This window comes from Lygodium microphyllum, chromosome 27 (assembly GCF_053477565.2).
Source record: "Lygodium microphyllum isolate KBCC chromosome 27, Lygodium_microphyllum_v1.1.10, whole genome shotgun sequence".
Classification (NCBI taxonomy): Eukaryota; Viridiplantae; Streptophyta; class Polypodiopsida; order Schizaeales; family Lygodiaceae; genus Lygodium; species Lygodium microphyllum.
In genome coordinates, this window is record NC_141161.1 from 101270545 (window position 1) to 101414723 (window position 144179).

Consider the following 144179-nt stretch of genomic DNA (forward strand, 5'->3'; position numbering starts at 1 on the left):
TAGACAAAAATTGATGTTAGCATAATCAATATAAATCAAGCAAAGCACAATAATATAAATTTTCAAAAAATGATCTTACTTAAAACACATATCTTATATACCCTCATAAGCGATTCGTCAACGAATTGAGTAGTGAATGATCCAAGTATGAAGTACCCTATGGTCCCATGTCAATCTTCTAACACAACTTCGCATACACCAGAAGGTCGATAGACAGGTCACCACAAAAGGATGAGTCGACCTCATTCTCAAAGAATTCTTGGACTCCTATATTTCCATCATTGTTACCCGATTTCAGCTCCTATACATGCTCGGTGACCTCCACCCTTTGCAATGTCGACCCCTCTATTTGCATACTGTCCTCATCTATGCTGGGAACATTGCTTTGATCATATACTCTTGCACTTTGGGGAGATGAAGGTACAACATACCACCATTGAGTTTGTCAGGGGTTTGGATAGAAAATTACCTATTCAAAATTATGTACAAGAGAGATTTAACTTTTATGATATATACCATGTCGTAATAAAATTTAAAAAAACATGAGTTCATGCATCTATTCACAATGAGCCAACATTACAAACGTGTTATGTAAATCCGTCCATCTTTTTTCGAAATCCATTTTGAGAAATCCAGATGGACCTCATCGAACTATTGCCCCAACTCCTTCAAGTACCACTTTGAACCACTACACATTAAATAGGATCATAGAGAAGTATGGTAATCCACCATGATAATACTTTATAAGTTTCCAAAATACTCCATCTCATCTATAACGGTGTTTGGATCCATTGCTCGCCATCGGCTCTCTTACTCGAACTTTAACATGATACCACAATGTGTTGTGGAGCGCATTTTGTCAATACGCTCCATGCAGAAATGCCATCGGTGCGACCATGCCGCACTGTGTATTTTGTACTGTACATTGAAATAGTCAATTAGTTGTCGCATATAAAATCTAGATACGACAAACCCTAAACACGTATCACCTTTGGACTACATCCCCTTGATAATTCCCACTTCTTAGTTGAGATCTCCGCTCCTTCATGAGATGCTGCGGTCAATGCTCCATGTAACCATCGTATTGACATAAACCGTGAAATCTCCTCCATGCCCTCGAGATATCGAATCGATCAGTCAATGGCACGTACTACGTCGAAATTCAGATTGCGCTTCTTCCTAATCTTTCCTAGCTTGCTCGTACCTAGTGAGCCACATCTACATGGAGGCATGGTGCAACATACAAAAACGATTCACTTTCTCCTCCATTGCAGTATCCATTCTTTTTTCCACCCCATTTCCAACCACCACATCTCCAGTCAGTCTATCATCGTCCTTCAGTGGACCATATGAGAGCTGGATTTTAGGACCTGATTTGGACCCGTTCTTGAAGCGTTGAAGCTCATTTTGGAGCCGGAAAGTACCCGAGAGGTGTTAAACAGCCAATTTTCATGAAAAATTAAACGGTGGCGAATGGCCAAGCTAGAGTTTTCCTAGATGCATTTCAACATCAGGAATCCAATGCAAGTCTCGATTCGTCAATCTCGGGGAGGTCGTTTGACTCTCCATTTAATCCATGTAAGGTTCGGTGTTATAAAGCAGCTACTAGATCAGGAAGCCGTAAAGTGTGTGGGAGAGGCCAGGTTGATGCAGTTTGACACCACGAAGCCGCCTGTCCGATCAGATTGCAAATCAGAGTTCGTTTGGGCCTTCAAAATTGAAAAATCCACTTCCAAGACAGTGTGAACACAAAAAGATGAGCCGGTTATTTTAATGTTTTAAACCTTAGGCTTAATAAAAGCCTTGAAACTAATGCAAAAACTGTCGAACAGAGAGAAGCGTCAATACGCCTCCTCAATTTTGCTCGTTGCCTCTCCGATTCAAACCCGTTTGGAGAGAGAGAGGGAGATTCTCAATCAGGGCAGGGAGAGGAACAAGATGGTTGCAAGCTTGCCCGTTTTAATGGAGGATTTAAAAATATTTTTTTTAGTCTTTATCTCTCTTGCAAGGGGCAGTTCCTGCGTGTGAAGAAGAATGAAGCCCGGTTGGTGAATGCTCGTCCGGCATGGTACCGGATTGCTTCCAAATCGAAGGTGGGCTGAAGATGGCAGTGTGGAGGCGGGCTAAGCATCAAATGGGCCCTAATTTGCAGACCCGCAACAAGTTTCAAAACCCGAAATAATAAAAAATACACGGTAATGATATTTTTACAAAGAAAATGGTTTTTTTCCGCATTTGATGAGGTTAGCAATGTTTATATGGACTGAAAATTGATGGACATGTTGTTTACAGCTAGTTTTAGGCTTTCATAATTAAAAACTCAAAAAATATACACTTAAAGTGTGAGAAATAAATGAAAAAAACCCGAAAAGCATGGTTTTTAGAGTAAAAATGGGATTTTTGGGCTTAAAATGGGAAAAACATGAAACAAAACACCAATAAAATCTACATGGTGCTGTTTAAATACTCAAGAGCCATAGCTCTAAAATAATTCTAATTTTCTTTCATTTTTATTGATAATAAATAAGAGAAAATAAGGAAAAATAGAAAAAATGCTCTTTAAAAGGGGAAAAAATAGGGAATGGACGAGGAAAATTATGGAAAATTATGGATGTGTCTGTGAGTGTATAATGAGGATAAAGCATGAGGGTTTGCCTCAGGTTATCCCCATTTATATGTTTTTGTGAGTATTTACTGCTTATTTCGTGTGAAATACACATGAAATTATCCTTTTATCTATCACTACAAGCAAAACTCTGAATGGTAGGGGGAGTTTGAGCATTGAAATATGATATAAAACCTAATGTATTTGCTGCATTATTCATATAGGATGATGTTAAGTTAAATAAAGGGAAGTACAGCATGAGTGTAAGGCTCGGTGTCTACTCTGATTACAGCAATTACACTTCAGTGTATGGAAACAAGAAAAGAATGGATTTACACAATGCACGAGGCTATTTTCCAATTGTCTGAGCACTTAATCATATACACATTTGCATCAAGCAATGTTAAATGGTATCAATTACAAGCTCTTGGATGCATAGCACTTGGTTTCTCTAGGACTTGGCCCACGTAGAGAGAGTGAGCAACCCGACTGTAGGTCTAGACGGTGGGTTAAGGGGGATGGATAAGTGAGGATAAGTGCATTCCTAGAACGTTAAATATATTGGCACTAAGAGGGGAGTTTGTTTCGAATGTGTCTATATATGGAAGTAGCGCATCGAGGGGCCAATCCCCAAGATGTAGGAGAGCTGCACTAGGAGGGTGGCAATCAGTCGTCGGTGGGGTGCCCTTGTGTATGTGATATGTGGCATTTAATGCCGATATATGTATAATATCCCTTTGAGGAGACGGGAAAGGGAACATCCGTTGGATTACATATTATAAGTGTGCAATAATTAATGTTTAGGATAGTGTATCCCTTGATAGACTCTCTTGGTCTGCAAGGCCATGTGGTGGGGTTGTCTATTGAGGGCATGAGGTCCGGCTAGTGCCTTAGCCAGTGCCGGTCCATTTTAGGTCCCATTATCATAGCATACTGTTGTCTGAATCCACCATTGATAGTCAACGTGAAATATGCACTACGTCTCAAACACCAATCAACCTTCAGCCATACTACCTTCTGGCCGAGCTCGTTGTCACAAAAATCCTTTCAGGGTTTTCATGAAGCACTCCTAGAAGAACACCCATTGCGTATGGATAGGTCCAGCAATCTTCACTTCATCTACAAGATGCACTAGAAGGTGGGTTTGTATTGTGAGCATGCTGTTGGGTAGGTACTTCTCAAAAAGACAGACCGTCTCCACTACTCCTTGCCTTGCAGATTCAATAGAGGATGTCTTGATCTCCTTCTATTAGATCCATTGCACTAAATTTGACAACTTGTAAATCGCCCCGCGTATTTCTAGAGTAAGGCATTTTGCGACCATATTCGGTCGTACAAACTACCACAAATGAAGAAGCGTTACGAACAACAACTACACTCCAAATAGCAAAATGCACATGCCACTTACAATCCATTCATAGTACAAACCTGACATATCTTATGCCAATCATGGGATTTTAGCCCTGATAATTGGTTGTCTTTAGAAAATGTGGACCTGAGAGAACGCATCATACCCGTCAGAGTGTGGATAGACTTGATAATTTGCTTCTCAAGGCACTCTTCTTTAGTGGACAAAACATAAGGAGTGTGAGGTAGCTGCAAGCGACCATCAGCACTCGACTGTGGCCAAAGCGCCTCCATCTTGTCTACCTCCTTCAAATCCATTCGTGCCCCTACAATGTCTCTCTTTCCTGTGATGTGGTCCCATAGTAAGTTGCCCACATTCTTGAAAATATACATGGGATCCGACAAGTGGTTGATCTATAAGTGGGTCTAATACGGCAACTCATAGAAAAGTGAGAACCGTCGCATTCTGTTTGGATGTGACTCCGTGTGGACCATTTTTTGCTCGTACCAACTTTGGGCATTCATTCGTGTTGGAGATCATCTAAGAAAACCTTCCCTCAATTCATGACCCTCCGGTAAGAAAGCGGAGTGTCCTTGATATACCATCTTCTTCATGGTTTGTGACCTTCGAGAGTCTAACACAATGGACATGCATGATAATATGAGGTAACCAGACCTATCCCAACACCTCTATCCAATGAATACAAACTTAAATGAGCTATGCTAGATATTACCAATGAGAACGGAAGCCTACTTACGTGAGCACTCCCTGAATCTCGGAAAGTCATGCATGGTCCACATGAGAATGGATCGAATATTGGCAGACCGTAGACCATCGCGCTTGCTCATATCTTCCACCACAACCCCCTCCTCCCACAAAATCTAAAGCTTGTTAACTAATGGACAAAGATGATGTCAATATTCTTGACTTTGTAGCGGCAAGAATGAGCAAGATAATGATGAGGTGTCCTTTCTTCGTAGAAAGCCATGGAGGGATGTTGTAATTAACAAGGACTACATGCCACACACTACAAGAAGTTGAGCACAGACCAAATGGGTTCACACCATCCATAGCAAGACCAAGCCTTGGCTCTCGAGCAAAGCCTGGAAAGGTAGAGTCAATGTGGCTCCATGTACATGAATCCACTGAAATTCATTGGACTCCATCTATGGATCTATTTTGCGCATGCCACATTGTCAAGCTCTCCATGCCAGATGTATGAAACATGTGATGTATATAAGGAATAAGCAAAAAGTGTCTAAGAACTTTTTGAGGGATGGTTTGCCCTTGCAAGTCCTGTCGATACCTGTGAGCACCACACTTTGGACATGTCTCCATAGTCTCGTATTCTCCTCGAAATAGTACGCAATCATTGATACATGCATGGATGCTATTGTAGTCCATGACAAGCTTTCATAAAACATGTCACGTATCGTCACGAGACTCTGGCATGGTATTTGCAAGTGGTAATATATGATACTTTAGTAACCTGAAAAAAAATCATAAAACATCTTGATAAAGAAAAAGAAAATTTAATGATAGTGCCGAAAAGAAATCAACAAAGCGTATGTAGAAGGTACCTAAACAACTCGGTCACACTTTGTTGAGTGTTGAAATGACTTGTTTTTTGGCTGATTTTTGTTGTTTTTGAGAGCTGAATGGTTGATTTTATGAGATGATTGATTGGTTTGGAAGTGGTTTGAGAGTGTTTTGGATGATATTGATTGTGTTTTGGAAGTTCATGATGTTTATTAGTGGTTCTGTGATGTTCTGATAGGTTCTGATTGGTTATGTATAGCTTTTGTTTTGTTCTGTTTTGTTCTGATTGTCTTCTGTAAGGAGGGATGAATTGATGATTGATGAAGATTGAGATCTTGTGAAAGTTTATTGAATGGTTTGTGAGAGTTTGGAATGTTGTGAGTATGAGTTATGAGGTTTTGATGACCTTCTATAACCTTCTGTAGGTCTTCTGTAGAGCTTTTATCTCTGTTCTGTTCTGTTCTGTACTGTAGCTGTTCTGGTACTGTTCTGTAGACTGTTCTGTATGCTTCTGTATGTGTTCTGATGGATGAGAGTGTAGATTGGAAAATTTTTCTAGCCTTGGAAAGAGGTGAATACAAGTGCAAAAGAGCTGAAAGAAGTGAAAGAAGTAGCTGCTGAAGACTCAAGTAAAGACTGGAGTGAAGTGACAGTAGTGAGCTATGAAAAGACACTGTAGTGGCTCTGGTGACTCTTCATATCCGACATACCTCTTGGGAGGGGTATCCACGACCTAGGAAGGATTATTGAGAGTGATTTTTGAGAGATTGTAGTGAGGAGATGATGTATTATTGATGGAGAGAGAGAGAGAGAGAGAGAGAGAGTCAGAGATAGCCAATTCTACTGAAACAGAGTGATTATATATGAGAGATTGAGAGAGAAGACTATGAAGATGAATACTATGTGATGTATTTCCATTCAAAGATGGTGTATTCCTTGCTTTCTTTGTTATATTGATGGATTTTGTGAAGATATTGAAGAATATGGTTGATTCTATAAAAACCGTGGGAGATCTACATGATGTTGCATGAAGATTTGTTGTGCCTGGTGTTCTTTTCTTCATTGTGATCATATGAAACATAATAAATAAGCTTGTTTATGTTACAAGATAGATTTTCTTGCAAGAGAATTCCCTTTTCCTTGGTGTTCCTCTTGGGGCTCCATTTTTTTGGTGCGCAGCCAGGGAAACTTGCCATCAACAAGCACCAGAAGAGGCTGAAAATGAAGGAAATGGCATTGCCAAGAAGAGAAGAATTCAATGGATGTTTGTAAAGTTCCCTCTTCCACTGAAGAATTGGAATTTCTCATAATCCAAGCCACTTTCCACAAGAAGTTCATCCTACAATGGCGGAAACACATCACCATCATGATGCATGCTCTATGTAGTAGACAGTTTCCTCTTCCTGTTGAAGCAGCAGAAACTTGCATCTTGGTGGCAAACTGTTTGGGGACAAACTGAAGAGAAGAAACAGAGAGAATGACCATACATGGAAGATTTGGCATTCATTGAGAAGTTTCCAGACATCATCAAGTGGGAGATTGTGAAGAAGCTTCAGGAGTCTTGGTCTGTAGAGGTTCACAGAGACAAGAAGGAAAAGAGTTGGAATTTGTTCGTGGATGCTCAACAGCAAGATACATGGGATGCTTGGTGCACTGATAATCTTCTGTTTGTTCAATTAGCAACCCACTGGAAGTTGGTAGACAAAGTGTTCTTCACAACATACACTGTTGAAACCATTAGAAGCTGGCATTACTATGATGATGGCACCATCACAATGCTTAGACGTATGCATATTGACACCTTCAGAACCGAATACCTTCCTCTGTGCAGTGGCATGAAAGCGGAATTCAGAGACGTTGAAAAGGAGGAAGTAGAAGAAATGTTGGCAAGAGAGCCCTCCAGAGACTGAAGCCTTCTGTTAACCCTCTGTGGAGCACTAACAACATAGTGGAGTCAACCCCCTGATGAATGACGCAATAAAGAGGCAAGTGTTAGAATGAGTCCAGAGGTACGTGAGAAGAGAGAAAGCAAAAATCAGAGCCGAGAATGAGCTCGCAGAAGAAGCCGCCTTTGACGCCCTTGCGGAACTCTTTACAGAGTTCCCAATGGCACATCAAGCCCTTCCTCCTCCTACTGGAGGTCCAGTTCCAAGCCAGATCCGTCCTGGAAATATTGATGACAGGCCAGCGAATGTAGTCCCATTGCCAGTTTTTAAGGGAGAGTACAATGAAGACCCCGATCTTCATGTAGCAGAGTTTATGGTAGCATGTGTGGCTAACAATGCCAGAACCCCTGAGCATTGGTTAGCAATATTCCCCGCCACTTTCAAGGGCGCGGCGTTTCAGTGGTATGAGAGATAAGTAGTAGGAACTTTTGGCACACGGGATGACCTGAAGTTGGCCTTCCTCACTAAATTCAAGCGTGAAGGTTTTGAAGAGCGGATGCGAGAGGAATTTATGAATTTAAGTCAGTCCTCTGGAGAAAGAGTAGAAGCTTATGTCTCACGAATGGAATCCATCTTGAAGAGATGGACTAACCATAATCTAGATGATGGCATTCAGAAGGGGGTGTTTCTCAGAGGATTACAACCAGAAGTCCGTAAGTTTGTGGAGCTGCAAAGACCAGCCACATTGCAAGCTACAACAGAAGGTGCAAGACTGTACGATGAAGTGGAAGCTAGATTGGTGATGAATCCAAGAAGAGAAGTCCTACCTCCTCTGATGCCAGGAATGATGTATCCACCAAATGCAGTTCCATGGATAGTCCCTTACCCCTACCAACAGATGCCCTCGGTATCATAGTACAGTGCACCAAATCCACAGTGGCCACAATCAATGCCTCAAATGATGGTTCAACCACAACAACAATGGTCCCAACCAATTTCCCCAATGCCAAATCAGCAGCAACAGTGGAACCCTACCAACTGGAGCCAACAGCCAACAGTTCAAACAGGAGCTCTGAATCAGAATCAGAACAGAGATCTCTCTGCACCAGCCCAACCTGTTTATGCAGTGATTACAGAGACTCCTCAAAATCCTCCTGCCAGTATCTCCGGAGGAGAAAGCTTGAAGGATTACTTATCCAACTCAGTTGCAAATATAAAAAAGGAGTTGATGGATGTGATTACAGAACATCTACAGACGCTGAAAGTGAATACCGCTAGCATATCCAATGTTGTAGGAGCAGGAAGAGATGTGATGCGGTCAAATACTTGGTGTGGTAAGTGTCATCAAGCAGGCCATTTAGCCACTGAATGTACACAAAAAACAACCATCCCTGGAGCCTTCTGTTCCTACTGTTTGCGGAAGAACCACACAGAGGACATTTGCTCTCTGAAAGAGATGCATGATAGGAGAAGGAAGGAAGAAGACGCACAATTCAACTTGCTGGAATCCAAAATGACAACACAGGATATTGGACCCAAGTCTAGAGAGTTTGAAACTAATTTAGGACCCAGAAGATTTCCATCCCAAAGTTACAGAGGAAGACAGTCTGGCGGTGGTCAGAGATCAGAAGTGGAGTGTTACAGATGCGGAGAAAAGGGACACATTTCACCAAATTGTCAAAATCCTAGAAGGTCAGTGGATTACAAGCCCTTATGCAGTCGTTGCAAAGGAGAAGGCCACACTACAAAAGACTATCCAAGCCCAGCCCCAGTGAAAAACAGTGCTACTGATAATTCGGCCAAGGCCCAAGAGCCTACCTCCAATTTCGTGGAATTGGAAGTTGCTGCCATCACACGTGCAAAGATCAACCACCTATCCAGAAAGAAAACAATCCTCCTGCCAGAACAGTGACGTTCGATCTTCCACCAGAAGAACAGAACAGAACAGAGCGTGACAGTGCCGTACAGAGCACTACAGTGCCACAGAGAGTTACAGAGACAGTTCCAGAGACAGGACCAGAGGTCCAAGAGATAGAAGAGGAGGAAGTGCCACAAGTGGCAGAAGAAGTTCCCATGATGCCCCTGTTGGAAGAAAGAGGGAAAATGAAAATGGGTGTTGCCCCATTCCCTAACCGGTTAGAGAAGCCAGTGGATCCTATTAAGGAATACGATCTGGTCAGAGATCTAGATACCTTTAAACCAAACCTCACATTCTGACAATTATTGATGTTGTCTCCCAGTTGCCGAAAAAGGTTCAAAAGTATACTGACAAGAAGACGTGGCTTAAGGATTGCTCCCTCAATAGCAACAAAGTCCAACAAAGCTTCAGAGCCTGTCAAAGAAGTGGACGTGGCTAACACCTTCCTAGATCCGGGTACCCCAGAGACTGGCATGTGGATAGAAGGTTGCTTCATTGCAAATTCACTGATTGATGGTGGTTCATCAGTGAACATTATGACGGATGTGACAATGAAGGATCTAGGCCTGCAAGGTGTGCAACCCACCCAATGGCTCATCAGGCTGGCGGATCAGAGTAGAATCAAGCCTTTGGGCATTCTCCCATATGTGAAGACTACAGTGGCTGGAAAAGATTATTGGCTAACCTATCTAGTGGTGAAGCCAAACTCTTATGGTACATCCTACTCTCTGTTACTGGGTAGACCATGGCTTTTTGAAGCCCGAGCAAGGATGGATTGGTTCAAAGGAACCTTGACCTTGGGTAGAGGACCCAATAAAGTGGTGTTGAAGTTATATGGTTCTCAAAAAGGACATGGATCCATCCACCTCCTTGGAATTATCTTCTGACTCCCCTAATGAGGCTATAGATGGAACATCAGTAGATGAAGATGCTGTCAAACAAATCCTTCCCAAGAAAACAGTAGCACGTTCCTTAATAGTGGATACTGTAAGCCAACTTCCAAAATATGCAAAGCCATTGTCAATGGGAGAATACTTCCTGCCGGAACCAGGAACGATTTCCGAAATCACTTCTGACAGTGAGATAGAAGCATGGATGTACTGCTCTCCCTGTTACATGGCCATAGCAGAGCCAGAGACAGAGGCAGAAGATGAAACAGAGAACCTGTTCTTCTCTTACAGAGCTCCTACAGAGACAGAAACAGAGACAGAAACAGAGACAGAGACAGAAGAGGATGGAGATGATATGGACGAAGAAGGTTATGAAAGCGCGATGGAAGAGTCTATTCCACCTAAAGAGGATATATTTGAAGAAGAAGTTCCAGAAGCATCAGAAGCAGATGAGCTCATGCTATGGGACAGAATAGCGATGGTACCATTTGGTCTGGTAAATGGATCTCCTCATATGCAAAATCTTTATAAGAAATGGGTTAAGAAGAACAAGCCGTCTTTCAGCAGTGGCTCATGCCGTCCTAACCCATCCTTGCCAAGAAAAGATGATGATGATGCACCGTGCCAACAAGCACCAGTCTCACAAACCCAACAGGCATCAGAGGGTCCCTGTTATGTGACGTTCCTAGACGTGTCATCAGAAGATGAGTCTTCAATCCAAGAGGTAATTAATCGTGAAATCAAACCCGAAACGGCTCTAATTCCATTTCAACATCTTAAGGAGCAACCTAAGTCTCCACCAAAAGAAGAAGTTGGTTCTAGTGGGACATCAGAAGAGGACACCACTCCCTTGAAGGAGTCGGATTTGTACCCAGAAGCAGTCCGCGGGACCTTCATCCGTGAAGTAAAAGGTGAAAGGAAGTTAACCTTTGTGGATGCAGATGGCATTGAACACCATTTGAAGGTGGGTAGCAACCTCCCAGAAGAGATTGTCAACCTTGTACAACTTGTTGAAAGAAAATTTGGACGTGTTTGCGTGGTCCTACAAAGACCTAAAGGGGATTGATCCCACAATATGTCAACATCATATTGACTTGGAGCCTAATGCCAAGCCAGTACGGCAAAACGACAGAGGCGAATGAATCCGAATTATTCCACACTGGTGAAAGCAGAGCTGCTGAAGCTTCTGGAAGCCGAGTTCATCTATCCAGTGGCAAATAGTGAATGGGTTTCACCCATTGTGGTTGTACCCAAGAAGAATGGCAAGCTTCGTATATGTGTGGATTTCCGCAAGCTCAATTCGAAGACGAAGAAGGATCACTTTCCGATCCCTTTCATAGACCAACTGTTAGACACAGTGGCAGGACATGAGCTTTATTCCCTTCTGGATGGATTTAGCGGAAACAACCAAGTCCAAATCGCAGAAGAAGACCAATCCAAAACAACCTTCACCACAGAATGGGGGACCTACGCTTACTGAGTGATGCCGTTTGGAATCTGCAATGCCCCTGCTACTTTCCAGCGAGTCGTGATGGCCGCATTCCAAAATCATCTGCATGATTTTATTGAGGTATATTTGGATGACTTTTGTGTCTATAGTTTGATCCGTGAACACTGGGGACACCTGGAACAATGCTTTGACCGATGCCGGGAGTATGGGATTTCCCTCAAACCCGACAAATGCATCTTTGGGGTCTCTTCTGGAGTTCTGTTGGGCCACATTGTCTCTGCACAAGGGATATCAACAGACCCTGCAAAGATAAAAAAGATCGTAGCTCTGACAGCACCCACCAACCTCAAACAGTTGAGGGGATTCCTAGGCCATGTGGCTTACTACAGAAGGTTCATAGCTCATTTTGCAACAAAGGCAACCTCCTTGCACAAGCTTCTGAGGAAAGATGCAGAGTTTGTTTGGACGGAAGAATGTGACAAAGCCTTCAACACTCTAAAGCAGTGTCTGATTAAGGCATCCATTCTTCAACCTCCTGATTGGACGAAAGAGTTTCATGTACACACTGATGCATCTATTGAAGGCTTAGGTGTTGTTCTTTGCCAGAAGGGCTCCTCGAAGCTGGATCAATCGATCTATTACGCAAGTAGGAAAGTCACTGATAGGGAACATAACTATACAGTGACAGAGCTTGAGTGCTTGGCAATGGTGTTTGCCTTAGAAAAGTTCCGCCACTACCTCCTATCCACCCACTTTAAGTTTTATGTGGATCATGAGGCCCTGTCCTTCCTAATGAACAAAGCAGACGTGAAAGGACGAATGATGAGATGGCTCCTTCTATTCCAGGAGTTCGACTTTGAGGTAATTACCAAACCTGGTCGTTCCCATGTTCTGGGTGATCATCTGTCACGTATCCCATAGACTGCAGACGAGGAGCAGGATGATCTAGACCTCCCTGATGCTTCCCTATTCCTGGTAGAAACTGTAAACCCCTGATATGCAGACATTGCCAATCTGCTAGCAACCCGACAGTACCCTCCTGGCATTTCTAGTCAGGAAAGGAAGAAGCTTATGTTAGAATCAGCCCCCTACACCCTGCTAGGCGGCGCACTGTACAAGAAAGGCAAAGATGAAGTGCTCAGAAGATGTGTTGCAGGAGATGAGATTGGGATTGTTTTGAAGGCTTGCCATGACGAGCCATGTGGAGGCCACTTTGGAGGAGAAGCTACAGCCAGGAAGGCTCTGCTAGCAGGATACTAGTGGCCTACCATCCACAAGGATGCCTATGATTACTGTAAAAGATGTGATGCTTGTCAGAGAATGGGGAAACCCACCAAGGCAAGTGCCATGCCACTGCAACCTATTCTTCCATTGAAGCCGTTTGAGAAGTGGGGCATCGATTTTGTAGGTCCAATCGATCCTCCCACCAGAAGGAAACAGAACCGATACATCCTCGTATGTACGGATTATGTCACAAAGTGGTGTGAAGCTAAAGCCCTAAAGCAGGACGATGGTAACAGCGTGGCCCTATTCATGTACGAGAATATCATCACCCATTTTGGCAGTCCCTTAGAGCTGGTAAGTGACAGGGGTACTCATTTCATTAATAAAGTCATGGAAGAGTTGACAGAGTTGTATAAGATCCGCCATCGCAAGTCCACTCCTTATTACCCCAGAGCCAACGGCCAAGTCGAAGTCACAAATCGCATCCTCTGTTCGATTCTGATAAGAATGATTGCCGCACATCGTCGTGATTGGGACGATCGACTTACAGAGGCCCTCTGGGCGTACAGAACCTCGCACAAAGCAGCAACAGGACAGACACCCTTCCAGTTGGTGTATGGTACAGAAGCTGTTTTCCCTGTTAAACTGGAATTACCCTCTTTGAGAGTGGCTATCAAAGAGCATTTGGGGGACGATGATTCACTGCAACGTCGTCTCTTGCACTTGGAATGTTTGGACGAAATTCGCAGGATGGCTCTACAGTGCATGGAAGCCACGCAAGCTCTACGTAAGGCTTACCATGACAGCTTCACCAAGCACAAGGAGTTCAAAGAAGGTGATTTGGTCCTAGCCTATGATTCACGATTTGGCAAGTTTCCTGGCAAGCTCCAACAGCGGTGGATGGGCCCCTATAAGGTACTTGTCGTCAACCCTAATGGCTCTATCCAAGTGCAGACCATTGATGCCTCTGATGATCCCTTTCTGATTAATGGATATCGCCTGAAGAAGTACTTCCCTCCTTGGGGATCTTGACAATCATGGTTATTTAATCCTTTCCCCCATTGGCATGGCACTGTACTTCTTATGATGCTACTTCTGATAGCCATTCTTCAGCCACTCCTGATGAGGTGGACGCAACCCTCTGTCCCCTCAACCCTACCTTCTAGCCTTGATCTCTTATCCTCTATTTTCCACCAGCGATAATGGCGAGGTTGGTTCTGATACATGGTTTTTCTACTATTCCCTTGCTTAATTCGAAGAGAAAGAAAAAGAAAAGAACAAAATATACATATCGGTCATGGGAGAAAAGGACTTAGGTCCCTGTCATGCCGACCTATTCTTCGAGAAAAGGTGGAAACACCCTCGGGCATAGGGGAAAACAAAGAAAATTAAAAAAATAAAAAAAACAAGATTTAAAAAAAAAAACAAATCTATTATGGGAGAAAAGGAAGCAATTCCCTGTCATAGCAGGCCTCGTTCCAAGAAAAGGTGGCAAACACCCTTGGGCGGGAAGCTGGCTGTGGAAAAGGTGGCAACACCCAACAGTCCAGAAAGTGGATTCATCAATTGATATCCCCAGGATCCAATTCCGAAGCTACCTCCCTTGGTACACTGTGTCCTGGGTCTCTCTACAAAGCATCTACCTGTCCTCTAGCCGACGACATGTCCTATCCAATACAACGTTCGATTTGATGGCTACCTCCCTTGGTATGCCTCTTCAACAACTGACGACGTGATCTTCATCGACAAACAATCGAGTGACGTGAGCTTTCATCCTAACCGGATGGGAAAGTGAGTATGGATTGCCCTCTATAATTATCAACAGAGTGTGAGACAGAGGGTGGGGTGAGTGACCAGTCTTTGCCTTCAAATCAAATGAGAGGTGAGTAGTGTGAATGAAGTGTTGCACGCACGGGATGGGCCTCTCAATGCACAAAGCACAATTTGTTTCTGTGCAGTGCACTATAAGGCTCCCTGGCCTTCCTTCTCGCACCGTATGCCAGCACAGGGCGGGATGCACAGTTGCACCATCAAATGCGCACAAGGCATACAACCTTTGCACAAGTGATCGTAAGGATTACATCAATGGGTTTCAAGAAAAGGCTACCCTCCTGTATCTATCAATAGAGCGTGAGACAGAGGGTGGGCTGAGTGTGACTGGAGTTTCTTCAATCAATTACCGAGAGGTGAGATTGAGAGACATTACGACACTTGGAGTAAGGTATGTTTCCGTTTCCCTATGCACCCATGGGATGGGTCTCTGCCGTCATCACAGGACACATCACCCTGTTCTGTACACTGCACTGTAAGGCTCCCTTGCCTTCCTCCTTGCACTTATGCCAGACGAGTTAGACGCACTAATGCACCATCAACTGTGCACTCTGGCATACTCCTTCTGCACCATTCCCCTGTTGATTTCTAAACCGGGTACAAGATATGGGTTTCAATCATTATTCCTCGAGTGATATTAGTCATGCGGCGAGTGACAGTTCTTTCATTTCATTTGAGTGACTGTGAGTTGAGTGCAATATTCCTCATCATCGACGAATTTCCTGCGATTCCTTCAATCAGCTACCTCCCTAGGAACTGCTGCCGGTCCCTGCCATGACGGATGTGTGCCGACAACAACACAGGAAGTGCCATTGACAATCAACCGTGATTCTCAACAAAATGGGCCAAGTTTTTCTAACCCTACCACTTTTGTTTTTCAGTGACGTTCATGTTTTAAGTGTGGGGACGTTAGTGGATGGTCTGCTGTGTGGTCCTAGGTCCCTGTTGCTCGGTCAACCCTATCCGTTACGGTCTTAAGTGTGGGGACGTGTCCCTGCGCGTCTACATTGCATACCCTTCTGCATATGCCTCAACCTGCTAATGCATCTATGCCATGACTTGCTTTTACCCTGATGGGGTCCTTGCCCACCCAACCGTTCATTTTCCACCCACCCTTGGGACTGTTCCCTTGCAGTTTTCCTTCATTCCCTGATTTTGCGGTCCTGCCATGTAAACGCATCCTACGTTCCCCGAAGTCCAAATCCAACCTTATTGCCTTGTTTCTCCCTTTGAACTGACCATTTTTCCTTTTTATCTACCCCTGTTCCGATGCACGGTTTTTGAGTTATCAATCTTTGAAGCATTTTGTGCACATTAGTCGGTTTTCCATGTGAACGCGCTTTTCTTGCTTCGGAACCGTGATTTGACATCATAGCCTTGACAACCAATTTCTCCCTGACATTTTTCCTTTTTACTCCGAGTCATTCCGATGCACGGTTTGTCCAATATTAATTTTTCGGTTTTTCGAGACTTTTCCGTGCGTCTTTTTGACATTTTTCCATGTGAACTTGTCCTGTTTGCATCGGAATTCCAATTTGATTTGACAGCCGTATCCCCTGTGCCTTCCCCTACCTTTCTCCTTTTTCCTCCACCCTCTTTCGACTTTTGGATTTTTAATTATTAATTTTTAAATGAGTTTTCGGGCGTATTTTTGGTGTTTTTCGCATGTGAACCCCTCCTACTACCACCGGAACTGCAGTTTACCATGACAACCTTGTGCCACCCCTTCTTGCGGACATTTTTCCTTCTTCCTGCATGTCATTCCGGTGAACAGTTCGTCCAATATTAATTTCCGATCCCATTTTCGGGTTTGTTTTTTGGGTTTTTCCCACGTGAACGCGTCTTATCTCAGTCAGAACTATGTTTTGATGTGATAAGATTGTCGGGCACATCTTTCTACACATTTTTCCTTTTTGTTGCACCTCGTTCCGATGCACAGATCTTCCGATATTAATTTTTCATTGTGTTTTTTGGTCCCTTTTTTGTGTTTTTGCACGTGACCGCCCTTTACCCCCACCGGAACCTCCGTTGCACATTTTCCCTGTCTTCCCCCTGCCGTCTTTCCCACTTTTTGTTTTTACGCCATTTCGTTTTGACGTCCGGATTGGGAGATATTAAATTTTTTTTATTTTTATATGTTTTTGCACGCCCCGTCCCGCGCGTGAACGCGTTCGTTTTCGATTTTTTCGCGTCTTAACGCGCCCGGTCGCATCCGCGTGCCTCGTCCCTGCATCCGGGTGCTCTTTCAATCCCGTCATGGCAAATTTTTTTTTACCCCCGCCCCGCGCACGCGCGCGAGACGGGGGGGATACGCCTCCTTTGTGGGCATCCCGCCCATTAACCCCTACCCTACCCCCCGGGCACCCTCGCATGGGCGTACCCCGCCCATTTCCACCCCCATTCCCCTATGGGCACCCCCCCATGGGCCCTGCCCCTTCCCCATACCCTTCCCTATCCCCCCCACCCTTCTCTCTCCCCGACCCCTCCCCACCCCAACTACCTCCCTTTTTCTCTCCCTCTCCCACTCCTGCGTGTCCCCCCTCCCTCCCTGCATCTCCATCTCCCTGCTCCCTCTCCATCTCCTTCTCTCCCCTCCTCCCCGATATTCTCCCTCCCCTCCTTCCTCTCCCTCTTCCCCTCGTCCTCCTTGGCGTTGCCCCCTGCAGCGCCCGCGGCCACGTCGTCCTGCAGCGCCGCCCCCTGCAACGCTGCCGGCCCAGTCGCCTGCTCTACCCCGCCTCCGCTCGCGACGCCCCCTTCGCCAGCCTCGCCGCCCTTGTCCTCGTCCGCAGCACCCTGCCCAGCGCTGCGCCCTGCAACGCCTTCGTCCTCCTCTGCGGCACCGGTTGCCTGCTCCAGCCCGCCTCCGCTCGAGACGCGCCTTTCGCCTGCAGCGCCTTCGTCCTCCTCTGCGACGTCCCCTCCCCCTGACGTGGCCTCTGCCACGTGCTGCCCTGCAGTTGACCCTGTCCCTTTCCCCCCCAATTCAAACCCACCTCCTCCCCCTCACCCCCCCCCCCCCCCCCCACCCCCGCCAATCCCCCTTCACACCCCCCACTAAGCTTACTCACCTCCTATCTAGCCAGCCTTCACACCCCCATTCAAACCCACCTCCCCCACCCCATACAAGCCCCCCTTCACACCCCATAACCACACACTCCCCACCCACCCCCAACCAGGCCCCCTTTTCCCCCAACCCACACACTACCCTCCCACCACCCCCACACTAATCCCCATTCCCCCAGCAACCACACCCATCCCCCATTTCCCTACCTTAGCCCTCATTCCCCCAGAACACACCCCCACCTCCCCCACCCCATACAAGCCCACCTTCACACCCCCCACTAAGATTACTCACCTCCTATCTAGCCCATGTTCACACCCCCCAGTCCCACCACTAACCCACCCTACCTCCACATAAGCCCCCTTTCCCCTCCAAGCAACCCGCAGAACCGCTGCACTGCAGAAAACTCCCCGTGAGCCCCCTGTCACCCGCGGACAACCCTATTTATGCCTCCCTTTCATCTGCCGACAACCAGCAGTCCCACGCCGGCCCTGCAGATACCATTCTCCACCCCTTAACACACGTGCGTGTGGGTGCTTGCGATTGTTCGTGTGCGGGATCGTGTGCAAGAGCTTGATCGTTGGTTGTTGCTGACACGCAGCTTATTTCTGGGTATATTCCCAGATTTTTAATTCACACACCCGCAAACCCTTTTAAAATTATTTTTAAAAAAAACATTGCAAAATTCAAAAAAATCCTTTAAAAACACTTAAAATTCTGAAAAAAATCCAAAAAAATCTAGAAAAATCCCTATTATTTCTGCAACCCATGGCCATATTTTTCTAAACCTATCAATTTTAGAAAAAAAAACATGTAGAAGAATGAAAGTTTTTGGCACATATCAAAAGATGTGCAAGAATGGAGGGGGTGATGTCATGAGATTTTTGGACCAAGCTCTGAAAGTGAATGATTACTTGTACCTTGTAGAGTTCTATGCATTGCCTTCAAGACATGAGGAGACAAGCTTATGGGAGATTTTCTTAGTATACATACTCAATTTATATGTAGTCTTCAGTGTTCCAATGTCATCTATGAGGTTCAGTGAGTAGAAAGACTTAGTAAATCAAGGTTGCATGGGGCATAATGTATGGATTAGGGGAGGGCAACTTGGAGAACCTTGGAAAAGGGGGAAGTGGAGAAAAGAGAGAGTTTGGGACAGCAAAGGCAGGGCTAAAATAAAGTGCAAACCCATGCAAGTTGGAAGCTTTAGTGAAGAGAAACAAAGTTAAACACTCATAGACCTTCAAGGTCTGGTATGGGGCAGCAGAGGAGTAAGTGTATGGCTCATATTAGTTATGAAAAAAAGGGAAAAATAGGGTATTCGAACTACATTGTGCTATCTTGAATTTTTAGCATACTTCTTTGCTCTCTAGGATCAAATCTTATTGCATATGCTTGGTTAAAATTGGTAGAAGCTTGAAGAAATCAAAGAGCTCTCTTTAGGGAATTTTTGGGGCTACATAAAGGAGTTATTTTGCTACTAATAATACACAAGAAAATACAGGATGAAAGTACTATAAATAATGAATTCAAGTGTATATGTCTTGATATAAGTGCTTTCTTCCCAAAAGACTTACCCAAGCAAAGACAATTTGACATTTTTATATTGCTAAATATCTAATGTTGTAGATGAGTCTTGATATTGAAAAAAAGAGTTTTTGGGCTGAATAATGTTCAAGTGGCTATATACATCATCCAAGCTATTTAGAGTTATCTAGAAGCATTATTTTGAACAAAGTACTTTGTATTACTGGTATAATCTCTTTTTAAGCTAAGATAAGAATCTAACTATTGTCTCGAAAAGAATTTTATTTAAGCCATCAACTTTGATGCAAAGTTTATTGCCTTGAATGAGTTCATTCAGTTGTATAGAGAAGAGTTTAAGAGTTGTAATGTATTGCACGGAATTCTTCTTACTACAAGAACTTGTTAGAGTTTACTTTAATATGATTCATAGAATTGCTTAACTCTCTTTTTTTTCCTACTCTCTGCATGCCTTCTATCCTAAACCCCTATGATTAGGCCTTCAACCCTACACAATCCAATAGCGTGTATGTGTGAAACAAATATTTTATTGGCAAGATTGAATATGAGGGACCAATATATTACATTCTCTTTCCCTCAGAGAAATTCGGATGTCCTCAAATCAAGAGAGACTCTTGATGGTCTCTCCTAAGAGTCAATTTTTCCAGCCATGTTGCATCTTCTTCAGGGAAGTGTTTCCACTAAATAAGGTACTTATAGAGAGTATGATTTCTAAGAGATTTTTCCTTGATCTCTAAAATCCTATTAGATTGTACTTCTAGGATTCCTTAAGTTGGCATTACAATTTATCCACCATCAAGGACATGATCAGGGTTAGGGATGTAGGCTTTCAAAAGACTTACATGGAATACATCATGTACTTTGAGATGAGGTGGAAGTTGTAATCTTATAGGCATTTCTACCAAGACACTTATCAATTTTGTAGGTCACACAATTTGGACTAAGCTTCTTGAATTTTCCAAGAGATAATAAATATTCTTAGATCCAACTCTCAAGAAAAGTATGTCTCCTTCCTTGAAAGTATGGGGAGTCCTCTTGGGATTTTCATAGGCCTTTGGCCTATCTTATGTTGCTTTAATATCTTGGAAAATTGACTTGGCCTATTCGTCCATATCATCTAGCATTTTCTTGGATGCTTTGACCCTCAAAGTTAGATCAGAGAATTGAGAGGGAACAAGCATTCTTGCTTGTATGATGCCTGAAAAGGAGTCATACCAATAATTTGTTTTAGTATGAAGTGTTGTAGATGAACTCCACAAAAGATATATATTCAATCCATTTCTTGGGCTTCCTACTAAAATATGCCCTCAAAATGCCTTCCAAACCTTATTTGAATCTTTCAATCTATCCCCGTCAGTTTAAGGATGGTAGGTTGTACTAAAGTAGAAGTGTGTGCTAATAGCGTGAAAAAGAGATCTCTAGAATTTGGAAGTGAACACTAAATCTCTATCACTAACTATCCTTTTTGGCAACACATGTAGTCAAAAGATATCTTTGATAAATGATCTAGTAATATTTGATGCTTTGAAGGTAGTTTTATAGGAATGGAATATGCTACCTTTGTCAACATATCACAGTCACTAGAATTGAGTCGTATCCTCCTTGCACAATTGATAGACTAGCCACAAAATCCATACTGATGTACTCACACTTGATTAGCGGTATGTTTAGTGGTTGTAGCTCTCCTAGTAACTTGATCCTCTTAGCCTTGACTTATTACTAATAACTCAAGCATTGAGTTACATATCTTAGCACATATAATTTCATTCTTGGCCAATGATAGTATTTTCTTACAATCTTTACTATATTTTCATAGTCGAGATGTTCAACTATTCAACTATCATGTGCTTCCCATAGGATCTTCTTTTTTAAGACCCTAGCTATTGGGTATACTTAACCTGTGCTAGTAGTATAAAAGCTCACCTTCAATTTGGTAATGTTTGTACTTGACCTTTTCCTTATATTTCTTTCCTCTAATTGTATGATCCTCCTTATTTTGAGGTAGATAGGGTCACTAGAAATTTCAGTGGCTATTGCCTTTAGAATAGGGTTATTGACCATATAAATTAGGCCTACAAGTAATCCTCTACTGGTAAGCTCCTCTAATAGTAGTAGACTTAAGAAGGATTTTTTGCTTAGGATATCAACCACAACTATATCCTTCCCAAGATAAAACTTGATCTCAAAACCAAATTCTTGGAGAACTTCAATCCATCTCCTTTACCTTATATTAAGCTCTGGCCGAGTAAAGATCCACTCGAGACATTTGTATCATTAGTCACAAGAGTGAATCTCTTCCCAATTAAATAATGATGCTAGAGTTTTGGGCCACGAATGACCACCAAAAGCTCTAGATCATGTGTGGTGTAATTCTTCTCATAGGGTTTGAGTTTCTAGAAAGACTACACTAATGGGCATCCTTCCTAGGTAAGAACACATCCTAGTGACATGATGTTAGCATCCTCAATGGTGTAACGTGCCCACCTATTGGCTCTCTAGGCATGTTTTTAGCAATCCATAGAGAGACGAATCTAAGTGACACTGCCTGGTGCTCCCATGGAATGTTACGGGGTTTGTCGCCTAGGGTTTCTTGAGTCCGCCTCGCAATAGAACATTCGCGATCGAACCCAATGGGATCGACCTGAAATTAGAGTTCCTAGTGGACAAGGTCTCCTGGCAGCATTCTAGCATCAGGACTTTCACATCCTACTTTACGTAGAGATACCCAAGTTGAAGCAAACCCATGCTGCACTTGGTTCAAAGAGAATGGAAAATGAGAGGGATGCGTTTCTCAACCTCTCTGCTCGTAGGGCATAGTCCCATTCCGGTCCCCTAAAATTGGGTTCTAACCTATTAGTAGCTAAAGGTCGACTATAAAACCTTGTGAGAAGCCTCCCCTTCTCTGGGACACCCCTACTGTAGGATAGACCCATCAAGGGTTTCTTCCACCCGCTTCCCTCAATATAGGCATTCTTTAGTTATCTAATTAGGTCTTGTCACATTTATGTGTGACATTTAAAATCAGCTTCATTAATTAAGCCTTTTACGGAACAGGGTTCGTTCGCATAATTTCTGGCACAAACACGAATACTGTAACGTGCCCACCTACTAATGACTGTCCAAGCATGTTCTTAGCGGTCCATCGAGAAACGAATCTAAGTGTCATTGCCCGGCACTCCCATGGAATGTTTCGGGTTTTGTCACCTAGTGCTTCTCGAGTTTGCTTTCCAACGGAACGTTTGCGTCCAAACCCATTGGGATCGACCTAAAATCTGGGTTCGTAGAGGCCAAGGTATCCTAATAGCATTCTAGCATCGGATCCTGGACATCCTGCTTTATGTAGAGATACCCAAGTCAAAGCAGACCCATGCCGCACTTGGTTCAAAGAGAATAGGAAACGAGAGGGATGCGTCGCTCAACCTCTCTGCCCATAGGGTACAGTCCCATTCCGGTCCCCTAAAATGGCATGAGTCGGGTTCCAACTTATTGATTCCTAAAGGTCAAATGCTAGTAGAAACCTATGAGAAGCCTCCTAGTTCTCTTTGGGACCACCCTATCGTAGGATGGACCTATTTGGGGTTCCGCCCACCCGCTTCCCTCAACGGGCATTCTTTAGTTACCTAATTAGGGCCTATCACATTTATGGGGGACATTTAAAAATAACTTTCTTAATTAAGCCTTTTAGGAAACAGGGTTCATTTGCATAACTTATGGCACTGACAAAAAAACAATCCAGGCAAGTTCTTTGGAAGTAAACTTTATATTATCATCTTAACTAAAATATAAGTCTCATTCAAAAAGGACAACTTCCACAATTTGTGGGGATGCGTCTTATTTCCTCCAAGTTTCCACCCTTTCACTAGTAATAGGGCCTCAAGAATCCATGTCGAGTCACGTAGAGCATTTGACTAGGACCCAGAGGCAGGGAATTTATAACTAGAGCCCCCCTTGGCATCCAAGCATTCTCCTACATTCAAACTAACCCACAGAGAGACCTCTCGTGGCGAGTTCGTTCCACATTCCCGTCATAGTTATTTGGAACCCCCTTGTCTAGGGTCGACGGCCAGCTGGGGGTAGCTTGGCGTGCCCTCCTTGAATTCAATCTGAGTCATTAATCAACTTTTCTTTTGTGAGCTTGAGTCATACATTCCATTTGCAAAGATTGAGTCTAGATTTACAAGCACAAACAATCAATGAAGGCGAGTGCTCAGGACATCTGCTAAGGTGGAGTCCTCATCTTTGATGCTAGCATCACCCTTCTTGGTTTTTCCTACCTAGGCATCATTTTCCATTATTTTTCAAGGTATAGAGAATACCCTCTTTCTGACCTCACTAGTATGTATTAGGGTAGAGCAATTGCACTATAGTTTCAGATGACAGCTCCCCTGGGTTACTTTCCTTTGGTTCCTATCTTAAGATCTTGGTCTAGGGTTTCATTTGGTCAATTGGTAATCATATTTTCTATCTTAGAACTCTGACGGGTTCTAAGTTCACCCAAGGGTCTCCTCCCTTCAAGATAACAAGAACTTGTATTTACTCCTCTTGCAAGTCAAGCGTAAACCAAGTCTATTTACCATTCCAAAATAGTTACGAGCATTGAATGTAGCTTGGCAAATAGTCATTCTCCTTGTGGGTACAACATTCGTGCTTCCTTGTGCTAGCTTCGAGATGTTTCATATTCTGAAAATGATATACCTAAGAGTATTTTGAGTCCATCGCAGTCGGCTATTGGGGTAGAGTCCAAATGGCATGTTGATTCCAAGTCAAAATATGGTCGTAAGGACAAATTGATCTATTTGCGACTAAGGTCCTAGCTAGGTCTGGCTTTGCTTATCGACCAAGACTTCATTTACCAAACCATTCCTTTCAAATAAGCTCAACATTTCACATGCGCATCTTAATCCACCTTTTTAGATGCATATCCCATTATGTGGTGCAATTAAGGCTATTCATGATGTTGTGCAAATCTAGATGCAATTCTTCCATGAGTTGTCGATGCGATGCGAGATCCCTATTCATAAAAATCACTTCTAGTACATTTATGCAACTCAAAAGGCATGACCTAACTACTCAAATGCTAGTGTACATTTATGAACCCCGGCAATCTATTTTGTATCTACGAAAGTTCTATCTTAATACTTGTCTCCTCTATAACCGTAGATACGTAATCTATTTTTCAACAACTCATGATTATTAAACCCTTTTTAGCTACCTTTCAAAATATGAAAACTACTGGATGCGAGGTGTGACTTTTTCCTAATGATACCCATGCATAAATTTTTTATTTCAATTTTTAGATACAGTAGCGGTACCTAGTTTTGGAGTGTCGAGTTAGCATTTGCACCTGATAAACTGTTCATGTTGATGATGGCATCTTTGCCCGATCCTTCTCTCGTAGTCGCGGCTTTTTCAGTTACTTGAGAGAGCTTATGCTTTGGGGCCATTTCAGCACTGGAAAGTGACCTTCACTTCTCTCGATAGACTCCTTAGTACCGGATTTCCCTATGCTTTCTCTTGAATTTCGTGATCTCTTGTCCACTTTAAAGGAAATCGATGGAGTGGTTACATGACTCGCGATGGGAAGAGAGGGTACCCAAGCCTTCGCCCACGAGAGGAGTCCTCCTTGGCCTCTTTTCTCTCTCTCTCTCTCTTTCTTCCTCTCTTACTCCAGGTTCTCATTCCCTCTCTTTCCTTCTCTCTTCCTCTCCTTCACTACCTCTCCCTCTCCTTCTCTCTTTCTCAAATTGGTAGCAAGAGGAAGAGAAGAATAACGACTCTGCTTTTGCTGAAAGAAAAAGGGGGGGGGGGGGGGAATCAAGGGAAAGGGTGACAATTAGTAAGGGAAAAGAAGAGGGTTTCCTCTTGCTCATGTAAGCAGGGGGAATTTATAAGCGTCAGGTGGGTAAAAATGGGGGGGGATGCTATGATAGGGGGTCCTTAACTCCACAGGACCCCCAGATCTTTTGCCATCATGCGGCCTGTTAGGGGGGGGGGGGGGGGGGGTTTTGGAGGAGGCACATGTGTGCCTCTCCCCCATCAAAGTCATCATTGCCCTCGTACTCTTGGACGGTTCCTTTGCTCGCCATGTCAACTCCTGCTTTTCCATGGTGATCTCCTCCTTCCCCGTCGTGTACCAGACGTCACTTACCTTCACCTCTGTTTCCTCCTAGTTTAACTCCCCCTCCCTCCACCATCATCCAATGGCATTGATAGCGGGGACGCAATTAAAATCATTACGTTTTTTTTAAAATCATTCTTTTTTTAAAAAAATCTGATGGAAACAACATATTGGGGAATATGGGAATTTCCCATAAGTTTGGGACACATGGTCAAATATTTGGATTTGTCATAACTTGAACACTATAACTCCAAATCGAGTGATCTATAGCTCAATAGATTCCATTTTTCAAGTGCTTTATAACGATAGGTCACATCATATGGTTTTAAGAAACTTATGGGCATGTTATCCAAGTGCCACATTTTTAGTATTCAAAAAATGGGAATTGAGAGATTCCTAAGATCACTAATATTGTGTTTAACGCTGGCGGCGGAGTAAAAAGGGGGGGAGGGTCTTTATAATGACGGCGACGGACATGATGTTACATCCTTCCCCCCTTAAGGAATCGAGATGTCCTCATCACAAAAGGAATGGGGGTATTGTTGGTTGAGAGTACTTTTGTCAATCCATGTGGCATCTTCTTCTGGATAGTCCTTCCACTAGATGAGGTACTCTTTGAGGGTTCTACTCCTCAATCTCTTTTCCCGAGTGTCTAGGGTTCTATCTGGCCAGAGTTTAAGAACTCCTTGGCTTGGCATTACAACTTGTTAATCATTGAGTACATGGCTAGGATTGGATACATATTTCTTTAGTAGACCAACATGGAATACATTGTGAACCTTTACATTCTCAGGGAGTTGGAGTTTGTAAGCATTGGGCCCTAGACGCTTGAGGATCTTGTAGGGTCCGCAATACCTTGGACTTAGTTTCTTGAATTCTCCCAGTGATAAGGAACTCTTCTTGGGTCGTACGTGAATAAAAACCTAATTTTCTTCTTTGAAGAGTCGCTCTTGTCTATTTAGATCCGCATAGGCTTTCTGCCTATCCTTGGCGGCTCTAATATCTTGTCTAATGGCCCTGACCTACTCATCCATCTCCTCAAGCATTTTTTTGGAAGCTTCTACCCTCAAGGTAGGATCTGAAAAGTTCAATGGAGTACGGTAATCATGCCCATACAATGCTTGAAAATGTGTCATTTGAATGCTTTATTGGTAAGAAGCATTATAGGTGAACTCTACCAATGGTAGATATTGGATCCATTTCCTGGGTTCACGATAGTAATATGCCCTAAGAATGTCTTCAATGACTTGGTTGACTCTCTCCGTTTGGCCATTAGTTTGACGATGAATGATGGCACAACAACGATTCTAAGAAGAATGAGTTTTGATACTTTCAAAACAGAATATTTCCCTCTCTGTAGTGGTTTGAAAGCCGAATTCAAAGATATTGAAAAGAAGGAAGTAGAGGAGATGTTGGCCAGAGGATCCCCCAGAGACTAAAGCCCCTCTCTAATTCTATTCTTTTAAGTACTGAACAATTGATTGGAGCCAAGCCCCTGATGAATGACGCAACTAAGAGGCAAGCATCAGAACGAGTCTAGAGGTATGTGAGAAGAGAGAAGGAAAAAATCAAGGTTGAGAACGAGCTCGTAGCAAAAGCCTCCTTTGACACCCTAAAAGCACTCTTTACAGAAGTTCCCATGGCGACTCAAGGTTCCCTTCCTAGTCAGATTCGTCCTAGAAATATTGATGACAGGCTAGCAAATGTAGTCCCATTTCTAGTTTTTAAGGGAGAGTACAATGAAGACCCTGATCTTCATGTAGCAGAATTTATGGTAGCATGTGTGGCTAACAATGCCACAACCCCTAAGCATTGGTTAGAAATATTCCCCGCCACTTTCAAGGCCGTGGAATTTCAGTGGTATGAGAGACAAGCAGCGAGAACTTTTGGCACTTGGGACGACTTGAAGTTGGTCTTTCTCACTAAATTCAGGCATGAAGGTTTTGAAGAGCATGTGCGAGAGGAGTTCATGAACCTAAGTCAGTCCTCTGAAGAAAGAGTAGAAGCTTATGTCTCGCGAATGGAATCCATCTTGAAGAGATGGACTAACCATCATTTGGATGAAGGTATCCAAAAAAGAGTGTTTCTCAGAGGCCTACAACCAGAAGTTCGCAAGTTTGTGGAATTGAGGAGACCAGTCAATCTACAAGCTGCAGTGGAAGGTGCAAGATTGTATGACAAAGCTGAAGCAAGGCTGTCAATGACTCCAGGAAGAGAAGTCTTACCTCCTCCCATGCCAGGGATGGTATACCCACCAAATGCGGTTCCAGGGGCAGTTCCCTACTCCTATCCCCAGATGCAAACAGTGCCACAGTATAGTGCACCTAATCCACTGTGGTCATCACAGACAATAGTGCCTCAAATGATGGCTCAACCACAACAAAGTGATCTCAAACAGTTCCTCCCATGGCGATTCAGCAACATTGGAATCCTACCAACTGGAATCAACAACCCCAAGTCTCAAAGGATCTCTAAATCAGAACCAGAACAGAGGACCCTCTGGATCGACCCAACCAATGTATGCAGTAAATACAGAAGCTTCCCAAAACCCTACTATAAGTACTTCAGGAGGTGAAATCTAAAGGACTACTTATCCAACTCAGTTGCAAGTATCAAGAAAGAGCTTATGGATGTGATTACAGAGCAGCTATAGATGCTGAAGGTGAATATCGCCAATATATCCACCCCTACGAAAGCTGAGAGAGACGTGATGCACTCTAATACATGGTGCGAAAAGTGTCATCAAGCGGGACATTTAGCCACTCAATGTACCCAAAAACCAACCATTCTTGGAGCCTTCTATTCCTATTGTTTGCGGAAAAACCATAGAGAGGATAATTTTCTCTTTGAAAGAGATGCACGAACGAAGACAGAAGGATGAAAATGCAAGTTTCAACTTGCTAGAGGCCAAAATGACAACATAGGATATTGGACCAAAGCCTAGGAAATTTGGTCCTAATTTTGGTCTAAGGAGGTTTCCCTCTCAAAGTTACAAAGGACAACAATCTAGAGATCAGAGGTGGAATGTTACAGGTGTGGAGAAAAGGGTCATATTTCTCTGAATTGTCCAAACCCTAGACGATCTGTGGATTATAAGCCCTTATGCAACTGATGCAAAGGAGAAGGACACACTACAAAGGCCTGTCCAAGTCCAACCCCCGTAAAGGCCAATGGCACTGATAGCCAACAGAAGGTACAAGAGTCTACCTCCAATTTGGTAGAGTTGGAAGTTGCCAATGTCATGTGTGCCAAGAAGAAGGAACCAGTTGTTTAGAACAAAAATAATTCCCCTGCCAAGATTATGAAGTTCAACCTGTCAGCAAAGGGACAGAGCAGTACAGGACAGAACAGTGCAGTACAGAGCACTATAGTGCCACAGAGAGTCACAGAGACAGTCCCAGAAATAGGACCAAAGGTCCAAGAGATAGATGATACAGAAGCATCTCCAGGAATAGAGGAAGTGCCAATGTTGCCATTGCTAGAAGAAAAAGGAAAGATGAAAATGGGTGTAGCCCCATTCCCGAATAGGCTGGAGAAGCCTGTGGATCCTATCAAAGAATATGACTTGCTCAAAGACCTAGACACCTTTAAACCTAACTTAACATTCCAAAAACTGTCGATGCTGTCTCCCAGAGCTGCCAAAAGAAATTCAAAAGCATCTTGACAAGAAGATGTGGACTAAGGATTGTTCCTTCAATAGTGACCAAGACCAATAAGGCCCCGGAGCCTGTAAAGGAAGTAGATGTGGCTAACGCTTTCCTAGATCCTGGAACCCCAGAGATCAATGTATGGATAGAAGTATGCTTTATCTCAGATCCATTGATTGATGGAGGTTCATCAGTAAACATAATGATGAATGTGACAATGAAGGACTTAGGGTTGTAAGAAATTCAACCTACTGGGTTATCAAATTGGCAGACCAAAGCAGAATTAAACCATTGGGCATTCTCCCATACATTAAAAAAAAACCCTTGTAGGAAGAGACTATTGGCTGACGTATTTGGTGATCAAACCAAATTCTTATGGGACCTCATACCCTTTGCTGTTGGAAAGACCTTGGCTTTTTGAAGCGAGGGCCTGGTTCAAAGGAACCCTAACCCTAGGCAAATGACCCAACAAAGTGGTGTTGAAGTTGTATGGATCACAAAAAGGCAATGGATCCACATCCATCGAAGTCATAACACTGACTCCTCCAACAAGATAACAGATGGTACATCAGGGGACTAAGAGATTGTTAAACAGATCTTTCCCAAGAAAATAGAGGCACAGTCCCTAACAATGGGCACTGTAAGCCAACTACCAAGGGAAGAAAAGTCTTTGTCCATGGGAGAATACCTCCTGCCTCAACTAGAATTGACTTCTGAAATCACCACTAACAGCGAAATAGAAGCATGGATGTACCGTTCTCCCTGTTACATGGCAGTCTCACTGAGACAGTAACAGAGAGAGAGCCAAAGACAGAAGCAGAAGCAGACACAAATGTAGAAGATCTGTTCTTCTCCTACATAGCCTCTACAGAAGTAGAGATAGAGCCTCCAGAGGAAGAGGATGGACATGATAAGAAAGAAAAAAAAGCAGGATATGAATGTGCAAATGAAAAAGATCCTCTGATAAGCAGATGATCTTGTTGATGTCCCTACAGAGACCTCAGAGGCCAAAAATATCGGGGTGTTGGAAGTGTTGGATGGAATGACCATGGTTCCATTTGGGTTGACCAATGGACCACAAAGTATGCAGAATCGGCATAAGCAATGGATCAAAGGCATAAAAATTAAGTTCACCAGTGGCGCCTGTCTCCCTGACCCTTCATTCTAGAGAAAAGATGATGATGATGCCCCCTGTCAACAGAAACAAGGAGCCATTAGAGCCACAGCTTCTAGAAGGTCCGTGCTATGTGACATTCTTGGACGTATCCTCTGAAGATGAATCCCTAAGTCCAAAAGAAATCGCCACTCACACAAAAGCAAACAAATCTTTGATACCCTTCCAGCAACCTCAACATACAAATGAGTCATCTATTCAGAAGGAGGACACTAGTTCTAGTGAAACATTAGATGATGTCACTACTCCCTTGAAAGAGTCAGACCTCTATCCAAAAGCAATCCGTGGGACATTTATTCCTGAAGTGGAAGGCAAAAGGCAAGTAATGTTCTTAGATACTGACGGTACTGAACATCACCTAAAAGTGGGTCTCAATCTTACAAAAGAGGAACTAGCGGTCCTGCGAGACCTACTAAAGGAGAACTTAGACGTGTTTGCTTGGTCATATAATGACCTAAAGGGGATTGATCCCACAGTATGCCAACATCACATTGACTTAGAGCCCGATGCCAAACCTGTAAGGCAAAGACAAAGGTGTATGAATCCTAATTATTCGGCTTTGGTGAAGGCTTTAATTATTGAAACTTCTTGAAGCCGAGTTCATTTATCATGTGGCTAAAACTGAATGGGTTTCGCCCATTGTGGTAGTACCCAAGAAGAATGGGAAACTTTGAATATGTGTAGACTTTCAAAAGCTCAATTTGAAGATGAAGAAGGATAATTTTCATATCCCTTTTACAAAGCAACTGTTGAACACAATGGCAGGTCATGAGCTCTATTCCCTCTTGGATGAATTCCGCGGATATAACCAAGTCCAAATTGCAGAAGAGGACCAATCCAAAACAACCTTCACCACAGAATGGGAGACCTATGCCTATAGAATGATGACATTTGGCCTCTGTAATGCTCCGGTTACCTTCCAATGAGTAATGATTGCTGCCTTCCAGGATCATTTGCATGATTTCATTGAGGTGTATCTTGATGACTTCTGTGTCTATATCTTAATATGAGAGCATTGGGGACACCTAGAGCAATGTTTTGATAGATGCCGAGAGTATGGGATTTCTCTCAACCCCGACAAATGTGTCTTTGGTGTCTCATCAAGAGTTCTTTTGGGCCATATTTTCTCTGCACAAGGGATTGCAACAGACCTGGTGAAGATTGAGAAAATTGCCACCTTGACAGCACCAACAAACCTCAAGCAATTGAGAGGATTTCTTGGCCATGGGCTACTATAGAAGATTTATTGCACATTTTGCAACTAAGGTAGCCCCTCTGCACAAGATCCTAAGGAAAGATGCTGATTTTCTTTCGACTGATGACTGTGAAGAAGCCTTTAATATCCTAAAACAGTGCCTTATCCAAGCACCTATCTTGCACCTCCTGACTGGACGAAGGAGTTTCACGTGCACATAGATGCATCAGTTGAAGGGCTAGGTGTTGTCCTATGTCAAAAGGCCCCCTCTAAATTAGATCAACCAATATATTATGCAAGTTGAAAGGTCACTAATAGGGAATGGAACTACATAGTGACAGAGCTTGAGTGCTTGGCAATGGTGTTTGCACTAGAGAAGTTTAGACACTATCTATTGTCAACACATTTCAAGTTCTACATGGATCATGAAGCCCTGTCCTTCCTGATGAACAAAGCAAATGTTAAAGGATGACTGATGAGATGGTTGCTTATATTCTAGGAGTTTGATTTTGAAGTGGTCACTAAGCATGGCCATTCCCATGTCCTAGTCGATCATCTATCACGGATCCCTCAAATTGCCGAAGAGGAGCATGATGCTCCAACCCTTCCTGATGCTTCCTTGTTTCTAATTGAAACAGTTACTCCCTGGTATACAAACATAGCCAACCTCCTGGCCACTCAACAGTATCCTCCTGGCATCTCAAGTCGTGAGAAGAAGAAGCTTCTATTAGAATCATCCCCTACACCTTACTAGGTAGTGCACTGTACAAGAGAGGCAAAGATGAAGTGCTGCCAAGATGTGTTGTAGGGGATGAAATCGGCATACTATTGAAAGCATGCCATGACAAACCATGTGGTGGACACTTTGCAGGAGAAGCAACAGCTAGGAAGGCTCTGTTAGCAGGATACTGGTGGCCGACCCTTTACAAGGATGCACATGACTACTGCAAGAGATATGATGCTTGTCAGTGAATGGGCAAACCCACCAAAACAAGTGCCATGCCACTGCAACCCATTCTTCCCCTAAAGCCGTTCAAGAAGTGGGGGATTAATTTTGTGGGTCCCATTGATCCACCCACCAGACGGAAGCAAAACATATACATCTTAGTATGTACGGATTATGTCACAAAGTGGTGTGAAGCTAAAGCTCCGAAGCGGGACGATGGTAACAGTGTAGCCCTGTTCATGTACGAGAATATTATCACCTGTTTTGGTAGTATCCTCGAGATGGTAAGTGACAGATGTACTCATTTCCTTAACAAAATCATGGAGGAGCTGACAAAGCTGTATAAGATCCGCCATCACAAGTCCACTCCCTATTACATGAGAGCCAATGGCCAAGTTGAAGTCACCAATTGCATCCTCTATTTGATCCTGACAAGAACAACTGCTGCACACCGTTGCGACTAGGATGATCAACTTACAGAGGCCATCTGGGCATATAGAACCTTCCATAAGGCAGCTACAGGACAGAACCCTTTCCAGTTAGTATATGGTATAGAAGTCGTCTTCCCTATTGAACTGGAATTGCCCTCTTTGCGAGCGGCAGTTAAAGAATGCTTGGGAGATAATGAGTCACTGCAACGCCACCACCTACACTTGGAATGCTTGGATGAGATATGACGGATGGCCCTACAGTGCATAGAAACCACTCAAGCGTGATGCAAGGCCTATCATGATAGTTTCATCAAGCACAAGGAGTTCAAAGAAGGTGATCTTGTCCTAGCCTATGATTCGAGATTTGGAAAGTTTCTTGGCAAGCTTCAACAATGGTGGATGGGCTTGTACAAGGTACTTGCTATCAATCCTAATGGCTCTATTTAGGTGCAGCAAACCGTTGATGCATTTGATGATCCTTTCCTGATCAATGGCTATCGTCTGAAGAAGTACTTCCCTCCCTGGGAAACTTGACAATCACAGTCGACTTACCCTCTCCCTTTTGGCTGTCGCACCGTCCTTCTCTTCATGCTTCTGATAGCCCTTATGATTCTCCTCATGAGGTGGTCTCATTCTATTAGCCCCTCACAGATATCTCTCAACCCGACCTTGTTTTCTTCTCATCTAATCCAACCATGGTGGCGAGGTTGGTCCTGACACATGGTATTTCTACCATTCTCTTTATTAACAAGAAAAAAAAAACAAAAAACAAAAAACAAAACCATCCAACCACGGTGGCGAGGTTGGTCCTGACACATGGTATTTCTACCATTCTCTTTATTAACAAAAAAAAACAAAAAAACAAAAAAAAAAAACAAAAAACAAAACAAAACAAAACAAACTGTTATGGGAGAAAATGAAGAAATTCCCTGTCATAACTGGCCTCATTCCAAGAAAAGGTGAAAATATCCTTGGGCGGGAAGCTGACTATGGAAAAGATGGTAACACCCCGCAGTTCAGGATAGCTGATTCATCAGCAGAACCTTTCCAGCAAGTAATTTGAGGCCACCTCCCTTGGCGTGCTGTCTCTGTAATATCAATCCGTTTGTCCTTCTTAACAGACGACCTTTCTTACAAATCATTGAAGTAGGAGACTTGTTGGCTGCCTTCCTAAGTACGCCTCATCTTCAAGATCTTGATAACAATAGCCAACATGATCTTCATCACCAACCCCTTGAGCGATGTGAGCTTTCATCCTAACAAGATGGTGACGTGAGTATGGGCTGCCCTCTATATCTATCAGAGATTGAGACAGAGGTTGGGGTGAGTGACCAGTCTTTCCCTTCAAATCAAATGAGAGGTGAGATATGTGAACGGAGTGTTGCACGCATGGGTTGGGCCTCTCAATGTACAACACACGATTTATTCTTGTGCACTGTACCATAAGGCTCCTTGGTCTTCCTTCTTGCATTGTATGTCGGCACAGGGGGCGGGATGCACAGTTGCACCATCAAAAGCGCACAAGGCATACAAGCTTTGCACAAGTGATAGTGAGGATTACATTAATGAGTTTCAGGAATGGGTTGTCCTCCTGGGTCTTTCAACAAAGAGTGAGAGAGAGGGTGGGCTGAGTGTGACGGAGGGTTCTTCCATCAATTATTGTGAGGTGAGGATTGAGGGACGTTACGACCATTGGAGTCAAGTACGTTTCTATTTTCCTATGCACCCACGGGATGGGTCTCTGCCCTGTGAGAAATGCGGGATCTAGAGCATGGAAAAGGCGGAAGCTATGGAGGATGGAATGAGAAGTGTGGACTCATGATGGAAAAGACACTGTTTGTTACACAAGTGAATTAGGTTCCAAGATTGAGACTTGGACTCATAAACACAATCTTGTGTATGTGGACAATGACATTGACACTTTACTGAAAAGAAAAGAGTACTATCATTGCATTTAGAAAAGGAAGCAAGTACAATGCTTTATAGGAAAGTAGGAAACTGCAGTAGGCACCATTGTGCATATGGGATAGGTTAGCCTGCATATCCTTGACCCTGAAGCTCCATACAAAGAGGCTGTTTAGTGAGTGTGATTGCTGATTCTCAACACCCCTCCTCAATCACAACTAGAAAGGCACAAAGTGTGTAGAGGCTATAATGAGAACCACCTACAAAGTGTGGGCACACCACAAACATGGTAGACACCAGAGGCTGTTGCAGAAAAGGCTAAGTGTGGGCACCAAAACATGATGGACATCCAGAGGCTGTAACAGGGGCCTCACAAAGTGTACAGGGACTGTAATGCCAAGTTACATAAGGAGTTTTACAAAGCTTATGGTGGCAGGAAGCATTAGGGCAAGGAAGTACAAGGCTTTTTAAAACAGTCTATCGGAATTATGAGAGTAGAAGGACTTATGAGTCTTGTCCTTCCGATCTTGGTGGTCTTCATCTTCATCTTCTTCTTCCTTTGCTCCATTTTCTTCTTCTTCTTTGACTGCGACTAAATAGACCTTTTGGGATCTGTTTCTTGCGTGGCAGAACTTCTCGGTGTGTCTGGTCCTTTTGCAAAAGTCACAGAAGAGCTGATCCTTCTTGCCTTTGTACCTATTGCCAACATATAATGCATGCTCATCTCTAGAGGTACTTGGTTCTTCCTTAGTTTTTAGTTTCTTTTCTTCTTCTAACAGTGATGCCTGGATATCAACAAGTTCAGGATTTGGCATGTTGATTAAAGTTGTTGATACATTATTATATTTAGGAGGCAAACTCTTAAGTAGAACACCGATGCAAACATCTTCATCCATTTTAATGTTGATTCCTGCAAGTTGGGTTAGGAGTCCTTCCATGTAATTGAGATGTGTGGCAAGTGATGTGCTGGACTTCATTTCAAGCCTAAAGAACTCAATCAGGAGACCATACTTTGATGATTTAGATTGTGCACCGAACAGGGTGTCAAGTCTTTTCCATGTATCCTGTGAGGTCTCACAGTTATCCACATGATGGATATAATTGTCGTCTAGCTCCAGTTTGATAATGGCATGGGCTCTGTCATCATTCTTTTGCCAAGTAGTTGCAAGGTCAAATAAACACCAAAATTTTGAGATTTTATTAGTAGAAGAGCAGAATGCAACGTGTCAAGAGACACAGTTAGTGACAGTGTGAAAACACACTATGTCAGTGTTGATGTTGAGCTTGATTCTTCTTGTTCGGGATCGTTCGGTCGTTCTTCAATCTTCTCAGGTCCTTCCCCTCCTTGATTTGATGCTGGGTCAATGGATTAGAGTGACAGAGGCTTGGGTTGAGTGTCAGGAGAGAGAAAAACTGAGGAAAAAAAAGCTTGAGAAATTTTGGCTATGGTGGAATTAGGGTTTCTGAGACAGGGGCCTGGTTTTTCTCAGATTGCAGGAGCTATACTTGATCATTTTCAAAAATCTTTACATGCCTAGGAAGCTGACTTCATGGGCTATCAAAGCCCCATGATAATCGTCAAGATCATGGACTGTATGAAGCACGCAGGCAGCTCGAACAGATTCAGCGCAGTTCAAGACAGCGATGATGAATTTGTGCAATGCCGGGGTCAGGGCGCAGCAATGTGATCGATTTTCGTGCCAGGATGAAGCGCCTTGAGTAGAAGAACAACTCCCTAGAAGAAATCAAGAGCTGAAGTGGCCTAGTTGAGAAGTTATTGAAGCTCCAAGTAAGGTAGGTCCTGTTTGGCTATGGCAGACACAGAGCAGAGATTGAGAATTTTCACAATGCTGAGCTTCAGATAGCCAAATGTCATGGATTGATGTGATATAGGGAAGCTTTGTGAGTTGGGGAATACTTTTCCAGAAGGAAGCTCCAAGAGATTTGACCTATGGAGTGAGATATAAGCAGCTCAATCTGACAGGGTGCTGCTGGCTATGGCTGCCATGGAAGCTTCAGTGAGAGTAGAGTTGGGAGATGAAGTCATGAGCTGACATTGAGCTAGATTGAGGTTGAGAGGAATCAAGAGAGGCTGGAGAAGCAATGCCATGCCCAACTGGGCTCTGATACCATGTGAGAAATGCGGGATCTAGAGCATGGCAAAGGCGGAAGCTATGGAGGATGGAATGAGAAGTGTGGACTCATGATGGAAAAGACACTGTTTGTTACACAAGTGAATTAGGTTCCAAGATTGAGACTTGGACTCATAAACACAATCTTGTGTATGTGGACAATGACATTGACACTTTACTGAAAAGAAAAGAGTACTATCATTGCATTTAGAAAAGGAAGCAAGTACAATGCTTTATAGGAAAGTAGGAAATTGCAGTAGGCACCATTGTGCATATGGGATAGGTTAGCCTGCATATCCTTGACCCTGAAGCTCCATACAAAGAGGCTGTTTAGTGAGTGTGATTGCTGATTCTCAACATGCCCTCCGCACACAGGACATGTCACTCTGTTCTGTACACTGCACTATAAGGCTCCCTGGCCTTCCTGCTTGCACCTATGCCAGACGGGTTGGACACACTGATGCACCATCAATTGTGCACCATGGCATACTCCCCCCTACACCACCCCCTTTTGTCGATTCCTAAACTGGGTGGGAGATCTGGGTTTCTATCAATATTACCTTGAGTGATGTAAGTTATGGGGTGAGTGGCTGTTCTTTCATCCCTCTTGAGTGCCAATGAGTTGAGTAACTATCCTTTGTCAACCACACCTCCTGTGATGGACTTCATCAACCAGCTACCTCCCTGAGTGCTGATGCATGGTCTCTGCCATGCTGGCTAAATGCTGGAGTGAGCCGTGGTACCTCCTGTAGCCGACTCCAACCCTTTTGTAGCAGTGACAGTTCCTTTGACCATACGTGAAACGGGCCAAGTATTCTTAACCCTACTTTTCTGTTTGCAAGTGTATGTGAGGTTTTAAGTGTGGGGACACCAGCGTCCAGTCGGTTGACAAATCTGGCCGTGTCGATCAATCTACTCTATCTGTTAAGGTTTTAAGTGTGGGGATCCGTCCCTACGTGTCTGATGTGCATACCCCTTACATATGCCTCAAGTTGATCATTCATGTATGCCATGACCTCTTTTTGCCCTCATGGGTCCCTTTCCCAACCACCCGTCTAACTTTACTCTACCCTTTGGGCCGTTCCTTCCGTCTTTCCCTTTCTCCCTTGTTTTGACATTTTGCATGTGAACGTATCCTACGTTCATCAAAATCCAAATCCAACCTTATAGCCTTGTTTGTCCCTTTGAATTGCCCCTTTTTCCTTTTTACCAATCCCTGTTCCGACTGATGGTTCTTGAGTTATTAATTTTTGAAGCATTTCCTGTAAATTGGACGGTTTTCCATATGTGAACGTGCCTTTATTGCTTCGAAACTGTGATTCAACATGACCGCCCTGGCAACCACCTTCCCCTTGATATTTTTTGTTTTTACTCCGTGTCCTTCCGATACACGGTGCCAAAGAGTTTATTGTTTATAATATAAATCATGGGATTCTTATGAACACAGAAGAACTTTACTAGGATTTATATGAGGAATTTGCATACATAATTCAGTCATTGTTACTCAATAACCAACTTAATTACATAAGTTCTTTTGTATTTAACATACAATTTTCAGTTGTACCATGTATATTGATAAAAAAATAAGTCTATGGGAACCTACAACTTGGTCAGCTAGAAGTAATTGACAGTCTGCAGGATAAATCACATTGATTCAAGTGAAAAATATGGTTAGAAATCATGAAAAATACCAAAAGTCCACTAGGTTCATGGGGGACCTGAAGTAATGAACCAAAGTGACCTCTAAATGACCTAAGTAGGTCAAAAAGTAAAGTGGAGCTGAGCAGGATGCAGCCCACATTTTTTGGCGTAAAATGCGGGCCTGCACAACCTGCAACATCTGGAGAAAACTGGGAGCTATGGTGCATGCTCCAAAGCATGCAAACTAAAGATAAACTAGAGCTGAAGATGAAGATACAAACAAGGAAGGTGAGAGCTCCTCTTACCCGTCTATTTGGTCTGACGAAAATACATGGTATGACAATCTATAAAATGGGAAAATCTGAGAGAAAATTATTCAGCCTGCCCTTATGTACGTCTTCTCTCATTTTATTTACCTCATTCATGGTCCAATGAAGCCCGACTTTTACCTAAGTACTTGAATGACTTTGGGGCAAGCAAAGGGGGAGGATTTTGAAGGTGTATGGGCTGATATGGGCTGAAAAAACCAGTCATAAACAGGGCAGCCCACTGTTCTTGTCCATTTTGATGAGCAAACAAGTGATTCATGTGATTGAAATAGAAGAAATTGACCTCTTAACATCAGGGCTTTACCCATTAATGATTAGAGGAGCTTATTCATGAGTTTATGTACACTTTTTGAGCTCGATTATGGCCTGGAATTTTCTGTTTTAAAGCAGGGCTGAAGTTAAAATTATGCTCCATCAATGCATTTCATGTACTATTGGTCCATGTCTTGAATGTACTTGAGTCTACCATCAAAATACTAGTTTCTTGGAGTTGTAATCCGTCTATGTACATGAGTTAAAAGCCATTTGAGCTTGCATTTGGTATATGCATTTGGATTAAAAATCTGAGAATATCCTTTTATGTAATGGCTTATTTTTCCAAATCCATTTGTTGTAATCAAGATAGTGACATTCAATCCATTCATGTATGCTAAATACACAGAAAAAGCTTGATATCTTCTTCTTCAACTAAGTCATTTCTAAAACCCGAATCTTGTCAAAGTCCATTCTTTTTCCCTTCTCCAAACCTTGAATCCCACACTCTTCTTCTGCTCTGAGCCCCGGTGGTAGACCTTCAACCCCTAACATGATGACAACGGTTGGTCCGCTATTAATTTTTGCGGGTTTTTGGGACCTTTTCGTGCGTAATTTTCACATTTTTCCCATGTGCACATGCCCTATTTGCACCGGACGTCCCATTTAATTTGACACCTGTGTCGTGCTAGCCTTTCCCCCACTTTTTCCTTTTTTCTCTCTCCTCTTTCGACTGTCGTATTTTTAGTTATTGAAATTTCCCTATGTTTTCGGGTGTCTTTTTTGTGTTTTTTGCATGTGAACCCCTCCTCATTCCACCAGCCATGAGTTTTGACGTGACAATCCTGTGAATTCCCTTCCTCCAGACATTTTTCCTTTTTTCTGCCCTTCGTTTCATTGCTCGGTTCATTCCATATTAATTTTTGAATCCCTTTATTTTTTGGGTTTTTTCCATGTGAACGCGTCCTTTCTCGATCAAAACCATGTGCCAATATGATCACTTTGTTGGGCACATTATTTGGCACATTTTTACTTCTTTCCGCCCTGCGTTTCGGCAAGTGGATTTCTCCCTATTACTCCTAGTATATATTTTTGGCACCGTTTTTCGAATTTTTCCGATGTGAACACCCTGATTTTTCCCCAGAACCCGTGTCACATTTTTCTATCCTCTTTCCCTCATCTCCCGGCCCATTTTTTCTTTTTACAATTTTCCGATCCGATGTATAGTTTGGGTTTTATTAATTTTTCTTCCTCTTGATGTGTGGCCACGTCCCTCGTGTCGCATGTGAACGGGCCTATTTTTGGTTTTCAATGCCTCGGGACGCCCCCGTGGCCTCTATGCCTTGCGTGTCACCGTCTCCGCCCCATCTGATCCCGCCGATGTAATTTTTTTTACTCTAGCCCCGCACATGCGCACGAGACAGGGGTGTGCTCACTTTTAACAAACAAAACAAATTTAAACAAAAAAAACAACAACAACAACAACACAACTAAACGCACACACACAACAAAATAATTTAAAAAAATAAAACAAAAAACCCAAAACAAAAGTGAAAAAAAGAGAAAAACAAATACCATATTTAAGAAAACCAAAAAAGAGAGAAAAAAACAAAGAGATGAAAAAAAAAAACAAAAACAAAAACACAACAAACACAAAGCCAAACTCCAAAAGACCGAAATTAACAATTCCAAACCAAAAACAAAAACCACATTTAAAAAAAAAAAACAACCACACACATTAAAACAAATTTTTCAAAACAAACTAACATATAAAACAAAAAAAACCACCACTAACAAATGAATTTTAAAAAAAACAAAAAAAAACAAAAACACTATTAAAAAAAACCCACAATGACTTGTTCGTTCCTCCTCCTCATCTTCCATTGTTCCTTCCTCCTCGTCTCCGATCGTTCCCTCCTCCTCGTCCTCCAACATCGCCTGCCTCCTCATCCTCTTCCCCGTCGCCAGCGCAACCCTCCCTTCGCCTTCTCATCCTCTCCCCTGCCGCTCGCACCACCCTTCTCTTCCTCCTCCAACCTCCTCTCCCTCCACCCCTTTTTTGTCCTCCAGTATCACATGCCTTCTCATCCTCTTCCCCGCTGCCCGTGCCACCCTCCCTTCGCCTTCTCTCCTCCCCTTCCTCTTCGCCGTGCCTCTTCTCCCACCACTTCGCAACACGCCGCCCCGCCTTTGACAAACTCCGCCGCCACCTGGTTCGCAGCGCCGCCCTGCCTTCGATAGATCCCATTGCCGCCCGTCATAGCGCTCCTTCCTCCTCCTCTTACGCCACCGCCGACGCCGGTCTCCTCCTCGCTTCCCCCATCGCCGCCGTCTTCTCCTCCCGCAGCCACCCGTAGCCTCCTCTTCCTCTTCCTTCCCCTTCCTTCCTTCTCCTAACCTTTCTCAGGTTAGTTGACTAACCTTCCCCACTTATCTAACCTAATTAATTTAATTAACTTAACTAACTTAATTAACCTATTTCACCTAACTAACTTAATTCACTTAATTACCTTAATTTACTTAATTCACCTACTTAACTTAACTTAACATAATTCACTTATCTCCCCTAAGTAACTTACCTAACTGAACTTAGTTCACCTACCTGCTTAGCGTACTAACCTAACCCCCGTTTCCCCCCCTTCTAGCCCCCTTTCCTACCCCTACCCCACTCTACCCCCACCCTCCCCACGCCGCGCGGACGTCCAGGTGTGCCTATGCGTACGGGAGTGGCCAACGGGTGTTCACGCACGAGGACGCGCGTTTGGTCTTTTGTGGTGGTGCGTGCCATCCCTGAGCACACACAATTGTTCACACACAGCCCAGGTATCTCTTTTGATTTACCATAAACCCGAGAAAAATAGCTTAAAAATACCTAAAAATACTTAAAAACATAACAAAATTCATAAAAATTCAGTTGAAAAACAAAAAAAAATGCTAAAAATTTCATTCCTAAATTGGGTAATTTTTTGGTTGATCTTGTTGATTATAATATAAAGAATTAATTGCAAAAAAAATAATATTTAAAATCCTTTCAAAATTAACTAAAAAGTGAAAAATTTTCATGAAAATCTTTAAAAATCGAAATTAAATTTAGAAAAATCACAAAAAATTCCATCAATGCATTTGACTTCTTTTGGAATATTTTAAAATAAAAATTATATTTAAAAAATTATAAAATCAAAACATACCTAAATTATAATAAATAAAATATAATAATAATTCCACCCAAATACTAATCAACATTACCTAAACCAAATGTTTATTTTTTCTAATCAGTGATTTTTACTTTTTTGATTGGATTCCTTGCATTTGGGACTACTCAGTGTGCCCTCAGTCTCTTGTATACACACCCCTACTAAGTATCTATTTTTTGTGCTTTATTTATTTTTTATCATTCCTTAACCACAGTTAATTGTTAAAATGAACTTTATTCACCCACTTTTTCACGCGTGCTCGCGCTAAACATACATTTTTCTAATAACTTAAAATCAAATAGCCGTTCACTTTGCACGCGCTATGTACGCTTCAGATGCACTTTAATTTTTAATAAAAATGAACCAGCCGTCACAAAAATGCATGCGCTGAAAAAGAAGAGCGCTTCAGACATATTAAATTTTAATTAATGAATATGCATTTAGAGACTTGAGTCTAGGGATCGTAGTCCGGGTTTCGTTAAAAGCACCCCTTCACATTAATAAATTGTAACTAACAATTTAAAAATGAACCGTCGTTTTCTTATTAAGGTTTACAACCTAATAAAATTTCAACCATTATTAATAATTTCTTAAAATGAACAATTCACTAAAATCATTCCCCTCACTACACTTTTTCCCCTTTTCAATAAATACACTTCGTGGGATGGGCACGTATAGTCCTTTATGCTGATATTGTTTATCAAAGTCCTGGTTATGTCCTAATTAGGTTTTTGAGGTATTATGGTTTGATTGTGTGATACGATTACGGGTGCGGTTTGTAGTTTTTTTTTTGCCTGTATCGGGGTCTTTGGGTGCCTGCTTGTTGCATAGCATGAAGCTTTCGGTTGCATATGTGTAGGGGTCATGCCGAATTTTTTCTAGGATGTGGGTTGTTTGGGACGGTAAATTGGTTAGTTACGTCTGCGTGTACTTATTTTGATCGATTTTTTTAATAGCTATTTTGTTGTTTTGCAGGCATTCTCTATGATTGTCTGTGTTTGTGGTGTGTGTGTATATTCCATCTGAATGGCGCCTCAAGCTCCTCCTCATATTCAGTATGTCCCATTGATCAGTAGGGATTATTCTTCCCTACTGACTTTTAAGCCTATCATGAAAGCAGGCCTTGCAACTTTCGTGGCTGCTTCACTCCCTTTGATTCTAGACGATCCAGCCCTATGTGATGAGTTTATTACGTCATACAGTAAGAAATCGGGCTTGGTTCGTGGTACTTCCATGGTCTTGACACTTAGAGTGTTAGGGAAGGCTTTGTCTCTTCCCTACAAAGGAGAACCCTTTGTTATAGCCAGACAATTATTCTCAAATGACGAGATTCTCAAGCTGTTACAGAAGCAGACCAAAGAGGTCCTTGACGTCAAGAAGGTGATTAACACTTCAGGAGTGTCTTTCTCAATGATCACTGATCCTCTCTGGAAGCTAGTCTACCAATTTCTCCAAGACAGGTTCATGCCTGCCAAAACACCATCTCACTATTTGTCCAAGGAGCTCTTCACAGCTTCCAGGATGGTGTTAAAAGGGGTTGCCATTGATTGGAGTACTTACCTTCTTACGAAGATGGACCAACATTTTGTCAAAGTGACCAGAGGGAATGTTACCAATGTAACCTATGGTTCATATTTATATGCTTTCTTGACATATTCAGGCCTTAAGAAGGGTGTGATACCTCCTCCTCCATTTGATCAAGTTCCTCCCTCTCCACCTTCACAGGATTCAGAACCCATTGACATAGAGGATCTTGATTCCCCTCCTCCATTGGTCCTTCAGCGGAAGCGCTTGAAGCGTATAGCAGAGAAAATTCTACCAGTCATTCCTTTAGTAACAGTTCCTGCTACCTCTAAAAGTGACCTCCCTGTCTATCTCACATGCAATAACTTATTTAGGGCACATCGAGAGGGTTCTTTGGAAATATCAGTTCCTTTGCTGAATAGTTTAGTGTCAGGGGATGCCATTCCTTTCCTTTGTAACGACATCCAGAGTTCTATTGAACTCTCAATGACAGATTGTGTTCAACAGTTATATGCTTCTTTCTACGAAGAATTGATGCAATCCAAAGACCAGTTGCATAAGGCAACCATAGAGTTAGACTCTGCTAAAGACACTCTTGCCGATTTGTTTAAGCAGATGGAGCAGCAGACCCAAATGATTGAGACCTAGAGAGAATAAATATCTTCTTTGAAAAATCAGTTAGTAGTGGCTCAGCCAGAGATCACTAGAGTTTTGGAAGAGAAAGAGAACATGTCCAAATAAGTTCAAGAGTTTAAGACTCTTTTAGATAAAAAACTGTCAACTTTGTAGACTGCTCACAATATATTGGAATCCCAAGCTTCCCAGATTAAGCAGTTGCAGGACCAACACAGTCACGATCCATTCCTCCAAGCCCCAATATTTCTATGATTCCTTCTATATCTCAGCAGGAATTGGCAGTCCTCCAAAGACAAGCCACATTATGTTCGTTATTTCAAGATAAAGTGGAAAGATTCCAATCTAGGATGGATTTGTTATGGTCTACATTTGAGCAATTTCAGGAGTATGTTCCTCTGGACCATTCCTTTTTTGTTCACTATCAGTTGCAAAAGTTGGCCTTCTATATTAAGTTCTCAATGATGGATCTCCCTCTTCCAGAGGATGGTTGGAGTGGGGCTTGGTCTTCTGATTTGCTGACAGAAATTGTCAGTATGGTCTTTGAAGATTCTGTGACGACAGATACCATGTTGCTGTCTTGTATGTATCTATGAGGTGATCTGTTAATTTCAAATGATGTAGATCTAGCTTTGTATGTGGAGGATGTGGTCTTGCAAGTTGCCTTATATGTTAATTATTTGGAGTTGAGGATAGATGACATGTTTCGGTACTATTCTTCTAAAGTGGCTACTTATCCTAACACTTCATGGCATTCAATGATTGATTCTGTAGTCCTGAACCAACACCAGAATACAACTTCTACTCATGTGCAGAGCACTAATCAACTGAGGGTGGATCTCCTAGCTTATCTTTCCAAGAACCATCCATTTGATTCATCCTTCTTTGATGCCTACCATTGATGATCTGTTTTAGATCCCTCTGTTCCTAGCTTATTGTACTACCAACAAATGGCCCATCACTATGATGCTTATTTTTCCATTTATCAATCCAACTCAGTGTTGAGATGACAAGCTCAACACATGTGGACATTGATGATGGACCGCCTGGTTAGATGGGTCCACACGTCTACACTTAGCACGTCGGTGGTCATTATGACTCTCACATAGCCACTGACTCATTACTTATTATATTTAGGTTGTTACACCTATTTACGGCTGGCATAGTTATAGCACCAATCGACTAGTGTAGTTGGTTATGGATTGTTTGACATAGTAGGCCACTTTCTTTTATGTTGTATCTTATCTATACTTTGTATACATTGTAAAGTGTGTGGAAGAAGAAGAAGAAATCAACAAGAAAACGTTTTGGCCTCCATCTCTCTTCTTGTCTCTTGAGTGAGCTTCTCCTTGTGCATTCTGTGTGTGTTCGGCTCAGCATCTTGAGCAAGTCCCCCCACCACGCGATTCTTGACATAGTATCAGAGCCTCGCCACTGAGAGAGGCTGATTTCGAAGGCTAAAGTGAAGGAGAAGAAGCAAGGTTCGAGCAAGCAAGCCACGGGTAAGAAGCTCTCCCATTCTTCCACTCTCTCTCTTGGATAGTGCCAGTGGAGGCACCAGAAGCATGGTCGAGAAAAAATCTCAGATTGCAGTGAGATTTGGTGTGCGCAAAGAGCGCTGTGTGTTTTGCAGATTAGCCCTTTAGGGGTTTCCCGCAGTTATTTTGGGCATCTGAGGCCGTTTCAGGCCCCGTTTTAGAGCCGCAAGTTTGCGGACAACAGTTTCAGAGTACACAGTGACTTCGACTGTATTGTAATCCCCATCACTTCTAGAGAGCTTTCTTCCTCCTCATTAGAAGACTCTCCCTCTGTTATAGATGACCAACCCTCGCTGGAACTCCATTCATCAGCGGTGGTCTCTAACACAAGATCCTCCTGTCGGTCCTCCTTCATGTTGTAGATAGTGCTCTTCGATTTTTTTTGCAGCCCCTTTTGTGGCCTTAGCTCTAAAGCCCCTGTCTCCCAATCTTGTCTGGCTTTCATTCCCATTAGCCATGGTCGCCCGAGAATGAGCGGATAGCCGTCCCCCTTCACTGGCATCACATACATGTCAAGCTCCAATTGCACTCCACACACCTTTACCTTGACTTTGTTTATAACTCCCAAACAATTTACTACTACATTGTTAGCCATTTTGGCCCCAAATTTAGTAGTTTCATTTACCTCTAATCCCAAACGATGCATCAACTTTTCCGTCATGACACAAATCTCTGCACCTCCATCCACATATGTTTTTGACACTCTCTGTCCATTGATTTCGGCTTCCACTAGAGGCACAATATCTTTCATCTTTCTAGCCTGGATTGCATTCACATGTCTATTCTTCATGGGTCTAATGCTTACCATCTTGGACCATTGTCGTCGCACTGTTGGAGATAGATGTAGTAATTGTGGCCATGAAAATTTTGGCCCTTGATTCTTCACATCAGCAAATCATAAGCTTTAGTACCTTTACCCAGGGAAAAATCTTCTAGTTCAATGTGTCGGCGTGAGCGAGCCCTCCTCTTTTTACTTTTGCGTGTCTTTGCATCCATTGATGACTCTGCCTCCTCTTCCATGTTTTCAACCTCCTTTGGTGTAGGCTCCATTCTCTCAATTCTACGGGCTTTCCTCACCGACATTGCTTCAACCTCTACTACTTTGGCCTTCCCTTTGACGTCACTCTCATCTAAACTAATTATCCTAACATCATGATTCTCTGGTGGCTGGACACGCAAGGGCGACTGTTAAGTGTTGAAATGACTTGTTTTTTGGCTGATTTTTGTTGTTTTTGAGAGCTGAATGGTTGATTTTATGAGATGATTGATTGATTAGGAAGTGGATTGAGAGTTTTTTGGATAATATTGATTGTGTTTTGGAAGTTCATGATGTTTGTTAATGGTTCTGTGATGTTCTGATAGGTTCTGAATGGTTCTGTATACCTTCTGTTTTGTTCGGTTTTGGTCTGTTTTGATCTGATTGTCTTCTGTAAGGAGGGATGGAGTATTGATTGATGAAGAATGAGATATTGTGAAAGTTTATTGAATGTTTTGTGAGAGTTTGGAATGGGTTGAGAGTGAGTTATGAAGTTTTGATGACCTTCTGTAACCTTCTGTAATCTTCTGTAGAGCTTCTGCTTCTGTTCTGTTTCTGTTCTATTCTGTTCTGCTTCTGTTCTGGTACTGTTTTGTAGACTGTTCTGTATGCTTCTGTAAGTGTTCTGTGGAATGTATGTATGACTTTGGGGAAAGTTTTCTAGCCTTGGAAAGAGGTGAATACAAGTGCAAAAGAGCTGAAAGAAGTGGAAGAAGTAGCTGCTAAAGACTCAAGAGAAGACTAGAGTGAAGTGACAGTAGTGAGCTGTGAAGAGACACTGTAGTGGCTCTGGTGACCCTTCATATCAGACATACCTCTTGGGAGGGGTATCCACGACCTAAGAGTGATTATTGAGTGTAATTTGGAGAGATTGTAGTGAGGATATGATGTATTATTGATGGAGTGAGAGAGAGAGAGTCAGAGATAGCTAATTCTACTCAAACAGAGTGATCGTATATGAGAGATTGAGAGAGAAGACTATGAAGATATTGAAGATGAATACTATGTGATGTATTTCCATTCAAAGATGGTGTACTTCTTTGGTTTTTTTGTTCTATTGATGGATTTTGTGAAGATGTTGAAGAATATGATTGATTCTATTAAAACCGTGGGAGGTCTACATGATGCTGCATGAAGATTTGTTGTGCCTGGTGTTCTTTTCTTCATTGTGATCATATGAAACATGATAAACAAGCTTGTTGACGTTACAAGATAGATTTTCTTGCAAGAGAATTCCCTTTTCCTTGGTGTTCCTCTCGGGGCTCCATGTTTTTGGTGCGCAGCCGGGGAAATCTTGCCATCAACAAGCACCAAAAAGGGCTGAAAATGAAGGAATTGGCATTGCCAAGAAGAGAAGAATTCAATGGATGTTTGTAAAATTCCTTCTTCCACTGAAGAGTTGGAATTTCTCATAATCAAAGCCACTTTTCACAAAAAGTTCATCCCACAATGGTGGAAACACATCACCATCATGATGCATGCTTTATGTGGTGGACAGTTTCCTCTTCCTGTTGAAGCAGCAGAAACTTGCATCTTGGTGGCAAACTGTTTGGGAACAAACTGAAGAGCAAAAGCGGAGAGAATGACCATCCATGGAAGATTTGGCATTCATTGAGAAGTTTCCAGACAACATCAAGTGGGAGATTGTGAAGAAGCTTCAGGAGTCTTGGTCTGTAGAGGTTCACAGGGACAAGAAGGAAAAGAGTTGGAATTTGTTCGTGGATGCTCAACAGCAAGATACATGGGATGCTTGGTGTACTGATAATCTTCTGTTTGTTCAATTAGCAACCCACTGGAAGTTGGTAGACAGAGTGCTTTTCACAACATACACTGTTGAAACCATCAGAAGCTGGCATTACTATGATGATGGCACTACCACAATGCTCAGACGTATGCATTTTGACACCTTCAGAACCGAATACCTTCCTCTGTGCAGTGGCATAAAAGCAGAATTCAGGGACGTTGAAAGGAAAGAAGTAGAAGAAATGTTGGCAAGAGAGTCCTCCAGAGACTGAAGTCTTCTGTTAACCCTCTGTGGAGCACTAACAACATAGTGGAGTCAACCCCCTGATGAATGACGCAATAAAAAGGCAAGCGTTAGAACGAGTCCAGAGGTACGTGAGAAGAGAAAAAGCAAAAATCAAGGCTGAGAGCGAGCTCACAGCAGAAGCCACCTTTGACGCCCTTGCGGAACTCTTTACAGAAGTCCCAATGGCACATCAAGCCCTTCCTCCTGCTGGAGGTCCACTTCCAAGCCAGATCCGTCCTGGAAATATTGATGACAGACCAGCGAATGTAGTCTCATTGCTAGTTTTTAAGGGAGAGTACAATGAAGACCCCGATCTTCATGTAGCAGAGTTTATGGTAGCATGTGTGGCTAACAATGCCAGAACCCCTGAGCATTGGTTAGCAATATTCCCCGCCACTTTCAAGGGCGCGGCGTTTCAGTGGTATGAGAGACAAGCAGCATGAACTTTTGGCACATGGGACGACCTGAAGTTGGCCTTCCTCACTAAATTCAGGCATGAAGGTTTTGAAGAGCGGATGAGAGAGGAATTTATGAACCTAAGTCAGTCCTCTGGAGAAAGAGTAGAAGCCTATGTCTCACGAATGGAATCCATCCTAAAGAGATGGACTAACCATAATCTAGATGATGGCATTCAGAAGGGAGTGTTTCTCAGAGGATTACAACCAGAAGTTCGTAAGTTTGTGGAGCTACAAAGACCAGCCACCCTGCAAGCTGCAACAGAAGGTGCCAGACTGTACGATGAAGTGGAAGCTAGATTAGCGATGAATACAAGAAGAGGAGTCCTACCTCCTCTGATGCCAGGAATGATGTACCCATCTAATGCAGTCCCTGGGACTGTTTCCTATCCCTACCAATAGATGCCCCCGGTATCACAGTACAGTGCACCAAATCCACAGTGGCCACAATCCATGCCTCAAATGATGGCTCAACCACAACAACAATGGTCCCAACCAATTTCCTCACTGCCAAATCAGCAGCAACAGTGGAATCCTACCAACTGGAGCCAACAGCCAACAGTTCAAACAGGAGCCCTGAATCAGAACCAGAACAGAGACCCCTCTGTACCAGCCCAACCAGTTTATGCAGTGATTACAGAGACTCCTCAAAACCCTCCTACCAGTACGTCTGGAGGAGAAAGCTTGAAGGATTATTTATCCAACTCAGTTGCAAACATTAAAAAGGAGTTGATGGATGTGATTACAGAACAACTACAGACGTTGAAAGTGAATACCGCAAGCATATCCAATGTTGCGGGAGTAGGAAGAGATGTGATGCGGTCAAATACTTGGTGTGGTAAGTGTCATCAAGCAGGCCATTTAGCCACTGAATGTACACGGAAACCAACCATCCCTGGAGCCTTCTGTTCCTACTGTTTGCGGAAGAATCATACAGAGGACATTTGCTCTCTGAAGGAGATGCATGATAGGAGAAGAAAGGAAGAAGACACAAGATTTAACTTGCTAGAATCCAAAATGACAACACAAGATATTGGACCCAAGTCTAGAGAGTTTGGTCCTAATTTCGGACCCAAAAGATTTCCTTCTCAAAGTTACAGAGGAAGACAGTCTGGCGGTGGTCAGAGATCAGAAGTGGAGTGTTACAGATGCGGGGAAAAGGGACACATCTCACCAAATTGTCCAAATCCTCGAAGGTCAGTGGATTACAAGCCCTTATGCAGTCGATACAAAGGAGAAGGCCACACTGCAAAAGACTGTCCAAGCCCAGCCCTAGTGAAAAACAGTGCTACTGATAGTCAGTCCAAGGCCCAAGAGCCTACCTCCAATTTAGTGGAATTGGAAGTTGCTGCCATCACTCGTGCAAAGCAGAAGGAACCACCTATCCAGAAAGAAAATAACCCTCCTGCCAGAACAGTGAAGTTCAATCTTCCACCAGAAGAACAGAACAGAACAGAGCCTAACAGTGCCGTACAGAGCCCTACAGTGCCACAGAGAGTTACAGAGACAGTTACAGAGGCAGGACCAGAGGTCCAGGATACAGAAGAGGAGGAAGTGCCACAAGTGGCAGAAGAAGTTCCTGTAATTCCTCTGATGGAAGAAAGAGGGAAAATGAAAATGGGTGTTGCCCCATTCCCTAATCGATTAGAAAAGCCAGTGGATCCTATTAAGGAATACGATCTAGTTAGAGATCTAGATACCTTTAAACCAAACCTCACATTCCGACAATTATTGTTGTTGTCTCCCAGTTGCCGGAAAAGATTCAAAAGTATACTGACAAGAAGACGTGGTTTAAGGATTGCTCCCGCAACAGCAACAAAGTCCAACAAGGCTCCAGAGCCTGTCAAAGAAGTGGACGTGGCTAACGCTTTCCTAGATCCGGGTACTCCAGAGACTCGCGTATGGATAGAAGGTTGCTTCATCGCAAATGCACTGATTGATGGTGATTCATCAGTGAACATTATGACGGATGTGACAATGAAGGATCTAGGCCTACAAGGTGTGCAACCAACCCAATGGCTCATCAGACTGGCAGATCAGAGTAGAATCAAGCCTTTGGGCATTCTTCCATATGTGAAGACTACAGTGGCTGGAAAAGATTATTGGCTGACCTATTTGGTGGTGAAGCCAAACTCTTATGGTACATCCTATCCTCTGTTACTGGGCAGACCATGGCTTTTTGAAGCCAGAGCAAGGACGGATTGGTTCAAAGGAACCTTGACCTTGGGCAGAGGACCCAACAAAGTGGTGCTGAAACTGTATGGTTCTCAAAAAGGACATGGATCCACCTCCTTGGAATTATCTTCTGATTCCCCTAATGAGGCTATAGATGGAACCTCAGCAGACGAAGATGCTGTCAAACAGATCCTTCCCAAGAAAACAGTGGCACATTCTTTAACAGTGGATACTGTCAGCTGACTTCCAAAAGATGCAAAGCCATTATCAATGGGTGAATACTTCCTGCCTGAATCAGGAATGCCTTCTGAAATCACTTCTGACAGTGAGATAGAAGCATGGATGTACTGCTCTCCCTGTTACATGGTCACAGCAGAAGCAGAACCAGAGACAGAAGCAGAACCAGAGACAGAAGCAGAACCAGAGACAGAAGCAGACGCAGAGACAGAGACAGAGACAGAAGAGGATGGATATGATATGGACGAAGAAGATTATGAAAGTGAGCCAGAAGAATCTATCCCACCTGAAGAGGATACATTTGAGGAAGAAGTTCCAGAAGCATCAGAAGCAGACGAGCTCATGCTATGGGACAGAATGGCGATGGTACCATTTGGTCTGGTAAATGGATCATCTCATATGCAAAACTTTTATAAGGGATGGATTAAGAAGAACAAGCCGTCTTTCAAGAGTGGCTCCTGCCGTCCTAACCCATCCTTGCCAAAGAAAGATGATGATGATGCAGCGGGCCAACAAACACCAGTCCCACAAACCCAACAGGCATCAGAGGGTTCATGTTATGTGACGTTCCTGGATGTGTCATCTTCAGAAGAGTCTTCAAGTCAAGGGTAATTAATCTTGAAACCAAACCCGGAACGGCTTTAATCCCATTCCAACATCTTAATGAGCAACCTAAGTCTCCACCAAAAGAAGAAGTTGGTTCTAGTGGGACATCAGAAGAGGACATCACTCCTTTGAAGGAGTCGGATCTGTATCCAGAAGCAGTCCGCGGGACCTTCATCCGTGAAGTAGAAGGTGAAAGGCAGTTAACCTTTGTGGATTTAGAAGGCACTGAAGGCCACTTGAAGGTGGGTAGTAGTCTCCCAGAAGAGGAGTTGTCAACCCTGTACAACTTGTTGAAAGAAAATTTGGACGTGTTTGCATGGTCTTACAAAGACCTAAAGGGGATTGATCCCACAATATGTCAACATCATATTGACTTGGAGCCTGATGCCAAGCCAGTACGGCAACGACAGAGATGAATGAACCCGAATTATTCCACATTGGTGAAAGCGGAGCTGCTGAAGCTTCTAGAAGCCGAGTTCATTTATCCAGTGGCAAATAGTGAATGGGTTTCACCCATCGTGGTTGTACCCAAGAAGAATGGCAAGTTGCGAATATGTGTGGATTTTCGAAAGCTTAATTCCAAGACAAAGAAGGATCACTTTCCAATCCCTTTCACAGACCAATTGTTGGACACAGTGGCAGGACATGAACTTTATTCTCTTCTGGATGGATTCAGCGGATACAACCAAGTGCAGATCGCAGAAGAAGACCAGTCCCAAACAACCTTCACCACAGAATGGGGGACCTACGCTTATCGAGTGATGCCATTTGGGCTCTGCAATGCCCCTGCTACTTTCCAACGAGTCATGATGGCTACATTTCAAAATCATCTGCACGACTTTATTGAGGTATATTTGGATGACTTCTGTGTCTATAGTTTGATCAGTGAACACTGGGGACATTTGGAACAATGCTTTGACCGATGCCGGGAGTATGGGATTTCCCTCAACCCCGACAAATGCATCTTTGGGGTCTCTTCTGGAGTCCTGTTGGGCCACATTGTCTCTGCACAAGGGATATCAACAGACCCTGCAAAGATTGAAAAGATCGCCGCTGTGCCAGCACCCACCAACCTCAAACAGTTGAGGGGATTCCTAGGCCATGTGGGTTACTACAGAAGGTTCATAGCCCATTTTGCGACAAAGGCAACTTCCTTGCACAAGCTTCTGAGAAAAGATGCAGAGTTTACTTGGACAGAAGAATGTGACAAAGCCTTTCACACTTTGAAGCAGTGTCTGATAGAGGCACCCATTCTGCAACCTCCTGATTGGACGAAAGAGTTCCATGTACACACTGATGCATCAATTGAAGGCTTAGGTGCTGTCCTTTGCCAAAAGGGCTCCTCGAAGTTGGATCAACCGATCTATTATGCAAGCCGAAAAGTCACTGATAGGGAACGAAACTATACAGTGACAGAGCTGGAGTGCTTGGCAATGGTGTTTGCCCTGGAGAAGTTTCGCCATTACCTCCTATCCACCCACTTTAAATTTTATGTGGATCATGAGGCCCTGTCCTTCTTGATGAACAAAGCAGATGTGAAAGGACGAATGATGAGATGGCTCCTTCTATTCCAGGAGTTCGACTTTGAGGTGATTACTAAGCCTGGTCGTTCCCATGTTCTGGCTGATCATCTGTCGCGTATCCCACAAACTGCAGACGAGGAGCAAGATGATCCAGACCTCCCTGATGCTTCCTTATTCTTGGTAGAAACTGTCACTCCCTGGTATGCGGACATTGCCAATCTGTTGGCAACCCAACAGTACCCTCCTGGTATTTCTAGTCGGGAAAGGAAGAAGCTCATGCTAGAATCAGCCCCCTACACCCTGCTCGGCGGTGCACTGTACAAGAAGGGCAAATATGAAGTGCTCCGAAGATGTGTTGCCGGGGATGAGATTGGGATTGTTCTGAAGGCTTGCCACGACGAGCCATGTGGAGGTCACTTTGCAGGAGAAGCTACAGCCAGGAAGGCTCTGCTAGCAGGATATTGGTAGCCTACCATCCACAAAGATTCCTATGATTACTGTAAAAGATGTGATGCTTGTCAAAGAATGGGGAAACCCACCAAGACAAGTGCCATGCCATTGCAACCTATCCTTCCGTTGAAGCCGTTTGAGAAGTGGGGCATTGACTTCGTAGGTCCAATTGATCCTCCTACCAGAAGGAAACAGAACCGATACATCCTCGTATGTACGGATTATGTTACAAAGTGGTGTGAAGCTAAAGCCCTAGAGCGGGACGATGGTAACAGCGTGGCCCTGTTCATGTACGAGAATATCATCACCCGTTTTGGCAGTCCCTTAGAGCTGGTAAGTGACAGAGGCACTCATTTCCTTAACAAAGTCATGGAAGAGTTGACAGAGTTGTATAAGATCCGCCATCGCAAGTCCATTCCTTATTACCCCAGAGCCAACGGCCAAGTCGAAGTCACGAATCGCATCCTCTGCTCGATTCTGACAAGAACAATTGCTGCACATCGGCGTGATTGGGACGATCGACTTACAGAGGCCCTCTGGGCGTACAGAACCTCCCATAAAGCAGCAACGGGACAGACACCTTTCCAGTTGGTGTATGGTACAGAAGCTGTTTTTCTTGTTGAACTGGAACTACCCTCTTTGAGAGTGGCTATCAAAGAGCGTTTGGGGGATGATGATTCACTGCAACGCCGTCTCCTGCACTTGGAATGTTTGGACGAAATTCGTCGGATGGCTCTACAGTGCCTGGAAGCCACGCAAGCTCGACGTAAGGCTTACCATGACAGTTTCATTAAGCACAAGGAGTTCAAAGAAGGTGATTTGGTCCTGGCCTATGATTCACGATTTGGCAAGTTTCCTGGCAAGCTCCAACAGCGGTGGATGGGCCCCTATAAGGTACTTGCCGTCAACCCTAATGGTTCTGTCCAAGTACAGACCGTTGATGCCTCTGATGATCCCTTTCTGATCAATGGATATCGCCTGAAGAAGTACTTCCCTCCTTGGGGATCTTGACAATTACGGACACTTGATCCTTTCCCTCGTTGGCACGGCACTGTACTTCTTATGATGCTACTTCTGATAGCCGTTCTTCAGTCAGTCCTGATGAAGTGGACGCAACCCTCTGTCCCCTCAAACCCCCCTTCTAGCCTTGATCTCTTATCCTCTATTTTCCACCAGCATCAGTGGCGAGGTGGGTTCTGACAAATGGTCTCTCTGCCATTTCCTTGCTCAATCTTGAAAAGAAAAAAAACATATCGGTCATGGGAGAAAAGGACTTAGGTCCCTGTCATGCCGACCTATTCTTCGAGAAAAGGTGGAAACACCCTCGGGAATAGGGGAAAAAAAAAAAAACAAATAAACAAATCTGTTATGAGAGAAAAGGAAGCAATTCCCTGTCATAGCAGGCCTCGTTCCAAGAAAAGGTGGTAAACACCCTTGGGCGCGAAGCTGGCTGTGGAAAAGGTGGTAACACCCAGCAGTCCAGAAAGTGGATTCATTGATTGATATCCCTCGGATCCAATTCCGAAGCTACCTCCCTTGGTACGCTGTGTCCTGGGTCTCTTTGCAAAGTGACTACCTGTCCTCCAGCCGACGACATGTTCCTATCCAACACAATGTTCGATTTGATGGCTACCTCCCTGGGTACGCCTCTTCAACAACTGATGATGCGATCTTCATCGACAACCCCTTGAGTGATGTGAGCTTTCATCCTAACCGGATGGGGAAGTGAGTACGGTTGCCCTCTGTATCTATTAATAGAGAGTGAGACAGGGGGTGGGGCGAGAGACCAGTCTTTTCTCTTCAAATCGAATGAGAGGTGAGAAGTGTGAATGAAGTGTTGCACGCACGGGATGGGCCTCTCAAAGCACAACGCACGATTTGTTTCTTTGCACTGCACCATAAGGCTCCCTGTCCTTCATTCTCGCACCGTATGCCAGCACAGGGCGGGATGCACTGTTGCACCATCAAATGCGCACAAGGCATACAACCTTTGCACAAGTGACTGTGAGGATTACATCAATGGGTTTCAGGAACGGCTGCCCTCTTGTATCTCTCAACAGAGCGTGAGACAGAGGGTGGGCTGAGTGTGACTGGAGTTTCTTCAATCAATTACCGAGAGGTGAGATTGAGGGACGTTACGACACTTGGAGTCAGGTATGTTCCCGTTTCCCTATGCACCCACGGGATGGGTCTTTACCGTCAACACAAGACACATCACCCTGTTCTGTACATTGCACCATAAGGTTCCCTTGCCTTCCTCCTTGCACTTATGCCAGATGGGTTGGATGCACTAATGCACCATCAACTGTGCACCCTGGCATACCCCTTCTGCACCATTCCCCCTTGTTGATTCCTAAACCGGGTATGAGATATGGGTTTCAATCATTCTTCCTCAAGTGATATCAGTCATGGGGCGAGTGACTGTTCTTTCATTTCATTTGAGTGACTGTGAGTTGAGTGCAATATCCCTCATCATCGACGAATTTCCTGCGATTCCTTCCATCAGCTACCTCCCTGGGTGCTGCCGCGTGGTCCCTTCCATGACGGACGTGTGCCGAGAAGATGCCTTGGTTCCTCCAGCGCCGACAACCACATTGGACGTGCCATCGACACTCAACCTTGATTCTTGACGAAACGGGCCAAGTTTTTCTAACCCTACAACTTCTGTTTCTTAGTGCTGGTCATGTTTTAAGAGTGGGGACGTTAGTGGATGGTCTATGGCGTGGTCCTAGGTCCCTGTTGCTCGGTTAACCCTATCCGTTAAGGTCTTAAGTGTGGGGACGCGTCCCTGCGCGTCTACATTGCATACCCATTTGCATATGCCTTATCTTGCTCATGCATGAATGCCTTGCCTTGCTTTTACCCTAATGGGGTTCCCTCCCACCCACCCGGTTATGTTCCACCCACCCTTGGGGCTATTTCCTTGCAGTTTTCCTTCATTCCTTGATTTTGAGGTCCTGCCATGTGAATGCACCCTACGTTCACCAAAGTCCCAATCCAACCTTATAGCCCTGTTCCCCCCATTGAACTGACCATTTTTCCTTTTTACCTACCCCTGTTCCGGTGCACGGTTTTCGAGTTATTAATTTTTGAAGAATTTTATGCCATTTAGCCGGTTTTCCATGTGAACGCGCTTTTCTTGCTTCGGAACCGTGATCTGACGTCATATCCCTGACAACCGCTTTTCCCCTAACATTTTTCCTTTTTATTCCGCATCATTCTGCTACATGGTTTGTCCGTTATTAATTTTCCGGGTTTTTAAGACTTTTTCGTGCGTATTTTTGATATTTTTCCATGTGAACCTACCCTATTTGCATTGGAATTCCAATTTGATTTGACAGCCGTGTCCCCTGTGCCTTCCCCCACCTTTTTCCTTTTTCCTCCACCCTTTTTCGACTTCCGGATTTTTACTTATTAATTTTTAAATGAGTTTTCGGGAGTATTTTTGGAGTTTTTCACATGTGAACCCCTCCTATTCCCGCCGGAACTGCGGTTTAACGTGATAACCCTGTGCCACTCCTTTCTGTGGACAATTTTCCTTATTACTGCATGTCATTCCGGTGAATGGTTTGTTCGATATTAATTTCCGATCCCATTTTCGGGTTGTTTTTTGGGTTTTTCCCATGTGAACGCGTCTTATCTCAGTCGGAATTATGTTTTGACGTGATAGGATTGTCGGGCACATCTTTTTGCACAGTTTTTCTTTTTTCTGCACTTCATTCTGATGCACGGATCTTTCGATATTAAATTTTAAATTGCGTTTTTGGTTTGTTTTTTGTGTTTTTGCACGTGACCGCCCTTTACCCCTCCCGGAACCCCCGTCCCGTATTTTTCTTGTTTCCCCCCTGTCTTCCTGCCCACTTTTCGTTTTTACGATATTTCGTTTTGACGTCCGGATTGGGAGTTATTAATTTTTCTTTATTTTTTCATTTTTCTCGCGCTCGTTTTGCGCGTGAACGCGCCTTTTTTCGATTTTACGAATCTCCACGCGCCTCGGTCGTGTCCGCGTACCCCGTATCGTCTTCCTCGCGCCATTTTAATCCCATCACGGCAAATTTTTTTACCCCGCCCCGCGCACGTGCGCGGGCCGGGGATATGCCCCCTTTTTGACCCTGCCCACCCCAACCTGCCCGCCCACCTTTTATTATTAAAAAAAAAAAAAACAACGGACACCCCCTCCCGCCAACCGTCTTCTTCTTCTCTCTTTCTCCCTCTCTCCCTTTCTCCCACCGTCTTCCTCCACATCCCTTCCTTCCTCCTCGCGGTCGTCCTCTTCGTTGCAGGCGGTCCCTCCCCTCGGTCCTCCTTCCTTCCCCACGCAGGCACACGCCTCCCCTCCCTCCTCCTTCGCTGAGTGCCGCCTCCCTCCCTCTCTTTCCACACGCCTACCTCCCTCTCTTCCTACCCCACGCCCGCCGACTGCCTCCTTTGCTCCCTCCTCTGAACACACCTCCCCTCCCTCCTCCTTCGCTGAGTGCCGTCTCCCTCCCTCTCAGCAGCGCCACCTCCAGCGCCCTCCTCTCCCTGCGCCCTCTCCTCCTTCTCCTCCTCCCCCCACTCCTTCTCCTCCTCGTCCTGCGCCTCCCCCACTCCTTCTCCTCGCCTCCTCCAGCGAGCCTCCTCCACCCTCCCGCCAGCGGACTCCCCTCTCCACGACCTCCTCCAGCGAGCCTCCTTCCCCGCCCCCCAGCGGCTCCCTCTTCCTCCGCGGCCGCCTTCTACTCTCCCCACTCCCTCCTTCTCCGCCGCCGCCTGCGACCTCGCCTTCTACCACCTCCGCGGCCGCCTTCTACTCTCCCCACTCCCTCCTTCTCCGCCGCCGCCTGCGACCTCGCCTTCTACCACCTCCGCGGCCGCCTTCTCCTCTCCCCACTCCCTCCTTCATCGCCCTCGCCTCCTCCTCCCTTCTCCACACCCCCGCCGCCCGCCGACCTCCATCGTGCGCCGCCTCCACCTCCATCGCTCCACCGCCTCCTCCCCCTCTACCACCTCCTCCCACCCTTTCACCGGCCCCAGGTTAGAATCTAACTTAGATTAATTAAACATTAACCTAAGTTAGATTAAACACTAACCTAAGTTAGATTAAACACTAACCTAAGTTAGATTAAACATTAACCTACGTCAACCTTTAACCTACCTTAGGTTAGTAAATCACTTAACTAGGGTTAGGTTAAAAACTAACTTAACTAGACTTAGGTTAAAAACTAACTTAACTAGGGTTAGGTTCAACACTAACCTCACTCGGGTTAGGTTAACCCTAACCTAACTGTAGTTAGTCAACTAACCTACCTCAGGTTAGCCTCCCCCCCACTAACTAACCCTAGGTTCGTTAGTCTCACCTAGGTTAGTTAGAACTGAACCCAGACTAACCTAATTGACTTAGTCTAACCTAGACTAACCCAGACTAACCTAATCAACCTTGACTTACCTGACTAGACTTAGGTAGACTAACCTGACTTATCCTCCTAAACTGACTTAATTGACTTATGTTTAATTGACTTATGTGATTAATGTGATTTAGGTGACTTAATTAATCACTACATTAATTTCCATAAAAAAATTTCAGAAAAAGTTCTAAAATTTCCTTTTGCCTTTTGCCAATTTTTGGAAATTTTTCTGCTGGAAATTGCCTACCCTATAATTTTTGAAAATTCCACATTTCCTACATTTAACCCTAAAATTGCCCAAAAATATAGAAAATTCATTTAAACACTTGTAAAAAATTCTAACAAATTCTAAAAACATTCTAAAAAATTTCCCTTACCTCCCTTGCTCATTTTCCATTTATTCAACCATAAATAATCACAATTAAAAATTAAAAAAAATTAAAAAAATATAAAACTAAAATAATAAAAACAACACCAACACCAACCAAATTAACACATCTGCTAAGGTGTTGTCCTTGTTGTTTCACCAGTGTTCTTTGCTTTTCCTTTACTGGAACTCTTCCGTGCGCATTCCTGCATTACATACACACCCCTTCTAGGTATTTATTTTATGTGCTTTATTTATTTATTTTCCCCCTTAATCACAATTAATTGTTAAAATGAACCCTTTCGTTCACCCACAGTTTCCACGCGCATTCGCGCTAAACACACATTTTTTTTAAAATTAAAATCAACCAGCCGTTCACTTAGCACGCGCTACGTGCGCTAAAGAGGCACTGTAAAATTTTAAATTAAAATTAACCAGCCGTCACATGAGCACGCGCTGGCAAAAAAGTGCTCCACATCACCTTAAATTATAATCAATGAATTGCATTTAGAGACCCAGTCGGGAATCGAAGTCTGGGAATCGAATAACTGCACCGTTTAACCTAATAATTGGTAATTAAATTTATAATAAGGAACCGCCGTTTTCTTATTAAGGTTTATCACCTAATAAAAATTCACCCATTTTTAATAATTGATTAAAATCAACCCTTCATTAAATTAATTCCCCCCTCACTGCACTTAATTCCCTTTTTAATGAAGCGTTTCGTGGGATGGGTATGCGCCGTCATTAGTGTTATTTTCCATGGTCCAGTCTTGGTTCTATCACAGATGTCGTATTGATATGTGTCGGATATGGTATGGTTTTGGTTTCATGTCTTAGTTACGATTACGGGTACGGTATGCAGATTTTTTTTTTCTTTTATTGCCTGATACGGGGTTCAGGGTGTTTGTTTGATGCATCGCATGAAGCTTTCGGTCGCATTTGTCTCAAGGTCATGTTAAAATTTTTCTAGGATGTGGTTTGCTTGGGGTTAGTAGGTCGTGTCACGTTTTGATTGGTAATTCTCTTATCCTTGGTTTTTGTCTGTTGCTTTGCAGGCATTCTCTTTGATTGTCTGTGTTTGTGGTGTGTGTGTAACCATCTGAATGGCGCCTTCTCATGCTCCTCCCCCTATCCAGTACGTCCCACTAGTTAGTAGGGATTACTCTTCCCTACTTACTTTTGAGCCCCTCACGAAGGCAGGACTTGCTGCTTTTGTGGCCACTCCTTTTCCATTACTTCCAGAGGATCCGTCCTTATGTGATGAGTTCCTGGCCTCTTACAGCAAGAAGACAGGCGTAGTCCAAGGCATGTCTATGACATTGACGTCTCGAGGCTTAGGGAAGGCTCTGTCTTTACCCTCCAAAGGAGAACCTTTTGTGACCACTCGTCAGCTCTTCTCTAATGAAGAGATTCTCAAACTGTTGCAGAAACAGACAAGGGAAGTCCTTGATGTTAAGAAAGTGATAAACTCTTCAGGAGTTTCGTTTTCTATGATCACTGATCCTGTATGGAAGACGATGTGTCAGTTCCTTCAGGACAGGTTCATGCCTGCCAAAACGCCATCCCACTATTTGTCCAAAGAGCTTTTCACAGCTTCCAGGATGGTGCTGAAAGGAGTTGCTATTGATTGGAGCACATACCTCCTTACTAAAATGGATCAGCATTTTGTTAAAGTCACGAGGGGTAATGTTACCAATGTTACCTATGGATCATATTTGTCTGCCTTCTTGACCTATTCAGGTTTACAGAAGACTGTACCTCCACCTCCTCCATCAGATCCAGTACCTCCTCCTCCACCTTCAGAAGAGTCAGCACCTATTGACATTGAGGATGATGATTCTCCGCCTCCCCTAGTCATACAGCGCAAACGCTTGAAGCGGGTAGCGGACAAAGCCCCTACTGTACTTCCCTCAGTGTCTATCCCTGCTACTTCTGGCAGTGAACTCCCTGGGTATCTCACTTGCAATAATTTGTTCCGAGCACATAGAGAAGGATCCTTGGAGATCTCAGTTCCCTCCCTGAACAGTCTCGTCTCAGGAGATGCCATTCCTTTCCTCTGCAAGGATATTCAAAGTTCCATTGAGTTGTCAGTGACAGCCTGTGTTCAGCAGCTGTACGCATCTTTCTATGAGGAGCTCATGCAGTCCAAAGACCAGTTGCATAAGGCAACATCTGAGTTAGCATCTGCTAAGGATACCCTAGCAGATCTATTTAAGCAAATGGAACAGCAAACCCAACTGGTTGCCACTCAAAGCGATGAGATTTCTTCATTAAAGACCTAGTTATTCGAGGCTCAGTCACAGGTTACTAGCCTTTCAGCAGAGAAGGAGAGGATGTCCAGCGAAGCGAAAGAATTCCAAGCTCTCTTAGATGACAAGCTTTCAGCTTTACAGATGGCTAATGACACAGTGGCCAACCAAGCCTCCCAAATCCAGCAGTTGCAAGATCAACTTGCCAAGTCCCGCTCTGTTCCTCCAAGCCCTCCTGTTCCATTAATTCCTTCTCTTTCACAGCAGGACTTGGCTGCCCTACAGAGACAGGCTACTTTGTGCCCTCTATTCCAAGACAAAGTGGAAAGATTGCAGTCCCGAATGGACTTGTTATGGTCTACCTTTGAGCAGTTTCAGGACTTTGTCCTACCAGACCATTCTTTCTTTGTCCACTACCACTTGCAGAAGTTGGTCTTCTATATGAAGCTTTCCACGATGGATTTACCTTTTCTAGAGGATGGCTGGAGTGGGGCTTGGTCTGCTGAGTTGTTGATAGAGGTAGTCAGAATGGTCTTTGAAGATTCTGTCACGCCAGACACCATGCTGATGTCATACATGTATCTTCGAGGAGATTTGTTAATTCCAGATGAGGTAGATATGGCATGGTATGTGGGGGATGTGGTCTTACAGGCTGTTCTATATGTCAATCATTTGGAGTTGCGCATAGCTGATATGTTTCAGAGTTATTCCTCCAAAGTGGCTGATTGTCAGGATAGTTCGTGGCATCCCATGATTGATTCGGTGGTCCTAAATCAAAGACAAAACACAACTCCTACCTTTAACCAGAGTACTAACCAACTGAGGATGGATCTCTTAACCTATCTTTCCAAACATAATCCATTTGATGCTACCTTCTTTGATGCCTATCAGAGACGATCTCTCTTGGGACCTTCTGTTCCTACCCTCCTCTATTACTAACAAATGGCTCACCGCTATGCTATATATATTTCCCTTTGTCACACTAACTCCACAGTAATTTTACCACTTCTTTTCCAACCTTCATCTTTCCCTCAAATTCCTATTTTCACTTACTGTTCCTTTATTGAGGATAGGGTATTTTCCCCTTCTCCACCCTGTCCTTCACCCCTTATAAATGTACCCTCTACATTTCCTATTTATCAGTTAACACCGTTCCTTAGTGATTCCTTACAAATTTCTGCCACTCCTTCTTTAACCTTTTCTTTCTTTTATGATTTTTCCTATCCTTCCCTACATCCACTTTCCCTTTTTCCATTACCCTCTCCTAACACTTCCATATCTCAACCACCTCAGTTGGTTAGTGACTGTGACGGTTTTGATACTCAGATTTCCAGACGAAGGGGATGGAGTTCGGATGATTGCCTTACAGGACCGCAGATTAATTGGCCAGTAATTCCAGGGGAATGGACAGCTTCAAGTCAAGCTTATCAAAACTATGTTCATTTTGCCCAACAATATTCACAGTCTGCAGATCCCTCAGTGAGATTAACTGCTCACTTTGCTTGGTACCTGGCGTATATGCATAGGCACTCTCATACTGATTCAAAGCCTATTCCAAAATTGTGCATGAATGTCAATGTTAGCATTGATTCCCAACAGTTGGAGATACTGTATTTTCATGCCCTCTGTTTACCTAGCAGATACCTGGTCCTGTTGGAAAGGATGTGCTGTCTCCAATTTTTTCAAAATCCTCCTAAAAAATTTGTAGATGAATCCTTATCTATGGATCGATTCCGACAACATCAATCTTTTAAGAGGGATCATCTTCATTGATACCTTTCCAATGTATACTGAAAGCTTTTTATGAACAACTCTCTTTTTGAAGAAGTCATTCAGATGGTTGTGTTGTGTATTAGTGTTGTGTTGTGAGTTCATTTATGTCAAAAGAACGTGGTGGTTTCCTATTGGATTTCGTGTACGAGCTATGTTTTGGAGATTTGTCGAGATGGGGTCGTGGTTGGAGAGTTGAAGCTGATGCAGATAAAGAAGCAGCAAACTCTTATATCCTTTACAAATTAGTGCTGATTTTTAGTTTGATAAGAGATATGGAAGATCAAAGTGAAGCTTTTTCTTGAACTTGTATTCCCTTTTTCCTGGGTCGCGAGGACGCTTCTTTATTAAGTGTGGGGATATGTTGAGTGTTGAAATGACTTGTTTTTTGGCTGATTTTTGTTGTTTTTGAGAGCTGAATGGTTGATTTTATGAGATGATTGATTGATTAGGAAGTGGATTGAGAGTGTTTTAGATAATATTGATTGTGTTTTGGAAGTTCATGATGTTTGTTAATGGTTATGTGATGTTCTGATAGGTTCTGAATGGTTCTGTATACCTTCTGTTTTGTTCGGTTTTGGTCTGTTTGATCTGATTGTCTTCTGTAAGGAGGGATGGAGTATTGATTGATGAAGAATGAGATATTGTGAAAGTTTATTGAATGTTTTGTGAGAGTTTGGAATGGGTTGAGAGTGAGTTATGAAGTTTTGATGACCTTCTGTAACCTTCTATAATCTTCTGTAGAGCTTCTGCTTCTGTTTTGCTTCTATTCTATTCTGTTCTGCTTCTGTTCTGGTACTGTTCTATAGACTGTTCTGTATGCTTCTGTAAGTGTTCTGTGGAATGTATGTATGACTTTGGGGAAAGTTTTCTAGCCTTGGAAAGAGGTGAATACAAGTGCAAAAGAGCTGAAAGAAGTGGAAGAAGTAGCTGCTAAAGACTCAAGAGAAGACTAGAGTGAAGTGACAGTAGTGAGCTGTGAAGAGACACTGTAGTGGCTCTGGTGACCCTTCATATCAAACATACCTCTTGGGAGGGGTATCCATGACCTAAGAGTGATTATTGAGTGTAATTTGGAGAGATTGTAGTGAGGATATGATGTATTATTGATGGAGTGAGAGAGAGAGAGTCAGAGATAGCTAATTCTACTCAAACAGAGTAATCGTATATGAGAGATTGAGAGAGAAGACTATGAAGATATTGAAGATGAATACTATGTGATGTATTTCCATTCAACGATGGTGTACTTCTTTGGTTTTTTTGTTCTATTGATGGATTTTGTGAAGATGTTGAAGAATATGATTGATTCTATTAAAACCGTGGGAGGTCTACATGATGCTGCATGAAGATTTGTTATGCCTGGTGTTCTTTTCTTCATTGTGATCATATGAAACATGATAAACAAGCTTGTTGATGTTACAAGATAGATTTTCTTGCAAGAGAATTCCCTTTTCCTTGGTGTTCCTCTCGGGGCTCCAGCGACACCTCTGCAAGTGGTCGAGGATACTGGAGAACTTGAACCGGTGGTGGAGGCCTTGGATTCGGTGGAACAAACCTTTCCCTAGGTGGTGTCACTTGTTGTCCCCTCCTTCTTGGTTGGAACCCATTTCCTGGAAAACGCCTAGGATGAGGGCAAAAGTACATACCATGGCTAGTTTCCCCACAATTATAGCAAACATACTCTCTTCCTTGTCTCCTTGGACCTCGATTGCCTTCATTTATGAGGGGAGGGGATCGTATTCCTTGCACCAAATTTAATGAAAGGCTTTCAAGTTGATTAGTAATGCGTTGTAGGAGCTCTTGCTGTGGTATCTCCGATTCAGGTGGGGCCTCTGCTATTTCTCTAGGCCTTGGCATGGTTGGTAAAACCTGTATGGGCTCAACTCCCCCCTTCAACTGGGCTTGATACTTCAATTTTCTATCTTTCTCCCTGGCATAAGTGACTGATTCTTCATAGGATGTGGGAAAATTTCCTTTGACCTTCTCCCTTAGTAGAGGATGAAGTCCGGCTAGAAAACAATCTTTCTTAAGGCAATCAGGTACTCTTTCTCCCTCGGCTAAGGAGGTTGTCCATTTATCCCACAATTTTATAAACATGCCTTCGTAGGCTTGGTACTCCCCTGCTACGGTTTGGCAAAGATCTAAGAGCTGTCTCCAAATATCTTTAGGTGGCTCTATATCTTGGTACTTGTGCATGAATGCGGTCTTGAGATCCTCCCCATTACCCCTTGTAGCCTCCGGGAGAGCTTGATACCACACTCGAGCATCACCCTTTAGAACTAAAGAGAATGCCCATACTTTGGTTGCTTCATCATCCCAGCCTGTGACTAGGAAGGCCATTTCTAAGTCATCCAAAAAGTCTAAAGCTTTCTCCCCTTTGTGCCCAAAAAAACTTGGAAATTCCATGTTGCCTTAGTAGAGTACGAAGATGAAAACGTCTAGACTTAAGTTGTATTTTATAAGGGGAAGGATGAATGGGTTCACAGATGCATTGATTTCAGCAAGACGTCTAGGCCCCAGTATGCTTCTAATAATGCCTTGGAATCTAAGCTTTGTGCTAGCTACAATATGCACAGTTTGCATAGCAAGTGGACGGATAGGTCCATACAACTCGTTGTGATTCATGAGAAACTATTATAATAGGATAAAGACATGTACATTGAAGGATGCATTGTAGTCTAGCATTGGGAAGATTATAGGTTCTGGTGATACAAGAATCTCCCTTAATCTTTCAGCCCCAAAGTACATGACAAGACGCTGCTGGAAGAAAATCTTCCTACTGATGCATACATTAACTCGGATGTTTTGTACAGAGTGAAAGGTGTAGAAATTCGGGCCATTATTATTATTCATGAGTAGAGACTACTTAAGGGAGTAGAGGGAATGCACTTTCTTGAATTATTAAGGTTTTTTCCCAGAGTGTTTCTTTTTGGAACCCACCAACTTTGCTATACGGAGAATTTGCTCATCAGTGATTGTTCTTGCCTTGGTGTGTCCATCCTCGGCGACATATATTTCATAAGGTGTGATGGCCACCTTTTCAACCACGCCCAACCTTCCAGCTAACAACAGTTGAAGGTAGTCTCCATACTTTGCACTTCTACAAAACTCCACACCGTTCATGCATAGTTGTCCTCCTTTGATGTGAATTAGGCCAGAGAGAGAGAGGGATTTGATGATTTGGAGACGAGGACCTCTCGGAAGGGCCTTCACTTTGTTTGCAAAACACTCACCACAATTATGAGAACCTAGCAATTGATGGCAACATAATTTTTTCTATTATGAGAGAATGGAATTTCTAAAGTGAATATCTTTCACCTGCATGCGTGCCGTCATCCGATAGGCATACTTTCTTTCTTGGGCTTCCTTAGGAGACCATTCTGAGAGTCGTGGAATTCGACCAGCTTCAAAAAAAATTGGTGAATGTGTTGGAGAAGAGCCACTTGGGGAACTTGTAGTAGATGATGTACCACTATATGTTGTATCGTCCCACATAAGGAGGTAGAGAATTGTGGTTGAGAATGTCCTCAGCGGGGGTACCAAAAATGAGGGCTGAAATGATGAACGGGTTGCCTCTTACCCATCCAACCTCCAATCCTCACTAAGAGAACTAAAGAGGGGCACCACCTAGCCAAAGGGAGGATGGGCTAGGACATCCCTTTTCTCAAAGAGAATCAAGAGAACCAAGACACAAATTTACAAGAGAGAATATATGTACTAGACACCATATTGGAATATAAGAGAGAGAGATGAGAGGAGAGGGAGACAAGAGGAGAAGAGGTAGAGGAAGCTTGCCATTATGCTACATGGAATGAGAAGATGAGAAGAGAGGGAGAGAATAGGAGAAGAGGTAGAGGAAGCTTGCCATTATACTACATAATAAAAGAACTTACTCATAGCTTACCTCAAAGAGATGAGGATATTCTAGAGTGCTCTCATGGACTTGTCATTGTCCTTCCCCCCCCTCATTCTCCATGGGCTCTTTATATAGCCTCCATGATGGATTAGATTAAGCTAATCTTCTTGATTAGCATAATCTTGGATGATGTATGGCATCTTTGAAAATATGGAGAGTAGTGGATGGGACAAGTCCCCACCTTGGTCATCATGCAAGAAGCCAAGGGGGGCGGTAGACAAAATAGAGAAATGGAGCTAGAATACAAGAGGTGGGTGTCCAAAGCACATTATTATAATATATTTACAAGAAGGATAGAGTGGAAAGTTGGTGTGGTGAAAGAGAGAAGAAAATTGCATGTAGCCAGCAGCTTGCACCTTCGTAACTTCAAATCCGTGAGGAATTTCAAAAAAGTTTATTCTGTAACTTTGTAGACCAGGTCGAAACCGATCGGGCATTGCGAGAATTTTCTTGAAATTTTCTTTTTCTTGGGAGTTATTGAGATTATAAAAAACGGCTTCCAAAAGCTGCTTTGACTTTAGTCCCCCATATGTATATAAATACATATAAGGATGTGACAAAAGGGGTCCATGCTTGTAAGATTTTGTGCAAGATCCAAATGACACCATGATGTGGATATTGACTTGTGTGCTAGGGTGAGATGTCCTCTAATGATGGTGATAGATTCCAAATCTTAGTGATGCAGACGGAGCCCATGTGTAGTTGGAGGCTAGTCCTTTGAAAAATCTATGCATTCACTCAACTCCTAGGTGTAATCCATTTTCATCTTCACTAAGATAACCATCCCTTTTACCCTTTACATTGACATGCCTCCTAAGAACTTGTTCCCCCCATTTTCTAGAGTTATCATAATCGAGAAGCAATGTAGCATACCTAGTGCTTGAAGAGTAAACCCAAAGTAATATGGTAAGCTCTTGATAGGGGCTTTGGCCAAATTTTGTGGTAATAATCCAGGTTATAAAAAACCCGGATCAATGTCTATCAATGAGTATGCACTGAAGGTAAGGAGCATTGCAGATGCATTGGCAGCGATTAATGCAATGCCCGATGATGATGATGATTTAGTGTCGTCCACCTTGGGTGGACTTAACAATGAAAAGGCTTGGAAGTCTTTTGTAACTTCCGTATATGTTAAAAAGCCATTTCCAGATTTTGATAAGTTGGTCTCCCTTATGATCATTGAAGAGATCAATATGCAGAGTGAGACATCTGAAAGAAGTGGTGAACAGGTCCAAGCTTTCTACTCCAGTTCAGGAAGGGGACGTGGCAGGTTCTCTTCAAGAGGTTGTGGTACATGACGTGGTAGTGACAACCAGCAAAACAGATTGAATCAGCAATTTGGCGATATGCAGGTTTCAGGAGGTCGTGGTAACTTTAGAGGTAGGGGGAGCTTTAGAGGAAGAGGTGGATGGCAGAACAGAGACTCTAACAACTCTGGTATTGTGTGTCACTACTGTGGCAAAACAGGTCATATTGCAGCCCAATGTTATGTTAAGAAAGATGATATTCGCAGTGGTAAGTTGCAGCAAGGAAACTATGCATCGTCTTCACGACAGAATGAAGACAAAAATGAACGTCTGTTTATTATGCAGCATATGCTGAATGCTGTTACAGGAAAGGGAACGGAAGACGATGTTTGGTATGTTGATTCAGGTGTATCCAATCATATGACCAGCCATGCAGAATGGTTTGGAGAGATGCAGGATTTGCAAAATGCAGGTTATCTACAGACAGGTGATGATTCATGCCACCCAATTTCACACATTGGAAAAGTTCCCTTGTCCTTGCATGATGGTAAGACAATAGTCTTTCAGATGTATTACATGTGCCATCTATTACAAAGAACTTGGTGTCAGTGGGTCAGATGGTAGAGCAAGGGCTGCAAGTCAGATTTAATGCAAAGGGCTGCTTTGTAGAAGACTTTAATGACAAGTGCAGGTTAGTTGCAAAGGGAAGTAGAGTTGGACATATGTTTACTCTGGATGTTGGAATTCCTACTATGAATGCTGCTATGTATGCTAAGGGAAAATGTGTTGTTGCAGATATTGAAATTTAGCACAAACGCATTGGACATGCAAATGTACAAAGGCTGAAATTAATGTAGTCCAAAGGGTTGGTTACAGGTTTGCCTACATTTAGAGTTGCAGAATTTCATAAGGTATGCGAAGCATGTCAGTTTGGTAAGCAGGCAAGACAACCCTTTTCACATGACAGAGATGTAAGCAAAAATATCCTTGATGTTGTGCATACAGACATTTGGAGGCCTACTCAAAATGTATCTCTTGGAGGCAGTTCATACTTTGTCACATTTATTGATGATTGTTCTAGAAAGCTATGGGTATATTTTATGAAGGAAAAGAGTGAAGCTTTTGAGCACTTTAGAACTTTCAAGGCTGCAGTTGAAAGAGAAACAGGCTTGAAAGTAAAGTGCTTGAGGTCAGATGGAGGGGGAGAGTACCTCTCGAATGAGTTCAGTGATTTTCTGAGGTCTCATGGGATAAAGAGACAGTTCACATGCAGGTATACCCCACAGCAAAATGGGGTTGCAAAAAGGAAAAATAGGCATATTGCAAAAGTTGCATACGCCTTGATGGTGGCTGAAAAGAATATGCCTAAGAATTTTTGGTCTGAGGCTGTTCATACTGCTGTTTATATTATGAACAGAACTCCCACAACTGCAGTTTATGGTATGACTCCCGAAGAATGTTTTACAGGTAAGAAGCCTGATGTCTCACACTTGAAAGTGTTTGGCTGCATTGCGTATGTTCATGTGCCAGATGAGTTGCGAAAGAAACTGGATCCAAAGGCTAAAAAGTGTGTATTTATTGGATACTCTTTAGAGCATGGGTATCGCTGTTACAACCCTATCACATGTAAGTTCAGAGTGAGAAGAGATGTCATCTTTGATGAAATGAGCAGTTGGTATGCATCTAGTGGTGATGCATTGGATGATGATGATGATCATGACACTCATGTGCAGGCTGAAAAGTAAGAATCACGGACTCTTAGTGGACCAGAGACATCATCTGGTAGTCCTTGGTCTGGGAGACTAAGGAGTAGCTCTACATCTTCAGGTGCATCTAGTAGCACTACAGGTAAAAACAAAGGAAAGAATAAAGTGTCAAATGGCATTGATGCAGTTCTTGATGGAGACTCCAGTGGCTCAGAGAGCTTGGATGATGAGCTTGGCATTCCTTCAGTGAGGACTCCAGGTGTGCAGAGAGCACATGTTAATGCAAAGACTCCATTGAGTGATCCAGTGGTACGCAGCTCTAGCAGGGCGAGATACCCTGTTAAAAGATTTGGTTTTGAAGGTTATGCAGCTCACCATTATACTTATATGGTGAAACTAGTTGAGGATGTTGAGCCCACATGTTTTGAGGAGGCTGTTGGTCATGCTCATTGGGATGCAGTAATGGATGAGGAGATGGCTGCATTAGAGGCCAATAAGACTTGGGATCTAGTATCATTGCCGAAGGGAAAGAAAGCTATTGGATGTAAGTGGATTTATAAGATTAAGCACAATGCAGATGGTTCTATTAGCAGGTATAAAGCTAAGCTGGTTGCAAAAGGCTATGCCTAGACATATGGCATAGATTATGATGAAACCTTCAGTCCAGTTGCTAGGATGGCAACTGTCAGATGTGTGATTGCTTTGGCAGCAGCCAAATGTTGGAGGTTGCAGCAAATGGATGTGAAGAATGCCTTCTTGCATGGTGATTTGCAAGAAGAAGTGTATATGGATCAGCCAGCAAGTTATGAAGATTTAGAGCATCCCACGTATGTGTGCAGGTTGAAGAAGGCACTCTATGGGCTCAAGAAAGCACCTAGAGCGTGGTCTGACAAAATCAGAGAGTATCTTGTCAATATTGGCTTTTATGTTTCTGATGCTGATCACTCACTTTATGTGAGAAAGGGAAATGCAGGTTTGGTCATCATAGTCATCTATGTGGATGACTTGATTATTACAGGTGATAGTGATAGTGGGATTGATGAAGTCAAGGACTTTTTGAAGAAGAAGTTTGAGATGAAGGATTTAGGTGAGCTAAGATACTTCCTTGGCATTGAGGTGATCAGATGTGATGATGGTATATGGCTGTCCCAAAGACAGTATGGCTTGGATATGTTGTCCAAGTATGGTATGACAGTATGCAAACCACTTTCAGTCCCATTGGAGCAGAATGTAAAGTTGAGTGCTAATGTTGGGGATGAGATAGAAGACCCTACTATGTTCAGGAGGATAGTGGGGAGTTTGATCTACATGACCATTACAAGGCCAGACTTGAGCTACGTTGTTGGTCTTGTGAGTCAGTTTATGCAAGTACCTAGAAAGCCACATTTAGATGCAGTCAGATGCATATTGAGATATGTGAAGTCCACATTACATTATGAACTTTTCTATGAGGCAGGTATAGATGTACAGGTGTTTGGATACACAAATGCAGATTGGGCTAGTAGTATATCTGATAGAAGATCTACCAGTGGATACATGTTCTCTATTGGTAGTGCAGCAGTTGCTTGGAGCAGCAAAAAGCAATCTACAGTTGCTTTGTCGAGTACAGAGGCTGAGTATAGAGGTGCTGCTGTTGCAGCATGTGAGGTAGTATGGCTACAAAAGTTAATGGCTGATTTGGATGTGTAGGTGAAAGGTCCAGTTCTCATTTATTGTGACAACATGAGCAGTATACAGTTAGCTAGGAACCCTGTGTTCCATGCCATGATAAAACATATTGAGATACATTACCACTTTGTGAGAGAGAAGGTACTAGCAGGTGAGATTGACTTGGTGTATGTCAACACACAGGATCAGATAGCTGACATCTTCACGAAGGCATTGGGTACAGAGAAGTTTCAAAAGTTTCGAAGCTTACTTGGAGTTGTAGAGATGCAGTTGAGCTTGAGGGGGAGTGTTGAGATGACAAGCTCAACACATGTGGACATTGATGATGGATTGCCTGGTTAGATGGGTCCACACGTCTACACTTAGCACGTCGGTGGTCATTATGACTCTCACATGGCCACAGACTCATTACTTATTATATTCAGGTTGTTACACCTATTTACAGTTGGCATAGTTATAGCGCCAGTCGACTAGTGTAGTCGGTTATGGATTGTTTGACATAGTAGGCTACTTTCTTTTATGTTGTATCTTATTTATACTTTGTGTACATTGTAAAGTGTGTGAAAAAAGAAGAATAAATTAGCAAGAAAACGTTTTGGCCTCCATCTCTCTTCTTGTCTCTTGAGTGAGCTTCTCCTTGTGCATTCTGTGTGTGTTCGGCGCAGCATCTTGAGCAAGTCCCCCCACCACGCGATTCTTGACACTCAGCAACTATCTTACCTCTCATTTTCCAACCTCAGGGTTTTCCTCAAATTCCAATCTTTACCTATTGTTATTTCATTGAAAATCGAGTCTTTTCCCCTTCTCCGCCATGTCCTTCTCCATCTATCCATATAACTTCTACTTTTTCTGCTTATCAATTGACACATTTCCTAACTGATTCGCTTAACTTTTCAACCACTCTTTCAATGTGAACATTGATTCCCAATAGTTGGATGTTCTATATTTTCATGCATTTTGTCTACCTAGCAGATACCTTGTTTTGCTAGAATGTTTTGCTAGAATGGATGTGCTACCTTCAATTCTTTCAGAATCCTCCAAAATCCTTTGTAGATGAGTCTTTATCCCTGGATCACTTTCGAAATCATCAAGTCTTTAAGAGGGATCATCTTCATTGATACCCCTAGATATATCTTTTGTGCTTCTTAATGAGACATTTTTTGGAGGTGCCATTCAGATGGTTGTGTTTGTGTGTGTGTGTTATAATAATTTGTATGTGATGAGTTTGTGCTGGTTGAATAATTTGTTCGAGAGCTCTCTTTTCAACTACTGATGGTGATGGTGGATGGCAAGCCTACGATGGAGAGTTGAAGAACCTCTTATATCCTTTACAAATTTGTTATGACTTTTTATTGGTTATCAGATGTGTTAATAAATAATGAAGTTTTCCTTTAGTAGTATTCTTTTCTAGAGATACAGGTGATAAGTTGGGGTCGTGGTGGAGTGATTGTTGAGGATACTACAGAAGATCAAATTGATCTCTTTAGTGAACTTATATTCTTCTTTTCCTTGGGTCATGAGGACGCTTCCTTTCTAAGTGTGGGGATATGTTGAGAGTGGAAAAAGACTGAATTTTTGATTGATTTTTGTTGTTTTTGAGGTCTGAATGATTGATTTTTTATGGATTTAGAGTGATATATGATTGTTAATGGAAGTGTTTGAGAGTGTTTTGGATGATATTGATTATTTTTTGGAAGTTCATGATGATTTTTAGTAGAAATATGAGTCTCTATTATGTTAATCTGATAGGTTCTGTTGAGGTTCTGATTGGTTCTGATACCTTCTGTATAGCTTCTGTTTTGTTTTGATTTTCTTCTGTATGAAGCATGGATTTATGATTGATAAAGTTTGAAATATTTTGAAAGTTTATTGAATAGTTTGGAATGGTTTTAGTATGAATTATGAGGATTTGATGTTCTCTGATGACCTTCTATAACCCTCTGTAAATCTTCTATAAAGCCTTTATCTCTATTCTGTCTCTGTTCTGTTTCTGCTCTGTTCTATAGATCTTCTGTGCGTATTCTGTAGAATGTATGTGTGACTTTGGAAAAATTTTCTAACTTTTGGAAAGGATGAATATAAGTTCAAAATATCTAAAACAAATGGAAGAAGTAGTTGGTGAAGACTGAAGAGAAGACTGGAGAGACAGTGACAGTAGTGAGCTATGAAGAGACACTGCAGTGGCTGTGGTACCTCTTCGCATCAGACATACCTCTTGGGAGGTGCATCCATGACCTAAGAAGGATTATTAAGAGTCATTATGAGGTATTGTAGTGAGTGATGATGTACTATTGAGAGAGAGAGAAAGAGAGAGAGCCAGAGATAGCCAATTCTATCAAAATAGTGTAACGGTATATGAGAGATTGAGAGAGAGAACTATGAAGACATTGAAGATGAATACTATGTGATTGATTTCCATTCAAAAATGGTGTATTCTTTTATGTTCTTTTTTCTATTGATGGATTCTATGAAGATGTTGAAGATTATGGTTGATTCTATCAAATCCGTGGGAGATATGTACTATGATAGTGTGTGAAGATTTGCTATTTTCTTTGTTTTGGTCATCAAAAGAATGAAATAAAAGCTTGTTGATGTTACAAGATAGATTTTATTGTAGTAGAATCCCCTTTTCCTTAGTTTTCCTCTTGGGGCTCCATGTATCCTCCTTGGGCTGAAGATAATCCAACAACAAAGTCCATGCTAATAAATTCCCACTTCATTTAGGGAATGTCAAGAGGTTGCAGCTTTCCATGCATTTTGACATGTTCCGCCTTAATGCGATGGCAAGACAAACATTCCGTGACATATTTGAGCACATCTCCCTTAAGCCTTTCCCAATGGTAGCTTTTCCTGACTGTGTTGAGGGTCTTGACGTATCCGGGATGGCTTGAAAGGGGGGAATCATGTGCTTCTCAAAGTATTCTTTGTTTGAGCTTCATGCTTGAGGATATGCACAATGTTTTCCTAAAGTAGACAAGTCCCTCCTTGACAAAAAATTCATGGTACTTGACCTTAAGTTTGGGGATTTGGTCCTTCCCTAGGATCTCCTTTATCATCTTCAAATATTTTGGGTCATGACTAGTTTCCTCCTTTGCTAATTCAAGGATAGGATTGCTAGGCATTGATACTATAGTTGCCAATGATTTTGTCATCGAGTGTTCCTCCATAATAAGAGAGTTTAGGAATGATTTGCGACTTAAGGCATCAAAAACTACATTCTCCTTGCCATGTCAATACCTGATCTCAAAATCATATTCTTGCAGAATCTCAATCCAATGTTGTTGCCTCATATTGAGGTCAATCTGGGTGAAGATCCATTTAAGGCTCTTATGGTCTGTGACCAAAGAGAATTTGTTACCAAGAAAATAGTGCCGCCAAAGCTTGAGAGCATGGATAACTGCTAGTAGCTCAAGGTCATGGGTAGCATAATTTCTTTCATGGGTTTTTAGCTTTCTCGAAGAATACGCTATAGGACGACCTTCTTGCATTAGTAGACAGCCTAGTGCAAGTGAACTAGCATCCATGACAACTTCAAATTCCTTGCTCAAGTCAGGGTGCTTTAGAATCGGCATTGTCACTAAGCTATGCTTGATTTGATCAAAACTTGATTGTTTAGTAGGCGTCCATGCTATGGCAACCTGCTTCTTCAGCAAATTTGTAAGGGGTGCTACAATTAAGGTGTAGTCCTTAATGAAGATCCTGTACCAACCTGTTAACCCAAGAAAGCTATGCATGTCTTTAACTGTAGTTGGTGGAGGCCACTCTTGGATATCCTTAACCTTTGTAGGATCTATAGAGATTCCTTCATTTGACATAATAAATCCAAGGTATTCAATTTTCCTCTTGAAGAAGGCACACTTTTTCTTCTTAGCATACAGCTTTTGAGTTATCATGGTCTCAATGATGATTCGAACTTGGGATTCATGATCCTCCTCTTCCTTGGAATAAACCAAGGTATCATCAAAGAAGACAAGCACAAAATTGTCAAGATATGGTCTAAAAATGTCCTGCATTAGCTTGTTAAAGGTGGCAGGGACATTAGTCAATCCAAAAGACATTACTATGAATTCGAAATGACCATATCTTGTGTTGAATGCCGTCTTAGGAATATCTTCTTCTTTGACGCGGATCTGATAGTATCCTGACCTCAAATCGATCTTGGAGAAGATTTTTGCTCCCTGCAATTGATCAAGTAACTCTTATATCCTTGGGAAATGATATTTATTTTTAATGGTTACTTGGTTCAGGCCTCTATAATTGATGTAAAGGCGAAGTGTACCATCCTTCTTCTTTTGGAACAAGACTGAAACTCCCCAAGGAGAATTGATGGGCTGTATGTACCCTTGTTCCAATAGCTATTTGAGTTTTTCCTTTAACTCAATAGCTTCAAGAATGGACATCTTGTAGGGCCTTTTTGCGACTAGTGCAGCTCCTGGTGCTAGCTTAATTTCATGATCCACTTCCCTTGGTGGTGGTAATTCAGTCAACTCTTCTAGGAACACATCCACATATTTCTTTAGCCATGATGGTTCTTCATTGGTTTCCTTTACCTATTTCGATTTGTTTAGCTTGATCAGGTAGATAGGTAACCCTTTCCTTATTCCTTGAGCTATTCGCATTGCCTTAGCTAACTGGATATTTGGTTTACCTGCTTCTCCTTGTATTGTCACTTGCTCACCTTTAGGATTATGAAAGGAGACTTGTCCTTTTCCACAATTAATGTGAGCACCATTGGGGATTAGCCAATTCATCCCGAGTAGGCACTCATGGAATCCTAGACTCATTACCCTGAATTTAACATATGTGGTTTTCGAGTAGGAATTCCACCTTAGTGATTTGTCTAGTGCAAGTGATTTCTCACCCATTTGCTAGTTCAACAAGTAAGGTAGGTGCATCTATAGTGGCTATTCCTAACCTTCTAGCACATGCTGGTGAAATGGAGGAATGAGTACTGCCACAGTCAATCAAGGTTTTGAATTTCTTACCTTGGTAATCTTATGGTGTTTGGATCATTGAGAATTGGCAGTTTGGGCCCTTTTTATGGAGAGTGGCATGAATGGATGCCCTCTCAATCTTAGCTTCCATGGACGGGTCTTCTTCTTTGTTGATTCCCTTAGTGGAGATATTGAAAGTTTTTGCCCTTCCCATTGCTGCACAACCACGGCCATGGATAGCTCTGGCTTGGCCACTGAATTTCTCCCTCTCTCTCTCTCCCTCTCTCTCTCTCTCTTACTACAACAAAAAGGGGGGCAAGAGGTGGTAATTCTTCGCTTAAGGGGGGGTTTTATAAGGGGGAGAGGTGGGTATTATTGGGCTTCTCCCCACCTCCACCTGGGCGGCGAGGAATGCCCTGCCACCATGGAGTCGGTAGTTTGGGGGGGAAGAAAGAGATAGTGGTGGGGGGGAGGCGTCATTGTCTCCAGTTGAGTTTGTGACGCATCATAAAGCCTTCGCATGGTTTCAGGTACATGCACCAGCAATCCCTCTTGCACTCATCACGTCGTCTCCCCCTCCACGTCGGCATCTCCCTTCTTCCACTTCTTTCCCCCTCGCCACCTGTCAGAGATGGCAGGGGGAAGGAATAAAATTTTTTGAAATAATTTAATTCATTTTTTGTGGGGGGTGGTTCCCATCCAGGCATGTAGGGATGTTACATCCTCTCCCCCTTAGAGAACTCAAGATGTCCTCATCTCGGAAGAACTGGGGGTTTCGTTTTAGAATCTGTGGGATAGAACCCATCACACATTTGTTGCGATATTGTGATCACTCATAAGCATAGGTCTTTTGAAATAACAACTTATTGTATTTGATATATCCAAGTCTGGATTACAAGAGAAAAGTTTATTGTAGTTACATCTCACGAATATCTTCTAGGTTTTTCCTAAGTATCTGGTAGATTCTAGATTATTGAAGCTTGTACATTCCTTGTAAGTTCAAGTTCTCTTTGAGTTTTGTTGGGAAAATTGATGTAGTTATGTCCAATGTTGTGGCACTTGGAGCATCGGTATTTAGGGTGCTTTGGACATTCCCTTTTGAAATGACCTAACTTCCTGCAATAAAAACAGCAAGGAGCTTTATCACTTGCGGTCGCAAGATTCTTGGTTGTCCTTGGCAGGATTTTCTTCTTTGGACCAAATTGTCCTAGGATCCTTTTTGTGGATCTAAGTGGTCCTTGATCTTGGAAACTCTGTTCCTAGATTGTCCTCTTCTTAGTTTGGGACTGAGCTCCATGGACAATCAGCTTTGCTTGTAATACTAAAGAATACTTCCAAGCTTTGACATTCTGGTAAGACCCAATCTATATTAGTTGAGAAGAAACGACTTAAGAGAAATTCATTGTAAGTTATAGATGTCATACTTGCTAAAGTATCTCTCATCACTTGTAAGTCCTAAGCTCAAAATTGATGCAACTCATATTACTCAGGTTAAATGTAGTTATAAGAGTAAATTTTATTCCAATACATGTTGTATTTCATGTCGGTTAAATTTTTTAGGATTTCTAGTCATCCTGAAGAGGTGTAGTGGGTTCTAAGTCTTTGTCTTCATCTTATTCTTCTATATATCCAAAGACTGCACTGGTGTAGCTTCATTTCCTTGGAGGCTCCATATATTTTGGACTTAAGTCAGGGTAGTCTACTTGGACGTGCCCTAGCTCATTGCAGTGAAAACATCAATAGTTGGGACATCTCCTACAGATGTGCCCTATCTCTCTACATAAGTGGCATCTCTTGTCCTGATCTTGGGAATCATCTTTGCTACAACTTTTCGATTTAAGTTCTTAGATGATTGGAGTCACTTGAAGTAATGCATCTTGCAAGTCCGTTGGACTCATTGCTTCAAGATGGTGGTTTAGAGGAGTGTTCAGGCCATGGCAAAACTTGGATACTTGCTGCACAATATCCATAGGTAGTGCGTATTTTAGTAGGGTTACAAACTTTGAGTAGTAAGCTTCCAAGGTTAATTCCAATTAATTAAGCTTGAAGAATTCATTCATTCTCAAAGTTTGGTAGGTTGGTGAAAGGCATCATCCATGTATAGCATCTTTCAATCGAGCCCAAGTGACATCCGGCTTCAAAAATACATTGATCTTTGCACCATTTCTTCCACCATAGGCCAATGAACTTCAGTTTGGCTATCATTTCTTGATTGGTAGAAGGAGTTACCAAAGCAGAGAAATAGTCATCCATCGACTCAATCCATATCTCCATCTCTGTTGTGACGTCTATCCCTTCTCCATCAAACTCGAGTGCCTTAATTTGCTTGAGAATAAATTTCTTCTCTTGCATGTCAACATTTGCGGGTGCAAAAAGGCGCCTAACAATCAAGCCATACCACTTAGGTTATTCTGTTTAGGGTATGTCTACAAACCATACATTAATCAATGAAATATCATTATGAAGTTTGGCTCTGATATCAACTGTAATATGCCCGTCTAGGCACGTTTTTGCAGTCCATTGAGAGATGAATCTAAGCAATGCTACCCGGCGCTCCCACATAATGTGACGGGGTTTGTCTCCTAGGGTTTCTCAAGTCCGCCTCACAATGGAACGTTCGCGGCTAAACCCACTGGGATTGACCTGAATGTAGGGTTCCTAATGAATAAGGTCTCCTCATAGCATTCTAGCATCAAGACTTCGACATCCTACTTTACACAGAGATACCCAAGCCAAAGCAAACCCATGCCACACATGGTTCAAAGAGAATGGGAAACGAGAGAGATGCACCACTCAACCTCTCTGCCCGTAGGGGATAGTCCCATTCCAGTCCCCTAAAACGGCATGAATGGAGTTCTAACCTATCAATACCTAAAGGTCGAATGACAGTAAAACCTTGTGAGAAGCCTCGCAATTCTCTAGGACCACCCTATCATAGGACAGACCCGTCAGGGGTTTCGTCCACTCGTTTCCCTCAGTAGGCATTCTTTTGTTATCTAATTAGGTCCTATCACATTTAGGTGTGACATTTAAAATCAGCTTCATTAATCAAGCTTTTCAAGGAATAGGTTTTGTCCACATAATTTATGGCATGCACACGAATACAGAGCAAATAATCCTTTGACAAACAAGTTCAAACAAATTCTTTAACTTACCTTCACATTAATCTTTGTCTCCTACCCATACACTCCTACCCATACAGGAGAAATTATGTATCCCTTTTGTCCAACAGAAGTACCCGGTCCAAATCACATGGCACCACAACTTCCATCCTTTATCTAGAATAGGATCTTCAAATGCCAAAGACATTGGGCTCATGGCAATCTTCAACTCTGTTTGGACTAGGCAATGGGGTGTCTAGAGCTCCACTTGACCCCAAACGACCTAGGAGTGAAACACAATTTTCATAGTTGGCCTTTTTACCACTTGACCTTTGGCCCGTGAATTGAGCAGTGCCCTCTCGGGGTAATCCGCGGTGTGATCTTGGAGATAATCCACCTGTGCAAAATATCCTTCCTTTATTAATCCATTTAAGAATCAAGCATGAACAAGGCATTCAACCCTAATATCATTGCTCAAGAAAACATTCCTTTATTCCCATGGCAACTTGTCATCATCACAGACCCTGCCATGCATTTACCATCAAGCACAAGCACTTGGAATAATCATCCAAATCACATCCCCAACAATCAGTTTAATGCAAAAACCATTTAAGAAAATATTAAATCAGCCAACAAAACAATGATATCCTTTTCCAACATTATAGGAATAGTCATGATAACCTTCCATTGCATATTCGCTCTTCCCCTTGGGATCAGGAGAAGTTCTACATAAGGTTTACTTAACACACCTTTCTTTTGGCTAAGGCATATGTTAAAGTTTCAACATTGTACAAGATCTAGGTTCAACACCCTTCTTTTGGCTAAGGCATATGTTAAAGTTTCAACATTGTACAAGATCTAGGTTCTATTAATCTCTTACCTTGATCAATAACCCAACCTTCTTCAAGAAGTAAAAAAGCATCGGTCTTTCCCTTAACTTAGGGTTTCCTAATTCCTTGAGCTCATCATTTACCCTGGAGTTCTTGTTGTATCTAGCCCAACCCCAAATAGGATTGATAACGTAGTCGCTATCTGACACAGCAGATCTCAAGGCATCTTAGTCTTAGTCCTTATGGTTGTTGTTTGTGTTAACTACGCACATCATCAAGATCCCAATGAACTAACAGATTGGAGATTGAATTTCCCCCAGGATAGATCACTTATCATGCAATACGTCAAGTTTGAAAGCTACAACATACTTCAGTGTGGGAAAATACCCATCTATTATTTTCACGAAAAGGAGAGTCGACAATACCTTGGAATGCTATTATGCTATGTGCGAGGTTGTCGCATAGCATCTAGATACAATTAACTTCTCTTGATACCCGCTCTTTGCAACTCTATCTTTCGAATGTATGAGATGAAAACCATCCATTTCCATGACCTATTCTTGTGTGGCATCTAATGTACTTCATGCAAGAATCAAAACAATCATCTATTAATTTGGAAATACATTACTTACGGCCGCTATTGCAGTTGGATTGGCAGTTATGCCCTTGTTTGAGGCTTCCTTGCTCGTTGAGGGATTGCCATCTGCGTGCAACAATTTCCACTTGGGTGCATCCCCAATCTTCTTCTTTTTTAGATGCGCTTTGCACAAGAATTTCGTGCCTTGTACTCGATTAGCGAGGGCCAATTGGGGAGCGAAATGAGCTTGTGATTGAAGGATAATCTCTCAAAAACAAGATATAGGTTTGTGGTCAATGAGAGAAGAAAGGATGCGTGTGGATACCCTCTAAGGAGGGGAAGAGAAGGAGAACCTTCTGTGGAGGTTCTCTCTCTTTCTCAGTGTCACTCCCCCTCTCCCTCCCTCTCTTTCTCTCACCCTCTCTCTTCCTCTCTCTCTCTCCTCTCTCTTCTTCTTCTTCTTCCTCTTCTTCTTCTTCTTCTCTCTTGTCACCTCTCTTCCTTGTTGTTGTTGTTGTTCTTCTTCTTCTCCTCCCCGCCTCTCTCTCTCTCTCTCTCTCTCTCTCTCTCTCTCTCTCATGGCAGCAAAAAGGAGGGGGGCAAGAGGTGGTACCTCTTTGATTAAGGGGGGTTTTATAAGTGGGAGAGGTGGGTATCATTGGGCTTCTTCCCACCTCCACCTGGGCGGCCAAGAATGCCCTGCCGCCATGCGGTCAGTAGTTTTGGGGGGAGGGCATCATCATCTTCAGCTGAGTTCACAGCACATCATAAAGCCTTCGCATGGTTTCAGGCGCATGTGCTAGCAATCCCTCTCGCACTCATCACGTCGTCTCGCCTTCGACGTCGGCATCTCCCTCCTTCCTCTTCTTTCCCCCTCGCCACCTGTCGGTGATGGAAGGGGAGGACGGAATAAATAAAATTGAAATATTTTAATTCATTTTTTGGGGGGTGGTTCCCATGCAAGCGTGCAGGGATGTTACAAATGGCCTCAAATTCCTTTGTGAAGTCTAGGAGCTTCTAAATAGGAACAGTAGCAAGGCATTAGTTAAGCTTGTCAAAGCTTACCTATTCTCATGTTGTCCATATAATTTTAACTTTCTTTTTTAGTAATTCAGTTTGAGGGAATATACTATCAAAGGAATAGTCAGTGATAAAAATTCTCTAACAACTTGTGAGAGTTAGAAATTCTCATATTTCTCTAACATTCCAGGATGGTGGCCAATCTTGGACATCTTTGTGGATCTAAAAATATGACTTGTTTTGAGACAATGAATCCTAGATACTTGATCATATTTTTAAAGGATGCATACTTTTTCTTCTGGAAAAAAGCATGTTCTTCCAAATAATTTATAAGACAACCCAAAGATGGTCAGGATGATCTTTTTCTTCATTGGAGTAAGTAAGAATGTCATCAAAGAATGCGAGAACAAATTCATCATGATATGGCTTGAGACTCATCCGTTGAAAGCAGCAAGAGCATTGGTCAGCCCAAAGGACATTACAGTAAATTTGTAATGACCATACCTAGTGTTGATGTCTTTAGGATGTCTTCTTCCTTTATCCCAATTTGATAATATCCAAACCTTAGATCAATCTTTGAAGAGACCATTACACCTTGCAATATCCCTAGCAACTTGTCAATTTGGGGGATGGGACACTTGTTCTTGATAGTAACTTGATATGATCCCCTATAATTGATACATAGCATGAGGGTTACATCCTTCTTTTTGTGAAATATAACAAGAGCACCCCAAGAAGAGTTTCTAGGACATATGAATCCCTAATTCAATGGTTACTTTAACCACTCCTTTAGTTCGATTGCTTTAAGAGTAGACATTTTGTGTTGCGTGCTCTTAGCACCAACTTAATTTCATGATCTACATCTCACTCAAGAGGTAATTCAATTAACTTCTCGAGGAAGACATTTGCAAATTCACTTAGCCATGAAGGCTCATCCTCATCCTTAGTGTCTTTTACCTTATTTATTTTAATCAGATAAACTAGAAGTAATTTTCTCATTCCTTTCAGGATGAATTGAATCTTGCAATTGTCTACTTTTTCCTGTGATTGAACCATTTTTCCTAAAACTTTTTTGAATATTATTCACCCTTTCCCATAGAACACGTTTTCTTGATTTGGAACCAACTTGTATGTTCCAAGTAAACAGTCGTATACTCCTAAAGGCATGACCCTAAATTTGGCTTTTATGGTCATCTTTCTTAGCTGGAACTTCACACTTTTAATCCCATGTGTTTAGAGGATTTCTTTTCCATGTACTAATTCTACCAAAAGTTTGCTAGTTGGCTCTATATTTAACTTTATCTTTTTTTTGCACATTTAGGAGAAATAAACGAATTGGTTGCTCCAAAATCAATGAGGATGTGAAAAGAAGTACCTTGAAGTTGCAAATATTTGGATAACAAAAAAATGTTGCCCCACACCTTGGTTATTTATATCAACATGAATGGATCTTTTTTTCACTTCATCCTCAAGAGATGGGTCTACTTCATTGGCTACAATTGCACATACATGGGCTCTAGCTCCATGACCTGCTCCTCACCCCACTTCATCCCCTACTCCACGTTCTCATCCTCTATTATTGAAGTTTCCTCCTCTTGGAGGATTACAAGGAGAATTGACATTGGTGTTCATTCCCCTATTGGGACACTGAGCTTGGAAGTGGCCTAGCTAATTGCATTTAAAATAGTGTGGTTCATTGTCCTTGTTCCTATTGTTTTTATTTTTGTAGTTATGATTCTAAGGAGTGTTGGTGAGATTAGCACATCCTTGATTGTTATTGCTATGCTAATTTCCATTCAATATTTTCTTGGATAGGGAAACCTATTGTTATATAGGTCGAATTTGTTATTTTTCTTGGGCAAGATGGTTATTAATGATTGCACTCTCATTAAAGCATCTTCTAGATGAGTGGGCCTAATCACATCCACCTAGCCCATTGAGAGGGAGATTTAAAACCTGATAGAAGCACATGACTTATTAACTCATGGTCATCTGGGGAGTGTACTTTTGTAAGATCGCAAAACAAAAATAGTATCCTTCCACAATGAACCCTAGTTACTTCAGGTTGAAGGACTCATTCATCTTTAGGGTTTGATAGAGTTAGATGACAATTATTTACCTTGGATTGCTGTCTTAATTTGACTCCAAGTAATTATGGCTTTAGAAACAACTTTCTCATGATACCACTGCTTCCACCATAGCTGTGCTTCACCCATCAACCTTATTTATTAGCAAGAGAAGAAGACGACGACGATGATGAAGAAGGTGCAGAAGTGGATAAATGCTTACTATTTTTTCTCACATTATCTACCTCAATCCCTCTCTTACTCTCAATGAAGGCAAGAAAGAAGCAAAGGTGAGAAAGAGATCAAGAAGCCATTGGTAAACACACAAGAATAATCCCTCATTACTTTTCTCAAGCTTATATACATGGGCTACTTTTTGGATATCCTCTTACATTGGTGCCCACTTTCCAAGTTAAATCCTTGAAGACTGTAATAAACTTGATTTTATGAAGATCTTCTATAATGTATATTGGTGTTAGCCCGATGAATTTCTTAATATATTACATTGTGATTGATTAATCATTTGGGGTGGAAAATATTCCCATAAAATTCATTTACTAATTCTTGGGTACCGATTTTCCTATTTGCTCTTTTTTTAAACTATTTTGCCTCGTTGTTGCTGCCAAGGGTTAACACTCCCCCCCCCCCCCCCCCCCCCAATAAGTGCATCCCTTAGCACTCCATGTTGTGTTGGGATGCTCTCACGAATCACGTGGTGGGGGGACTTGCTTGTGCTACTACATCAAACATACACCATACACACAAAAGGAAGCTCACTCAAGAACACAAGAAGATATATGGAGGCCAAAACATTTTCTTATTAGGTTTTTTTCTTTTTGCCTCACACTAAAATACACAAAGTGTAGATAAGATACAATATAAACTAAAGTGGCCTACTAAGTCAAACACAGTACACATAACTAACTATACTAATTGAGTGGCACTGTAACTATGTGAGTTGTAGGTAGGTGTAATAAACCAAATATAATAAGCGATAAGTCACTGGCCATGTGAGAATCATAATGACTGCTAACATGCTAAGTGTAGATGTGTAGACCCATCTAACTAGGTGGGCCATTATCAATATCTATACGTGTGGAGCTTGCCATCTCCCCCTCAAGCTCAACTACATCTTTGAATTCCAAGTAACCTTTGAAATTTTTAAAGCTTCTCTACACCCAATGCGTTTGTGAAAATGTTGGCTATCTGAGTCAATCCCTCTTATAAGTACTTTCTCTCTCACAAAATGCTAATGCACCTCAATGTATTTTGTCCTAGCATCAATGGAACACTAGGTTTGATAGAGAATCACTTTGCACATCCAAATCACACAATAGCTTTTGCAGCCATACCATCTCACATGTTACCATAGCAACATCTCTATACTTAGTCTCTATACATGATAAGAAATTGTTGGTTTCTTTTTACTGCTCCAAGTAACTACATCACTACCACAAGGAAAAACATGAGTCTATTGATAGATCTTCTATCAAACTTATTACTAGTCCAATCTACATGTGTGTATTCAAACACCTGCATATCCTTACTTGCCTCATAAAGAAGTCCATAATGCAAGGTGGAGCTCATAGATCTCAATATACATCTAAGTGCATCCAAATGAGGCTTTCAAGGTACCTACATAAATTGACTCATAAGTTCAATAACATAGCTCAAGTTTGGCCCTATAATAGCCCTATAGATCAAACTCTCTACTATTGTCCTAAATATAGTAAGGTTTTCTATCTCATCCCCAACATCAACACTCAACTTTACATTTTGTTCCAATGGTACTAAAAGAGGCATACATGAGATCATATCATACTTGGATAACATATCCAAGGCCCAAACTATCTTTGAGACAGCCAAATACCATCTACACATCTCATCATCTCAATATTAAGAAAATACTTTAGAAACCTAAATACTCAAATCCTTTATATCAAACTTTTACTTCAAAAGGCCCTTGATATTAGCAATCCCATTATCACTATCACATGTAATAATCAAGTCATCCATATATAAATGATTGTGACAACCAAACCTACTTCACCCTTCCTCATATAAAGTGAATGATATGTATTTGTAACATAAAAGCCAATGTTGACAAGATACTCTCTAATCTTGTCATACCATTCTATAGGTGTTTGTTTCAACCCATAGAGTACCTTATTTAATTGGCCCACATTTGTAGGATTCTCTACATCCTCATAACCTGCTCGTTGTTTCATATACACCTCTTCTTGCAAATCACCATGCAAGAAGAAATTCTTCATATCCATGTGATGTAAGTTCCAACCTTTGGCTACTACTACTGCCAAAGCAATCATACATCTAACAATTACTATTCTAGCAATTGGATTGAATGTCTCTTCATAATTTATTCCATATGTTTGAACATAGCCTTTTGCAACTAGTCTGACCTTACACTTGCTAATAGAACCATCTGCATTATGCTTTATTCTATAGACTCACTTACAACCAATACCAATCCATGGCACACCTTTTAGTAGTCCATCAGTAGGTTTTCCAAAAATGATGCTGCTTGGCACTCCCTTGGAACATCACGGGGTTTATCACTTAGGCCCTACTGAGTCTACTTCAGAATGAGAGAGTTCTGGCCAAACCCACTAGGAGTTGGTGCATGGCTATATGGAAAGTTATCACAAACTCGGTGGTTATGCCCACCCGCTTTCCTTTGATAATAGGATCATCTTTAGTTTCTAATTACCTATATCACATTTATTGGAATATATACAACCAACTTCCTTAATTAGTCTGTTAAATCACATGTTCCTTCACGTAGTTTATCTCACAAACACACATTCAATTCAAAAAGTCCTTGAATAAAGCAAACTTCTTTATTATATTGGAACCTTATTACAATTTCCATCTTTCCGACCCTGCAAAAGATACATAGAATTCCACGAGGGTATTAGGCCCACCAAGATTCCACCCTTGTAACTAGTATTTAGGGTTCCAGGATTCCATATCGGGTCATGAAGCGGCTCGTCAGACTCCAAGAACAATGCAAGATTTACAGCCAGATCCCCCTTGGCACCCACATTTTCTACTGCACGAGACTATCCCTACTAACAGACCTTTCCCTAACGGATCCTGTCTAAGCCTCTCAAAGCAATAACTATGACCCCTTTGGAGTAGAGTCTCATCTCTAGCTTGGGGGTATCCTATCGCGATCCTTCCTTTTATTCTGTTTGTCAATAATTTTAATCAAAGATCTAGATTCTAATAAACACAAACAATCCTTTCAAGCATATATCAAATGATGCAATGAAAATCACACCATCATACAGCTCACAACTTCACATAGCCAAGGTAGACCTTATCTTAAGGTAACCTTACATTCTAATGAGGATTCTCCTCCCCATAAAGAAATGTTGAGAACATCTCTTACAACATGTTAAACAAGGCATGAATTTTTCATTTGGGCTATCTTATCCAACGTAAGTGAAATTCCTTCTTAAAGAAATATATTGTACCAATAACTCAACAAGATGACTTATAGGACTCTTAAATAGACATTTAATTTTCATACCAAGCGTCAGCCAACACTTAACCTTGTCGCATTTGACCATAACTATATCGAATGCATATAAAGACATATGTACAATAACCTTCGACAATTATTTCTAATATGATTCTATAATTTAGAATCTCAATTAATCTAGCTGCAATTCATAATGATTAATCGTTTACACTTGTACTAGTATGCTTTCTAGATAAAGTTATCAATTCGTGTAAGTGAAAAATATGGAAGCTAATATTTTATGTAATTATTTTATGTGGCGAAATAATAACCTAGTAATGTATAACTTGTTTTTGCAGCATGATGACATTGGGAATTTTGTCTTTGCTTGTGCTTGCATTAGCTACAACGGATGTTCCGTTGGTAGTGGCAATTCCGGCAACCTCAAGCACTCCCATATCTCTAGTAATACTCGTTGCTTGACCGGTTTTGCGGTGGTTCCCATGATCTTTCCACTTTGTTGCTTTGAAGCCATCATCCACGAGTGGTTCAAGAGATAGGGAAGGAAGAATAGATTCAAGATGAGAAAGCATAAGAGAAGATGGCTTATTCGAAGACCGAGACAAGGGAATTGAGCTAACTCCATCCCTCGCAGCCTCTCGGTGTAATTCCTCTCTCTCTCTCTCTCTCTCTCTCTCTCTCTCTTTCTCTCTCTCTCTCTCTCTCTCTCTCTCTCTCTCTCTCTCTCTCTCTCTCAGCCTCTCGGGGTCTCCTTGTGTCTCTCTAACTGCTCCCCATGCCTCTTATTTATAGTGAACTAGAGAAGAAGGGTTGTGACTAAGAAGAAGAGCTCTTTGTGGAGGGGATCTTGGAAAAATCAGTGATCTGATGCTCAAATCATAAATCTAATGGTTCCTTTGGCTCTGAAAGGGAGGTAAAATCCCAAGACACCAAGACACTTGGTTAGAAATCTTTCAGATCACTCATTCTTCTCCTTGTTCGAAGTGTTGTTTTCTATTTGTAGATTGTGATTGCGACATGTGCGATTTCATCAATGCTTTCTTTTTCATCAAATCTCCAAAAATGACTGAAAAAACACTTGCTTTTTTTACATGATATCTTGTTCTAGAAATTTTCATATCTTTTAAGAATATTTACAATAAATAATATTTAAAATATCTAGAATATGCTAGTGTTGTCTAAAAATCTAATACTTTTAGACCTTCCATACTATACACATTGACATTAATGACTAATATGGCTCATAACTCTCATTCACGTTGTAACTTCCATGATGGGTGGCTGCAGTCCTTGTTAATTTGGAAAAAATATCGGGTTATGATCCTTAATTTTATTTATTTATTTATTTTTAATGTTAGTTTTTTATTAACATTAGTTTTTTTTAAAACTCTAGTTAGTAACCTTACTAACTTATTAATTGACTAACTAACTTTTGAACTAACCAACTCTTTTTTATTGTGTGGAAATATTACAATAATGGTGAGTTGCATAACCCTCAAAACCAAATCTTCTAACATAATATTTCACCCTGCTAGACCTATGTACCACTTGCTCACTCAAAGGAGTCTTTACATTACCATGTGCTCTCTATACACTTGGTGTCATGTTGAGTGAAGGAATACCAAGCTCATTATCTAGACTCTCTTAGCCACTAGAGTCTTAATCTAGAGCTATATGACTTTCTTCTTCCTTTTGTCCATTACTTACAACATTAGTAGGTGCACGTGAAGATGTGGGACTACTCCTAAGTCTCATAGACCAAGGACTAACTCTAGATTTACTACCAAATGATATCTCTGGTCTTGTGATGTCTACTTTTCTATTTTCACATGACTATCATCATCATCCAATGCATGTTCACTGGATGCATACCAACTACTCATCACATAAACAATAACACATTTACTCATTGAGCCTCACCATTAATAGGGTTATAACAGCCATATTTTTTTTGCTTAGTAGAGTATCCAATGAAAATAGATCTATTAGCCTTAAGGTCCAATTTCATCTTAGCTCATTATATGCATGAATATATACAATAAATCCAAACACTTTCAAGTGAGATACATCAGGTTTCTTGCCTATAAAATATTCTTCAAGAGTCATACCATGAACTTAGCTATGGGAGACCTATTTATAATGTAGATTATAGCCACAGGGTTTGTTTTTTCTTTTTGCATGTCCATTTTTTATAGGGTATACTTGCATATAAAGTATCACTTTATTCCATTAAACCTAAAAAAATCATTGAACTCATTAGAGAGGTATTCCATTTGACCTCAAACACTTAACATACAAGCATGTTTATATTTCAACCACAACCTTGAAAGGTTTGAAGTGCTTAAATACTTCACTATTTTCTTTCATTGAACATAGTAGAGAGTTTTCTAGAGTAATCTTCCATCAATGAACTCTGAATGTAGCCCCTTGAATTGCATTAATTTAAACCTTTGTAAATTTGTATGTCCAATACATTTGTGATATATTGTTGAGATGTCAAGCTCAACATGTACGGACATTGATGATGGACTGCCTAGTTAGATGGGTCCACATGTCTATACTTAGTACGTCAATGGTCATTTTGATACTCACATGGTCACTCACTTATCACTTGTTATATTTGGTTGTTGCACCTATCTACAACTAGAATAATTATAGTGCCAGTCAATTAGTATAGTTAGTTATACACTATTTGACTTAGTATACCACTTTTCTTTAGATTGTATTTTATCTATACTTTTTATACATTGTATTGCATGTAAAAGAAAAAGAAAAAAATAGCAAGAAAAAGGTTTGGTCTTGATCTCTCTTCCTGCATTCTTGAGTGAGCTTCCTCTTGTGTGTGTGGTATGTGTTTAGCGCAGTAGCTCAAGAAAGTTCCCCCCACCACATTATTTGTAATGGTATTAGAGCAGTGCCATTGAGAGAGGCTGATTTTAAAGATTGAAGTGAAAGATAAGAAGTGGGGGTTTGAGTAAGCAAGCAATGAGTAATAAGCTCTCTCACTCTTCTACTCTTTCTCTTGGATAATGCTTGTGAAGGCATCAGAAGCAGGGTAGAGCAAAAATCTTAGATTTCTATGAGATTTGGTGTGTGAGCAAAGCACTACTTTTATGGCCATCTAAGGCTGTTTTGGGCCCCATTTTAGACCCACCACAAGGTTACAGATAACCATTTTAGGATACACTGAGATTTTAGTTGTGTTGACCGAAAGTGGATACATAGATTATAGATGTTCAATCTATAAGTTCTGAGGTGTTCTGAGATGTTCAATCTACACATACTATAACACCAAGCTTGATAAATTGTAGCAAGGAGACTATACATTGTCTCTGAAAGAATGAAGATAAAAATGAGCATTTATTTGTTATGAAACATATCATAAATGTTGTTATAAGAAAGGGGGCACATTATGATATGTAGTATGTTCATTCAAGCATATCTAATCATATGACCAACTATGCTAAATGATTTGGAGAGATATAAGACTTACAAAATCCAAGTTAGGTATAGATGGGTGATGATTCATACCACCCAATTTTACACATTGGAAAAGTTTCATTTTCCTTGCATGATGGTTAAGAAAAGAGTCTATCATATGTATTGCATTATCAACTTTTTTTAGTGTGGCCAAGAGTTGGGATATTCACCACCAAAATAGGAACCTCAAGATGAGTGGGAAAGGTGGTTGGGTGAGTTTGAGGGTCATGAAGGATGTCTGCAATTGTGAGATGAGTTATTTTTTGTCAACATCTTGAGAACCATGTGTTTGTTGAGTGGCTGTGAGATTTTGGCAAGGTGGAGCGGAGTATAATATGTCTTTTTTCCTTAGTGAGTGATGAGAGGAAAGGTTATGAATCTAAAGTAATTAAGGAATTGTGTTTGCATCTTGTATGATACATGAGGATATGTAGATAGAATATACATTATTATTTTTAGTATATCCATCATTTCATGTGTAGCATTGGTTGTATGATTGCATGGCATGGATCCAACTTTGCATTTCTCTTCAAATCATGTGTGTTGGAGCACAAAGTTCATCTTCAATAGCATACTTCACTTAGGATACATTGCATGGCATCACACTTGGTACATCTGAGAATATGTTCACTTGTTGAAAAACTCATGGGAAGCTTTAGGAGCTCCTTGACAAAGCTATACATTCAAGATATGTTTGATATATATTTGTGCTATAAAAGGAGATGAAAGCCTCAAAGAACAAGAGAGAGAAATTGGAAAGCATTTTAAACTATTGGAGAGAAGTTTAATCGGGGGTTAGCGAAGGATGCAATTATTATGAAAAGCAAGTAGATGAGCATGGAAGAAGCATTTGAAGGCCCCACTCTTATGTCCACGATTATCAAGCTTGGGAGTTGGAGGGAAAGGCTTCAATTTATTAGTGAACATGAAAATAACAAACAATTGTTATATGTCACCAAAGAAAACATCAAAAGTCTACCCTACTTTTAGAATGGAACTTTGATAGCAATAAAAGCACCTCATGGTATCACATTAGAGGTCTCTGACCCTGATAAGGCTACAGAGTATCCTCAAATGTATTGTCAAATACTTTTGCAAAGTGCTATGGGCCCAATGATGTGTATCTTATAATCTGATTCAAAGAAAAAATTCAACAAGTTGAATGCAGTTGTGAATCTTCTCAAGCAATATGTCGACCTATGGGGGGTTATTGTGATGCATTGCTAGCACTGCCATAGATGGTTGTTATAAATCATATGGAAAATGAGTTGATAGAGGGACATCTAGCATGTAGGGTGCCGAAGGCATTATGAAGTTTGTTCTAGCATATGTCAATATGATGATACCAATTACTGGCTTCTCTCTAAAGAGAGTGTTGGTTTAACTGACATGTGAAAAATTGATTCTCCTAGTTTTTTTGTGGGATGAAGAATTGAAGCTTATTAGAGCTTATTTTTGTCTTAAAGTTGAAGAGTTGCAATGGCATCACATGCTTCGACAGGAAAACAATCTCCATGGCTTCTTGTCAGTGTTTATCAAGTAGTTGGATAACACATATAAAATAGGTGATAAATGCAATATCCAGATCAGGACATGGTGGATGGGTTTATGTCAAAATAATAAAAAAGAAAGTGAGATGATATACCACCGTAGGTTAGGAGATGAAGCTACGGATTAGTGAGAAAATTCTTATTTCTCTTATCCATACACCAAAGGGTCATTTTAGAGAAGCAATATAGCTCTACAAGGATATGATTGACAAAGATTCACAACTGATTTGAGGCTTTATTTTATCAAGGTGTCTTTTTTAGTCTCTTAGGAGAGAGAAGATAAAGATAGAGCATTTATTTTTTTGTTAAGAAAACAATAAAGAAAATCCTAATACTTTTCATTAACAAAACAATGAAAATCATATTAGCAAAATGAAAAGGAAAATGTTTCGTGTTGGAAAAGTGTAACAAAGAAGATAAGGAGAAAAACTTATAAAAGGACCGCCGAGGGGGAGGGGGGAGAGAGACATAAGGGACCCTTCTTGAAGTTTTCTTTCTTACTCCCCATGTGAGAAGAGAGGAGGGCCACACATCAATCTTGTGGATATTCGTTCATGTTCGTCGAACATTCTAAAACTTACTACTTAAGGTTCAATGTGTTGTCACAATTTCTACAAGGTATGAAGACTTTTGGAACTATTATTTCCAAGCTCACATTTTGAACTTGTTTGAGTTCTTAGATTGCTTGTTGATGCCTGATGTTTTGGTTGCATTGTGGTTGTAAAGAATCAAACTTTTTTATTTTTTATTGTACTTTGGCAAAGGCAATAATTTCACAGGCACTCCTTGTCATTCATCTTTGGGTTGTTTAAGAAGTCTGTTTTTTATCACCGCTTGCAAAACAATGTGTGCCATCCATCACAAAGAATTTATGTCTATTGGCCAAATGGCAGAGAGCAAGGGCTACAGGTTTGATTCAATGCAAAATATTATTTTGTGAAAGACTTTAATGATAAGTGTAGGTTTGCCACAAAAGGAAATAGAGTTGGCCACATGTTCACCTTAGATGCTAAAATTCCTTCTATGAATGCTAGTACATATAGTAAAGGCAAAGAAGTGGTTGTAGACATTGAAATATGGCACAAACATATTAGACATGCAAATGTGAAAATGTTGAAATTAATGGAATCTAAAGGGTTTGTTACAAGGTTTCCTTCTTTTAGAGTTGCAAAATTTCATAAAGTGTGTAAAGCATATCAGTTTGGTAACCAAGTAAGACAACCTTTTTTGCATGATAGAGATGTGAGTAAGACTATACTTAACATTGTGCATATAGAAGTTTGGGGGCCTACATAGAACATATCTCTTAGTGGCAGCAAATATTTCGTCATGTTTATTGATGATTGTTCAAGAAAGCTGTAGGTGTATTTCATGAAGGAAAAGAGTGATGTGTTTGAGCACTTCAAAAATTTCAAGATTGCTGTTGAAACATTAAAAAAACTTGAAATTTAAGTACTTGAGGTCATGTGGAGGGACGCAATACCTATCTAATGAGTTCATTAACTTCTTGAGGTCTCATGGGATAAAGAGACAATTTACTTGCAGGTATATCCCACAGCAAAATGGATCAAAAAAAGGAAAAATATACATATTGTAGAAGTTGCACAAGCATTGATGGGGTTGAAAAGGATTTGTGAAAAGTTATTTTGTATAAAGTTTTTCATACTATTGCCTATATTATGAATAGATATTCCATAGCTATAGTTCATGGAATGATCCCCAAAATTTTCTTTACAAGCAAGAAGCCTGATGTGTCACACTTGAAATTATTTGGTTATATTGCATATGTTCATGTGCTAGATGCAACGTACCCGCCTTTATTATGTGATGAGTAATGTTTTAGTAGTTGCCTAGAGTTTACCTTCCAGCCATCACCATCCATACTCTAACCAGAATGATCATATTTTGTCCCCAGTTCTATAACCCTAGGTCTACCCCACAGGGGAAGCATCCTGTCATCACCCATAGAGGACCAACCTAAAGGTTCCTAATTAACCTAACAGTCACCTATCAAAAACTAGCTCACATCCGGAGGTGTCCTTCAAGAGGCTTCTTGTCTGGAAGAAGCGACTACCATTACCCTTGGTTCATGGAGTACAATGATTTTTTCCAGTAGAAGGCTAAGCATTTATGAAATCCCTCGCAGTGCTCTAGCATAGCCGATGTACCTTTCCCCCCTTAAGATAATTTACAATTCAGGTTTTGAGATCAAATCCTAGGTAAGTCAGTGAATTGGCCCTTCCTAGAGTTCCTTCCTAGCGTTTGTTTTTTGGGAAACCTCTCGGATACTAACCGAGACCACCCTGCCATAGGACTGGATTTGTCGGGAATCCATCCACCCACTTCCCTCTATGGAAGTTCTTAGTTATCTGAAAGCACGGATTACTGAATTATACTTGCAGGATGCTGACTGGGTAGCCTTCAAGAAGACACTCAAGGAAGAATTTTACATTGAGGACACCAGTTTGATTACGCGCAAGACTTTTCAGGAGTGGGTTATACAACCCAATAAGGGTCTTGTGGCTACAGAATTGTTAAGAGAATTTGAAAGTAGATTTGAGTAGTTGGATCTTGCAGAACAGCAAGCTCTTGCAAGTTAGAAAATTGAATTGTTTCTACATGCAGCTGATCCTGAGCTTCAAGAGAAGCTTGATGATTTGCTAGAGGATTAGACTACAGAGACAGGTTTGAAAACAGAGTGGAGACATATCAAGGAAGCTATTACTGCACTTGTGAAGAAGCATAGAAGAAGAGAAAGATTGCATGTCTCTAGCTTGCCCACTGTTATGGGCAAGATAGTTGATGTATCCAGTAAGCCACCTACTTCTGTGGCTAATCCTATGGCTGTACCTGCTATTGTTCCCTCTGTTAGGGAAGATGTCTTAGATGAATTGGTCAAAGGGATGCGGGATCTTCAATTGAAGTTTGCAAAATTGGATGAACAAGGACAAGAGGAAAGGGGATGGGCAGCAGCCCCTAAGCCTGGAAAAAGATGTATGTGGTGTGACAGTTTGTAGCACGAGAGAAAAGATTGTGCTGCCTATCAGGAGGCCTTGGCACGACAGCTTATCTTTTGGAAAGATGGCAAGATCCATGCACAAGAAACGGGATTGCCTCTTTCTTTGAATTTTGGAAAGGGAGGTATACAAAAGTTGTTGGAAGACTTGGCTGTCCGAAATGCTTATGCGGTGGTACATGCTTCTACTTTTGGTCTATAGTTGGATAGAATGCATGGCCAAGTGATGGTTGGTCCAAAGGTTGAAATATGGACACATGCTTTACATGCAGCTAAAAAGAGAAAGGTCGCTAATAGTGAAATGTCTCATGCAAGGCAAGACATTCGTGGCATAACTAGTTGGGAATCACCGGTAGATGCATCTTCAGTGTATGCATATTTAACAAAGGTACAAAACACGGATGTACTTGTGGAAGAAAAATGAAAAAGAGATGAAGATATTGCAGGGACATCTAAAAGAATGACAAGAAGAAGTGTGGATCAGTCCCGAGCATGTTATGGAAGAGGCCAGTCAGAAGCAAAAATAGGATAACAAACAAGAGGGCAAAAAGAAAGGCAAACAGCCAGGATATAAGTTACAATCTGACATTGAGACAGCCACATATCTTAAGAAGGTTCTTGAAGAACGGATCTTAAACAGTCGGGTGGAATTTACATTGGGAGAGGTGCTTGGCATTGCCAAGCAATAATTTCATGATGAGATCATTGACATAATTAAAAGGAAGCGTCAATTTCTTGGTGATACCACTAGTGCATTGTTGCAATTTGAAGAGAAAATTGGTTTGTTGGGTATTCAGGCTGAATATGAGCATGAAGTAAGTACAGGATTGTCTATGCAGGATGCTACTAATCAATGGACAGCATTTGGAAAAGAGAAGAAAGTGGCTGAAAATGCATTGTAGTAATATGCATGGTGGAGTAAGGCAAATGCAACAATATGGAGAAGAGACTCTAGGTTTTATTCCTCGTAGTCACTACACAAGAAATCATTGGGCTAGAGCTACCATTGAAACGGTAGTAAAAATAGGGGAGCGTGAAACTCCTTGTGTTGCTTTACTTGACCATGGGTCTGATATAAATGTCATTGAGCAGGGATTGTATGAAAATGGTGCATGGCCTGTGGACACTGATCATGGTTGGCGTATGAGGGCTGCAAATAATTCTTCAGGGGAGCTCTATGCTGCATGTCCTAATGTAAAAGTGACGATTGGTGATGTACAGGAAGAGCAACACTTCTTTGTGCAAGATAATTCCTCATATGCAGTTTTTTTTGGGAAAGCCCTATATTACAAGTGTGCGTATGGAAACAAAGGTGCTTGATGATGGTTCTGCTTATGCAAGAGTCAGAAGCAAGGATGGGAGAAAAGCAGTCCAATTTCTTACTGTTTGTGTTAATCATCCTAGAAATCGTGATACGCTTCGAGAGTCTCCTTTGGTTCCAAATGCAAGGGAATTCAAAGACCTGGATTTTCATTAAGCATTGCTGTAATGCGGGGCTACAGTAGTGCTGTTCAGAGGGTGTACTCGCCTCTTGATGAAATGAAGCATGTATTTACTATTGGCAATTCTCAGTTTACAACAAACAGTTCATGGTGGTTTAAGCCTATGGAAGCTATGTGTAGAGCTGAACGCATATCTATGAAACACGTTATTAAGAAACTGAAATCATTGGGGCTATTAACTGAAAATGATGGCATTTTAGGCATCTTTTATGGGCTGAATATTACTGATACTATAGCTGAAATTTCAGCAACTATACGTACAGAAAATGAGGCTGAAAACAGAGTGTTGTCAGTATGTTCTTTGGATATATATGATGTTATAGCATTGTTTGCTCAGCAGGAAGGATTACAATGGGCTAAAGCACTTGTGGAGACAAAGTATAAGACAGTTGACAAAAAGGTGAAACCAATTGATTTGCCACTTCCACCAGAGAGTGAGGGTATGTATGAAAAAGTGTCAAGGCAGCCAAGCTTACAGGATCCTAAAGATATAGGTCATCAGTTTGCATATGAAAAATTACAAGAATTGAAAGTTGGTGCAGAAGGGTTTCTTTTGCATGCTGAGAGAAACTGTTTTATGCAGATGTTGGCTAGACATGGGAAGGCATTTGCATTTCAACCAAGTGAAATAAGTTGTGTGGATCCAAATGTTGTCTCTCCTATGGTCATATTTACTGTGCCACATGTACCATGGAACTTGAGGCCTATTCCAGTGCCTAAAGCTTACTTGCCAAAGCTGATGGATTTGCTAAATGAAAAGTTTTGCATGAAGATCTTGGAGCCTTCTTCAGCCCCGTACTCAAATCGTTGGTTTACTGTGCCCACCAAAATAATGGGGCTTTGAGATTTATTCAAGACATGCAACCGGTCAATAAAGTGTTCATAAGAAATGTGGGTGCAGGTCCTGTGGTTGATGAATTTACAGAGGCTTTTGCAGGCAGAGCGATCTATTCTTTGGGTGATCTTTACTCGGGTTATGATCAGTTTCAGCTTGCAATTGAAAGTAGGGATCTCACGACCATGAAGAATCCTTTGGGGTTAGTACGGATATGTACTCTCCCACAGGGTGCAACAAACTTAGTGGCACACATGACAAATGCTATGAATAGGGTAATCAGGGATTTTATACCACAATTGACTATGCCCTTCTTGGATGATGTTCCAATCAAAGGGTGTGCAGTGGATGAAAAGAATGAAGAGATGGTCGCTCATGGATGTAGATAGTTTGTTGCAGATCATATTGTGGATTGTGAGAGGATTTTGACACGTCTAGAAGAGGTGCATTTAACTCTTTCTGGACAAAAGTTTGTCTTTGGAGTTGAAGAGGTTTTGATTGTTGGGCATATGTGTGGGCCTTATGGGCGAAGGCCATCACCAGCAAAAATAGATGGGATTGATAGAATGCGAGATGTATGCACAAATGTATCAGAGGTGCGTAGATTCTTGGGTGCATGTGTGTTCTATTTGATATGGATTCCTCACTTTGCACATGTAGCCGATGCTCTTTATCAATTTCTAAGGAAAGGTCAAAATTTTCATTGGGAAAGAAGCATCAAAAAGCAATGAAGAATTTGAAGCAACTCTTAAAATCTGCTTCTATGTTGAGAAAGGCTGACTATTCACATGGAAAGCCTATCATGATTACTATTGATACAAGCCCAATCGGAATTGGATGGGCAATTGGGCAAGATGATGAGGAAGGGAAAAGATATGCAATACGCTTTTGTGCAAAAGTATTGAGTGAATGACAAAGAAGATATCCACAGGTAAAAAGAGAATTATGGGAAATTGTGACAGCCCTTACATGTTTGCCGGTATTGGGTATGATTACTAGTTATGCTACTCTAGACATTGCTATGCTCTGGTGGATTGCATACATCAAATCTTTGAACCCTGAATTTCAGCATATTGCAGGAAGAGATAACCCAGTGGCAGACATGTTATCGTGAGCACGCTATGAGAATGAAGATGGGATGATGGATGAGGAGGAAGAAGATGACTTTATTATGGCTGAAAATGATGTTGCAAGAGTGAATTTAGCAATGCAAGGTGTTGCTACAGCATTAACAGAAGCTTGGACAACAAAGAGAAGACACTTTAGATGTTTCGCATCTTGTGTAGAAGTGTTTCTGGAAGACAAATATGCAGGAGAGTGGCTGAGAATTGATCAATATCTCAATATATTAACAAAGAGAGATGAATGGTCAGATGAGGAGTTTAAGAAGATCAATAGGAAAGCCTATGGATTTTTCTTAAAAGATGGATACTTATGGAAACACTATGCCATTGCGAGTTTTGGGTGACAGAGCTTCACAAGTAAAAGTAATACAAGAATTTCATGAAAGCTTATGGGCTGGTCATAGAGGTGTTTGGGATACTTTCACAAAGATCAAAGAAAGATATTGGTGGCAGGGTATGTATAAGGATTTTGCTCACTTTGTGGAAACATGTACGGCATGTCAAATGTATTCAACTATCAGACATCGGGATGGATTGCAACCCACATATCCATTGTCTCTTCATTTTAAGTGGGTGGTGGATTTGATTACAATGCCTACAGGTCTTTGGCAAATGAGGTATCTTGTGCTTGCTCGTGAAGACTTGACTAATCAAGTGGAAGGGAGAGCTCTACGTACTAAGACGACAAATGCCGTATGTACTTTTCTCTTAGAAGAGATCTTTGTCGATATGGCTGTGTAGAAAAAATTACAGCAGATAGGGGTGAGCTGGATGCAGATGAAGCTCATGATTTCTTTGCACGGTTGGGGATAAAGGTTGCTTTAACTTCAGCCTATAACCCTGAAGGAAATGGAAAAAGTGAAAGAGGTCATCTACCTATTGTGAAGGCATTGGCAAAAGCATGTGGAGAGAACATAAAAGAGTGGCCATGATTGCTCCCTTATGCTTTGTGGGCTGACAGAACAACTCATAGTGCTATTACAGGATATATGCTTGCAGAATTGATGTATGGTCAAAAACCTATCATGCCAATAGAAGAGATGACAGTCACATGGAGTGTGTTACCTTGGGAGGAGGAGTTGAATAGAGAGGAGTTGTTGGCCTTACGCATTAGATAGTTGGAAAGAAAGTCAGAAGACATAGAGGCATCAATTACAAAGTTAAGGGCAGCAAGGATACAGAACAAGAAACGGTTTGACAAAAGACATAGATTGGGACCAAGAACCATACAAGATGGGGATTGGGTATTGGTTTATGATAGCAGTTTAGATAACCAGCATAGTGCCATGCGTAAAGTTTCCAAAAGATGGTTTGGACCCTATGTGGTAAGACAAGTGTTTGATAATGCTACTTATGCACTAAATGAGATGGATGGGACAGCCATAAAACTTCCGATAGTAGGGAAAAGAATCAAATTATTCAAAAGGCAGGAATCTACTGCCTATGAGTTGCCAGAATTGGAAGAAAATAGTGGCCATGATATAGGGGCTAGCTAGGAAGATATGGAAGATGAAGAAGCAAAGGGCATGATTGCAGAGGATGAGGAGGATTCAGAATCTGGTGACAACTAGGATTTTGGCACATACCGGAGGATGTGCAGGTTCAGAGGGGGTGGATGTCATGATGTTATGAGGACACAGTGTGAAAAAGTATGGAATGCATCATCATCTGACTTCTCTATTGATCTAGAGAGTCAATGTGATCTGAGCCATTAATACTAGTGTGAGTTGCATGAATTATCTGAAAATACTAGATTTTTGGATAATTTTAGTCTATTTTTTATATTATCTATTTTAAAAATCCAAAAAAGTTAGAAAAAGCTTCTAGATTAGGATGGCATGCAAAAAAGCTAGTTGATTTTTCAGCCAATTAGGAGATTTTTCATAAAAAATATAGATTGACAAAATCGCGCGCGTCGCAATCATTGTAAACAGGCTGAAAATTGCAGATTGAACTGAAAGAAGAAGAAGGAATGATCTGGGAGATCCGTGAGCAAGTGTCCTGAGGTTTTATCCCCCTTTCGGAGTCAACGAAGCAATCAGATTTGGGTTCCAGGCAGTAGAGAAAGAGCTGTTTTTTCTTATCCACGTTTTGGTCTACGAAGGAGCTCCAAGAGAACTAATGCCTGGAGATTGCTTCTGAGTAGTGTAAAGATTCTAGGTTCTTTCAATACATATTGAATCAATTCATTTTGATTTGTTTTTGTTGTGTTTACCACTTAGGCATTCTCTATCTTCTCTTCCATCTCATATCTCTACTTCCTTCTACTTCTGATCCCCGGTGGATTCGACCTTTCGACAAAAACCCCTCCAACAGTGAATGGATGTCGTGATGTTATGAGAACACAGTGTGAAAAAGTATGGAATTCATCATCACCCAACTTCTCTATTGATCTAGAGAGTCAATGTGATCTGAGCCATTAGTACTAGTGTGAGTTGTATGAATTATCCGAAAATACTAGATTTTTGGATAAATTTAGCATATTTTTTATATTATCTATTGTAAAAATCCAAAAAATTTAGAAAAAGCTTCTAGATTAGGATGGCATGCAAAAAAGCTAGTTGCTTTTTCAGCCAATTAGGAGATTTTTCATAAAAAAGATAGATTGACAAAATCGTGCATGTCCCGATTGCTGTAAACAGGTTGAAAACTACAGATTGAATTGAAAGGAGTGATCTGGGAGATCGATGAGTAGGCGTCCTAGAGTTTTACCCCCCTTTCGGATCCAACGGAGCCATCAGATTTGGGTTCTGGGTAGCAGAGAAAAAGCTGATTTTTCTGATCCACGTTTTTGGTCTACAAAGGAGCTCCAGGAGAATTAATGCATGGAGATTGCTTCTGAGTAGTGCAAAGATTCCAGGTTCTTTCAATACATATTGTTTCAATTCATTGTGATTTGTTTTTGTAGTGTTTACTACTTGGATATTCTCTATCTTCTCTTCCATCTCCTATCTCTACTTCCTTCTACTTCTGATCCCTGGTGGATTTAACCTTTCGACAAAAACCCCTTCGACAATGATGTAGGCCTCGTGGATGGTTCTTCTTGCCTTGTGGAGAGCAATACTTGTCTCTCTCTAGTAGATGGAATAGGGACAAGACTAGAGGCATGACTTCTAATCGGATTGATAGAATAGGATAAAGTTCTTTAGTGTCTTCTCTTCTCGAATCAAAGTAGAAGAGGATGAGAGACCTTCAACGTATCTCCTTCCTTAGGTTGAATGGATTGGTGTCTCTTCGTCTCGTAGAATAGAGTCTCTTCCTTCTCGATCAGTATCTAGTCCTCGTCAAGATTGCTCTTGTTCCCCTTCCTGGTCATTTCCAAACTCTCAATTTATAGTTTTGCAGGGGGTAAAAGAGCGGATGCTTGCTTTTTAGTGTTTTTGGATGACATCATCGATGACAAAGAGAGAACACTTTCTTTTAGCACTTCTGATGACATCATTGATGATATCAAAGAGAGAGCTCCATTTTTGTAGCGTGAAGATAAAAATTTACAAATATTTGGACGAGCGCCACGTTGTCATGCTGCTACACAGGCAGAGTGTGAAAAAATCTGGAGTGCATTATCGTGCGACTTTTTTATTGATCAAGAGAGTCAATGTGATTTGAGTCATTAGTACTAGTGTGAGTGGCATGAATGATCCAAAAATACTATATTTTTGGATCATTTTAGCTTATTTTTTATATTATTTATTGTAAAAATCTGAAAAAGTTAAAAAAGCTTCTAGATTAGGATGGCATGCAAAAAGTAAGTGGCTTTTTCAGCCAGTTATGGGATTTTTCATATTGGCAAAATCGCGCACGTCACGATTGTTGTTGACAAGCTAAAAATTGCACTTTGAACTAGAAGAAAAAGAAGGAGTGAGGTAGGAGATTCTGGACCAGGTGTCTTGGGTTTTTTTACCCCACTTCCTAAGCCAACGGAGCCATCAGATTTGGGTTTTGAGCAACAGAGGAGCTATTATTTTGATGTACATTTTTGGTCTACAAGAAGGAGCTCCAGGAGATCTAATGCCTGGAGATTGCTTCTGAGTAGTGTTTGACAAAGGATTTCAGGTTCTGTCAATACATATTGATTCAATTCATTGTGATTTGTCTTTGTCGTGTTTACCTCTTGTCTATTCTTTTTCTTCACTTCCATCTCCTATCTCTACTTCTTTTTATCTGTGATCCCCCGTGGATATGACCTTTTGACAAAAACCCCTGTGACATTGGTGAACCTGATGTGAAAGGTTGTCAAAAGAAGGAAAGACAAGATGGGAGAACCTTCGAACACAATCTCCAGTGATGTTTTGCAATAGTTGGTGCAAAATATGAATATGCTTATGTAGGTACAACAACAACAGATAATGCAAGCTTCTCCTCAAACAAAAAGTGTTGTGATGAATGCTTTGCAAGCAATTGCGCATGAGATGAAGTTATTCAAAGGTAGGAATGTATCTACATATGTACATACCTATTCTCAAAAGATGGATTTCTTTGGAGTGGTTCAACTTGCATAGAGCCGGTATTTTGTTTGGATCACTCTACATGAATTGAAAGCACAAATTACTGAATTATACATGCAGGATGCTGACTGAGTAGCTTTCAAGAAGACACTCATAGAAGAATTTTACATTGAAGATACCAGTTTGATTGCGCACAAGAATTTTTAGGAGTGGGTTTTACAACCCAATAAGGGTCTTGTCACTACAAAATTGTTAAGAGAACTTGAAAGTCGATTTGAGCAGTTGGATCTTACAGAACAACAAGCTCTTGCAAGTCAAAAAATTGAATTGTTTCTACAGGCAGCTGATCCTAAGCTTCAAGAGAAGCTTGATGATTTGCTAGAGGATTAAACTACAGAGACAAGTTTGAAAACAGAGTAGAGACATGTCAAAGAATCTATTACTGCATTGTGAAAAAGCATAGAAGAAGAGGAAGATTACATGTCTCTAGCCTGTCCACTGTTACGAGCAAGACAGTTGATGTATCCGATAAGCCACCCACTTCTATGGCTAACCCTATGGCTGTACCTGCTATTGTTCCCTCTATTAGGGAAGATGTCTTGGATGAATTGGTTAAAGGCATGCAAGATCTTCAATTGAAGGTTGCAAAATTGGATGAAAAAGGACAAGAGGATAGCGGACAACAGCCCCTAAGTCAGGAAAAAGATGTATGTGGTGTGATAGTATGAAGCATGAGAGAAAGGATTGTGCTGCCTATTAGGAGGCTTTGGCATGATAGCTCATCTTTTGGAAAGATGGCAAGATCCATGTACAAGAAATGGGATTGCCTATTGCTTTGAATTTTAGAAAGGGAGGTATGCAGAAGTTGTTGGAAGACTTGGTTGTTCGAAATGCTTATGCGGCAGTACATGCTTCTACTTTTGGTCTACAGTTGGATAGAATGCATGGCCATGGTCCAAAGGCTGAAATATGGACACATGCTTTACATGCAGCTGAAAGAGTAAGGTTATTGATAGTGAAATGTCTCATACATTATAAGACATTTGTGAAATAACTAGTTGGGAACCACCAGTAGATGCATATTCAATGTATGCATATTTAGCAAAGGTACAAAATACAAATTACTTGTGGAAGAGAAACAAAAACGAGATGAAGATAATACAAGGACATCTAAAAGAGTGACAAGAAGAGTTGTGGATCAGCCTAAAGCTACAAATTAGTTACCTCCCGAGCATGTTATGGAAGAGGTTAGTCAGGAGCAAAAACAGGATAGCAAGCAAGAGGGCAAAAAGAAGGGCAAGCAGTCAGGATATAAGTTGCAGTCTGACATTGAGACAGCCACAGATCTTAAGAGAGTTCTTGAAAAATGAATCTTAAACAATCAAGTGGAATTCACCTTGGGAGAGGTACTTGGCATCGCCAAGCAAGAATTTCATGATGAGTTCATTGACATAATTAAGAGGAAGCATCAGTTTCTTGGTGATACCACTAGTGCATTGCTGCAATTTGACGAGAAAACCAGTTTGTTGGGTATTCAGGCTGAATATGAGCATGAAGTAAGCATTGGATTATCTATGCATGATGCTACTAATGAGTGAACAGTATGTGGAAAAGAGAAGAAAGTGGCTGAAAATGCATTGTCTTGTAGCAATATGCATGGCGGAGTAGTGAAAATAGGGGAACGTGAAACTCCTTGTGTTGCTTCATTTGACCATGGGTGTGAGATAAATGTCATTGAGCATGGATTGTATGAGAATGTGCATGGCCTATGGACACTGATCATGGTTGGCGTATGAGGGCTGCAAATAATTCTTTGAGAGAACTTTATCCTACATGTCCTAATGTGAAAGTGACGATTGGTGATGTACAAGAAGAGCAACACTTCTTTGTGCAATATAATTCCTCATATGCATTGATTTTGGGATAGCCCTATATTATAGGAGTGCATATGGAAACAAAGGTGCTTGATGACATTTCTGATTATGCAAGAGTCAGAAGCAAGGATGGGAGGAAAGCTGTCCAATTTCTTACTGTTTGTGTTAATCATCCTAGGAATTGGGATACACTTCGAGAGTCTCCTTTGGCTCCAAATGCAAGGGAATTCAAAGACCTGGATTTTCATTAAGCGTTGATGTAATGTGGGGCTACAGTAGTGTTGTTCAAAGGATGTACTCATCTCTTGATGGAATGAAGCATGTATTTAGTATTCATTATTCTCAATTTACAACAAATAGTTCATATTGGTTTAAGCCAATGGAAGCTATGTGCAAGACTGAACGCATATATATGAAATGGGCTACTAAGGAACAAAGAGCATTGGGATTGTTAGCTAGAAATGAAAGCATTTGAGGCATCTTTTATGGCCTGAATATTAATGACATTATGGCTGAAATTTCAGCAACTATACATGCAAAAAATGAGGCTGAAAGTAGTTAGTATGTTCTTTGGATATGTATGATGTTATAGCATTTTTTTCTCAGTAGGAAGGATTACAATGGGCTGAAGCACTTATGGAGATAAAGTATAAGACAATTGAAAAAAAGATGAAACCAATTGCTTTGCCACTTCCACCAGAAAGTGAGGGTTTTTATGAAAAAGTGTCAACGCAATCAAGCTTACGGGATCCTAAAGATATAGGTCATCAGTTTACATCATTACAGGAATTGAAAGTTGGCATAGAAGGGTTTCTTTTGCCTGCTGAAAGAGACTGTTTTATGCAGATGTTGGCTAGGCATGGAAAGGCATTTGCATTTCAGCCAACTAAAATAGATTGTGTGGATCCAAATGTTGTCTCTCGTATGGTAATATTTACTATGCCACATGTACCATGGAACTTGAGGCCCATTCCAATTCCTAAAGCTTACTTGCCAAAACTGATGGATTTGCTAAATGAGAAGATTTGCATGAAGATCTTAGAGCCTTCTTCAGCCCCGTACTCAAATCATTGGTTTACTGTGCCCACAAAAAATAATGGGGCTTTGAGATTTATTCAAGACGTGCAACCGGTCAATAAAGTGACCATAAGAAATGTGGGTGCAGGTCCTATAGTTGATGAATTTGCACAAGCTTTTGCAAGTAGAGTGATCTATTCTTTGGGTGATCTTTACTCGAGACATGATCAGTTTCAACTTGCAATTGAAAGCAGGGATATCACAACCATAAAGACTCCCTTGGGATTAGTACAGATGTGTACTCTCCCCCAGGTTAGTGACAAACTCAGTGGCACACATGACAAATTCGATAAATAGGGTACTCAGGGATCTTATACCACAATTGACTATGCCCTTCTTGGATGATGTTCCAATCAAAGGGTGTGCAATGGATGAAAAAAATAAAGATATGGATGCTCATGGGTGCAGACAGTTTGTTGCAAACCATATTGTGGATTGTGAGAGGATTTTGATGCGTCTAGAAGAGGTGCATTTAACTCTTTCTAGACAAAATTCTGTCTTTGGAGTTGAAGAGATTTTGATTGTTGGGCATATGTGTGGGCCCTATGGGTGAAGACCATCACTAGCAAAAATAGATAGGATTGATAGAATGTAAGATGTATGCATGAATGTATCAGAGGTGCTTAGATTTTTGGGTGCATGTGTGTTCTATTTGATATGGATTCCTCACTTTGCACATGTAGCCGATGCTCTATATCAGCTTCTCAGAAAAGGTCAGAGATTTCATTGGGAAAGGAAGCATCAGAAAGCAATGAAGAAATTGAAATAGCTCTTAAAATCTACTCCTACATTGAGAAAGGCTGACTATTCACATGGAAATCCTATCATTATTACTATTGATACAAGTCCAATCGGAATTAGATGGGCAATTGGGAAAGATGATGAGGAAGGGCAAAGATATGCAATACTCTTTGGTGCTAAAGTATTTACTGAATGGTACAGAAGGTATCCACATGTTAAAAGAGAATTATGGGGAATTGTGACAGCCCTTAAATGTGATAAGGAATATTTTATGGGTGCTCATGTAGTCATTGAGACCGACACTTTAGATGTTTTGTATCTTGTGTAGAAGTGTTTCCGGAAGACAAATATGCAATAGAATGGCTGAGAATTGGTCAATACCTCAATACATTAACGAAGAGAGATGAAAGGTCAAATGAGGAGTTTAAGAAGATCAAGAGGAAAGCCTATGGGTTTTTTTAAAAAGATGGATACTTATGGAAACATGCAAAAAATAAACAGGGTATGCCATTGCGAGTTTTGGATGACAAAGCTTCACAAGTAAATGTTATACAATAATTTCATGAAAGCTTGTGGGATCGCCATAGAGGTGTTTGGGGTACTTTTGCAAAGATCAAAGAAAGATATTGGTGGCAGGGTATATATAAGGATGTTTCTCACTTTGTGGAAATATGTACGATATGTCAAATGTATTCATCTGTGAGACATCGGGATGAATTGCATGCAGCCCACGTATCCATTATCTCTTCATTTTAATTGGGTGGTGGATTTAGTCATGATTCCTACATGTCTTTGGCAAATGAGATATCTTGTGCTTTCCTTTGAAAACTTGACTAATCAAGTGGAAGGGAGAGCTCTACATACTAAGACAACAAATGCCGTGTGTACTTTTCTCTTGGAAGAGATCTTTTGTCGATATGGCTATGTGGAAAAAATTACTGCAGATAGGGATGAGCTAGATGCAGATGAAGCTCATGATTTCTTTGCATGGTTGGGGATAAATCTTGCTTTAACTTCAGCCTATAACGCTAAAAGAAATGGAAAAAGTGAAAGAGGTCATCCACCTATAGTGAAGGCATTGGAAAAAGCATGCGGAGAGAAGGTGAAAGAGTGGCCCCGATTTCTCCCTTATGCCTTGTGGGCTGACAGAACAACTCATAGTGCTGTTAGAGGATATATGCCTACAAAATTGATGTATGGTCAAAAACCTATCATGCCGATAGAAGATATGACAGTCACATGGAGCGTGCTACCTTGGGAAGAGGAGTTGAATCGAGAGGAGTTGTTGGCCTTACACATTAGACAGCTGGAAAGAAAGTCTAAAGACATAGAGGCAGCAATTGCAAAGCTAAGGACAACAAGGATATAGAACAAGAAACAGTTTGACAAAAGACATAGTTTGAGACCAAGAACCATACAAGATGGAGACTGGGTATTGGTTTATGACAACACTTTAGACAACCAGCATAGTGCTATATGTAAAGTTTCCAAAAGATGGTTTGGACCCTATGTGGTAAGACAATTGTTTGATAATGCTACTTATGCATTAAATGAGCTAGATGGGATAGCCATAAAACTTCCAGTAGCAGGGAAAAAAATAAAATTATTCAAGAGGTGGGAATCTACTGCCTATGAGTTGCCAGAATTGGAAGAAAATAGTGGCCATGATACTGGGGCTAGACAGGAAGATATGGAAGATGAAGAAGTAAAGGATATGGTTGTAGAGGATGAAGAGGACTCAGAATCCAGTAACTAGGTTTTTTGGCACATACTGGAGGATGTACAAGCTCAGAGGGGGTGGATGTCGTGCCACTACGCGGATACTGTGTGAAAAACTCTGGAGTGTATCATCATCTGACTTTCTTATTGATCAAGAGAGTCAATGTGATCTGAGTCATTAGTACTAGTGTGAGTGGCATGAATGGTCCAAAAGTACTATATTTTTGGATAATTTTATCCTTTTTTTATATTATTTATTGTAAAAATCTAAAAAATTTAGAAAAGCTTCTAGATTAGGATGGCATGTAAAAAGTAAGTGGCTTTTTCAGTCAGTTATGGGATTTTTCATAAAAAAGAGAGATTGGCAAAATCATGCGTGTCGCGATCGTTGTTGAGAGGCTGAAAATTGCACTTTGAACTAGAAGAAGAAGAAGGAGTGAACTAGGAGATTCTAGACCAAGTGTCTTGAAAATTTTTTCCCCTTTTGAAGCCAATGAAGCCATCAAATTTGGGTTCTGAGCAACAGAGAAAGAGCTTTTATTTTGAAGCACATTTTTGGTCTATGAAGGAGCTCCAAGAGATCTAATGCCTGGAGATTGCTTCTGAGTAGTGCTGCCTGACAAAGGATTTCAGTTTCTGTCAATACATATTGATTCAATTAATTATGCTTTGTCTTTGTCGTTTTTACCTCTTGTCTATTATTTTTCTTCTCTTCCATCTCCTATCTCTACTTCCTTCTATGTTTGATCCTCGGTGGATACGACCTTTCGACAAAAACCCCTTCAACAGCGTGGGGCATTGTCGAGCGGCTGTCACTCCAAGGCTTACAACTAACGCAGTGACCAAGGCATAGACCTTGGCATCTTGGCCTTGGCATACTTGGCAACAGGCTATGAAGGATTTGTTGGCGCCGTTGGCTGCAAGTGAAAAGCTCCCACTAGCTTAAACGAAAATCTTCCCAGGAGGTCACCCATCCCAACAATGTCCTCACCCAAGTGCACTTAACTGTCAAGTGACTATCTAGTAGGCTAGTTGTTTTTGTTGTTCTATACTACAAACATAGTTTTAATAAGCTAGTCTTGGGAGGGTTTCCCAAGTCTTTCTTCCATGAACTAGCATATAATACCTCATTAATAATAATAATTATCTTCATAATGAGAGTGAGTTTCATAAATCAATTTTCTTTGGAATGTATATGCACATCAAAATAAACTAAGTAATGGGAACATTGCACCAGATGAGTTGCAAAAAAAGCTTGATCCAAAGACTCAAAAATGTATTTTTATTCAGAGTAGAAAGGGTATTGTTATTATAAACTTGTCACATGTGAGTTTAGATTGAGCATGGATATTAATTTTGATGAGTTGAGCAGATGGTATGATGCATCTAGTAGTGATATATCGGATGATGATGATGATCATGATAGTTATATGTAGAAAGAAAATCAAGAATCACGCAACCTTAGTGGACCAAAAATATCATATGGTACTACATCTATAGTTAGCCCTTGGTCTAGGAGACTAAGGAGGAGTCCCACATCTTCAAGTGAATCTACTAGTGTTGCAGGTAAAAATAAAGGGAAGAAGAAAGTGTTAGATGGTAATGATACATATGCTAGTAATTTGGGATTTGATGGAGATTCCAATGGTTCAAAGAGTTTGGATGATGAGATTGGTATTTCTTCAGTCAAAACACTAGGTATATAGAGAGTACATGATAATGTAAAGGCTCCACTAAGTGATTCAGTGGTATGCAAGTCTATAGCAGGGGCCAAATACCCTATTAAAAGATTTGGTTTCGAAGGTTATGCATCCCACCATTATTCTTATATGGTAAAGGTGGTTGAGGATGTTGACCCCAATTTTTTTGAGGATAGTATTGGTCATGCTCGTTGAGATGCAATAGTGGATGAGGAGATGGCTACATTAGAAGCCAGAATCTAGTACCATTACCTAAGGGCAAGAAATTTATTGGTTGTAAGTGGCAGCTTTACAAAATTAAGAATAATGCAGATGGTTCTATTAGTAGGTATAAGGCTAGGTCAGTTGCAAAAGGCTATGCCCAAACATGTGGCATAGATTATGAAGAGACATTTAGTCTAGTTGCTAGGATGGCAATTATTAGATGTGTGATTGCTTTGGCAAAATAACCCAAAGGTTGGAGTTTATAGAAAATGGATGTAAAGAATGACTTCTTGCATGGTGAATTACAAGAAGAGATGTATATGGACAATTTAGTAGGTTATGAGGATTCAAAGTATCCCACATATTTTTGCAAATTAAAGAATGCACTTTATGGATGGAAACAAGCACTTAGAATATGGTTTGATAAGATGAGAGCATATCTTGTCAATATTGGATTTTATGTTTTTGATGTTGATCACTCACTTTATGTGAGAAAAGAAAATGTAGGTTTGGTCATCATAATCATCTATATGGATGACTTGATTAATATAGGTAACAATGATAGTGGGATTATTGAAGTCAAGACCTTTTGAAGAAGAAGTTTGAGATGAAGGTTTTGGGTGAGTTGAGGTACTTTATTGGCATTGATGTGATGATGGTATATGGTTGTCCCCCAAAGACATTGTGGCATGGATATGTTATCCAAGTATGGTGTGATAGCATATAAGTCTCTTTCATCACCATTGGAGAAAAATGTGAAGTTGAGTGCTAATGTTGGGGGTGTTGGGGATGAGATAGAAGACCCTACTATGTTTAAGAGGATAGTAGGAAGTCTAATTTACATGACTATCAAAAGACCAAACATGATTTATGTTATTGGCCTTGACAATTAGTTTATGTAAATGCCTAGAAAACCTCATTTGGATGCGATTAGATGTATATTGAGGTATGTGAAGTCCACTTTGCATTATGGACTATTTTATACGGTAAGTAAGGAAATACATATGTTTGGATACACATGCAAATTGGGCTAGCTGATAGAAAATCTACTAGTAGATTCATGTTTTTCCTTAGTAGTATAGCAATTAGTAGAGTGATAAAAAGAAACCTACAATTTCTTTATCGCGAGTACAGAGGAGGAGGCTGAGTACAAAGGTATTGCTATGGCAGTATGTGAGGTGGTACAGCTACAAAATTTATTGGGTGATTTGGATATACAGGGAGGTGGTCTAGTTGTCATTCACTATGACAACATGAGTAGCATACAATTACCTAGGAAGTGAGTGTTCCATGCTAGAATAAAACACATTAAGGTGCATTACCACTTTGTGAGAGAGAAGATACTTCCGGGAGAGATTGACTTGGTATATGTCAACACACACGATTAGACAGCTAACATTTTCACAAAGGTATTGGGTGTGAAAAAGGTACTTACAGGAGAGATTGACTTGGTATATATCAGCACATATGATTAGGTAGTTGACATTTTCACAAATACATTGGGTGTAGAGAAGCTTTAAAAATTTTTTTAAGCTTACTTGGAGTTCCAGAGATATATTTGAGCTTGAGGGGAAGTGTTGAGATAGCAAGTTCAACATGTGTGAACATTGATGGTGGACTGTCTGGTTAGATGTGTCTAATGTCTACACTTAGCACGTTGGTGGTCATTCTAATACTCACATGGCTACTCATTTATCACTTATTATGTTTGGTTTGTTGCACCTATCTATAATTGGTATAGTTATAGTGCCAATTAATTAGTATAGTCAAGTATGCACTATTTGACTTAGTAGACCACTTTTCTTTATGTTGTATCTTATTTATATTTTGTATACATTGTATTTTGTATAAAACAAGAAGAAAAAACCAACAAATAAAGTTTTTGTCTCCATCTCTCTTCTTATATTCTTGAATTAGATTTATCTGTGTATGGTGTGTGTTTGGTGCAGTAGCTTAAGTAAGTCTCCCCACTATATGATTTGCAACACATATGTCTGTAACTACACATTGTCCTCTAGCATACATAATAATATGTACAGCAGGAATTCTAGTATCCAAAGTAAATATGGGGCCAACTCTACTTTCTTTTGCAATCAATCTCATTGTCAAAGTCTTCAACAAAGTAGCTAGCACATGTAAAATGTTTGATAAATATATAACATGGACATTGTAAATCTTGTATCTCTCCAAACTATTCAACATGGCTGGTCATATGATTAGATACACTCAAATCAACATACCATACATCATCACATGTCCCCTTTCTTATAATAGCATTCATTATATGTTGCATGATAAACAAAGGCTCATTTTTGTCATCATTCTATCTTGAAGTCAATGTATAATTTTCTTGTTGTAATTTGCCATTAGGAATATTATCCTTCTTATCAAAACAATGGGTTATAGTATGTCCAATTTTTCCATAATAATGGTAGACGATACCAAAATTGCTAGGATCTCTATTTTCCATCCACTTCTTTCTCTAGAGCTCCCATTGCCTCTAAAATTACCATGGCCTCCCAAAATTTTTATGTCACTAAATTGTTGATTTAACCTATTTTTCTTGTTTTTACAACCACCAACATGACCTATACCAGAACCTCTTGAAGAGCATCTGTCATGTTCCCTTCCTGAACTTAATTAAAATGCTTGGACTTGTTCACCACACTTCTTTCAGATAATTCACCCTATATGTTGATCTCTTTAGTAATCATGAGAGACCAACTCATCAATTTCTAAAAATGGCTTCTATATATACATAGAAGTAACAAAATATTTATAATCTTTCTCATTATTAATCCCACCAAAGTAGATGAAACCAAATCATCATCATCATCAAGTATTGAATCAATAGCCGTTAAGGCATCTACAATGCTTCCCATATTTAAAACATGCTCATTTATACACATCATTCATTTCTTCAAGGTACTCAACTCTTGCTTGAGCTGAATCTTCTATTTATTGAAAACATATTCTTGAAAGTCATCCAAAATGAATGTAAAGTTTTAGCATCTTTGGTATGCCCCAACATAGTATTATCAATGACTACAAATAGCCAATATATTACATTTTTTTCCTTTGCATTCCATTCTTTCTATGCCTTTAATTCTTCTACAAACACACAGGATCACTCAGGTTTAGTTCCTTTTCTACACTTGAAACCAAACTTCTAGAGGCTATTTTCAATAAGAAAGCTCATAACATAGAACTTTCATGATAGATAATTTTTCTTATCCAACTTCTTGATGATAGGATTCCCACTGTTCTCAACAATTATCACACAATCAAGTATCAAATAGCAAGCAAGACTTCTCCAACCCTTCATAATTCTTGAACTTTTTCCAAGTTGTAGGTTTCCTTCCCTCCAAAGTGAGAGTCAACCACCAATTGCTAGCGGTGTCTTTCAACAAGTGCATGCCTACATGCCTTAGCTTGGACTTTTCTGAGAAATTACCATCAGAAAAAGAAACTTCTAATTGCCTAACAAAGGCTAATGCATTAGTAGGATCTCTCTTATCGGAGTAAGAGTCAAACTTTATGTCCTTATCCCTAGACTTGAAAGTCTTAGTCTTCTTAAGCTTGCTCCTCTTATGGTCCCTCTTTGTCCGTTTGCGGATTGCACAAGACTTAGAACCAAGAGAGTAGAAACTAGAAGATAATGAGGAGGAGGAGGAACTTGAGTAATCAGGGGAGTAGTTGGTTGCTGAGGGAGATGACTCCCTCCTTATCCGCCTCACTCGAGGTGAGGTTTTTTTTTACTCTTCTTGACCCGAGAATTCTCCTTCCTTCTAGAAATCTTCTCGGCAATCTTCACCATCAATCGGTGCAATGATGTTTCCTCCAGTATCACCATCTTTTGGGGGATTCGGTCCTTCATAAGTAGCTTCTTTCCTTGCCCTTAAGCTGTCAATCAATTGACGTACTTTGGAAATCTTCAACAAGCTATGATACTCTGTAAATTGAGCCTGTAATTGCTCACTTCTAGGTGCTTCATCAGTTGCCATCTTTACCTTTTTCTTGCAAGGATCACCTTTACTTTGAGAAAAGCAAAGAGACCTGCTTTGATACCACTGTTACAGAATCCCAAATACACACTCAACTTTCTTATATACTTAAAATATATATGGTGAATATTTTGTTGGCACAATGGGAGAATAGATGAGAGAAAAGAAAGATGTAGAGAGAGAGGTAGAGAAATTGGCAACACACTAGGGACTGCCTCCCCCCCCCCCCCCCTTGTGGAGTTATATTATTGACAAGGAGCAAGCTCCTCCGTTACACATAAGCCAGTTCTTATTTGTAGATCTTGGAAACAAGATCATTGTTCCTTGCACGGTATATAACCAGCTAACACTTGCACAATTTGGAAGTTGGCACCTTTTGATCCTTCTTGAGTCTCCTTCTCTCCTACACAATATGTGTAGTTCTCTCCTCTTGGCGCTTGATTTTAGCAAACCTTCCGCAGCACTTGCACCTTGTCTTCTCCTCTTGGAACTTGATTTTAGTAGAGCTTCCACAACACTTGATTTCAATAAGGCTTCCGCAGCACTTGCATCTTCTCTTCTCCTCTTGGATACATGCAAAGTGATGCTTCCTTCACCTCTCCCCTACACCCAAGGAGAGCCTCCTCTTTTATAGGCTTTCAAGAGCTTCTCTTCTTAGAGAGAGAGTTGAGTTGTTCTTCATGTAAGATGTGGTTGTTCCACTCTGTAGCACTAATTTCGAGATATCTCTTTCTGTGTTGTTTGGATGAAAAAACGTCCAACACTAAAGTTTTAGATCTCGTTGTTTCTGATAACCTGTGCGGCCCGTTTTTAGAGATTTTTTTTCTATTGCGATATATTTTTAAAATGGATTTTTCAAAAAAACAACTTTTTAAACTATACTCTCAACTTGTGGTCCATGCAACCACCTTGAGTCATAGATAAGGAGAGTTCATTAGATTGCCTTGGGCCTCAACCTTAAGATTGAATTCCACACAAAAGCTTGTGTCATTTTAGACCTTAGAAAGAGAAAATCACTTCTCTCCTCACTTCCAAAAGATCACATCTCTCGTCTTTCTTAGCGAGAGAATTACCTCTCTCCTCTTTTTTAATGAAAGAAAATACCTTAAACCTTGACTTGTAGGGGAGAGGATGACCCAAATGAATGCAATGCTCATTACACACAAGTAAACATTCCCAGGCATCCCTGGATGCACACATAAATGGATATACACAATGCTAATGCACTTCCTCTTCTTAGAACTCAATCCATCTTCATTTATGTGTAACTCCTTGGTTCTTGTGTACACTCTTACACTTGGAAGACACTTCTTTCCCCCTTCATAACTTGTACTGCCTATACCAGATATCCCCGTCATAGTGCTCTGATCACCTCATTAAGTGATGCACTAGGAATACTAGTCTCTAAATGGTCTCATGGCCATGCTATATCATCATCAACACTTAAATAAAAGTGAGTCATCAATTTATTGACATGAATTTATTAAATAGAGAATGTGTAATAAGCAATCAATTAAGTGACATGTAGTATAGCTTGAATATGTTATCGTAGTATGAGGAAATATAAGCCTCTTTTAGGGCCATTGGAGAAAAATGTAAAGCTAGGTACTAATATTGGGATGAGATAAAAGACCCTATTATGTTCAAGAGGATAATAGGGAGTTTGATTTATATGACTACAATAAGGCTAGACTTGAGCTATGTTGTTGGGCTTGTGAGTTAGTTTATGCTAGTACCTAGGAAGTCTCATCTAAATGTAGCCATAGGCATATATTGAGAATGTAAAGTCCACCTTGCAACATGGACTTTTTATTTTATGGGGTAGGTAAGGATGCATAACTTTTTGGATGCAAAGACATAGATTAGGCTAGTAACATTTTTTATAAAAGATCTATCAACAAATCCATTTCTTCTCTTAGTAGCGCAAAGGTTACTTGGAGTAGCAAAAAGCAACCTACGATTGTTTTATTGAGTACGAAGGCTAAGAATAGAGATACTACTATATGGTAACATGTGAGGTGGTATCACTGAAAAATTTATTAGGTGATTTTGATGTGTATAGAGATGGTCAAATTGTCATCCATTGTGACAACATGAGCAATATACAATTGGCTAGAAATGTTGTGTTCCATGCCAAGACAAAACACATTGAGATATATTACCATTTTGTGAGAGAGAAAATACTTATAGGTGAGATCAACTTGGTGAATGTCAATACACAGGATCAAGTAACTAACATTTTCATGAAGGCATTGGATGTAGAGAAGCTTCAAAGATTTCAAAGCTTATTTGGATTTTTAGAGACATAGTCGAGCTTGAGAGGGAGTGTTGAGATGGAAAGCTCAACATGTGTGTGGACATTGATGAGCACTTGGTTAGACGGGTCTGCGCATCTATACTTAGCATGTTGGTGGTCATTATGGTCCTCGCATGGTCGCTAACTCATCACTTATTATATTTGGTTAGTTACACCTACCTGCAGAGCTAGAATAGATATAGTTAGTATAGTTAGTCATGCATTGTTTCACTTGATAGCCACTTTCCTTCATGTTGTGTCTTATCTATACTTTGTGTATATTGTGTTTTATGAGAAAGAAAGTAAACAAGCAAGAATATGTTTTGGTCTCCATCTCTCTTCTTGTGTTCTTGAGTGAGATTCTCCTTGCATGTATTTTGTGTGTTTGGGGCAACAATTCACACAAGTCCCCCACCATGTGATTTGTGACATCAAGATTTTTATCAAGATTAGATGTGCAATGCTCCTCTCTCCCCTTTACCATTCCCTTTTGGAAGGGATTCATCCTTCTACTTTTTGTTCAAATTATTGTATTTCCTCCATGATTTTCTAGTAGTGCTCAATATGAAATGTGGGAATTAAGTAGTGCCTCTTAGATTCTACACCTGATGAGGTCATCTACAAACCATGCATAATGCATGCGAATATACTCTTGATCTTCACATCTCACTAGGCATTCTAGAAATTCTTTGTGCATTCCAATGTCGCCCCAAACATATATGCTAGCAAGTAATATTGTTATATTATCAAGTTATTTTAGCAATCATCTATCATTGAACTACTTTCCTCTTGAGCTTTTTCTTCTATCATTTCCTCAAGTGAGCATGACTTGGTAGCCACTGCATTACTTGTGTGTTTTGATTCCAAGCTTATATCATTTTTAGTTGAAGCCGTTAAAACTTGTTACTTAGAATAGTTTGCTTACAACGGGGAGCTACAACTATTTGGATTCCACTTTAGATTGAGAAGTAGTGGCAATAATTTCAATAGGCTTGGCAATGTTAGAAAAGTCAAGGAAAACTACTCACTTGGATCCTTGTATTTTATTAGGGAAATTCTAGGGCTTAGAGATTTTGGGCATGCCTTTATCAATTTTGTTGGCTTCCCACAAGTATGCATTCAGTGGCTCTTTTTGTTTTCCTTGAAGTGTTGTTTTTGTGGCTTGGGAAATAGCATAAGACTATTGTTTTTTTGTTTCCATTCATGTTTGTATGATAGAGGTTCTTGATGTCTCGAAGAGTGGATATTTGGATAGATTCTCAATTGTCTTGGATGGTTCTTATTATCTACCTTTTTAGATGGAGCCACAACACTATATTATTGCTATTTTTTAGGAGATTGATCCTTGGACACCTTTCAGTTCCCTTTGGGACCATCAACTATTTTCATCTATTGAATTTTGGTAGTTATAGATTCAAGCATCTTTTTCCCATACATAAATACTTCCTTTTGGTGATTTTCTTGGTTTGTTTTGATTCCATGATCAACTTGACTCTTAATGTAGGTTTGCATTTAGGCATGGTTTTCTTTTGTCCTGATTTGGATTGAGTTTGGATGATGGTAAATGGAGGTGGTTGTTTAGGTGGTTTAAGTTACCATATCCAATGATTTTCTTCATAGTACTCTTGAGTGTGTGACAAGGCTTTGGGAACCTACTATGGGTTCAAGTGAACTCTCCATTGATGTTTACATTGAGAGTTTCTTAGTCTTTTGTTCTTTCTTTGTGGAGCTTTTTTATGTCTATTTTTGGAAATTGTAGAGCCTATGGGAATGGTGCTAGTAGCCTTACCTTCCTCCTTTTTTGTCCTAAGAGAAGTGGTCCTAAGTGGCTTTTGTTTCTCTTCTTGTGCCTTAAAATTTTTCTTAAGTACTTTCTTATTGTCCTCACTAGAGTTTGTGGTTGGCTTAAAGGTTGGTTTCTTGCCTTTTCTTTGGAAACAAATAATACTACATTTACTAAAGGCTATAATTATCACAACACTTGGTAAACTATATTGTGCTCTTTTATTGACATCATATTTAATTGCATACTTGAAGCTTCTTCTAAGTAGGATCTCCTTTTCTACATCTTTGCGATTACAAAGCCCTTAAAACATGATTGGTATGCTCTCCTTTTTATTTGTTCTAAGGATTTTGCACTTGCCTATGAGAAACTATTAACATAAGGGCTTGTGCACTCCTCTTCATTGTTGTAACGTGCCTATCCAAGCATGTTTTAGTGGTCCATTGAGAGATGAATCTAAGTGTCACTGCTCGGCACTCCCATGGAATGTTTCGGGGTTTGTCGCCTAGGGTTTCCTAAGTCCACCTCGCAACGGAACATTTGCAGCCGCTGAATCAACCTGAAATCTGGGTTCCTAGTGGTCAAGGTCTCCTGATAGCATTCTAGCATCGGTCTTGGACATCCTACTTTACGTAGAGATACCCAAGTCGAAGAAAACCCATGCCACACTTGGTTCAAGGAGAATGGGAAACGAGAGGGATGTACCCTTCAACCTCTCTGCCCGTAGGGCATAGTCCCATTCTGGTCTCCTAAAACGGCATGAATCGGATTCTAAGTTAACAATATCTAAAGTTGAACGATGGTAAAACCTTATGAGAAGCCTCCGAGTTATCTGGGACCACCCTGCCGTAGAATAGACTCGTCGGGGTTCTGCCCACCCGCTTCCCTTGATAGCTTTATTCTTCTAATTAGGTCCTATCACATTTATGTGCATAAGCCTTTAGGTAACACGGTCCATTCACGTAATTTACGGCACAGACACGAATACATAGAGCAAGCAGTCTTTTGACAAACAAGTTCAAACAAGTTCCTTAGCTTATCTCGAGTTAATCTTTGTCTCATGCCCATACAGGAGAATTATATATCCCCTTCTGTCCAGCAGAAGTACCCCTTTTGACCTGCAGAAGTAACTAGTCCAAATCACATGGCACCACAATTTCCATCCATTATCTAGAATAGGATCTTCCAATGCTCTAGACATTGGGCTCATGGCAGTCTACAACTGCATCCTGGACTAGGCAAGGGGTGTCCAGAGCTCCGCTAACCCCAAGCGATCTAGGAGTGAGACATAATTTCCGTGGTTGGCCTTTTCACCACTCAACCTTTGGCCTGTGAATCCAGCAGTGCCCTCTCGAGTTGAAACACGGCGTGACCTTGGAGATGATCCACCTGTGCAAAATATCCTTCCTTAATTAACCCAATTAAGAATCAACCGGAATCAAGGCAATCAACCTGGTATCATCTTCCAAGAAAACATTCCTTTATTTTCCATGGCCACTTGTCATCATAGACCCCTACCATTCATTTACCACCAAGCACAAGCACTTGGAATAATCATTCAAATCACATCCCAACAATTAGTTTAATGCAAAAAGCATTTAAGATCATGTTAGATCAATCAACAACACAATGATATCCTTTCACAACATTGCAGGAATAGTCGCAATAACCTTACATCGCATATTCACTCTCCCCCCTTGGGATCAAGAGCAATTCCATGTAAAATTTACTTAACACACCCTTCTTTTGACTAAGGCATGTGTTAAGGTTTCAAACACTATACAAGATGTAAGTTCTATAGGTCGCTTACATTGTTTGATAACTCAACCTTCTTTCCAAAGAGTAGTGATCTTTACTTTGACTCGATCTTCTCAACTCCTTGAGCTCTCTACTTGCCTTTAGGGGTTGTAGTTGTGTTCGGATCTAGCCAATCTCTGAATTGGATTTCACTATCGGACAGATCTCAAGGCATTCTTAGTCTTAGTCCTTATGGTTCTTGTTTGTGTTAACTACGCACATCATCAAGATCCCAATGAACTAATAGATTCAAGACTGAATTTCCCCTAGGCTAGATTACTTTATCATGCAATCCATCAAGAGTACAAGCTACAACATAGTTTCAGTGTGGAGAAATACCCATCTATTATTTTCATGAAAAGGAGAGTTGACAACACCTTGGAATGCTATTATGCTATGTGTGAGTTTGTCGCATAGTATCTAGATACAATTAACTTCTCTTGATACCCGCGCTTTGCAACTTTATCTTTCAAATGTATGAAATGAAGGCTATCCCTTCCCATGACCTATTCTCGTGCGACATCTAATGTACTTCATGTGGGAATCAAAACAAGCATCTATTAATTTGGAAATGCATCACTTACAACCGATACCGCAGTTGGATTGGCAGTGATGTCCCCGCCGGAGGCTCCGTTGCTCATTGAGGGATTGCCATCCGAGCGCACAAATTTCTACTCGGGGGCGATTCTCAAACTTTGTCTCCCTTAGACATGAGTCGCACAAGACTTTTGCACCTTGTGCTTGATCAGTGGAGCTAATTGGGGGGGAAGAATTAGGATTACGGGTGGACGATAATCTCATGGAAAAAGGTATAGTGATTCTCAGCAAAGGGGAAGAAGGATGCCCACCCTCTTAGGAGGGGAAGAGAAATGGGATCCCTCCTTCCTCTCTCCCTCTCTCTTCTTCTCCCTCTCTCTCTCCCTCTTCTTCTTCTTCTTCTTCTTCTTCTTCTCCTCTCTCTCTCCCGCTCTCTTCTTCTCCCCCTCTCTCTCTCTCTGTCTTCTTCTTCTCTTCTCCTTCTCTTTCTCTCTCTCTCTTCTTCTCCCTTTCTCTCTCTCCCTCTTCTTCTTCTTCTTCTTCTTCTTCTTCTTCTTCTTCTTCTTCTTCTTCTTCTTCTTCTTCTTCTTCTTCTTATTCTTCTTCGTCTTCTTCTTCTTCTTCTTCTTCTTCTTCTTCTTCTTCAGCGTGCCATGGCCTCCTCTAAGGCTTCATATGCCCCCTTTGGTGATAGGGGGGTTTATATAGGTGAGAGGGGGTTATAATTGGGGGAGGGAAACACAGAGAGGAGGTGGGGTCTCTCCCCCCCACCCACCACTTGGTGTGGAATATGGTGGTGAGGGGTTCATGGGTGTTGTGCCCAAGGGGGGTGGCATCATTGTCGACTTCATCTTCAGCATTGTCGTCGTCAACTTCAGCTTGGCTATCGTTCACCTCAGCATTGTCGTCAACCTCATCTCCCTCTTGTCCATGTCGACTGCTTTCATCATCTTCCTTCCTCTTGCCGTGTCAACTTCCTATTTCCCTCTTTCCCTGTCATCCTCTCCCCCCCCCCCCCCCCCGCCACCTGTCGATGATGACAGGGGGTGGTAATATTTTAAAAAATTTGGTTATTCTTGTTAATAAGGGGAGAGTGGTGGTGGTTCCCACATGGCAAAACGATGCGGAGTGAAACATTATAGTTGTATATTTCTTCCATATAAGACACATGGGGATTGCTAAAAGTATATGTTATAGTTGGCCCTAGAGGTATTGGTATCCATGAAGGATTAATCTCAGTCCTGAAATGATTGATCCTTGATTAGGAAGGGTTGGTAATGCTAAGTTAGGGGTTTTCTAGTAGGAAGGGTCTCTATTGGATTGTTGGGTTCCAACAATTCATATTCTAATGTTGGGTTCCAACATTATAATATGGAGTAGGCCTTTTAGAAGCTCAACAATAGAATGCATCATGGCCAAAGTGACCACAATTGGAGCACATTCACTTGGTTCTAGGATACTTTTAAGACAAGTGGTCTCTCCCTACAATGTATACAATGTGCATTTGGTGTGTAAGCTCTTAATTACTTCATAGATTCATGAGTATTGTGAGCTTGTATTGTCATTGTTGAAAAAAGACAAAGAATTTTTATGTTGCATTGAGTTCACTACTACTTTGACCTGATTATGATTCTTATGTTTCTATTCCATTATTATCTCTCCTTTTCTTGAAGAGGTCATTAAGTCTAGTTTCCTAATTTACTATCTCATTCATATTTAATCAAACTAGGGTTAGATTGCTGATTGTAGCCTCCTAGATTCACTTGTCTCGTATGCCTTTGGTGAAGGCTTTCATAATTACTTATTTAATCAGCCTTTCTACAAGTGGAATGCTTTTGTGTAGGCTCCGCACTTTAGCCACATAATCTTTTGCACTCTCCCTTCTTGTTGCTCTACATTCATTAGTTGTATGATGAGGTTTTCCCCGTTTCTAGCTTTGGCAAAACTCATTATGAAGAGATCGTTCAACATAGAGAAATGTGACTTTTCTACAACATATCTTTGCTCATTATGAAGCATCCAAAGGCTTGCACTTTTCAACATAGGTCACACATACCTATTCAAACTATTCCATGAAGCTAAAAGGCTCATGTCCTACTCTATAATTCTCCATTTGTTTGCAATGAGGGGGAATTTTCCTTGTTCTCAAGTCCCAAGCATTTTTCCTAGTCTTGTCAACAAGGTATTGGCTACTTGCATTCTTATTAGGAGAACATTGGATTTATCAAGAAGTCAACATTGCAGTTAGTCATACAAGGAATCATTATATTTTCCCATTGCTCCTAAGTTAAGGATCAACCTCTTGACATTGTCAATTCTCTTTGTATTTCCACTCATTTTATTGTGTGGCTATGTTTAGGTCTCTGACAATTGATCAAGAGTATCCTTGCCTTGGTTCTAAAGACCATTGCCCTAGCAGCCTGCTTACAATCCTTTATCATCATCTTAGAACAATAGAGTGATGGTGGCTAGCACATGATGTCAAGATTTTGGGAGAGAAGGAAGGAGTCTCACTTGTAGCTTTCTCACTTGCACAATGGGGGAATACACACAAAGGTGGAGGCTGAAAACAGTTTTCCTCTTCTTAGTTTTGTAAGCCAAAAAGAACACTAGTACAGAGAAATAGAAGAACCCTATATATGGGTCTCAAACCAAACTCACCTAACTAAGGTGGCATACTAACTGAGCCACGAACTAGAGTAGATAAGGATAGCTATCATCTAGCTATTATTCATGGGCAATGTACCAACCGCATCTGCAGCTAACAAGTCGATGACATAAATGCACAACGGTCACCCTGGCATATCATGAGTGGAGCTCGATATCTCAACACTCCCCCTCGAGCTCAATCCCAATTCCTGCACACCAAGTAGGTCTCTGAACTTGCACAGATTCTCTGCACCCAATGCCTTCGTGAATATGTCAGCTACCTGATCCTCTGTACTGACATAAACTAGATCAATAAGACCTAGTAAAACCCTCTCCCGCACATAGTGATAATGCACCTCAATTTGCTTTGTTCTAGCATGATAGACTGGGTTATTTGCCAAGTGTATATTGCTCATGTTGTCACAATAAATGACAACTGGCCCATCTGTAGGTTGATGCATATCATAAAGTAGCTTATGCAACCAAGCTACCTCACATACAGCCATTGTTGCACCCCTGTACTCGGCCTTTGTGCTCGACAAGGCAACTTTAGGCTGTTTGTTGCTGCTCCAAGTGACTGCAGCACTCCCAAAAGAGAACACATATCCACTGGTAGATCGTCTATCAGAAATACTACCAGCCCAATCAGCATCAATGTATCCATGCAACTGTATCTGAACCCCAGTCTCATAAAATAGTCCATACTGCAATGTAGACTTCACATACCTAAGTATGCGTCTAGCCACATCCAAATGCGATTTCCTTGGAGCCTGCATAAACTGACTTACCAATCCAACAGCATAGCTCAAATCTGGCCTGGTAATAGTCATATAAATCAAACTTCCTACTATGCGTCTGTACATAGTAGGGTCTTCCAGAAGCTCACCTGCATCTGCGCTCAGCTTCACATTCTGCTTCAAAGGAACTGAAATAGGCTTACATCTTGTCATCCCATATTTGGACAGCATGTCCAATCCATACTACCTCTGCAAGAGCCGTATCCCACTTGGTGATCTAATCACCTCAATGCCCAAGAAATAACGCAACTCTCCCAAATCCTTCATCTCAAACTTCTACTTCAATAGCATTTTCACATGAAGGATATCTTCATCACTATCACCTGTCATAATCAAATCATCAATATAAATGACAAGTAGCATAATACCCCTCTCTATTTTTCTCACATAAAGTGAGAAATCTGCCTTGGAAATCTGAAAGCCAATAGTGACAAGATACTGTCCTATCTGTCAAGAATCACGTGGTGGGGGGACTTGCTCGAGATGATGCGTCGAACACACACAGAATGCACAAGGAGAAGCTCACTCAAGAGACCAGAAGAGAGATGGAGGCCAAAACGTTTTCTTGCTAGTTTCTTCTTCTTCTTCCACACACTTTACAATGTATACAAAGTATAAATAAGATACAACATAAAGGAAAGTGGCCTACTAAGTCAAACAATACATAACCGATTACACTAGTCGACTAGCATTATAACTATGCCAGCTGTAGATAGGTGTAACAACCTGAATATAATAAGTAATGAGTCAGTGGCCATGTGAGAGTCATAATGACCACCGACGTGCTAAGTATAGACGTGTAGACCCATCTAACCAGCCGGTCCATCATCAATGTCCGCATGTGTTTAGCTCACCTAAATCCTTCATCTCAAACTTCTTCTTCAAAAAGTCCTTGACTTCAGAAATCCCACTATCACTATCACATGTAATAATCAAGTCATCCACATAGATGACTATGGTGACCAAACCTGCATCTCCCTTTCTCACGTAAAGTGAGTGATCAGCATCAGAAGCATAAAAGTCAATATTGATAAGATACTCTCTGATCTTATCAGACTATGCTCTAGGTGCTTGCTTGAGCCCATAGAGTGCCTTCTTCATTTGCACACATACGTGGGATGCTCTAAATCTTCATAACCTGTTGGCTGATCCATATACACTTCTTCCTGCAAATCACAATGCAAGAAGGCATTCTTCACATGATGGAACGTCCAACCTTTGGCTGCTGCCAAAGCAATCACACATCTGACAGTTGCCATCCTAGCAACTGGACTGAAGGTTTCATCATAATCTATGCCATATGTCTGGGCATAGCCTTTTGCAACCAGCCTAGCTTTGTACCTGCTAATAGAACCATCTGCATTGTGCTTAATCTTATAAACCCACTTACATCCAATAGCTTTCTTTCCCTTTGGCAATGATACTAGATCCCAAGTCTTATTGGCCTCTAATGCAGCCATCTCCTCATCCATTGCTGCATCCCAATGAGCATGACTAACCGCCTCCTCAAAATATGTGGGCTCAACATCCTCAACTAGTTTCACCATATAAGCATAATGGTGAGCTGCATAACCTTCAAAACCAAATCTTTTAACAGGGTATCTCACCCTGCTAGACCTGCATACCACTGGATCACTCAATGGAGTCTTTGTATTAACATGTGCTCTCTGCACACCTGGAGTCCTCACTGAAGGAATGCCAAGCTCATCATCCAAGCTCTCTGAGCCACTGGAGTCTCCATCAAGAACTGCATCAATGCCTTCTGACACTTTATTCTTTCCTTTGTCTTTACCTGTAGTGCTACTAGATGCACCTGAAGATGTAGAGCTACTCCTTAGTCTCCCAGACCAAGGACTACCAGATGATGTCTCTGGTCCACTAAGAGTCCGTGATTCAAGCTTTTCAGCCTGCACATGAGTGTCATGATCATCATCATCATCCAATGCATCACCACTAGATGCATACCAACTACTCATTTCATCAAAGATGACATCCCTGCTCACTCTGAACTTACATGTGACAGGGTTATAATAGCGATACCCTTTTTGCTCTAAAGAGTATCCAATAAAGGCACACTTTTCAGCCTTTGGATCTAGTTTCTTCCACAACTCATATGGCACATGAACATATGCAATGCAGCCAAACACTTTCAAGTATGAAACATCAGGCTTCTTACCTGTAAAGCATTCTTCGGGGGTCATACCATGAACTGCAGTTGTGGGAGTTCTGTTCATAATATAAACAGCAGTATGAACAGTCTCAGACCAAAAATGCTTAGGCATATTCTTTTCAGCCATCAAGGCATTTGCAACTTCTGCAATATGCATGTTTTTCCTTTCTGCAACCCCATTTTGCTGTGGGGTATACCTGCATGTGAACTGTCTCTTTATCCCATGAGACCTTAGAAAATCACTGAACTCATTTGAGAGGTACTCTCCCCCTCTATCTGACCTCAAGCACTTTACTTGCAAGCATGTTTCTCTTTCAACTGTAACCTTGAAAGTTCTAAAGTGCTCAAACACTTCACTCTTTTCCTTCATAAAATATACCCACAGCTTTCTAAAACAATCATCAATAAATGTGACAGAGTATGAACTACCTCCAAGAGATACATTTTGTGTAGGCCCCCAAATGTCTGTATGCACAACATCAAGGATATTTCTACTTACATCTCTGTCATGTGAAAAGGGTTGTCTTGCCTGCTTACCAAACTGACATGCTTTGCATACCTTATGAAATTCTGCAACTCTAAATGTAGGCAAACCTGTAACCAACCCTTTGGACTGCATTAATTTCAGCCTTTGTACAATTGCATGTCCAATGCGTTTGTGCCAAATTTCAATATCTGCAACAACATCTTTTCCTTTAGCATACATAGCAACATTTATAGTAGGAATTCTAGCATCCAGAGTAAACATACATCCAACTCTACTTCCCTTTGCTACCAACCTGCACTTGTCATTGAAGTCTTCTACAAAGCAACCCTTTGCATTAAATCTGACTTGCAGCCCTTGCTCTACCATTTGACTGACTGACACCAAGTTCTTTGTAATAGATGGCACATGTAATACATCTGAAATACTCTTTGTCTTACCATCATGCAAGGACAAGGGAACTTTTCCAATGTGTGAAATTGGAATCTGCAATGCATCACATCGTGGCCAACCTCTGCAATGTATGCATTATATGTGAGGTCATGTGGGTCTTCTCATCATCTCTTGAAGCTTTGCCAAATCTAGCTTCATAACTGTCAACTCTTGCAATATGTAAAAACATAGATCTAGAACATGGCTTGAGGTGAAATCTATGGCAGTTGGTAGAGAAAGAGTGAGTTCATGAAGACACTAACATGACTAACTGTTACACAAGTGAATTAGGTTCCAAGATGGAAGCTTGGAATCATAAATAAAATCTTGTGTATAGATTGACAATGACACAGAGAAATTATTGAAGGACAAAAATACTATGACATTGCATTATAAAAGAGAGCAAGTACAATGCTTTATAGGAAACTGGATGGTAGCACTTCTCCTACTGTACTTATGGGATTCTAGTCCTGATCCCACGCTACTCCATACAAAGAGGCTAAGTAGGTGTGATTGCAAAAATCTCAACACCCCTCCTCAATCACAACCAGAAGTACAAAGTGTGTAGATGCTTTATTAAGAGCAACATCTGCAAAGTGTGCGCACACCATAAACATGGCAAAACACCAGAGGCTATCGTAAAAAAGGCTAAGTGTGGATACCACAAACATGATGGACATCCAGAGGATGTAACAAGGGCCTCACAAAGTGTATAGAGACTGTAGTATAATGCTACATGAGGAGTTTACAAGTTTATGTCCGAAGCATTAGGGCTAGGCAATACAAGGCTAAAAAATTCTATCTGAATAGAAGGACTGATGAGGTTTGTCCTTCTCCTAGTGGTCTTCTTCTTCTTTTGCTCCATGTTCTTCTTCTTATTTAACAGCAACTAGATAGGCATTTTGGGACCTCTTTCTAGTGTGGCAAAACTTCTTGGTGTGTCATGTCCTTTTGCAAAAGTCTTAGAAAAGCTGGTCCTTCTTGCTTTTGTACATATCACCAACAGATAATGCTTGTTCATCTTTAAACACCATATTGGGGAATATGGGAATTTCCCATAATTTTGGGACATGTGGTCAAATCTTTGGATTTATCATAACTTGAACACTATATCTCCAAATCAAGTGCTCTATAGCTCAATAGATTCCATTTTTCAAGTACTTTCCAATGATATGTCACATCATATAGTTTTGAGAAACTTATGGGCATGTTATCCAAGTGCCACCTTTTTAGTATTCAAAAAATGGAAATTGAGAGATTCCCAAACTCACTAATATTGTGTTTCTAGAGGTGCTTGGTTCTTCCTTAGTTTTTAGCTTCTTTTCTTCCTCTAACAGTGATGCCTGGATATCAACAAGCTCATGGTTTGGCATATTGATTAGAGTTGTTGACACATTATTATATTCAGGAGGCAAACTTTGGAGCAGAACACCAATGCAAACATCTTCTTCCATTTTAATGTTGATTCCTGCAAGCTGGGTTAGAAGTCCTTCCATGTAATTTAGATGTGTGGCAAGTGATGTGCTGGACTTCATTTCAAGCTTGAAAAATTCAATCAAGAGACCACACTTTGATGACTTAGACTGTGCACCAAACAAAGTGTCAAGTCTCTTCCATGTATACTGTGAAGTATCACCGTTATCCACATGGTGGATATAGCTATCATCTAGCTCCAGTTTGATAATGGTCTGATCCTTATCATCATTCTTTTTCCAAGTGGCTGCAAGTTCCACATCACGAGGCTTCTTCTCTTTGCCACTGGTGATAGCCCGAAGACCCTTCTTCATTAGGATGAGCTTGATGCCTCAAGCCTCGTGAAACCCGACCCTTTGAAGTGAACAATCGAAGAGTCCTTGCCCATGCTGGAGTTGGAGGATTAGCAGCAAATCAACTTCAAAATTCTCAGATTTCAGTAGCAAAGGACTTGATCTTGAGTGTACTTGATAAGCACAAGTGTCAAAAGACACTAGATAAATAGTATCAAGAGATACTGATGCTTGTGGCTCGAAGCTTGAGACCTTCAAAATGACCTTCAGAATCTCCCCTCCTTGATTTGATGCTGAACAAAGTGTTGGACAAATTTAGATTCAGTGGATCAAAGTGGTAGAGGCTTGGTTTGAGTGTCAGGAGAGAGAAAATAATGAAAAGATGAAGCTTTGAGTTCTTGGCTATGGCAGTCACAGTTAGGGTTTGCAGGGCAGCCTGGTTTTTCACAAATAACGAGAGTTGTAGTGCATCATTTCCAAAAACTGACAATGACACAAAGACTTTACTGAATGACAAAAGTACTATGACATTGCATTAGAAAAGAGAGCAAGTACAATGCTTTATAGGAAACTAGATGGTGGCACTTCTCCTACTGTGATTATGGGGTTCTAGTCTTGAGCCCACACTGCTCCATACAAAGAGGCTAAGTAGGTGTGATTGTAGAAATATCAACACAATACCCTAACCTACTTCAACCTACTCGCCTAAACCTCAAAAACCAAAAAAACTACTTGCAAAAGAGATTGAATGCCCTATGACTCCCTCTCTTCCTACGTATCTCAAGCACCCCGGTTCAGGGCAAACCCTACTTCAATGCTTGATTTGGAGCTACAAACACTCAAAGCTTGAACACGTTTGTCCTAGCAATGGAACCAAAATGTGGGAGCTCTCATTCATTTGCCAAGACCCACAAATTGTTTATTGTTTCAATCATTTCAAGCCAATTGCAATGGCTACCTTTCACATCGCTATGTGCACTCTCTCACCTACGAGTGTAGTGATGTTACCTTCATGCCTGGTTGAGTTGCCTCCTCCCATGAGCTCTCCCATAGCTCCATGATCCAACATGCAAGCTCAAGTAAGCTTGATCCTCAAGCTCCAAGCTCCAATATCCATTACCACATGCGAGACAAGAGAAGAGAAGAGGAAGAGAGGAGAAGGAGAGTGTCTCCACCACAGTCCCTCACTCTCATACACTCACTCCCTCACACTCCATCTCTCAAGCACAAGCACAAGCAAGAACAAGAAGAAGAATGAAAAGAAAGCTAGTTTTAGCTGCACACAAGAATGAGCTTCTTCATTCACTTTTGGCCTTTTTTATACATGCCCTACTCCTCTTTGGGCGCCCATCCCTTTTTACATGACCGGCCATTTTAGCCTAGGTCCTCTTTCCTAATTCCCTTCCTATATACATTGTTTCTTCACTCATGCCCATCTACATTTATAAATTTCATAAGAGGGAGTCTGGCGCTCTTTTACAAGGATTTAAGGTGTGCTTTTATATTTAAGATGTGCCTTTCTCCTTTTGCACTCACCCTGGACTTTTAAATTTTCTCCTTGCACTTTTGGCCCTTTTTGCTCCTATTTTTTCATTGGGCCACCTTTTTTTGCTTTGTCTTGTGTCTTTTTTATTTTCTTTCACTTTCTTTGCACCGGGGTTAATAGCAACTTTAGGAAATCAATAGGTATAACCTTGGCGGAATAGGCTACTTGGACTAAGCTACTTCAATGTTAGCTAGTAGAGATAGGATCCAATTTTCTAGTAGCTCTTGATTGAATAGACTAAGCACAACTCCCTTGAGTTTGGCTTGAAGAGATTACCGAATTACTAGACCTTCTAGAGGCAAGCTTAGATAATGTCCTTAATATAAATACTAACTCAATTGTATCTCTTGGATGTAACTGCACTAGTTCTAATCCTTGAATAGGCTTGAGTTATGTTGAAGTTTTGTTACAAGGTACCTTTAGGTCTATGTCTCATGAAAGTTCTTAGTCTCATTATCCCATAGTTTGTATGCACTCTTGAATTGCTTTAACATGTGATGTGAATTCAAATTTTTGCCCTATGAAGCTCAATTTTGGGTGATTGATTCAACTCATCCTATATATTGGTTGAATCCCCAAGGTGAAGTGGATTTTGATGCTTTACATACCTTCAACCAGGTCATCCCCCATATTATCCGCTAAATCTACGGCCAAAGTGAGAATTGATCTTTGATTGTAAGAAGGTCGAAGGCCTGCAAGTGGTTGGTGGACTAGATAATTCGGCAGGTGATTGTTATGGCTTTGGTTGCTCCTAAGGGTGTGGTTGGGTCTCTTGTGTGATGGGCTTGGTTGGAGTTGTAGGTGTTGCACTAATAGATGCTTGTGAGATCTTAGGGGTACTAATAGGACTAGGTTGAGGCAATTTGTTAGTAGCAAGCTGTGGTTTTAGGCCATGGATCTATTTAGGCTCGGATGGCCTATGTGTTTGAGGCTCTATGGGTTTTGCAGCCTGAGTCGTTTGTGCCATTAGTGCTTTTTCTATCACATGGCTTAGTGTCATCTAGTTTGAGGGCCGTTTTTGAGTAGTGCCCTTGGCCATCTTGGCTTTAGGTACCCAAATCCAGGTATTACCCTCATAGTAGCCTTACGCTTGCAATAAGGTCTTGAGGACCCATTGCTCCTTGACCGTTTGTGGATGCCTATAGTTCCCTCTTTGCCTCCTAGGACTCGAATACGAGTTCCTAGCCTTGCAAGGTCATGATTGTGTGCTTTTAGGTGGTGGCCCTTAATGTTTAGGCATCCATTTGAACTATGGTGCATGGGCCTTAGCTTTAATTTCAGTGGTTTGTTGGCTTTGAGGTTTGGTGGGTTGTGATGAGTTATGACCCCCCTCCTTAGGCTTGGTGATGGGTTGCTCTACGTGTGGCTTTGTAGGTTTTTATAGAGTTGCACTACCCTTGTTGAAAGCCATGAATATATGTACGTTTCTAATGGCTAGATGAATACCCTGTGACTAGTAGTCAACATTACAAAGTGTTTTCTTTTTAAATGTACGTCCTAATAGCAATTATGGCTAGATGAATACGTTGTGACTGGTAGTCAACATTAGAAAGTGTTTTCTTTTTAAATGTACGTCCTAATAGCGATTCCGTACCTGCTTCCTTCACATTCAACAACACATAAAAGATCATTGATATACTTTCAAACTTGATAAAGACTGTAACCTTGCACTTTCCTAAAAGTACATATGATCACCCCCAAATGGGCTAAGTTTGGTGCTAGTGGCAATGCAATTGTGGTTTGCCAATTTGAACCCAATGATAGAGAGTCAAGATATTAAATTCAGCTCCCTCATCGATCAATGCATCAAATGTATATGTTTTCTGGGCAATGACAATCATGCGTAGGTAAGCCAAAGCTACAGCTTCCTCATCTTCATCTTCAATTTCTGTTATAGTGGCCACTCATACATTGACAAAGGACTGTAGCATTAGAGACTCATGTAGTAGGTGTGTGGGCGGGTAGTACTTCCTTATGTGGCTGCCATTGAAAAATCCTATGCCCTCACCCTTTAGGGTTTCAAGTTCTATATTATCAGTTCAGTTGATGGTGCAAACTCTGAAAGGTCCTATCCCTCTAAACTTCATCTTCTGTTTATGACCTTTGAATGAGTACAGCAATACTAAGTCTCCATGTTCAAAATCTCATTTTTTGGCATGCTTGTCAAACTAACTCTTTTGTCATGCCTTTTCACAAATCAATGCATGGGTGGCTAGAAGTCGAGTCTCTGATAAGCATTCTAGCTCAATTAGGTGCTCCATCCATGCCTCCCTTCCGTCCCATCTCTCTTGAAGAGTTATTCTCAAGCTTTAAAAAAAGAACTCTATGGGTAGAATTGTTTCAGTTCTGTAAGTCAACTTGAAGAAAGTCTGTCCTCCTATAGCCATTTTATAGGTTGTCTAATAGGCCCATAAGATAGCCATTAGTTTGTTCAATGCACGAGGCAAATACCACTTTGGTCAGGACCTTCACTAAGATTTTATTAGTAGACTCAACCTAGCCATTTGCCTAAGGGAAGTAAGGTGAGGATTTTTGATGGATGATCAAGAAGGTGGGTAGGAGATGAGCAATCACTTCATTGATTAAGTGTGTGCCTTAATCACTAACCAGTTCAATGGGGCAGCCAAATTGTGTGATTAATTGCTCCCATAGGAAATTAGTTGTGGTCCTAGCATCATTTTTCCTTGTGGCTCATGCTTTCATCTATTTCATGAGATAATTGGTGGCAACAATTATGTAGTTGGCCTACGAGTACTATGCTATGGGACTAATACCAGGCACAATGAAGTCAATCCTCCACTTCTCAAATGGTTATCTTGCAACAATTAGACTTAACTCCATTTTGTCCTTGCGAATGGGTACCTTGGTCCATTGGCACTCATCACAATGCTTGACAAATCGTGCTACATCTCGAAAAAGAGTAGGCCACCACAGTTGAGACTGCAACACCTTGCAAGCTGTCATGTCTCCACTAAAATGTCCTCCTTCATGCATTTCATGCTTGCACACACATCTTCGTAGCAACTCGTCTTGCCCCTAGCCTAGATTTGGCCTACTATATTAGCTGATAGGGTTGTATTTTAAGGATGAGTCACCTAAGTTGGGCTTTTTTGATGGGTCTTTCAGGCAATCCTTGCTCAAGCACTTGGACTATATCATCTTCCCGTCATGGCATCATGTCGGCTCTAAACAAATCTCTCTAACTAGACAGGTTAAAGAGATGTGCATCTGGCAATTTGTCTATGATCCCCTGTCCATTGGCTTCTCCAGTGGGTATGTAAGACATATGATCAGCCATATAATGCTACTTTCCTTTTCATATAACCACAGAGAAGTCAAATTCTAAAAGAAAAATTAGCCATTGAGCAATGCATCCTATAGCGCAAGGTTTATTAATAAGATAAAGCAAGTCTTGATGGTCAACAAGGAAGGTAAAAGGAGTAGCTAAAAGATAATGCCAAATTTTCTTTACATTAAACACGATGGCTAAAACCTCTCTCTCTCTATCATTGAGCAGTTCAGTTTTGTATCCGTGAGTTGTCTCCTAGAAAAGCTCACTGGATAGTCCAGATTGTGTTCACCAGGCTGGCACACTACGGCTCCCATGGCAAACTTCAAAACGTCAATGTGAACATGGAAGATTATGGTCTAGGACTCATAGGATTGGTTATGTGGTTAAAGCCTTCTTTAATTCCTCGTATGCACAATGGCATTCCTCGGTCCATTCAAATATTATCAGCAACTTGCATAGAGGTCTAGCAATCAATGCATAGTTCAATACAAATCTCCAATAATGCCCCATATGGCCTAGGAAGCACGAAACTCCCTTGTAATTAGATAGTGATGGTAGATCGACAATAACCCTAACTTTTGAAAATTCCATGGCAATGCCATTCTTTGAGACCACGTGCCCTAGGATGCATCCATGTTTTACCCAAAACTAGCACTTCAAGGGGTTCAATGAGAGATGATAAAATCGACATCGTTCAAAGACCGCTCGGAGTTTATCTAGGTGTTCCTTCCAATTAGAGTGAACACATAGATCATCAAAAAATACTTCTAACTCTTTCCTAAGTATATCTTTGAATATGGCACACATGAGTCTTTGGAATATGGCTAGTGCATTTGTCAATCCAAAGGGCATGACTGTGTAGGCAAAGACCCCCACTCAGTGGCATGTAGTCTTGTGCCTATCATCAGGATGCACTTGCACCTGATTGTACCGTGAGAACCCATCCAAAAAATTGTAGGCCTCTTTACCAACTACTCACTCGAGCATATGCTCAGTGTATGGCAATGGGTAATTGTCTCTCTTGGTAGCAGCATTAACTTTCTTGTAGTTGATGCACACTTTGATCTTTCCGTTTTTCTTCAATACAATCACCATGGGTGAGACCTAGTACATGTGCTCAATCTCGTAAATGAATCCTACTCTCAATAGTCTATCATTTTCTTCTTTAACAATGTGAGTGTACTTGGGATTCATAGGATACGGTCACTGCTTGACTGGCGTTGCATCAGGTGTCATGGGTATATATTGTGAGTCACTACACTCAGATCTACCCCTTTTAGCTTATCAAGGGACCAAGCAAAGACGTCTATATACTCTCATAAGAGAGCAATGATACTGGCTTCCACCTTCTTAGTCAAGTCATCGGCCTATAAAGATAGGTCAAGGCATCCCCCCTTTCCTTAGCTAGAATAACCTCCTTGACTTTGGCTGGCCCTTCTATCGGTTCACTTGCTTACCCTTGTCGTCTAGCTCCTAGCAAGATCACCACCCTATCACCTTTCTTAAATTTTGTGAATCTTTTTGATAGGTCTTTTGGCTTTCTTTGCTCCTCAGCTTATGGTTCCTTAGGTTGTTTCTTTCATTCTTCCTTCAACCTTCAGCGCCTTAGGTGGATTGGTAAGTCTCCTTTGGTGCATCTTGGTCGAGGTATTTCAAGATCACTATCTGAGCTTACTTTCGACTCAGAATCAAACTCTCTTCCTTTGCTAGAAGAGGGGGTCTCTCCTAGTGGTCGTAGCTCTCAGAGGGTGAATCTGTCCTAAATAATGGTGTGGCACTTGATTGGACCAGGCCTTCTTTCTCATAGTCAATTGCTCCTATATGTTGCAACCACATGCAATTGCAATCCATGTGCATGACTCCTCTCTGGATTCTAAAAGTGTTCTTCTTTTGAGGTTTGGAGTCTACTCATATTTGCTCAATTACATGTCCCTTAGTGTCGTCTTTTATCGTATCAATCTCTTCTTTGCTCTCGTCACTAAAGGAGTAGCGGTCCTCGTATTCTCATTAGAACTATCCTCATCGGACTACTCATCATCTCCTAAGTCTTGATACACCATTTCCTTTTCATCAGTGTGACTAAGACTCAATTGTGCATTAAGTTCAGGTCGTGCACCATAGTCCACTACCACTTGGATTCATCCAAGAGATCCTTGAGCGGCTTGATATTGGCTACCGGGTTGCCAGCTAGCTTGTTTGTCAAATGCTTTAAGATCTCAACAAGGAGTTCTTGCTTGTTGTTCGGTACGTGGAGTATGACAAGGTTGGGTTGTCTATGTCAGCTCCTAGCCCCCATCATGCAGATTGGTGCTGAGGGGCGTGTCACTAGGCTTATGAATTGCCTTAGTAGCTTGCTTGTACTCCTCATTATCTGAGAATGGCATATCGGTGATCGTGGCTAGCACATGCATTCAATCTTGCTCATCCTTAGGACAAGGAATATACTTGGTGAGCGGCTCATATGATCTTCTAACTTGTGCATCACCCTTCAGCATGGCTAAGATGGTATCTAAGTCGATTGGTGTAGTCTTCCAAGTATCCATCTACCCTTACTATTCCCATTTGATTTCCTAGGAAGATCAAACCATTGCCCCGTATGTGGGATCATGTATTGATGTCCAAAAGGCTTTCCTTTGCTCATCAGCGAGTGTCACTAGTCGATGGCCAATTTTGGCTGCCAAACTCTGGTTGGAGTACCATTTTTGCACAAAATTGCCTTGTTCTTTTCCTTTTCATTTGATTGCTTTGAGCTTTTCCTTTTTTGTCTCACATTGAGCAATATAGAGTGAGGGTATCAAGTGCAATTCTCTAGCTGTAGCCTTTAGGATGTCCTTTATGAGTTTCTCAACAACAGCTACATAGTGGGAGCAAATATGTTGTTGCTCGTTCCAAGTCAGGGGTTCATCAGCTATGAGCTTTGTGTGCTCGGGTGTTGGCCTTCCAATGTCCACATGGATGTATGCACGTGTGATGGCTGTCAACTTGTGATCAAGCTTCATCAGACACTTCATCTCTGGTTCATTGGTCAAATGCGCCATCTCCTTGGCCAAATCTGCGAGAGATTTCTCATCAAGCCTAGGATTTAGGTGCTTTGTAAGTGTTGGTTGTGTTAAGGATGTTGATTGTGACACCTCTCCCACAGATGAATTACTAAGGACACATTTCACAAGGGGCGTCGTCATGGCCAAAGGTTGTGATTGCTATGATTCCTGATTGGAAGTAGTAGCAACTAGTTTAGTGGACTAGCTACTGTTGGTGGATTTCAGTGTCAAGTCCTTAGGCATATCGGAAGTGGTCGTGTCTTTTTTTTCCCTTTGAGCATTCACTTGTGCAAAAAGAGCATCAATTGAGCTAGTCATGGTGGATTTCACAGGCATATCCTTAGGCTGAGAACTAAGGGTGGTGTCATGTCCAGCATCTTGGACATTTGGAAGCTCAGATGGAGATAGAGATTGGGATTGAGTAGCTGCACTAGACAACTACTATTGTGCTTCCTATGTCTATTTAGGAAAAGAGGGTGTAGGAGATTTGGGACTCCTAGGTAAACTTGGCACTAGCCTGAAGATTTTCTTGTGGCTATTAGGCGATTCTGCCATTTGCTTTGTTGAGCAATCAACCTTATCATGAGCAGCATTGTGCATGTGATGCTCATTATCTTCTTGGAAATTCAAAGGCTCCTTGGGCACTAATGGTCTTTGTGCACACTCAACAGTTACATCTGATGTCCGCTTGTTAAGCACGCTAGGCCGAGGGTCTACCTTTCGAATAGTCAAGTTTGGTTTCTTGCCTCGAGACTTAGATTTTTGTTTAGATTTTCTCTTGTGCTTCTTTGCTTTTGATGTCATATGGCCTCAGCTGATAGAGGAGGTTTAGCTGGGGTTTTGGTATCCAAATTCATCGGTTACCTATGTAATACCCTTGTGCACGTAGCAACGCTTTGGATATCCATTGCGGTGTTGTGTTGGATCTCCATTGATACCTTTGTCTATAAGGCTTGGGCTTCTTTTGTGGTCTTCTACGATATTTGTAAGTCCAAAGCCTATCCTTGGTATTGTCTCCTATTCTTCTTATTTCAAGCATGGCCTTGCTCACTGGTTCTCTTTGTTCAACATACGCTTCTATCAACTCTTTCAATTGTAAAAGATGCGAGATCTAGAGCATGACAGATGCTATGGTGGATGAAAGATGAAGATTAAGATCATGATGACATGGACAAAGATAAGGACTTGACCTATTACACAAGTGAATTAGGTTCCAAAATTGAGACTTGGACTCATAAACACATTCTTGTGTATAAGACTGACAATGGCATTGTATTCATCTCATATCAAAATGACAAGCAAGTACAATGCTTTATAGGAAAGTCTAGGTAGCACATCCTCCTTCTGTGCTTATGGGATTCTTGTCCTGAGCCCTCATTACTCCTTCTAAAGATATTGAAGTAGGTGTGATTGCAAACATCTCATTACCCCTCCTATATCACAACCAGAAGTACAAAGCGTTTAGAGACTTTAGTGAAAGCAACACCTGCAAAGTGTGTGCACACCATAAACATGGCAAACACCAAAGGCTGTCACAAAAAAGGCTAAGTGTGGGTACCATAAACATGGTGAACATCCAGAGGTTGTAATAGGGGCCTCACAAAGTGTACAGAGGCTATAGTACAAGGCTACATGAGGAGTTTACAAGCTTATGTCAGAAGCATTAGGGCTAGGCAATAGAAGGCTAAAAAAGTCTATGTGAATACAAGGACTAATGTGGTTGTCTTTTTCTTCTTCTTCTTCTTCTTCTTTTTCCTTTTTAACAACAACTAGATAGGCCTTTTGGGACCTCTTTCTAGTGTGGCAAAACTTCTCACTGTGTCTGGTCCTTTTGCAAATATCACAAAAAAGCTAGTCCTTCTTGACTTTGTACCTGTTGCCAACATATAATGCTTGTTCATCTCTAGAAGTGCTTGGTTCTTTCTTAATTTTTAGCTTATTTCCTCCTCTAACAGTGATGCTTGGATATTAACAAGCTTAGGGTTTGGCATATTGATTAGAGTTTTTGACATAGTATTATATTCAGCAGGAAAACTTTTGAGTAGAACACCAATGCAAACATCTTCTTCCATTTTAATGTTGATTCCTGCAAGCTGGGTTAGAAGTCCTTCCATGCAATTTAGATGTATGGCAAGTGGTATGTGTTGGACTTCATTTCAAGCCTGAAAAATTCAATCAAGAAACCATACTTTGATAACCTAGTCTGTGCACCAAACAAAGTGTCAAGTCTCTTCCATGTATCCTGTGAAGTATCACAATTATCTACATGGTGGATATAGCCATCGTCTAGCTCCAGTTTTTGAGCCTTATCATCATTCTTTTTCCAAATGATTGCTAGGTCCATATCACGAGGCTTCTTTTCTTTTCCAGTGGTAATGGCCCATAGACCCTTCTTCATTAGGATGAGTTTGATGCGAGTTTGCCAGGTATGAAACCCAACTCCTTTCAAACAAGCTGTTGGAGAGTCTTTTCCCATGTTGGATTTGCAAGGATAGTAGCAAAACAACTCCGAAATTCTTAGTAGAAGAAATGATCTTGAATGTGCTAACAAGCACAAGTGTCAAGAGACACTAGATGAGTAGTATCAAGTAATACTAGTTATGACAAACAGAGTGTTGATTGCCTTGTTGGTCTTTAGATTTTTAAGAACTTTCAGAAATCTGCCCCAGTTTGCTTCAAAATATTCCAAACTCCCCTCCTTGAGGCTTGAGTGTTGTAGCAAATCTTTGAGTGGCAAAGATTGAGCTAAGAGAATGTAATGGAAAATGATCTTGAGACTGTAGCAATGAAGAACTTGATGTTGATGTCGTCTCCAAATCTTCCAAGGCCTTCAAAATTTTCCCTTAGTTGGAATCTTCAAATTAGAGTGGAAATAACTTCAGTGTACCAACAGGAGTGAGAAAATGAAAAAATTTGAAGCTTTTTGAGAAGTTGGCTATGGAGTCTGCATTAGGGTTCCTAGGCAGCCCTAGTTTTATGTTCTGTGTGAGGTGGATACTTGATCATTTTTTAATGCTTTTATATGGAAATGAAGCTTGTATCATGGGCTTCCAAATCCCTATTGTATCATGCTGCTACACACAGTGCACTAGCACAATTCTTTAGAAGGAAACTTCAAAAAATATGACCTCTATGATGAGATATGAAAGCTCCAAGTACAGGAGGTCGTGTTTGGCTATAGCAGTCACAAGCTTGACGGAAGATGAAGTTGAAAAAATGAAGTTCTAAGCAACTAGGAAAAGATGATCATAGGTGAGAAGAGACTGGAGAGGCAGTGCCATGCCCAACTGGGCTCTAGTACCATGTAAAAGATATGAGATCTAGAGCTTGATAGATGCTATGGTGGATGAAAGATGAAGATTAAGATCATGATGACATGGAGAAAGACAAGGACTTGACCTGTTACACAAGTGAATTAGGTTCCAAGATTGAGACTTGGACTCATAAACACATTCTTGTGTATAAGTCTGGCAATGACATTGTATTCATCTCATATTAAAATGACAAGCAAGTACAATGCTTTATAGGAAAGTCTAGGTAGCACATCCTCCTTCTGTGCTTATGGGATTCTTGTTCGGAGCCCTCACTGCTCCTTCCAAAGAGACTGAAGTAGGTGTGATTGCAAACATCTCAATATCAACAAGTTCTTATTCTTGTTACTAGGCTTGCCTGATATGTCATAATATTCCTTGTCTTTCTCTCGAGGCTTGATGAGGTCACCCTTGCTAGAGGTTGTGATTATCCTCACACTTGGTAGTGTCAAGTGTATCCTCTGTGCTACATAATCGGCCTCACGCTTTGTCACCCTTTTGAAGGGTCTTCCTAGGAGGGTTTCCTTTCCACAATCAGCACTATTTAGAGGAACATGGAATAGGACAGGAAAGCTTTCAATTTCAATAGTTAGAAGGATTTTTCACCTCCCCATGTCCCCCGTAAGGACTAAGAGTTGCATTAGTCAATGTGAGCTCTGGTTGGCCTAGTAGGGTCCATGCTTCATAGGTCAAGATATTAAAATCTGCTCCTTTATCGATGAGAGCATCAACACTATGCTCTCTTTTTGCGGTGAGTTTGACCCTAAGATAAGCAAGCGCTATTATGTCTTCATCTTTCGGGTCTTGGATTGTAAATTCAAGCCTTTTGATACATGCCCTTGAGTCCCCAATTGCACAACCAGATGTGGATTCTCCACTGATGTCTTGGGTTGTCTGTGTAGTGTCGTTAAAGGTGCATCTATTGTCAAGACTGTCATGTCTAGTCATCCTCACTGTTGTATCTTGATGTTGTTCCATTCTGCTTTGACTAGATGCAGTCCGAATGCAACATATACATGTTTTGTGATGTGACCTTTTTGCCCTTGTTGACTAGATTGGCCCATTGAGATTCTAGGGTCTTTGTTTGTCTTTATTTGGTTATGTGCTTTTTGTTTCTATTCTGCAAGTGAGAAGCTATGCTTGTATAGAGCCATTACTACACTAGGATCTAATTTGGAGGACCTACCACGGCATGTGTTTTCTCTCCAACCTACTTGGGGAAGGTGCGAGGGGGCAGAGCCCCCTTTGTGGGGGTTCGAGGAAGTAGTCCCCCCCGGCCCACTAGAGGGCCATTACACTAAACCTCATGTGCGATTTGAAGGACCATTCATAGCCAAGTTTTGAACTACTTGCTCTAGATTGGTCTGAGTCCCAGTGGTCCGATTATGGGTTGATCCAATTTTCCTACATTCGATTTTGGGAATTGGACGTCTGATTTGACAAGTGTTTGGAGTGTCCGATTCTGGATAGCCTAATTTTCGTGTGTCTGATTTTCATGTGTCCGATTCTAGGAGTCCGATTCTGGGGAATCAGACGTCTAATTATGGGGTTTCTCATTCTGGATGGTCCGATTTTTACGTCCAATTATGGGATGTCGTCCGATTTTCGTTCTAATTCTGGAATGTCTGATTGTAATATTTCCACGCAATAAAAGTTAGTTGGTTAGTTCGAAAGTTAGTCAATCAATTAATAAGTTAGTAATTTTACCAACTAAAGATTAACTAAGGTAAAAACTAACTAATGTTAATAATTAATTATTTTTATTTAAAAATATATATGTTTAAAAAAATCGAGAGTCAAAAATTCGATATTTTTCTCAGATTGACAAGGACCGTAGCCACCCTTCATGGAAGTTACAACGTGAACGAGACTTATGAGCTATATTAATCACTAGTATTAATGTGTACAGTTTGGATGGTCCAAAATTAATAGATTTTGGGCATAACTAGTATATTTTAGATATTATCCTAAAAAGATAGAACTAGATGTCATTTAAAAGAAAAGATAAGTGATGTTTTAGTTAGTTTTGGAGATTTTATAAAAAGAAAAAAATAAAGAAAAGTGATTGGTGAAATTGTGGCACCGCGATCGCAGTCTACAGGCAGTAGACAGTACTTCGAACACATAAAAGAAGGAGTGAACTGAGAGCTTTCCAACCAAGTGTCTTGGTGTCTTGGGGTTTTACCCCC